The 102,859-nt window shown below is 33.6% G+C and overlaps 8 protein-coding genes, 1 long non-coding RNA gene and 1 pseudogene across 12 annotated transcripts; 3 read left to right on the top strand and 7 right to left on the bottom strand.

Annotated features, from left to right (window-relative positions):
- The first annotated feature begins 2,745 nt into the window (after positions 1 to 2,745).
- LOC18094992 (uncharacterized) lies at positions 2,746 to 8,437 on the top strand. The gene is made up of 7 exons (XM_006369403.3): positions 2,746 to 3,410; positions 3,866 to 3,912; positions 4,023 to 4,068; positions 5,558 to 5,635; positions 6,726 to 6,812; positions 6,988 to 7,067; positions 7,884 to 8,437. The coding sequence occupies exons 1-7, from the start codon at positions 2,835 to 2,837 to the stop codon at positions 7,990 to 7,992; spliced, it is 1,023 nt and encodes a 340-aa protein (XP_006369465.2). The 5' UTR covers positions 2,746 to 2,834; the 3' UTR covers positions 7,993 to 8,437.
- Positions 8,438 to 16,768: 8,331 nt separating this feature from the next.
- On the bottom strand, positions 16,769 to 18,730 carry LOC18094991 (homeobox-leucine zipper protein HOX11). Its single transcript, XM_006369402.3, has 4 exons — positions 18,277 to 18,730; positions 17,707 to 18,020; positions 17,531 to 17,610; positions 16,769 to 17,437 (listed from the first exon to the last, which is right to left on the bottom strand). Exons 1-4 carry the CDS (start codon positions 18,614 to 18,616, stop codon positions 17,047 to 17,049), a joined length of 1,125 nt encoding a protein of 374 aa, XP_006369464.2. The 5' UTR covers positions 18,617 to 18,730; the 3' UTR covers positions 16,769 to 17,046.
- An 18,765-nt stretch (positions 18,731 to 37,495) lies between these two features.
- Positions 37,496 to 38,799, bottom strand: LOC112324352 (uncharacterized). The gene is made up of 3 exons (XR_002978177.2): positions 38,471 to 38,799; positions 38,324 to 38,383; positions 37,496 to 38,200 (listed from the first exon to the last, which is right to left on the bottom strand). It is a non-coding gene; the product is annotated as an uncharacterized LOC112324352 (long non-coding RNA).
- Positions 38,800 to 40,677: 1,878 nt separating this feature from the next.
- LOC18094990 (uncharacterized) lies at positions 40,678 to 43,087 on the bottom strand. The gene is made up of 2 exons (XM_006369401.3): positions 42,815 to 43,087; positions 40,678 to 42,320 (listed from the first exon to the last, which is right to left on the bottom strand). Exon 2 carries the CDS (start codon positions 42,239 to 42,241, stop codon positions 40,841 to 40,843), a length of 1,401 nt encoding a protein of 466 aa, XP_006369463.3. The 5' UTR covers positions 42,242 to 42,320; positions 42,815 to 43,087; the 3' UTR covers positions 40,678 to 40,840.
- A 489-nt stretch (positions 43,088 to 43,576) lies between these two features.
- On the bottom strand, positions 43,577 to 45,220 carry LOC18094989 (uncharacterized). Its single transcript, XM_006369400.3, has one exon. The coding sequence runs from the start codon at positions 44,739 to 44,741 to the stop codon at positions 43,776 to 43,778; it is 966 nt and encodes a 321-aa protein (XP_006369462.1). The 5' UTR covers positions 44,742 to 45,220; the 3' UTR covers positions 43,577 to 43,775.
- Positions 45,221 to 61,677: 16,457 nt separating this feature from the next.
- LOC18094987 (uncharacterized) lies at positions 61,678 to 65,716 on the top strand. 3 transcript variants are annotated; one of them, XM_024590405.2, is made up of 4 exons: positions 61,678 to 62,210; positions 62,350 to 62,877; positions 64,134 to 65,113; positions 65,557 to 65,716. In XM_024590405.2, exons 1-4 carry the CDS (start codon positions 61,836 to 61,838, stop codon positions 65,561 to 65,563), a joined length of 1,890 nt encoding a protein of 629 aa, XP_024446173.2. In that variant the 5' UTR covers positions 61,678 to 61,835; the 3' UTR covers positions 65,564 to 65,716. The 3 variants fall into 3 exon arrangements, with proteins under 3 accessions (XP_024446173.2, XP_024446167.2, XP_006369460.2); XM_024590399.2 differs by having other exon boundaries at positions 61,678 to 62,236; positions 62,334 to 62,877; XM_006369398.3 differs by lacking the exon at positions 65,557 to 65,716 and having other exon boundaries at positions 61,679 to 62,236; positions 62,334 to 62,877; positions 64,134 to 65,505.
- Positions 65,717 to 70,335: 4,619 nt separating this feature from the next.
- Positions 70,336 to 72,330, bottom strand: LOC112328938 (uncharacterized). Its single transcript, XM_024610411.2, has 2 exons — positions 71,654 to 72,330; positions 70,336 to 70,480 (listed from the first exon to the last, which is right to left on the bottom strand). The coding sequence occupies exons 1-2, from the start codon at positions 72,328 to 72,330 to the stop codon at positions 70,336 to 70,338; spliced, it is 822 nt and encodes a 273-aa protein (XP_024466179.2).
- A 9,193-nt stretch (positions 72,331 to 81,523) lies between these two features.
- LOC112325858 (capsanthin/capsorubin synthase, chromoplastic-like) lies at positions 81,524 to 83,325 on the top strand (annotated as a pseudogene).
- Positions 83,326 to 83,471: 146 nt separating this feature from the next.
- On the bottom strand, positions 83,472 to 87,205 carry LOC18094985 (zeaxanthin epoxidase, chloroplastic). Of its 2 annotated transcripts, none has more exons than XM_024592955.2 (10): positions 86,512 to 87,205; positions 86,065 to 86,227; positions 85,910 to 85,984; positions 85,729 to 85,829; positions 85,495 to 85,610; positions 85,185 to 85,396; positions 84,929 to 85,020; positions 84,521 to 84,635; positions 84,328 to 84,446; positions 83,472 to 84,240 (listed from the first exon to the last, which is right to left on the bottom strand). In XM_024592955.2, exons 1-10 carry the CDS (start codon positions 87,006 to 87,008, stop codon positions 84,231 to 84,233), a joined length of 1,500 nt encoding a protein of 499 aa, XP_024448723.1. In that variant the 5' UTR covers positions 87,009 to 87,205; the 3' UTR covers positions 83,472 to 84,230. The 2 variants fall into 2 exon arrangements, with proteins under 2 accessions (XP_024448723.1, XP_006369457.2); XM_006369395.3 differs by having other exon boundaries at positions 84,328 to 84,431; positions 86,512 to 87,201.
- A 9,040-nt stretch (positions 87,206 to 96,245) lies between these two features.
- LOC18094984 (protein EMSY-LIKE 3) lies at positions 96,246 to 101,327 on the bottom strand. Its single transcript, XM_006369394.3, has 10 exons — positions 100,979 to 101,327; positions 99,436 to 99,644; positions 99,232 to 99,341; positions 98,858 to 99,110; positions 98,556 to 98,756; positions 98,415 to 98,483; positions 97,703 to 97,957; positions 97,547 to 97,615; positions 97,373 to 97,436; positions 96,246 to 96,659 (listed from the first exon to the last, which is right to left on the bottom strand). The coding sequence occupies exons 1-10, from the start codon at positions 101,004 to 101,006 to the stop codon at positions 96,616 to 96,618; spliced, it is 1,302 nt and encodes a 433-aa protein (XP_006369456.1). The 5' UTR covers positions 101,007 to 101,327; the 3' UTR covers positions 96,246 to 96,615.
- Positions 101,328 to 102,859: the final 1,532 nt, after the last annotated feature.

Raw genomic sequence — 102,859 nt, 5'->3', positions numbered from 1 at the left:
AGCATTACTGTATTCAAGCAGAACACGCATGCTTCTGAAGTTGTTTCTTCATTTGTGAATGGAGTGCAGAACAAGGAAACAATTTCTCATCAAGTTTAAATCCGAACACGTATAATCTTGATTCGTATATCAGAACAAAGAACAAGTCACTTAATTTCTAGCTAGAAAATAAGGATCTCTAGCTACTTCCAAATTGTGTGGAATGAAAAAGAGAGATTTCTCTTTTAAAACGAGCAGCTCATGTCATCAAGTTCTTCCATCTTCGTAGCTCTGTTCAGGGCTGCAAACGTAGCAGCTAAGCTTTGCTCGCCAAAAAGCTCGGATCGAACTCATTTGTTAAAATATAAAGAGGTTTCGTGAGTCTGTTTTAAAGCTTGCTGTATAAACGAGTTGAGTTTGAGCTTTGCTAAGCTTTAACTCATTAGAGTCCATCAGATGACTCAATTAAGCTTGTGAATTAGTGCAAGCTTAATTAAAAAGCTGTAAATAAGACTCATTTTATAAGCTCATTGAAAAAGATAAACAAATCATAGAAGATTTCATAAAATGAATTAAAATATAAATACCAGAAGAGTGTTCATATATATATAGACACCTCCTTAATTATTCCCAAAATTCCAAGTCATTTCTAATCCCAACTGATAACTAAAATCTTGTTTATTTCTGTGTTAGGAAAAATCTGAAATTTTTTTATGTTTTTATATTGTTTTGATGGACTAATATTAAAAATAAATTTTAAAAAAATATTATTTTAATATATTTTTAAATAAAATATATTTAAAAAATTATAACAATAACTAAAACTATTCAGTGTTTCACTGTGCAAGTCCACAGTAAAACGCTGAGCTGTCTCCTTTTTCTTTTTCTTTTTTGCCTTTTACTTTGTTTTTTTAAGCTGTTTTTTTTTTTAATGAATGTTTTTTAGTTTAATTTTTTTTTGGTTAATGTTAAATTTTTTTCTATTTAGTTATCAAATTTTCATGATACAGGTTTCGAGTTTGACGGGTTAACCCAGATTTTTTTTTCTGGTTTTTTTTTAATTAATTTTTTCGAGTGCAGTCCACGGTGAAACACTTAGCTGCCTTTTTTTTTCTTTGTTTTTTTAAGCTGTTTTTTTTTTTTGCTTTTTTTAAGCTGTTTTGTTTTCTTTGTTTTTTTTAATGAATATTTTTTTTTGTTTAATTTTATTTTTTGTTAATGTTAAATTTTTTTCTATTTAGTTATCAAACTTTCATTACACGGGTTCCGGGTTTGACGGGTTAATCCAGATTTTTTTTTCTGGTTTTTCTTTTTAATTAATTTTTTCGTTTAATTTAGTTTGTCAATGTTAAATTTTTTCTATTTAGTTATCAAACTTTCATGACATAGATTCCGGGTTTGACGGGTTAACCCAGTTAATTCTGGGTTAACCCATAAATTGTTTTTTCCTATTCAGTTATCAAATGACACAAATCCCAGATTTGACGGGTTAACCTGCTTTGAAGGGTTAACCCAGTTAATTCAGATTTTTTTTCTTTTTCTTTATTAGTTTTTTTCTTCATGTAGGCTTTTCTTTCTTTGTTTTTTTTTTAAATTAATATTTTTTTTGTTTAGTATTTTTGTTTTTTTTTGCTTTTTTTTCTTTTTTAATTATTTTTTTTAAATTTAGTTTGTTAATATTAAATTTTTTCTATTTAGTTATCAAACTTTCATGACACGAATCCCAGATTTGACGGATTAACCTGGTTTGACGGGTTAACCCAGTTAATTCAGATTAATTTCTTTTTCTTTTTCTTTATTAGTTTTTTTCTTCCTGTAGGTTTTTTTTCCTTTGTTTTTTTTTCTTTTTAATTAATCTTTTTTTTGTTCATTTTAGTTTATTAATGTTATTTTTTTTTTATTTAGTTATCACACTCTCATGCCACGAATCTCAGGTTTGACGGGTTAACCTGATTTGGTGGGTTAACCCAGTTGATTCAGATTTTTTTCTTTTTCTTTATTAGTTTTTTTCTTTCAATTTCATCTTGAAATATTGTAATTAACTATAACTAAAAGACATCAATATTTTTTCTTTTAATTTCATGACACGAATCCCAGGTTTGACGGGTTAACCCAGTTTTGTTTACTGGTCATTAAATTATTGTGATTTCATGAGGGGATTTTACTGTACCCCTCCTTGCAAAGCACCATTCATCGGAATAATGTTTTGCTTTATTGTTTTTTTCTTTTCAATTAATATTTTTTTTTAATTTCATTCTGTAATATTAAATTTTTTTTCTTTTTAATTATCACACTTTTATAATAAGACCTTGCAACCAGACTCATATCAAAGGCTCCGGGTTTGATGTTGCAACCAAACTCACTTAAACTTGGATCATGCAAGTTTAATATTATTATTAATATTATAAATATAACTTTTGGATCAGGAGTAACAGACAGACTCAATGTTCTTAGGTATAACTTTGTAGAAAAACCTAACACTCATAAATTTTAATTTTTTTTGATATTTTTTATATAAAAAATTGACCCATAGCATAGCACGGGACACGTAATAACTATTAGATATAAATCTTAATGTATTTTAGCCTGACCTCTAGGCCCAGATGAATATGGGTTAAAAAAAAGATATGGGAATTTGGGGCTGCTTCTAGACCCAGGTCTAAGTGATAACTCTCTAGGAAATTTAATGGTGTTCAAACTGTAATTATTAGATAATTATAATATAAAATAGAGATAAACACAGTAACCAATCAAGATTAGAATAGTCTCTTTTTCTCCAACACTATAAATCTTCATTAAAATTTAAACAAAGAAACGAAGCGCACCGTTCCTTTTCAATTTCAATTTTCAAAAAAATGACGACAACCAAAAACACAGAGAAACCCTCCAATTTCCCCGCCACCATGGCCACAAACACTCCTAACTCAACCGCCGCCGCCGCCACAACCCGCCCCTTCAACCCCACCACAACAACCCCACCGAGGCCCCAATCTCCATTCCAAATCCACCACCAACACATCTACCCAGTAATCAGACCTCAAACCCAAACCCCAAATCCAATAATACCTCCCAGTCATCAAGGTGTTCTCTACCCAGTTGCCTCCTCCGGTCGTGGGTTCATTCCCAGACCTGTTCGCCCCCATCAAGATCAGACCCCTGCAAACCAAGGCGCGTACCATCCACGCGGAGCTGGGGTTGCTTACAGGCCCCATACTCCTACTACAGTCGTTGGGTCCCCGAGTTCACGGTCTCATCCAAATCCTCAACAATTGGGGGATCTTCATCATCTTCATAATGTGCAGCAGCAGCATTTGATGATGAGCAGGCAGCACCCTACTCACTTGCAGCATCACAATTATGTTGGTTTTGGTCTCGGTGTCGGCTCTGTTGCTGCTCCTATTAAGGGAATTCCGGTCACCGGCCAACTCAAGGTTTATCTTTATATGTTTTTGTTTGGTAAAAAACGATGTGGGTTTTCTCTTATTTGGATTTTTATGCTCACCGTTTGCAGAATTATTAAAGATTTAAGTTTAATCTGGGTCTCGAATTCGAATTGTTTGCACTAATGTGAACATGTAGGATTATTATTGTTGATATAGAACGTGGGATTTCAATAATTGGTTAATTTTGAATGGAAGGATTTTACCTTGTAAGCATCGAGTCGAGATTTTGATGCAATTGAATGACTGGTATCTTTTTGTTTATGTTTCTTGCGTAACAGCAGTGTTGAGTGATTTTATGCATAACTGCTGCATTTATGTCTTGCTAGAAACTTATTGATTGTCAAAATTATTCCTGTATAGACCCGAAATTTAGCTTCCCCTGATATTGTCCTTATTGATTGTATCGTGCATCTTTAGTTTATTGCTTGTTTTATTTCTTTTAGGTTGCTCCATCTCCGGTTTCCGATTCAAATGGCTATAAAAATTTGAGGTGATTCTTTTTGTGAGGTTAATGTTATTGGGTTATGCTTTATGTAATTTTGCCCTTCACAGCACATATGGGCAAGCAGTAACATTTAAAGTTTTTTCTTGTGTTTGCAGGGATAGAAGCAGAGATGACAATCTTATGGTGGTTAGAGATCGAAAAGTAAGAAAACCTCATTTCTTTTCATGGAACTTGGAGCATTTGTTACAAATACTTTACTGTATGTGTAAATTCAGATAAATATTTTGCAAATATACATATATTGATTTGAGAGGTCACTCTCATCTCCAAATAGTCTAGTTGATTCTTAGCTGAGCACGATTTGCATGTTTGTTAAGCAAGTAATGCATATATCAACATCATGGTTCTTGTTACTTTTCGAAGTTCATAATGTTAGATTACCTAAAGCAATAGCCTTAAAATTGCTGCAATGTTTTAGATATTTAATGATTGTTGATTATTTATAGAACACACCTGAGGGTTAGCTGATGCAGTCTAGTGATCTAAACTTGACTTTGGGTGCATGCTTAAGCAAGGGACAAAAGGAGATATTCAATCCAAGCTGTATTTGGTAGAATAAAGGCTTGGACTATTTGTTCTGAGAGTTGGTTTAAGTTTTTCAGGTTGTTTTTAGTTTCAGAAGAGGCTGCTTCTAGTTGACAATTATGTAATTTTTCTGATTGCTGGAACTTGTTTGTCTTTCTTAGGCATCTGAATCGAAGTCCCATTTAGGATTAGTAATAACTCAATCCTATATAAACTTGTAGTCTTTCAATCTCAGTATGGCAGATTTATTATGAAGGAAGTGCTGCCTTTTTGCTTGATGTATGGAGAGTGTGATCCTTTCATTAAGGAGTGATTAGTTAAACCCTAGGGATGAGGCTTAGGTTCATATTCAAGGAATGATTCCTACTGCTTTGAGGTTAGTAGTTTATATTCTGTTTTCCTTTCACTTTCTGTTTCTTTCAGACCTGTCTAAAGCCCTAAAACACCTATTATAAACCTTAAACTCTAGTTTCTGCCAATTACAAACTGTCCCATAGAACTAGTCCTGCATCATCAGCTTCTGCAAGTTGAATTTGAGGGCCATAAGAACATGTAGAAGTATCATCGTGTAGCTTTAGTTTGTCTGCTTGTGTAAGGTTTTATATATTTGTGATACAAAATGGAGCAACATAAGGATTTTCATCAAGACAAGTCATTGGTTTTTCTTGCTATAATGAGTTTTGAAAACTATTTGGTACACGGACCATCATTTAGAGGTAGTGGGTGCCAATATAATACAGGAGACGGCATTAAAATGATTCTGAATTGCCAAGGTGGCCCTTGGCCCTGTTTCTTTGACAGAGTTCCTTCTCTCAATGTAATTTTTTCTACCTCCCTTTGTTGAGTTAGAGATGTCCTAGGTACACAATGAATTCTTTATGTTAATTGGTATGCTTAGACCTCCTACTGCTATACAAAATAGGAGGTGCTCCCTGCTCCTCAGACTAATAGAAAATTATATTAACTGATCATTATTATTTAATAAGACAGGGTAGTTTCCTTTATGGAATGTCTGGAGATTCTGTAGATTAGTGCTATGCTACTAAAGTTGAATCTTTGTGATGATATCATTTTGCTGTTACTTACCAATGTGTTTTGTCTGTAGGTAAGAATATCTGATGGAGCTCCTCTTTATGCTCTTTGCCGATCATGGTTGAGAAATGGATTTCCTGAGGAAAGCGAGGTTTGCATTACACTTTTGTTGAGATTACCATTTTGCATGTTCTGAGAAAATGCCATATTTTTAAAGTATTTTTCCAACACACTCTTAGTTAATTAATCCCCAACAACTTTTAATATGCTGTTTTACTGCGAGCCAGTGACAAGAGAAACTCCTTTGCTGCTGTAGGTGTATTGTTTGTTTTTTTTTTGTGCCTTTAGGTGTGTCTTTTACTTTATGCCTGGTCTTCACCATGAAGAACAATACATAATATCCACAGTCAAATAAAATTACTAGTCTTATATGTTAGAACCTCAAAATCAGTTTTATGTGGCATCAGCTATCACCACCTGGTTGCATGGAAACCATTTTGAGCTGGATATAAGCTAGTTTTGCAGTTCTCTTATCACTTTCTTTTTGGTTGATATGAGTTTCTTTCTTAAGCACGTGTCACGTATTGACATTTGTTTCTCATGAATAGTACTCCACATTGGTATACATAGAACAGAAGACATGGGAAGATGTTTAAATTATGAACCCTAATGACTGGTTGGACTAAAAATTCTGCACTTCACTTTCCAAAATTGTTTTTTATCCTCATTTGTGTTTTTTTCTCTCTGCAAACAAAATCAGGATACTGATATACATGCTCAAACATACTTGTGGTTGTTTATCACTTTGTGAACCATGTCAGTCTTACAAAGCATAGACCACGTGCGTGCTTACTGATGTAGGACAAGGGTTTAATAATTGATAGAAGTTGAAGAATTCCCTATAGAAGAGGGATTAATTGAAAAAGAAAATGGAAACCCTATAGAAGAGAGTAAATCCCTACAAAGAGGGCTAATATGAAAGAAAACACCGAGGAGAGCTGGAAGAAAGTAGAATGAAACAGTACTCAACTTCTAAGTCTGAATACATTGCAATAGGCCCTAGTAGTGCAAATCAAATAGAAAACAAGAATCCTAATAAAATATCATCTTTTGTTATAAAACTAATAAAATTTCCTAATTAAATATAAAAAGCTAAATTACTAATAATTACATAAAAACCCTTCATTCTATACTGGAAGGCTTAGATTATTCTTCTCTTATTTCTGTTATGAATTGGGTAGGTTCACTATGGAGATAGTGTAAAGCCTCTTCCAAGACCTCTTTTGCCAAAGGAGGAAAGTGAAGAAGAAGTTGAAAAGGAGAAGAAGGTTGGTCTTCTGATTACGCATCTCTCATCTGCTACATCATTTAATTACTCATTTGCTGTCTTTTTGTAGTCTTACTGGCTTCTGTGCACTGCTATCAATATATAGTATCAAGTTGGCCATTAAACAAGACATCTTTGCATTTATTTTCTCCTCCTTTTCCCATGTTTACTTTCAGGATGAGGAACCTGTTGATAATTTATCAGCAGCAGAACTCCTAAAGAGACATATTAAGCATGCTAAAAAAGTTAGAGCACGGTAAGTTCCTCTGAACTTATTGTTCCATCTTTGATCTTTGTTGAATTGCTGGATTCTTTTATTGTATGAGGCTGAGGATGCTATTGCTTGAAAAGAAAAATCGTATCTTCCAAAATAAATTGATAGCTTGAGCTGTTTAACACATTGACCAAATAAAGTTGTCTTGATCCTAAGTTCATGGACCAATAATTATGGTTGCTGGTCCTAGTTTTAGTTCCATTTAGGGATAATTACAAAATATCTCCTATAGTTTGATCTGAATTTCATTTTCCCTCTATGCTTTTATAAATTACACTTTATGTCCTGGATCAAACAAAATGCATGTTGAGGATGTAAAATGTTATTGAAAGTGTAAACTACAAGATGGAAAGTGTAATTTATAAAAGTATATAGGGAAAGTGAAATTCAGATCAAACTATAAGAGGGTTTTTGTAATTATCCCTTCTATTTTTATTGCTTAGCAAGGTATATGAAAAGGGATGGGAGAAAAGAAAAACACTTAAAACCTTCTCAACAAAGGCTCAAGTGATCTTTTAGTTGACTGCTCTCTAGGAAGTTTTAATATTCTTTGGTTTACCATGGTTAGATTCTCAGAACTTGGCCAATACCATCCATTGGCTGCCATTTTCTTTAATTGTTTAATCAGCATTTCAACGTTTATGGCATTTTATATTCCCTAAGAAGGATCCTTTTGTATATTACTTCCTCCAAGATGGTTCAGGATTTCCTGATCCTCCCAAGCAAGCAGGTTTTCAGTGTGGTTGCTTAAGCATGCTATGCAAATGATGACAAACACTTACTGTTTTTGCGTTGTAGGTTAAGGGAAGAGCGATTAAAACGAATTGCAAGATACAAAAGTAGGCTTGCTCTACTCCTCCCTCCACAGGTAGAACAGTTTAGAAACGATACTCCTGCGGAGAACTGACCGACCCATACTGCGCAACGAGACATTTTACATATTGTTGCACCCTCCCATTGAATCTCAGTAAATTCACAACAGTTTTCTCGAGAGAAGGGAAAATTGAAGCGCACTTAAGTGGCGGAGAGCGGTGACCCAGATCCCAGCAAAGGCATATCAAAAGCTTAGAAACGCAATATCCCCTTGGGACAGATAAAAAGACATGAATTTTATTTCTCCTCGGGCTGGAAAGAGTTATCAGAAATGTAATATTTCCCCTGAATGGTTATATTCATTGTTGCCTCATTTCCAATCGATCGTTGTAAATTGCGTTTGGTGGTTTGTTTCATGAAAACAAACATATTCTTCAACTGTCTTCCGAGTTTTCTGATGAACTATATTAATATCTCTGTGCCTTTTAAGAAAAAAAACTTGGAAGAATATTGCAAGCTATGAGATCGTGATTTTGATACGGGATGCTTTACCAAATATGTATATTTTGGAAATTTTCTTGTTTTTCTCTTGATGTTTTGTATTAGCAAACTCTATTCTCCTGAAAACTAAAAATACCATGTTGATTATTGAGTTCCCTTTGGTCTCGCAGCCATTGACGGACGATGGGCCTCTACAAGCACTCCTACCCCCATGAAAAATTATTGGCTGTGGCCTGGTAACATAAAAGGAGCTTCTCGCTTCAGGTGATAATCCAAGATATGTTAATAATATGTAGAAGCATATAGGCATGTTCTTTTCAAAGTCAAATCTATGCATGTATGTATCTACTAAGCACTCAAGAACACAACAGTTAAAGAATAAATTTTAAAAAATAAAATTACTAATTAATTTTTTTTGTATTGGAGTAAAAAACAAATTTAAAAAAATAAAAAAATATACATATTATTTTAATGTATTTTAAAAGAAAAATCACCTTAAAATACAACAGTCTTTAATGTCTCGAAGACAAATATCATATTTATTTTTTTGCACACAATCATAACGTGTGTTTTTGTATTTAAGCCATGTTTAAAGATGTTTGCACGAGATAATAACACAAATTGCTAGGAAGAAGAAAAGATCTCGTGGCCATGAGATTAAGCACTCAAGAATTGACTTGTTGCAATTATTTTGTATGAACATAATTAGTTTTGACAAAATCAACATGATTACATGCAATACATGTAAGAAAGATAAATCAACACGATTCAACCCACATGAATTCAAGTCAACAGCCAAAGTTTTGAATCTTGGGGAGCATTACACATGGTGTATCAAACATGTTATACCTCCATTATTGAAACTAAAAACATTATTTCTTCTCATTTTGGTCCAACCTTGATAATCAAATCTCATGGTAATTGGCCCTTTGAATAAATCTAGAAATTAACATCGTCGACTGGCCTCTCCCATTATAGTGTTGCAATTATGACCTTAGTAGCTAGGAGTTAATTATGTACATGTTGTTTGTTGTCATTACTCCTTTGTCATTCGAAGGATTATGAGTATTTTTCTAATTTGAACGGTCCATTGAATTTTCTTACAACTTGGTCTTGTGGAGTCATAACTAGCTAGCCGACCAAACTATCGTTTGGACTCTTGATATATTTCTTTTTACTAAAAATCTGACTCTCAAGACTCCGTCAGCCATAGAGAAATTAATTAATTTAAAAAAAAAAACTAGGCAACTAGGTGGCTCGATGGATCGTTGGAAAAATCTGAAGGCACCACTTTTTTCATAGATACTGAGTGTTTTAGCATGGAATCCGATCCATTCATGGTTTAATTAGTTGTTTTAATTATTTATGGAATCCAGCCGTGGTCTAAAACCATTACCGACGATGCTATAGCATCATCCACTTTAGCTGGTTGGAAGATTTTCTGTGAGCACTGTTGATTAAAAATCTACCAGTTTCAAAATTAAGGTTGTGTATATAGCTATTAATTACAGAATATTGTTGAACAACTAGAGTAACTTGGGATTTTTCATGTTTACAAATACTCTTGTGAATTTTATTTCGTATTTTTGGCTGAAAGGTCATTGAATTTATGGCTTTCTAGATGTTTTATGTATTCAACCTTTTCTTTAATAAATTTATTAAGGTGTTGAAAAAATCCAAGAGATTTTAAAACCCGAAGAAAAAATCAAATCAAGGAAAAAAAAAACCTTTACAAAAACACTTGTAAAGGCTTTACTATATATAATACCCACACAAAAAATCTCTTTAAATTAGTGATTTTAAAACTTAATTCCGTTCGAGTTTTAAATTAAATCAGGTAAAAATTAATTTGAAAAACTTGATTGATTCAGTTAAAATATAATATATTTTTAATATATATATATATATAAAAACAATACTAATTTTAATTTACCTGATTCAACCTTGATTAACTGCAAAGGCTTTACTATAATACATATATAAAAAATCCTTTTAATTCCGTTTGAGCTTTAAATTAAATTAGGTTGAGAATTAATTTAAAAAACTTGATTGATTCAGTTATTTTAATATATATATATATAAAAAATAATTATATCAATTTTGATTTAGCTGAATCAATCTTGATTAACTGCGAACCGACTATTATAACTTCGATAAATAAGCAAATGGGAATCAAAGTTGGTAAAAAGTCACAAACCCACACCAAGAGCCATCCTAAAAGGCAGAGCACAAAACGCACCAAAATTCCTACGAGACAATTCCATCAATCTTTTCATGAAATATAATAATTATAAACTTATCATAACAATAATCATCATACTTACAATGACTTCACCCAACTACTACCATTAATTAATCTTTTCTTAAGATTGGTTTAGTCTTTAATGACCTATGTTCTTACTTCACCTTAATTACTTTTAAGATAATCATTCTTATTTCAAGTGTGGGGGTTCGCCGGATAAGAATGAGGGGTTTGAAAGGATTCACAGAGTCAAAAAGTATTTTCTTTTTTGCAAATTTCAACGCCTTGCATGTTTTGCCTTTAACATTCCGCATATCATTGCCTTTTGCGTGTCCAACATGGAAGCATTGCGCCATCCCCTGCGGCGGCCTCTGGTGGCACTACTGCTGTTCCATTTTAATTAATTTAATTTAATTTCTCCTTTAAATAAATAATTAGTCTTTTAGAAATTCTAAAATGCATAGGATAGAAAAGAAATTTTGAGCATCCACGAGTGAGCATGGTTTTCACATTTTATGAACAAAAAAACATGGAAATAAAAAGAAAATTGATTCAGCAATATGCTTCTCTTTCTCTCTCTTTAATCAGCAAATGCAAATTATACTTGGAGAAATTGTTGGATGTGAAATTGAATACTTGTTAATTGGTAAGTTTTTATTATTGAGTTTCATTTAAATGGTGGTAGGTCATGCTCCACTTTATATATTATTTTTTTATATAATTTATTTATTTAATGTAAGATATGATTATTAACCTAACTAGTTATTAATTTATTTTTATTATTGATGTTTTTTTTTATAAAAAAAATAGATTAATTTTGGATTGAATCTCCCAAAGCAAAGCTGAGTTCTGGACTTAAATTTTTTTATGGGGGGACTTATCTTCATTTTTTACTTATCATGATAGTTGAGTTTAGGCTTTGTTCAAAAAAATTAAGTCCAATTATGGAGGGCTCGTTCTTAATTTTTTTTTATATTACTTTATATTTTTATATTTTTTTAATGTAAAATATGTTGAATAAAAAATAATCAAAAATACCTCCCAGAATATAATAATGGTTGCTCATCTTAATACACTCATGCAACATTTAACACCAGGGATATAAATGATCAGTATTCGGGTGTCAGATTTTTTAATATTTATATTTTATTTATTATTTATTAAATAAAAATTTAAATAATTATAAATTATTTATTAGGTTTTGGATAGTGAGTATCCACTATCTCTTATTATTTATTAAACAATAAAAATTAAAATAGTTGATATATATATTATTCATATATGTGTATTTTATGTCAATATTAAAGTATGCATATATTATATTTTATATAAAAAAATCAAAATATTCTACAAATATATTTATATAATATAAATATATATTTTGGGTTAAGTTCGGACAGTTTTTAATTAAGTCGGGTTTGACAATATCTATACCTTACTCATTATCCATTGGATTCTAAAAAAACCTACTTATTCAGGTTGGCTCAATATCAATCGAATTCAGATTAAATTTTCTTCCTTATCTAAAAGAAAGAAACCATAAAAAGTTATTGTTTTTATTAATGCTAGAAAATTGACAAATATAAATGAAAACACTGACGGAATTTTTCCGATGAACCAAGTCCGTCAGTATATTCCAGAGAGTTGGAAAATAATTACAGTAAATGCCACTGCAACTGGTAACTCACCGAAAGAATAAGTATGTCGGTATATTTTAGAGAGTTGGAAAAGAACCACTGTAACTCACTGACGGAATTACATACAGTTATCTTGTCGGCGATATGCTAAATAGTATTGAGAGAATTGCCGACGGTTTGAAGCGGATAATTTTTTTTGGCCCGCGTGGTCCGTCTGTAAAGTTATCGGTAAATTTATTAATGATAGACTTACTAACATACTAGAATTTACCAAAAAGTGTTTTTTAAACGGACAGTTTTCATCCGTGATTCCGTCAGTAAAATAATCACAGACAAAATATTAGTATAAATACTGATAGAAATTCTCGTCTATAAAATTGTTAGTTTTCATATAGTGATTGGATAAGCAAGCAAAGATTTTTTTTTTAATTCCGATCTATGCACATTAAAATACATAAAGCACAAAAATAAAAGCTAACATATCATAATTTTAGATGGTGGAAAATTTTAATATATGTATATATATCCAAATCATTTCCAAAAACAAAATTAAATATCAACCTCCTAGTTTCTTTGTTATTTTGTTTTTATGAATAAAAATGCATTCATCAAATTAACTTAGTAGATATTAGAGAATAATATAAATTATATTTTAGAATCTCATCTCATCTAAAAATTTAAGTTGTTGGGTTGAATTGGTTATATAATATAGTATCAAAACTTTGATAACCAAGCAGTCACGAATTAGAATCTCATCATTTTTATTTATTTAATAAAAATTAAACACAAAATAGTATGAATATGTACAAGTTTGAAGACAGAAAGACTTTTATTTTAGAGAATATATTAAAGAATAATATAAATTATATCTTAAAATCTCACCTAAAACTTAAATTTTTTGATTGGATTAATTATTTGACAGCAAATAATCTGCTAAAAAAAAGACAGTTACTGACCTTGAAACAAGATCGACTAGGTACAAATTCTAAAATTATTTTTTTAACATCCTAGCTAGTTCTTCTCTAATTTTATATCATGTATCACGATGCTAAGATTACAAGATAGGGTTTTTTTTTTGTTTTTTTTTTTGGCATGGGTCAGTCGACAAAAGCTCCTTCACATGGATAGGGCACAAATCAAGTGGTTCTCGGGGAACGTACAAACCCTACACGATGACCGAGTCGTATTTGTTCATTAAGTTTGTTTCCCACATGATGAGACCAGTCATTAGTGTTTTTCCTTCCCTTTCAATTCATAATACTAATCTTTGAAATGGTTGAAGAAAAGATAGTGCCCCACTCATGCAACTTTACCTAGGAAATTACTCACCTCCTCCACCATACATCCATATATATAAATAAGATAAACCATAACCCTAACCATATTCTCCATATCTACTCCAATATTAGTTGTAGGTCGATCACAATCTTTTCTTTTTCTTTTTCTTTTTCGATGAATGGTCAATCGCAATCTTTGAAATGTCTATAAAGTAATCACACCCACGAAAAGCTGATTAATATGACATGGGAGTAGATGTTATCTCTTCAAGATACATCATGGGTGTTTCCGATGGAAATGAGTGGAGGTAAAAAAAAGAAAAGAAGAGTATTAGTCATTTTCATGTATATATTTTAATTTGTTCTCAAGGGATTGCTCATGAAATCATCAGTGAGATCGATAGACACAAAACGTAGCTCAAATCATTGGAGGACATATAATAATTGAACCTGAGCTTTCTATTTAGGTGACTAGGTCATGTCCTTTTTTTCACCCCTATAATTCCCAATAAGGATTTGGAAGTGGGTCCTTGGTCGGCTACTTAACACTATAATTAAACCCATAATCTTTGCTTAGCATTTTGTTTTTTGTTTTCTTGTGCTGTGCTGCCGTGTTCCGTGACTTCCCGTAGGGTGTAGAGCCAGGGCGTGTCCCGCCTGCATGCATGATGATTGAATTCTTGTTTTGTTTAGATTCTGTGTTGCCCTAATCATAGACAAGACATCTGTTTGTTTATGTTATTTAATTCCTAAATATATAGAGGCATGCCTTCATTTGCCTTCAAAAGCAAGGGAGAGACAATTAATTCAACATTCGATTATCTATCCATGGCCATGGGCATGCATGAAATTAATATACACATCTGGTCATATATATATATATATATGATGCTCGACGACTAATTAAATCAATTGTAAAACAAAAGTACTCATGCATGGCCAGTAAAACTAAACACTTTCTATGACAAATTCAAGCACTCATCCCAGATTTTTGTGTGATTCTTCAAAATAATATCGAAACTATTTCGGAATATACATACATACATACATATATATATTGCTCAAAACATGAAGCACCAAAAAGAAAGCTAGGAAAGCGACCGGAGAGGAGAGAAGAGGACCGGCGGTCGGACGTGGCATAAACCAGGGGAAGAAACTATTTAATTTCCCTTGTTATTTTTATGCCCTGATAATTAGAAGGGAGGAAGAATATGTGCCATATTCAGTGAAACTACGCTATCATTGGAGTACTTTTTTGTAGGTACCGGGGAATCCTAGTCATTAGTTTTGGACATTGCTTTGTGGTTAAGGAATTAGATGGACCTCGTAAGAAAAAGTCAAATAAAAAACAATTGCATAATGATCATATCGATGAACAATTTATAGGTGAGAATTAATTTAGTATTTATTGATTGAGAGTTTTATATATATATATTAAACTCATTAATTCCACACCTAATTAAACAATCCACGTCCTTCTTTTTGATATAATTGTTTTTTTAATTTAATTCTATGACTTCCTTCTCTACAAACTATTAAGCGAGTGGAAAATCAAAAGAGATGAAAAGGGATGATATTTAATATTTATGGGATTTGCCTTCTCTTTCAAGAATCTCAGGTGCTATGCATGCAACCCTTTCTCACGGTACTAATTATCCATCGGCATAACTTAAATTCATCACGTTCTATGTATTGATGTTTAAACAGTAATATGAAATTATTGAATTATTAAATCCATCACATTCTAATTTTACGTATCTAAATTAAGCCTAGTTTCTATTAAAAAGTAACATGAAGTAATTCATTTCTCTATTAATCCATAGTTAATCGATCTCTTTCTAAAAAATCAAATTATTATAATTATTATTACTGTTGTTGTTATTATTATAAGCATAAAACAGTAATAAATAGAACAATCTCATCTCATGATAAGTCACGTGACTTCTAATGCATGGGTAAATAAAAGAATGAGTACTTATATTTAAGGTTGTTAATTTCATTATGTTCTGCTCAGAATAGTCGATATATCTCTTTCAATTTCAAAAAACAGAACAAACTGAAACATATTTTATCCGTTTTGAAAATTCAGCTCAAATTCCGTCTAGAGCATTCTGGTTCTATTCCGACCATTTCTTTCCAGTGAAATAGAGTTTTTTTTCTTTTATTTTTTTATAGAAATCTATGTTTTTTTTTTAATTTCATCATCTAACACTTGATTAATTGTAACTTCATAATTTATTGTGGTTTTTTTTTTTTGTTATCTCAATCTTATAATATATGTTACGGGTTTCACGAGTTAACCTAACTAACTCAAGCTTTTATTTTAATTGACTCATTTTTTTCCTAGTTAATGGTCAAACATTTTTTTTTGGTTATTTTAATCTTATCACGAGTTAACCTAGTTAACGGTCAAACATATTTTGTTGTTGTTATCATTCAACATATTCAGCATCTGATTGATTATGACTGTCACTTATTCTGATTTATTTTCTACGAATTTATCTTAATCTCATGACTCGAAAAATGAATTTCGTTAATTGACCTGAATAGACTTGGGTTATTTTATTGGTTTTTTAGATTAAGTTTCATAATTTATTGATTTGTTTTATTTAGAATTATCATGGTCTTATGACTCGAATTGCAAATTTAAAAAGTTAACTCAGGTTAATCTGAATCGATCTTATATATTTTTATTTAAATATTTTTTAAAAAAAGTATTATCTTGAATTTTTTAAAGTTAAATTCAACCCTTATTTTTTTAGTTGTATTTAAAATTTAAATTATATAATTTAAAATTAATTTATCTTTAAATTTAAATTTAAATTGATATATATATTACAACTTCAAAATAACACGCAAAAACACTCAGAAATTAAAATATACGCAAGCCAGATGAGAAGGAAAGGAGTACACTTCCCTTCCTTCTCATAATTGGGACTCCAAAAGGGTACCCTACTTTAAGAGACATGTCCATCAATAAGACACCCCTGTGCTCATCATAATTTGGTCCTACATTTATTTATTTGTTTTCAATCAACCCCCCACGCCTCCCCTAAATAATCAATGTGATTTGAATCAAATCATCAAAAGTAGCAGACACAAAATCTTCCCTTTCTTAAAGCAGGCCTTAATCCACGCCCATATACATTATTTAAGCAATCAACTAAGCACACACTTAATTAAATAAATTAACAAGAAAGGAATATATGCTAATTAAACAAAATTTACTTTAGTATTAATTATACTAATAAAATAGAGATAAACACCCTTCTCCTAAGATATGTATTTCTTTCTTTTTTTCTTGTATTCTTTTTTCTCTGATTCCGTCACAACTAAATCAAGAAAGAAAGCAGAGAAAAAAACGCAGTGTAATTAACAGAAGGAAGGAAGAAAAAACAATCCAATCAAGAGACAAAATTAACCTATCAAGATTCTCTCAAGAAGCCTTGTATATATGTACATATCAAAACAAAGGCCTTCCTCCCCGTTAATCATGCTGTGTGCTGGTGGGGGTGAGTCTGTGTGTGAGAAAATGGATAGAACCTTGGTCTAGTACTACCAAGCGACAACCCTGTGGTTTTAGATGTGGGGTCAGCGGTGTTGTTCTGGTTATTGGTTGTGGTGGTGGTGGTTGCAGCGGTTGCTGTGGGAGTGGCGGTGGTGGTGGTGGCGGCTGCGGTGGAGGTGGAAGTGGTGGCAACTCGCTCACAAGAGGGGCACATGGTGAGAGTAGTGGCTGGAAGTTGCATGTAAAATGGATTTGAAGTCTTTAAAGCTCTTAATTCTTGAAGCTCCTTATGTAATCTTCTATTCTCTTCTGTTAATGTCTCACAACATCTCTTCAAGTACTCACAATCCACTTCAGTTTGCTTCAATTTGGTCCTGCGAATTTAAATATTAATTTGAAGATTAAATATAGGATCAAAACAAACAATTTAAATCCAAGCCAACCATTAATTAACAAAAATTAATTACCTTGCTCTTCTATTTTGAAACCAGACTTCTACTTGGCGAGGACGGAGATTAAGCTCTTTAGCAAGTGCAAGCTTTTGTTTCTACATCATATAAATTAGAGAAAAAGATTAGCAAAATAATCAAGATCGAGAAGCAAGTTAACCATAAAGGGTAATCTTTAGACATGATTCTCTTACAGGAGTGAGAGTATTGTGCTCTTTGAAGCTTTCTTCAAGAAAAGCAGACTGATCTTTAGAGAGCCTGAGTTTCTTTCTAGCGCTACCATTTTCATCTTCATCACTGGCTCTTGAAGAAGCTCTTTCAGCTTGATCAGCTTCATTATGTGATTCACTTCTACCTTTACTACTGTACATGCAAAAATCCATTTGAAAAGAAGAGGTTGCACTGTTCGGTGGTGAAGATGAAAGGGCAGCCACATCTTGATCAGCCTGATCTTCATGAACCATCACAGCAGGGAATCTATTCACATCAAAACCTCTTGACATGTTACCTGTAGAGCCAAACTCACAATTAGTCCCTACAAAAAAATTAAAAAACTAACACACACATACACGCATCTATATAAAGAAAGTAAGAGTCATGTGGATAAGATAGTTTGTTGGGATGTCTGGCTCAAAAACCAGATAATAAGATAGAAAACAAAAGGTTTGGGGACCTCTTTTTGGGGGGGTTAAAAAACAGGTTTAAGAGATGTTACCATGAACATAAAATCTCAAATATTCAGAGAAAAGAAGGGGTTTTGGTACCATTATCATAGACCACATAAGTGGGGGAGCTGTTTCGGTTACGAGGGACAGGAGTGTTAGGGAGAAGATCGAGCTGGATAGGTGAATCGGTGGTGTCTACTGTCAGACTTTTTCTCTTATTGGCTTCTGCTGTTGTTGTTGTGTTTGTATTGTCAGATTTATGATCATTATTGCCGTGTTTCTCTTTATCTTCATCTTCTCGTGGTGTGTGATTTTGACCAATTGATAAGCCCATGCAAAACCCTAAACTGGCTTTGTTGGTGAGCTTTGTAGATTTCTCCATGAACCCAAATGGCTTTGAAGCAGTAGCTGCATCTCCCAAGCTTAATCCAAGCTCCATGTCTATTCTATTTTGGAAGAGAAAACGAGGGGAGAAGAAGAAGAAGAGAGAGGGAAGTCTTGGAGTGAAAGCTCTTGTGAGAGTCTTTATAGAGAGAGAGAGATTCTGTCTTCCTACCCTCCTCGTCTGTAGTCTTAATAATTTAAGCGCAGACCCAACAGTTTTTTAATTTTTTTTTAATTAACACTATTTAGTAGTTTTTATTTTATTTATTTTTTCTGCCTTTTAAGAATTGAGAAACCATATTGACCGACAATCCCAGGTTGACAATTACTTGTGGAAAACCCTGTGGGAAAGAGACTATGAGAGAGTTTCTTTATCATTTTGCCATGGGCTACCCCACTCTTACTCGATTGCAAGAAATCCTTGGATATACTTGATATATCACATCACTAATAAATTATGAATAAAAATGATGTATACATCTTATGTAATTTTGATTTATTTGTTTTATATTTATTAATTTAATCTATGAATGATGTAATATTCTAAATCTATTTTATAATTTCTTATCTTTCAGAATGAGACATCAATTCCATTCAGGTAAAATTTGTAAATTAGGTTCGATAAGTTATAAATACATTTATTTCTTTTTTTAAAAAAAAAAATTATATGTTAAAGAATAATATAAATTATATTTTGAGACCTCAACTAATAGTTTAAACTATTGGGTTGAATTGATTTTTTGACAAGGTATCAGAACCTTGATGACCAAGCGGTCACGAGTTCGAATCTCATCATCCTCATTTATTTGATAAAAATTAAACACAATGTAATGTAGACATGTGCAAGTTTCAAGTCCAAAGGGCTTTCACTTGAGGGGGTATGTTAAAGATTAATATAAATCATATATTAGGATCTCACCTAACAACTTAAACTATTGGGTTGAACTGGTTTTTTGACATTATGTGATTAATATTATTTTTTTTCCAAGGGGAGAAATGGATTGGAAAATATCTTATAAATATTTATAGCATGTTTGTAACTGTCTGAAATGAATTTAATTTAGATTTTTTAATAAATGTTATGTTTGAAATTATTTTAAATATTAAAAATTGAACTTCAAGTGAAGTTTAATTTATAAAAAAAATGGTAAAAAGTGTTGGATTGGCATCTATTTACCGACACTGGCTTTATTAATATATTCTCTTGATTATTATATATAAAAAAATGCGAATGATAAAAAGTAAATTAGAGATTTGCCTTTCTGATTTGCAATTCAAAAAATAATTAATATTAAAATTATTTAAAAAAAATACTTATCTACCAATGTTTTTTATATATCTTTGAAGAAACAAGATAAAGGTGATGGAATGATATAAAAAATAAAATAAATTGAATTTTATCTTGATTAATTTATTTATTAATTAAATTAAAGTGTATAAAATTAGTTCAAAACCTCTTGTATACTTGAAAGAACCCCACTTATTTATGTTAGGATTAAAGCTCACAATATCTCCATAAATGAATTAATCATACTTGACTAAATAGCCCATACCAAGATTTTAATATCAAACCTCGTATTGAAAAAGCCTTTTTTTTTTTTATCGTATGAATCAATCCATTACAGATTTTAAGAACTATTTCAGTATCAAAAGAAATTATCTGCTAATAAGAATAATATCATCAAGCGGTTGGTTTCAATTGCAAGGACTCTGGATCTTCGTGCTCAATGTTCTATTTTAAACGGTATTGTAAACTTTATTATTTTATTTTATTTTATTTCTTTGATTAACATGGGTGTTCGGGTCAGATTATGTTTACCTCAATTAATTTCACGGGCTCTGAAATTAATGATCATGTAACCTTTTAGTGATCTTGAAGAGACTGGAACTCATAATCATTAAAAAATAAACTTAATGTCTAATCAGTTGAGCTACCTTAGAGTTTGTAATATATTATTTGTAGTGTAGAGCATTGTTCTATCTGCCTCTCAGTTACTATATCAAAAATATAGATGATGACTCGTCTATTTTTAATCTTATCATATCAGTAAAATCTGTATAAAATTGTGAGGTGATTGGTATAATTATAAATTTGAGAATGATGGATATACTATTATAAGACTTTGAGGCTAAGAACTGGACTTCTAAGTTAGAACATGTAAAACTCGATTATATTAATTCACATTTTGTTGGGTTGGTTCTGGATAATCATTTTAATCAAAATAATATTATTTTATTTATTTAAAAAAACTCGTTGGAGTTAACTCAAACAAGCTTGAATTGAGTTTGTTGGTGTCAACTAAATTACTAATTAACGACCCAGCATGAATTGTACCAGGGATCTCTTAGATTAACTTACCGTGACAAGCCGGGATTAATTACTATGTTCATAGGCATCCGAAATTTTTTGAATTTGATGATACCCAAAGGTTTTGGGCCATCCGTGTTTTACATGCCATGCCATATATCACACGGCGGCATAGCCTCTTTTATGGAGTGGGTAATTATTAGAAAATTAGTAAATTCAAATAGAAACAGTGATAAAAATTTTCAGTTAATAAATATATCCGTAAATATCGATTAAAATATTCTTACAATATGTATTGAGAGAATTACAGTGAAAAACAAATTAAAAAAAATCAAATAATACGATGACGTGTAAGTTTTACATATGACGTTACTGATGGAATAAGCCCGACGGTAAAAGTCATCCGTGAATATCTCGAAGGAAAACTTGCATTGTTATATAACAACGATATTACGGATGGTACTACAGTGAGATTCAAGAAGGTGAATCGTATTGTGACGTGGCATTCCTATCGACAGAATTACCAACGGAGTTACCATCAGAATATGTTTGTCGGTCAATCTATCGATAATTTTAATTTATGACATGACGTTCGACCCTTCTCTCCCCTTCCCCCGTTTCTACATCTTTCTTGTTTATTTTTTTCTGCAAAAAATAGCCACCTCTTCCCCCTTCAATCTCAACACAACTCAACCTCCCACAACCTTTTTAGTCACCACAATATTCGGTTTGTCAGCATCTGTGTTCTGATTTAAATTTTATTGAGGATTCTCCATCTTAAGTATGCAAATCTACATTTTTTTATTTGAGCACAATTTTAAAATATTAATTTTTTTTTACATATTTTTGTAGTACATGTATTTTGTTTGGGTGTTTACTTGTTTTATAGTTTTTCCTCAAACAAATTTGTTGTATAGATTTATGATTTGTACATGTTAAGTTTGTTTTAGATTTTGTAAAACTGTATTTGTTTATAAATTGATGAAACTTATGTCAAATTACTGACTTAGGTGTTTTGTAATAAAATAAATAATAGCTTATTTAACGGGTCCGTTTTATATTTTGTCAATTTTATTTCCGAGTTGTAATTTCCGGTAAATGTGTACAAATTTGTATTTATATCGATAATTGATAATGAATTAAGAGAAGTATTAAAATAAATTGAATAAGATTGAGTTAAACCAATATTTTTGCAAATTTATTTAGTTAACGTAGTTAATTAATACATGTTGTCATAATTATTTTATATAGGTTCAATAGAAGTAATTGATGATCGTTCATGGATGTATCAAGATTCACCTCAAGAGTTGCGGAGGATGAATTATTGTAATGGAGTTCAAGATTTTATTAACTATGCAATATCTAATCTGAGAAATATTAGTGGAGATAGTATTAGATATCTATACAAGAGGTGTAAAAATAACAAGTTTCTCAATCCAGATGTTGTAATGATGCATCTTCTACAAAAAAAAGGTTCACGAAGCAATACATTTGTTGATATGCACATGGAGAACCATATATTCCTCACGAGATTATGGTAGAAAAGATGGTTGGGTCAACTTTTAGTGCTAGCAACGTGCATGAAGCTGTGGATGACAATAATAATCCTTATAGGAATATGGTTATGGATGTGATGAGAATGAATCAGGGTCATGTCAGTTAATGTTCAATCGTAGATGAAGAACCTAATCGGGTTATGTAGAGACGGATTCAATTCATTCGGGTTATTTGCCGCTCCTTATTAATCTGGATTTGTGGTTGAAAGTAGGATTGTCCAATTGACTCGATAAAAATTGGGTATACGGACTCTCTAACACTACGACCGAGAACTTATGGACTGCCCGTAGTGTTTCAACCATTTAATGCTCTCAATCGGTCCTGAGCACTCAGTTTCCAGAGTTCATGGCCTTGTTAGATACAAGAACTTACGACCCATTTCAATGAAAAACATGAACGACTCTCTGTGGATTATGAAGAACTCCGCCGAATGGTCATAGATATGAAATCACGGATGAGTGTTACATGTGCACCCTTTCATTGGCCATACGATCCCGGGAACGATTAGCCTCCTTCTCCTCTAGTGCTGCATTTATTCTAATGTCATTGTATATGAACGTATAAATTTGTAATAAATATTTGATTTTTATATTAAGATAATTGATTTTTAAATATTTAAATTTTATATTAATTTATTTTTTAAATTATTTTCCATTTCTGTTCGATAGATTTTTTTTAAAAAATATTTTTTTAATTATTACTGACGGGGTTACCGATGGACATATTTCATCGGTATATTCTAGAGAGTTGAAAACAAATTACAGCAAATGCTACTACAATTCACCGATGAGATTACATACGGTTAAATTTTTTTTGACGAGGGACCGGCAGAAAATATCATCTACTCCTACTGTTATTTTCATTCTTTGACTTGATGAAGTTACTAGATTAACCTTGTTTTAATATTTTGTATTTTCTTTTAATTGAAGTATAAGGATAACCATACCTAAAAAGTTTCTAAACCTAATCAGAAAATAAAAGAAACATTAAACTTAAAATTGTATATCAAATTTGACATGGCTGGTTAAGTCTTGATTTTGTAGATAATTAAATTGATATTTAATAATAAAATGGGTTATTAAATCATTTTCATCATTAATTACTGATTTCTTTATATTAATAATATTTTATATCAATGTTTTTACAAGACCCTATCCATATCACTAACATATTACCAATTTTTTTATTTTATTGAATATCATTTTCGTTAAAAATTGTAATAGATATGTATGATGTTGACATATCATGAAATTTAAATAGAACAAAAAAAAGCCAAAGTGTGTTAGTTTTGTCACCTCGTTAAATTACGGAGTGCAATAGCGCCACCCTACGATGCTATTGTCACCTCAACAGGACCTTTTATATATATATATATATATATATATATTTTCTTAAGCATAGAGGGGTTTTGTCGTACTTTAAAACCTATGGATTATATTTTTATATTATACTTTGAGAAAGTTATTGTAATTTATCCTATATTATACGTGACATGACACCCTTCTCGTGTAAAAAATGGTAGAAAATACATAAAAAAACAAAATACAAACAATACATACATAAATACATTTGAATCATGAAAATAAATAAGAAAAATTGAGGAGTGTGGTTTGTATTCCAAGGCAAGTACATGGGGGTGTTTGTTTCCTATTTTCTGGAAAGTAATTTTTAGAAAATCAGTTTTCAAATTTTTTTGTGTTTGTTTGTCATTATAAAAGTTGATCAACGAAAAACACTTTTCAGTCAACGAAAAACACTTTCCAGTCAAAGAAAAATTTGGCTTGGTTTCCAGGAAAGTGTTTTCCTTATATTTTGGGCGAAAAACATTTTCTGAAGTTGTGAAAAAATTAGAAATGTCATATTATTTGCTGATTATATCAAATTTGATCCTCAAACTTTTGATTGCTATATATATATATTTTGTTTTGAATATTTATTTTTCAATTTCATCCCTTAGAATTTAATTTTTATATTAAGTTTGGTCCTCATTTTTATAATTTTTATTTGCTTTTCCCTTATCATTTTTAATTGAAATTTTTTATCTATTAAATTTGGTCCTCATTCTTTTGATTGTTACTTATTTTATTTGAAATAATTTATGAAATGTTAATTATTATTATTTTAATTTCTTCATCTTTCAATTTTTTTATTTTTTAGATTTGGTTTCTATTATTTTGATTATTATTTATTTTATTTGAGATGATTTATGAAATTATATTTTTTTTCAATTTCATTCTCATTCAACTTTTTAATTTGTAAGATTTGTTCTTCATTATTTTAATAAACTTGAGAAAATAAAATGTTAGTAAGTTATTTTCCAGCTCATTTTCCATGACATAACCAAATATTGAAAAATGTTTTCTAACTTATTTTTCATTACACTACCAAACATCAGAAAATAATTCACTTTTCCAGAATTTATTTTCTCGAAATTCACTTTTTTTAAAAAAAAATTACTTTCCAGTAAACATACGGGTACTCAATGTAATTCGTTTTCTCCGGAATTCTTATTGAAAAGGCATTATTGCGGAAGCCCACAGTCAGGACTTGATTAACATAATGACAAGCATAACAACACTTGCTTCTATCTTTTGGCATTATAATCACAAACGTTATCATGTGGTGTGAAAATTAATTAATATACACATGTAGCATTGCAATATCACACTCTGTAATCATGAGGAATTAAGGCTTATAATTAGTTCTAGCTAGTGCCATAGACACATCCTCCTAGCACCATTTTTTTAATTTTAATTAGAGAATGGAAACTGACAATAATATTAATTACACTTAGCTTAGTGATAAACATGATTAATTAAATCATGCTTTTATCATCAATGCATCCTCGTGAAACATACATGATTGGGACCATCATAGATGTCCTAACTCATTGACTGTTCTCAGTAAATCTCTTTGCTTGGATACAGCTTGTGAATTGTTCCAGAGATTTGAATTTTTTTTTTTTTTGGTCACAAGATGAGGTTTATAAGAGTTTTTCTTTCCTTTTGCCATGCGATGCGACATGGAAATAATTACATAATATTTAAACAGTATGTCTCCCTATAATCATTCTGTTCCCCTTCAATAAAATATAATGGCAAATAGTTAATTACCATAATAATTACCCATTATTTATTCTTATTTCGATGATCGTTGCATGATGTCCATGCCCCCTGTGCCCTACATGAAATCATCGTCACCATATATATATATATATATATATATATATATATATATATATATATATATATATATATAACCATCTTTAATAAAAAGGTTTTCAAGGTTTATTCTGGTTTTTTCTTTGAATGAGGGTAGATTATGATCAACTGATCAAGCTATCACTTATGGAGAGTATATTTTCTCCAATCATATTTTAAACATTGAAAGAATTTGTAGGTGTACTTTTGTTGATGGTTTACAATGCCTATGACATTTTAAATAAGTATGATAATTTAATTAAAACTTGATAAATATCAAAGAACCATCTCAACCCAATAGCTTAAAACTTGCACATGTCCACATAGATGAGGTATCAATATATGATTTATATTATTTTCTAACACGTTCCCTCAAGGGAAAGCCCTTTGGACTTGAAACTTGCACATGTCTAACCTTGTGCTTAATTTTTATTAAATAAATAAGGATGATGAGATTCGAACTCGTGACTACTTGATCATCAAGGCTCTGATACCATGTCAAGGAACCATCTCAACTCAATAGCTTAAGCTATTATGTGAGGCCCCAAGATATGAATTATATTATTCTCTAACAATAAATACTGATTTAATGTGGCTCGAATGAATAAATATTTTTTAAATTATAATCTGATTTAAATAATAATAAATAAAGCATTAATATAATCGAACTGATCTCTGTATACCCATCATATATCATCCCTACATGCATGCAGTTGACCTTAATTGGATGTTTTTTCTTCCACAAGACTTGGAGAATGTTATTTTTTTTTCATTTTTTCCATGTTGAACACCCGTACAAAATCCATTTAAATTATAAAATTTGTTCACGAGGATCATGCCTATATGGTTTAAATTAATTATCCAATTGATCATCCCCTGGAAATATATGTAAAATGTTTAAAGCAAAATCAGAGCGAGTGATATGATTCACACTCCTTAATTTGGTGATAGATGTAAGTATGTATATATATATATATATTCAGCAAAGGTAAATACGTATGAAGCAGGACATGCATGAATTATAAATTCTTAAACAAGAATGTCATCATAAAAGCTCCATTAATAAATCCAAAGCCAGGTCTAATTAAAACAGGACTGGAGATAAAAACATGCTGCTTTTGGAGGGTGGAATGCATAATTATTATGATTTTACAAAATTTAGTAATGATTTTACAAAAATTAGTAAATAATCCAAGTACTCCTAGCCAGTACTACCCATCACCAAATATGTTTTGTGAACACTAGCAGCACAACAATGCCCCATAATTGTTCATGAGACCGCCTGATAATTAAAGAAGATAGCATTTGATACCCCTCTCCTTTTTTTGAAAATGAAATATCAAGATCTTAACCCATCATCACACAATAATGTTAAGTATTAAAAAAGAATGTATTATATTTATCATATTTTGAATTCTTAAGCTTAGAACCATACTATATTACTATGTATTGATATATTTTGAAATTCTTCATCATTTTTTCTTGATATTTAACACTAACTAAACTGTCTTTAACGATGATCAAGCGCCAATACCTGCACAACCGCAGCGATTAATTACTATACAGGAGGGAGTTGAAGTGTGATTAAGGAGAGATTGACTCACCAACTAATAAAACGCACCCTTCGCCTCTAAGGGACACATTTCGTGAATCAGTTGGGTGAAAAGGGTGTGTCCGTTTTGAAATCTAGCGGGTTGAAGATAAAGGAAAAGAGATGATTGGACTGGTCTCTTTATAGCACATTGAAGAAAATGCAGGAGCAAGAGAAAAAGAGAGGTAGAGGGAGTTTTGAGAACAAATGGCGGGGTCCCTCTTGGCCAGCGCCATGCATTTGTCAAATCCACTAGATTTTGAAGCTGTGGTTTTGCCCTTTTTCCATATTCAAGAAATCCTTTGGCTTTCCTTAGCCCCCCCCCCCCCTATGACATTTCTTATACATATATCAACTAACCAGTCAAAGTAATTGATGTTATCCTTTTCGTTCAGTAGTAATCTCTTTTTTTTTTTTTTAATTGAGTATTAATCTTTGTTCTAAACATGTTTTAGTGCTACCCTATAATCACACACACACACAGATATCAAACAGTGCTCATACAGCCATCTGAAAAATCTCTCGATATTTTTTTTTCAGGTTTATCCCGTAGATGATTTGTTCAAGACTTGACCTCGTCTTTCCTTCTCGTATCGACAAACATTAACCTCCTTGCATCTTCTAAAGACACAAGAAGTGTAAATAATTGTTCTGGAGAGATGGGTACTGTGTGAAAGCAGAATCAAACAAGACTTGTCAGGTGAGGTACCTCCTGATGTGGATGAGGCATGGAGGTGAGGCAGCAGCATACAGTGGAAAAGGGAGAGGAGGTGATAGCTTTAGGGGGGTCTTAGCAATAATTGAAGTCATGCTGGCCAGGCAGTGGGCAGAGGACGTAGACTTTAATGATAAGCATTGAAAGGTGATGACCGGCATTACACGGTAGATATGGGTGGCATGGATACATTTGTCATGCTTTTGGGATCATTGCAATAATTGAAACTCATGCAACAGCCTTTAATGATTTTATACCGACGTCGAAGCTCTATTTTTCCAAGTGCAGGAGAGAGCCAGAATGAATTCTGAAGTCTGAAGATTGTATTCTGTAAAGAAAAGAAAGGGACCTTCGAGAGCACTTCAGCCACAAAAACACTGCTATTATATCCAGCCCCGCCACCAGGAGGGCTGGCATTGGTTCCAACTTACCTGCTACTCGCTCGAGCCGCCGTGTTTTAAAAAAATCAATCTGAATTTGACCGTCATTGAATGTAATGTGTTGATTTTTCCTACAAGAAAAAAAAATCTTTTTTTTATAATTAATTCATTTTACTCATAATTTAAATCTTGTTTCGAATCAACCCGGTTAATTATCGTGATTGCTCTTCAACAAGACACCCTAACTAATCTCTTTATTTTAATCACCACTCTGTGAATAGGTCAAGTAATTGTCTAAAAGAATTAATAACTATTTGAATTAACAAGGGAGGACTGATTTTTTTATATATATTTTTATAAACTCCGACAGAGTCAGGTGCTGCTATAAAGGCCACCCAGGAAAACTGCACGAAAGGGAGCTGTACAACTTGATTTAAAAGCGATGATGACCTAAATTTAAGAGATCAAAATCAGAGTATCTCTGCGAATCTTGATCGAGGTTAACGTCCAATGCTTGAAATTGCCACAGTTTCCCTTTCAACTGTACGCGAATAAAAGTCTCAGGGAGGGAGGGAGAGAGGGAGGGAGGGAGGGAGGGGGCTCTAATGTAAAATCCTAGCGAAGGCACAAGTGTGATGTCAGGGCATGCGTTTCCAGATAGAGGGAGGGACTAGGGAGTCTTTGAAAAGACCGAATTATTAATTAATTAATTAATTAATTGATTGATGAAGAGAAATGACCGGTGAAGGAGGGAAGATAACTACAAGACTTAAATTCCTAGAGTAGACTAGACATGGTACAAAACCCACATGGACTAATCATCCTTTAATCACTGTGACTTTGTCCCCTTTTTTCAATTGTTTTCCCAATTAATGCATCAATAATACTCCGTAGACCCTTCTGTTTTTTAATAAATTTAGTGCAAATTTACTTGCTTAAAATACAATCCACTCATGATTTCAAATTCAGTTAACTTTTAAAAAAATCTTCAAACGAAATTATTTTAATTTGAATTGACTTATTTGAGTCACACACCACCGAATTTAGATATAGTTTGGGAAAGAATTTCAATCTATTTTTTATTAAAAAATTTAAATTATTTTTTAATATTTTTTATCGTTTTTACATGATGATGTCAAAAATAAATTTTAAAAAATAAAAAAAATATTATTTTAATAATTTTCTAAAAATAACACTTTAAAAAATAATTAAAAACAACCTTTTAATAACTTTAAAAGAGTGGCGTATAGCCAAGCAAATCGTTGTACTATTTTTACACGCTTGATATAGACTATGTGTTATTTTTTTGTCTTAATATATATATATATTTCTTTGGTTTGTGTAATTCAAATGAAATAATATATGTTGTCAAAGTCTACCTTTATTTCCCTCCCACGAACGTACAAGGAGTTCACGTGACCAGTCGAGTGCCATAAAAATAAATAAATAAAAAAGTCAAAGAAAAGGGAGAGGTGGGGGTGGGGGTGGGGGTGGGGGTGGGGGTGGGGGTGGGGGTGGGGGGTGGGGGTGGGGTCAATCACGTGAACCAGGCATGGGATGATGGGGACTCCGAGCCTTTCGTTTATAGCCTCCCTTTGGTAATTTTATTTGTGATTTTCTTCCTTTTATGCAATATGGTTGTCGCTATTAGTTGCGTCCTCAGAGATGGATTCTCCTCCTCTGTTTCTTTTTTAACTCTAATATCCGATTTTATTTCCATCAAGGATATTCCACTAGTCTCGGACTTTCAATAAAATTCCGTATTTGATTTTCATTTCAAATCTTATAATCTTATTATATAAAATACATACTTCTTCTATATATATATATATATATATATTAAAAAAAATTATAAGTGATCTGTTTTTCTTACCGATTATCGAGAAGATGATATGGTTTTTTTCTAGTGGCCTATTAGTCGTTTTCGTATTGAAGGATGACACGATGATCTTTTTATATTTTATCAATATAATAAAATAACTTAATTATTTTTAAAAATAAAAATAAATTAATTAGAGGCTTTTTTGTATTTTTTATTTTTGATACAAAAAAAATAACTCATTTACCTTTTAAAGTAAATTTTGTTTATTTGGAGTACAAGGATTCTTTCGTATTATTGTCCTGTTTTTTTTTTTTTAGTTATAATCAAATTGACTAGTGAGCAATTTGGTAAAAAATAAAAAGTGGCTAGCATTTGTAACGAACACGTTAGTGAGTGGGACAAGCCTGCACCCTTCGAGCGGCGCATAAGAGGGCTTGTGACCGCCATACGGTAGCTTCCGAGATGATATTTGAATTGCCTTGACTACCCCTCCATCTCTAGGTAGTGAGTGTGACCAACAGACTTCTGGTTTAGCTCATATGACCTTTTTCTTTTTTTTCCCTTTCTTTTATCTTCCCTCCTTGATTTCTGCATTTGACCCTCCAGATTTTCAAAGCAACCATTTCATTTATTTTTCCTTCGATTTAGTCCATTTTTTTTATTACTATTCGTTTTATTTTAAGTAATTTATAAAATTGGAATTCCTTTTCAATTTCATCCTCCATTGATTTTTTTTCCATCCGTCACATTTGATTCTTGTTCTATTAATAGCTATTTCTTTTATTTGAGATGATTTTTAAATTTGATGTTTTTACGATTTCATCCTCTTTCAATTTTTTCCTATCGAATATGATCTTAATTTTTTTATTGTTATTTTTCTTACTTTGACAAATTTTTTAAATTGATATTCTTTTTTCGATTTCATCCTTCAATATTAAATTGATTGAAAATTGAATTTCTTGATTGAGCCCCGGTCAAGAATTTTATGGGTGGCAAGTTTGGGAAATTAACCCATGTTTAGGAGATTCATTTGGGTTTGCTAGAAAGTTTTTTTAAATTGATGTTTTTTTTATTTCATCCTTCAACATTACATTTGTTGGGAATTAAGTTTCTTAATTGAACCTAAGTCTAGGATTTCACGACCTTTATTGTGTGCTGCAGAACAACCATGGTTAGAAGAGGTTGTAGAATAGAACATGTTTTTTTAGAAATGAATGGGAAGGTTCCCTCCCGGGAAAAAGACATGTAGGAACCGGTGTGTTGTTTCTATTTATGTTAGCTGGTTTCAGTTGAAATCCTTGTGGTGTGACCTATGATAAGGCAACTACACAAGGGTGTTATAATAATAACCCATAATGGGGTGACTAGTGTAAAAATATTATATTAGAGATACACGATGGGGTGCCTCACACATAAAAAAAAGTTCTTGATAGAAGATAATTTTAAACTGAAAACTAAACTGGTGTAAGAAATTTTTTAGAAAATAGATATTTTCCTATTCTTTTTTATTATGCTTTTCTAGTCTTTTTTTTTTTTTTTGAAATGAGTGTTTTTTCTAGTTTAATTTTTCATATTCAGTATTATGAGGAAACTAGTGTAAGAAACTTTTTAGAAAATAGATATTTTCCTATTCTTTTTTATTATGTTTTTCTAGTCTCTTTTCTTTTTGAAATGAGTGTTTTTCGTAGTTTATTTTTTCATATTCAGTATTATTAGGATTTTCTAGGTTTTTTTATATACATATAAAAGATTGTACTAGCATTTTAGCAAATAAAAACAGGATAAATAAAAACAAGTATTTTAAAAATCTTCCTATACTTGTGGTGTATTATCTGTCTTTAAGAGATTTGATATAAATCCCTTTATCATTCACTTTTGTTTGCATCGGACATGGGAAATAAAAAAATACCAGCCCAATCAAATATCTATCGTTAAAGATTATCATTTGAAATCATATGTCTTGGTACTCATAGCGTATCAATAAGTAATAAGTTTCTATATATTGTTGGTGTGTGTTTGTGTGTGTGTGTGTGTGTGTGTGTGTATATATATATATTTAAGAATGTGCAAATTAGTTGAATTATTTGAGATATTCTTTGAAAAATGGATAGTTTCCGAGTTTGGTTAGGAGAATTTTATAAAAATTTGGTTTATTTGAAATTTGATTTTATAATTTAAAAATTAAAAAAATTAAACCAAACCACATCAGATAAAAAAAACTCATTATATATCAAAGAATCATTAAATCAATGCTTATTAAAAAAACACAATTAAAAGACCCATAAATCAAATTTAACTTGTTTAGTTTTTTTTAAAATACAAAATCAAATTATATCGATTAACTCAATTTAATTATTTATTCATATTAAGATTAATTTTTTTTATTAACATGGGTGTCTAAGTCAGCTTGCGTATATCTCGATTAATTTTATGGTCTCTGAAATTAACAACCTTATAAGTATATAGTAACTATTATATAAGCAGTAATCACAGGAATTTAACCTAGAAAATCAAGATTAATTTGATTGATGGAAAGATGAGATTTATATAGTATGAATTTTGTGTGTTTATGGGGCCAATTATAGAGGGTTGGGTTTGCGGCAAAAGGAGAGGGGACAGGTGCCCCATGTGAAGGAGACAAGTACCAACATTTCCAATCATTAGTACTGCTACTGCATCGCATTTCATATCTCTCACTCCCTTCCTCCTAAAACCTATTTTATATCCACTCTCCAAGTGATTTTTCCTTTATTTTATACAGAAACGACACTACTATTTATTTATTTTAAATTTTTTATTAATGAATTAATAGCTTTAATGAGAAGGACTCGCATCCTCATAGATATATCGATTTCTTTTCTAACATATTCAGTTTTATGAAGTGTTTTTTTTTTTTTTGGATTGATAATTTTAACATTTCCTTAATTTGAAAATGGGAGAGCATGCATCACATTGAAAGAAAGAAAGAGTATTTTTCTTGCTGGATTGAATGATGAATTACTATTTGTTTTGATCATATAATTTGTGGACCCTAAAGTATACAATTATTGGATGTGATTGATCATCCCAAGTATGAAATATAAATGGAAGACGGTGATGGTGTTGGCCTTGTCTCCCTCCCTCCTTGTTCCTGTTTCGGGTAGGAGGACTACATCCTTTTCAGAAATCTACCACCATCATCTCCTCCTCCTTTATTACCCTCTCCTCATTACTTGTCACTTTCTCCTCCTCCTCCGTTAAAGCACGATACCTCCAAATGGTGGTAGATTTCTGAAAAGGATGGAGACCAAGAATTACAACTATGCTCCACATAGTCTCAATAACATTTCCTTGGACCCTTTTTAATCTCTTTTGCTCATCTAGAAACAGCATATTATTGTACACAGCATGTATGCTTTTATGCTGTGTGATAGGTTGATGAAGAGACGAGAGAAATGTTGGGTGATCAGTTTGAATACTAGCAGTGGGGACTGGGGACCTTCCTGTCTACATTTGGGGCTGACGCAGATGGTAGAAAGGGCTATAAAAAAAGAAAAAAAAGTCTATAAAATAGTTAGGTCTTCTTACAATGTCAGCATCAGCTGTTACAACGCGTGGATATGTGGCTCATAGTCAAATCCTTATCGCTGCATGATTGCATTCCCTTCTCTCACATTCATTATTTCTCCTGCTCTCCTTTTAGCTTTGTTGGTTGCAGAGCTAATTCCTGAGAAAATAAGAAATAAAAATTGACAAGAACATAAGCTCACTGTGTTAATTTAATTTATACTAAATTCAGATATAATATTTGATGGAAGAAAGAAATTCATTTGACAACAATTACTGAGCAATTATAACCGAGCTAGCTAGTATTTTTACTGGATAGAGTAAAAAAACCGGGTGAATGATGGATCCATACACAGTAAATAAAATTATATTTGGTTAATATTTTATAACAAAAGAGACATGTATGCATTATAATTGATTAAAACAGCAATCAAACACACTTGGGAAACAAACAAGAGTAATTTAAGAGTAAGCTGTGGAAAGAGACATTGCACTTGAGGTCTTGGTCTAGTGGGGGGGAAGGGATTTATTCTCTTCCTCTGTATCCGGGTTCGATTTTTTTTGTGCATGCCTGTCCTCCTGTGGTGTCTTATTTGTCCACTGAGCTTGCAAAGTGTTCAGTGGACCCGGAAATTAGTAGTGGTGCGCGTAAGCTGACCCGGACACCTCGGGTTATAAAAAAAAAAAAAGTAATTCAAGAGATTATCACTTAATAATAATAATAATAATAAGAAATATATACCGTACCATAACATGATTGTTCATTATGTACATTGAAATCTTGCATCACGGTCACATAATAAACTTTATGATAAACAACAAGTACCAATCATTGATTTCTCAACTATATTTTCCACTCATTAAAGCTTTGAAAGAATCAGGAAGATAAAAGCTTCAACATGTGACCTCTTCCACTAAAGTTTGTACAAAGTGTCATGGGGAGGGAAAAACGATAAAGAAAAAAATGGTCTAAGCATGCATGTGCACCTCCGAATCCAACCAATCATTAATTTCTCAACGAAAATCTCCACTCCCTTGAATTTGAAGAATCCATGAGGTATGACTTGAGAGAAAAAAAAACCCATTTCCCTTGCTTTGTCAAAGCTCATAAAGGGGCACAAAAACATTGAACATTATAGCATTGAAATCTTCAATCTTGCTTGCTCCACTTTTTCAACGTTGCTATGATACATTCGTTAAAATCCATGTGGCTTTTAGAGCTGTTGATTTTTGTTGGGCTGGGGCTATTTCCTGTTCTTGGCGCTTCCTGATTGTAATTGAGTTGTCAATCTAAGTTCATATTTTCTTAATTAAAAAAATCATCCACCTGAATTTTACTCCGGTTAATCAAGAGCTAAGGTAAAAACACATCGCCACTTGCATGCTCTCCAGCATGATTCACGTTCCCTTTTCAAGCATCGAACATGGTGACCTTTCGCCCTAGTACCGCCTCCTTCCCTGGTTCTTTTTGGTACTTACAACCTTATTCAGATAAATGGCTAAAGATTGTAGCATAATTAGTACAGAGGAAGACAATTTTATATAGCCATTTCGTCATAATAAATTAGAGAGGTTGCTCCAATCACGGGCCGGGAAGGCTTTGCCGAACACTTCATTTTATGGGTTCTGAGTTTTAGCTATCAAATGGCTTTCAAAACAGTTTTCTAAATTTTACCAACCACCCTTTTCACTGGTTTTTGCAAAACAAAACCCAAGAAATTCAAGAAAAGAAAAAGAACAAGAAGCCAAGAGCCTTAGCTTCCCAAAAGATCTCTAAGATATATGTATGAAACACGTTTTTGATCGAAGAGATATAAATAAATATAATCATGTTTTTATAATTTTTATTCTTTTAAAACAGAAAATACAAGAAAAACATGTTCTTTTATCTACACGATTCTCGTCTCTTTTATCTTTAAATAACCAAATTATCTAAGAAATTACGATTCATAACCTGCATCTGGCATGGGGATGAAATTAGACAAGAGTAAACTGACCTGAACAAGAACAGAAGAACTGTCTGTCCCATATAAAAAGGAGGTAGGGATATAGGACTTGGACACAAGTAGGGACAAAAAAACTAACGAGTTCACACTGAAGATCAATACAAATAAATCTCTCTACAATGTAAAATGGGACGGAGGTAACGATGTGATAGCTTAATGGTTATTCATGCAAGGAGAGATGTATTCAAAGAAACAGACGTTTCTATAGTGTTGTTCAATCATAGCCATTTACTGGTACAATGATCATTAAGAATTTAGGAGATAAATCCTTTTTTTTTTTTTCCTTTTTTAATCGTTATCATCCCTACCCCTATCGCTATTGCTATCATATCATCATCATCATCATCATCATCATCATCGTCATCAGAGGCCTCTTACTGGGTACCACATATGCAAGTTGCTAGACACGCAGACAAGGTTCATGAGGAAACTGCAACCTCGAACTCTAGTGATTATAAGGTGGTTCCCCTACTGGCAGGGCTTGTAGGGTTCTTGTTCTGTTCCTTCTTTTTGCTTGTGTAAAAGATGAAAGAAAAGTGAGAGGCATCCTTGACCAGACAACTCATTCATGGCGAGTCTAAACTAAATATTAATCTTTTCTGTACAAAATCATTGTATTTTACACATGTAAGCAAGCCCATCCTTTGATTAATTATCAAGGACTTTCTTCTTTTCGGTTGGAAAGTGCTTTTGCAAATATTTATTAATTAACATTTGCGGTTAGAAAGCGCTACTATACTACCAAACTAGCTCTATCACGGACAAAAATGCAACCTGCTATGCAGCCTAGCCATACATGCTATGCAGCCTAGCCTAGCCTAGCCTAGGGTTTCATGAAATGATGAGTACTTGATTAATATCAAACCATAATCAAGCAGCTGAATATGATATGTATCACATCATGGTTTACATAGTTCATCATAGACAACGCACAGCAAGAATTGAGCATCTTAAATTAATCACACAAGCTGTGTAGGATCTCATGAAATGATAATCATGGATATTTCACAATGAATCAGAGTCTGATTTAAGGCAGACAAGAGTTGCAATGTAATTTAACAAAATTGTCCGATTTGACTTGTAATTTAAATAACAAGGGACTAATTTTGATTTTTTTCCCCTTCAAACCAGCACTTTTTCAAGAACATACTTGAAAAATATCACAATTTTCAGAAAAGTAACAGTCTTAATGGATTGCACTATTCAAAATAACGCATTATTCCTAGCAAAGCAACCTTAAATTTTGTTTTTTTTTTTTGTAAACAATCCAAACAAAAGTTTTAGAAAAAACGAAGGTAAGAAAAAGTATCATACAAACCTTACAATGTTTGTTCATAAAAATAATCCAAACTAAAGAAGAACAGGGAGAAGCACATCAATGGTGCCCTATTGTCTCTATAACTTTGAACTTATACTCCATGGTATTGTTTGCGCAATAAGTAAAAGAAGAGCGTTGTGGTGGAGAAAATTAAGAAATTAGACATGGCACCTCACTAGAGATTTTAACCGGGGAGGAGGAGCATAAAAATGGCAAGCTGGGCCACGGACGAGTGGAAGATCGAGAGAGATAGTGATTTGATAGTTAAAAAAAAGCTTGTTACAGGGTTATGGATTATAGCAGTAGCGATTAAATATGTGCAATGATGAAAATTAGAAATAATTTTATTTTGCAGCATAAAAGGCCATGGGAAGAGTTGATGAAGATCATAAGCAATATCTCGTTACCAAGATAGTAATTGCCATGGGAAGAGTTCAAGAAAGAAAAGACGAATTACGCACTTTTGAATTAAAGCCAAGTAAAAAACGTAATTAAAATCTAAAATTAACTGTAAAAATAATTAAAATAACTAAAATAATACATTGATTTTTTTGAATCTCAGCTAGTTACAGTGAGCCAACACCATATAGAATTAAACCTGTAAAATTATCAGATAAAGAAGGGCCAAAACCAAACCCTTGCATATTGTTATTAGAACAAGGCATCATAGCAGGACAGCTGTGTTGGGCTTAGTGGACCAATTCTAATGCCAGCGCGCGCGCGCGCACACACTCCATTGCTTATCCTGTTCAAACACTCTCGCAGGAAACTCATGATAGCAGATGGTATAAACCAATCAAACAATAAATTCTCAATGCCTTGGAAAAGAAAATCCGGCAACACATTGATGCTCTTTGTCGAAACATTGAGGAGGAGAGGCCAACCTTTACTTAATTGTCAATACAAATCCTTTTTAAACACCTAATAATACCTCTCCAATATAGTCCACCAGAGAAGTGGCATGCGTTTAGGATAACTTTAGTTTTTGAGAAGCTTAGTGTGTGATCCCACTCTTTCACCAGTAATGAATCACTAACCTGTAGGGATTTCCCTCTACCACTTTGCTAGATCACGTACTGAGACACTCGACTCAATATGTGATCATTCATGCTCTCTTTTTAAGAGATTATCAATGGATTGACTATTAGTGGGATTCACAGTTCAAACGAGAGCCCTTTTCCCCTTTCCCCCTTCCCCTGCAAGACCAAAGGAAATATGGATAAAATCTTCTAGTTCACATTCTAAGGAAATAGGGCCAATCCTACCCTCAAAGTTGCATGCACAAATTAAGATCAACACTTCATCTGAGGCATTCTTACCTCTCCGCCTAATGGTCCATGGGCAGCCATTGCTTCAAACTGGTTCACAATAACTTGTCCCTGCAGCAATTTAAGTCGTTAGCCAAGTGAAACCAGAATGAGAGGCCATATAAATGCAACACTTTCAAGACTGGAGGCATATTATACCAGTTCTAAGAAAGGATACAGGGATTCTGCATTTTTTAGTCACTTGTTTGGGTATTAGAATTTGCCAACACCTTTAGCATCAACCAAAGTCCAATGAGCAGGATTTTCCACTAATCCGATAACCCTCCTGTCAGTCAGCAGAGAAAGCATTTTGAGACATAAAGATAATAGATATCGTGAAAACCAACGCTTCAACCTTGAATACTATTTGAGATATGTGATGAACTTGCAAACAGATTCTTTTCTTGTGTCATGTGTTTATTCCAACTTTCAGGAGAACAGAGAGTTGTTAGAAAATCAATTAAAAATGTCAAAACTAAATTGAGCTTTCTTACGTTTAGTTTGTCTGATAGTCTGAAAAATCTTTTCTAATTTTCAGAAAAATTGCCTCTGTGAAATTTGGACTTGTCATAAATGGAGTTTGCAGATGGGACAAAACAATCATATTTAGCTTGTGGTAGGAGAGTTTAAATAAGCCTCAATTGATAATTATTTAACTGGTTTATGGTCTGACAACGGTTGGCTTCAAGTCCCTTTTTCTGTGTTCTTAAACTTGCTTGACTCTGCCATATTGTCTGCCTACAGTTTTTGCTTGTGTTCTTTTGCATATTTGGAACATGTCCTGACACTACACCTTATCATTTTTAAACATTCGAAGAAACCTATAATTCATTTTTTTTGACATATAAAGTCAAAACAAAAAATATACGTAGGTTACCAGCTAACAGCCGTAACGTTTTAACATGCATGAACAAATAGTTAATGATAAATCATCATTTAACCATTCTCTTGCCATGATACCATGAGTTCAAACTGCACAGTTTAAAACGCAGTAATACTAACAGCACAAGTGAGGGATCAAAGATAAAATCATCACAAAACTATTGTTGCATGCCAGATCTTAACATCACCGGCCTTAGGCACCAGATGTAATAAACATAATCATTCTGATTCTGCCTTGGAAGACTAATATTTCCCTGCCACAAGCAAATTTGGTCAGGAGCTACCACTTGGTGGAATCTAAAATACCATTGTTAGTTTCGGTAGTGATAGTTCTGGATAAACCTTAGTTAGAGACAAAGTAGTTGTAGCTCTAGCTTAGAGTAATGAGTCGGTAAATATGTGGTTAATAAGTGGAAGTTCAGCTGTGCAAGTAATTGATGCGTACTGTGTACTATGTCGTGTAAAAGGGCTCAGAAATAGCCGAGCAATTGTAACTAAGCCAAAAAATTTAAGGCTTTCTACTATGTAACCTTGCATGCTACCTTCTCTGCAATAAAAATCCTTCCCTTCAATAGTCCAAGGCCTATAATGTTTCTTTCAACTCTGACACTATAACCATTTCTATAATCAATTCATTTCCACGCCTAAAATATCAAACTTTGCACACTTAAACCCCCCAAAACTAAAACCTCAACTAAACCTAAAAATCTAACAAGGGGTCCCTCTGGAAGAACTCCATGTATCGATGATCCATGAGATGTTTTTCTACTACTATATTTATATTTGACATATAATGTATTTTCTAACAGAAGTAACTAGATAACTGTTCTATCCCTAGCCTAAAAAATAAGGAACACGAAAAACTATGGAGAAAGAATTGTAAGAAGTATTGTCATGCACGTGAAACTGATGTAATTGATATGAAACAAGGATGGCAAAAGTCCTCAATCGATATCTGCTAGCAGTTTGATATTAACCAGGCATGCAAGATATCTTAATGAAACCCATGTGATAGCCAATGTCATCTTTCGACAACGCATCAACTAGTTGTTTGGATACTGTTACGTGTCTAAAAAATTTCACAACATGGTATGGTAATGTGTAGAAAAAGAGAAGCCTGTACATAGCAAACAGAGCAACAAAAAGTTTAAGTGTGAAGTCTCTTGGTGCACTGAATTTGGATATCACAAATACAAAAGAACAGGGAAGCAAAAAATTCAAAAAGGAAATAAAAAACTAAATAAAATTATTGACGTGTATAATGTATATAACTAAAGGCAGAAAGAACCAAACAAATCTTTCACCAAGAGTTCATGCACGTACCAGTTAAATAGCTGCTTTCTGTCTTATAGAACACCTACTATGCAATCAAGGATGATGCTGCATGCTTCGGTAAACACGTCTTTAGTAAGAAACCACATAGTTTCCCAATGAAAGAGCCAGATAATAAATCTACAACAGCAAAAGTATAAACACCTGTAGTGTGATCCCAATATTTTGCTTAAATTGCAATTGGCACTCAATGCCTAGATTGGCAAACACAGTCTTCATAAACACAAACATGTATTAGTTTCCAACAACACAACTAAATCACAGTACTCAGACAAGGAACATGCAATCAATTTAACCCTTATTTCTATCGCTACATCAGTTCAAGCTTCTCCTTCTACATTCACGGTTATGTCCATTGTCTGCTCCTGAAGCTCTAGGAACTTCAATCCTTCTCCTGGATGATGAAGAATTTGTTTCTACACTATTGTCCACTTCTGAAAGCCTAAAAACTAGATTTCTTCTTCTAGAAGATGAAGAAACGGGCACACTAAAATTGCTTTCTATAGCAGTACCCGTTCTATGGCTTTCCAATTGAGAAACAGTGACAACATCATCAGGCCTGGAAGAAGAAGCAGACTGTGGCAATGTAGAATCAGCATCGGCAACAGTATCCGGGTTCTGGCTGTCAGGTTGAATAACAGCAGCAATGCTTGAAAATGAATCTCTATCAGCAGGACGTGAAGATTGTTGATGGTTTCTTCTCCCACGATGGCTGTGCAAAATTGCCCCAAGGTCCTCAAATAATCTTTCTGTAGATTCCATAGCAGATTCCATTGCAGAGTTCACTGCAGATGAAAAGGAGGATAGTGAAGCAGCTCCTTGAAACAGTAACCTAGAAACTTGAACAGAACGGTGGTGCTGGCTGCTGTCTGCCCCTATGGAAGGCAGTGCCTGAGAAGTACTGGTTCGATTTGCCAAGAAACTGATTCTGTCAGATTCAAGAGGAACACCATCAAGACCCTCTGACGGAGGTATCTCCCCCATTGCAATGAGCACATTGCCAATATACCGCATCCTTTCCTCAATGGAAGAAGAAAATGCACCGTGATTAATGAGTTGTTGCCTCACACTCTCAACTCTTTGTGCAGAGGGCCTAGGAGGAACCTTCAAGCCAGACTCCTTCAACTTGAGCTTCTTGTTATCATAACTGTTTCCATTGCCATAAATTGGAATAATGCTTGTATCTGTAACCTCTTCCACACAAACAGGGCATTCTTTCACATTCGAGTAAACATACGACAGCTGATAGAAGCACGGCCAACAAAACAGGTGTCCACAAGAAGTTAATATAGGATCTTGTGCCATATCAAGGCATATGTTACAATCAAATACACTCCTCCTGTCAGTTCTGGCCTTCTTACCATTCCCATTCCTGCCTAATGCTTTAGCTATCAAATAGGTACTCTTTCTTTTGCCAAATTTATTCATCTCATCTCTCCTTTCTTCAGTAGCAACACTAGCCTCCCCAATAAGCAGCCCACCATCACTGCGAACATTAACAGTAGCTGGTTCCACAGAAACATTCACTGTTTGAGGGGTAAAGTGACTTTGTCTCCATCTCTGTCGTTGTCTAGCCCTGAAAGTAACTGCTTCAAGCTGCCTGAGGCGTTCTTCTATATGACCATGGGTGTTTTCTAATTCATCTCGTATGGATGCTAGTCCCAACAGCGAGTCATTGGAAGGGTATAAAGGCTCTTGGTTCAAATCAAGATCCATTATTTCTAGCAAAAAACTTACACCACTCTGATTCAAAAATCTTTCTACAACAAAAACCAAAATCTCAATATACCCTACCCTGCAAAGAACAATAAAAACACAATCTTTAACTCACCCAGAAACTGAAATTTCCCATTATCTTAAACTCCCTAAAAACAAAAATTAATTGAGACAATTGTCACTCTCTAAATAAGTAAATAAGAGGGGAAAAAAAATCTAAACTTTACTAAACTAAACCCTCCCTGCATACCCAAAAAAGAAATTCAAAATCAGCTTAAAAAAAAAAAACAATTAAAATCCAAACCAAATCGAACTCCCACCAAAATGAAAAAAAATCCAAAACCAGCTCAATCATTGATTTAGTCACTAAAAAACAAAACCCAGAAACTGAAAGTTCTCCCCTCTATATTTTTAATCTTTTTTTTCAAGCAAACAGAAAAAAAAACCCCCCATTAATCTTTTGAGGCCCAAGAATGTAAATAAGACCAAGATTGTAAGCAAAAACACAATCAAACAATAACAACAATAATAATCAAGAAATTGAAAAAGAAAAGAAAAGAATAGGATAAGCACCTGTATGGAGCAGATGAACAGCTCAGGTCTTCTTCAAGATCAAAGATTTATCCATAAAATCATTTTATAGCAATCAATAAAAGTTAAAGCAAGAGGTGGTAGTTGTTTGAGGGATTGATTGACAGGTGCTTGGTTACTTGCATGTTCAAGGCCAGCTGGGTATAAAGTGCTGTCGTTTTGAGCACTGACTTTGATGTCCCTGAGGATTTGTGATTGGAGTTGTGGCACCAAAGCTACCAGGTCAAGAAACTTTGGTCCTGTTATATTCTTTTGCGAGCTAATGATATTTTTGGTGGTTTCTGCTTTGTTTAAATCTCCATTTTAGTCCATATACTCTTAATTGCCTTCTATTTTTGTCCATGGTCTTTGAGAAAAATCAATCATGTGCCCATGGTATTGTATTTGTTTTTATTAATATAGGTATTCGGTCAGCTTGCACGTACCTCAATTAATCCCTCAAGTCTTGAAGTTAACAATTATGTAAATTTCAAGTAGTCATAAAGTTTGTACCTATAGTATTGTATTTTTAAATAATCTATATGAAGTAAGAAATAATTTGATTGATTAAATTCGAATGCATATAAATTAAATAATTTTGATATGTTATGTTTTTTTTTGTCGATTATATAATTTGTCTATATTTATATATAAAACTTTAGAACACAATGAAATGTCTTAAATCACAATTTTCTTCTCAGAAATCAGCATCAACTACAACAGATTATTCATGGGGATAGTGAGTTGATCTTGATGGCTAGTAGCTTCCTTTAACGCAAATCTTATTCCCAAGTACTGATGATGATCATCATAATACAACAATTAGAATTTAAGGGTGCCTTTTCTTTTCCTTCCCAAGGATTCTGTTTTTCTCTTGCAAGAAAAAAATAATCCTGGAACCACAGATTATTAAAGCATAGAGAAACAGACGTTGTCAATACACATGAAAAATCTGAATAGATAGCTAAAAACTGGAACCACCTCCAAGGTCCATTCCACCTCCAAATCCTCCAATATCAACTCCACTTAATGATGATGATAAATCCCCACCACCCCCACCAAAGGTGCCTCCAAGATTAATACCTCCGCCACTATTATTTCTGCCACCAGTACCAAGACCACCGATGCCAATACCAAGTAGTGCTGGCAACAATATAGAGCCTAGCTGGTTCAATGAAGAATTCGCCTGCCCCCTTGGTCTCCCATAAGACATAGGCATATTTGATCCAAAAACATTTGAGGTAGCAGCTTTTGGCACATAATTGTTAGGTGCAAGGTTTTGCATGACAGGACCTGTTGCCAGTGGAGTTCCAACGGCCTGATACTGAGGAATACCTGATGCTGGTGCTGTTGATTGGTAGTATTGGGCTTGAGCTTGAGCTGGATTTGGCTGTGATACGGCACAATCCAAGTGAGCATCAAATCCACAGAGGTTGCACCTATAGAGCCATTGCTTGGAACCAAAGTTGTGGCACATGTCACAAGAAAAGCTCATGTTAGGGTAAGGAGCAAAGGGTGTAAGATTCAACTGGTGATGATGAGACTGGTGGGTGAGCACCAAGGGCATTGCCGCACATGTGGTATGGATATAAATGTTGCAAGTTCCACAATGGTAAGAGAAACCATTTCCTTGCTTCCCACACGCATCACAGTTGAATAAGTCTCCAGGATACATGGGGGTTGAGAGGAGAGACAGAACATGGTTTTGGTGATATGGATGAGTGATCTGTTGAGGCATTTGGGAACAAGAAACATGAAGAAAGTAGTTGCACTGTGTGCAAGCGTAGATCCATCCCGAGATCTTGAGCTTGCAACCTGAACATGAAGCTAGGCAAAGCGTCTGTTGGGGCTGGTAATTGGAGAGCTGTAATGGGTGTGGATGGCTGAAATGCTGAATTGCAGCTTCAGTTTGGGCAGGTAGCCTCCCCATGAACCTCAGATTTTCTCTCTTCTCTCAACTTGTTTTTAGTGGTAAATCAAACTCTTCTGCTCAAATTCGCATGATATCGATCGACACACGGTGCTACCGTTGACTCTGCTATCAAGCAAAGTCAACTAAAGATGCGGTAGAGTTTCCAGGTCAAGTTGCTTTTGTTTAACATGTTTTGATAACCATAAGAGCACTAAGGGATTTGAAAACTAAAACTCTGAGCTGGATGGAACAAAGTAGCTGGTTGGTGGCAGGCCATGACAAATTCGTATGGAACCTAACAAGTGGTTCACAGGCAATTTTTACTAAGCTGCAAGGAAAAAGGTTGGGGAAATTGCTGAACCTACTATTTACAGTGACAGGCTAATGATGAGGCTAAGGCTCAAGTGCTGACATTAAAAGAGAGGTTAATTGACAGTATAATGAATTGATTCTTCAACCTTGCTTTCTTTCTACTTTCTCAGCACTGCCTACACCAGAAACCACTCTTAGCACATAGAAAGCAGTAAGACCTTATAACTATCGAAGAGATTCAACTTTCTGGCAATGCCACTTTGGAATAATGAACCTTCAGAGAAGCAACTAGGTCCGTTCTCACCAAATCTTGTTCACTGTTCAGTTAGCCGCACTCGTTGAACAAATACTATGCTTCTATTATACAACCAATTTAACTATCAAATTGTATATTATTATTGACCTTGACTTTTCCTTATCTTGAGGATGTAATAGAGTACGGAATGAGGAGATACATATCCTGATATCCCAATATAAAATTCTAGTTGACTTTGGGGTTAAGAGAATCCTGCTTATATGCGACCTTGCCTGCCAAATTCTAGCAGTAGAATTTACTTGAGTAAATACTCTAAGATGGAGGAGATGCAGAAGTTGAGAGCAGAATTACCAACGTTTTTCGCTAAAGACACTTGTTGGAATCCTTGTGAGAGGCCAATATGATCATAGGAACGACTTCATGGTTGTCTATCATGTAAGCTTGCAAGCATGCATTCTCCTTCTCACAATCCATGAGAATTTTTAACCTGATGATTTTTAATTTATTTTGATGGGAGTTAAAATATAAAATTAAAATATCATAAATTTATTTTGATAAAAAATATAGTTTATTAACTTGCATGAAAACTAGAAACTATAATATACTTTTACTATTTTATCCTTATCATTAAGATAAATATAGTTATCCGCTTTCAAATTTAATTTTTAATATTTAAATTTAAATTTTAAAAAACAAAATTAAATTTATTTAGAATTTTATTTCTTACACGCGATGAGATTCTTGTACTATTAATATATACAACATTAAAATAAACCTAGGGGGAGGCCAATATTATAAAAAAATTAGGAGAGAAAAAAAAAGACTTTACAAAAAAACATTAAAAAAAAGGGGGGCACGACCGCACCCTAGACTAGCCGTCGCTGGCCCCCCTTGCCCCTCAGTTTTTTTTTTTTTGCCTCTCTTCTTCCCCGGTCTCAGTCTCTTCCCTATTAGACCGTGATGTAACCATATTATTCGATAGTTTCACCCACATCTACCTAATGTTTTGTCCATGTTTTATATATAAAATATCTTGATATTCTTTGTTTTATGTTTTGAAGGTACTTTTGGATGAAAGATGCAAAAAGGAGTAAATTGGAGGTAATTGGCAGATTTGACGTTCAGTCGATGTTTTGTGCAGAGCGTGAGTTCTAGAGTTCGAAATGAAGTGATTCCAGTGGCACTAAAAAGCTAACATCTATACCTTTCTGGAAATGTAATGCAAGAAAAATAAAAAGAGAAAGATCATGGAAATCACATCCTGCAAAGTCAAATCTCGCATTCTGCCAGTGTTGACCTTTGGTCATTCAAATTTTAATATCTGGAGCTATAGAAGTCCAATTGATGTAAACTCAATTTTCTTGGATTCCTAATTCAAAGACCTATCCACGCTCCAAATGTCAGACAAAAAACGATGTCATATGAGGGATATATGATTTTCCAAAGATGACAACTGAATTCTGCCAACAAACAGGTTTCGTGAAGAAACGAGTCCAAATTACATTCCGAAGCATCTTAACCGACATCCAAGTTTTTATATCAGTAATTTAGCTCCTCTAAGTCAGAGCTTGAAGATTTCATGCAAGACTATTTCTTCTTTTTAGGGAAAATAGTTATTGAAGTACTTGAATGTAAACTGCCAACTTAAGGAAGGACTATTTTGTAAAATAGAGACTAGGGTTTCTTAGCATATAAAAAGAAAGAGAGAAGAGGCAGCAGCCAGCAGAAAAGAGGGAGAGCAGAAGGAGGCAGCAGCCAGCAGAGAATAAACACAAATTCTCTCCTCTACAAACCCAAAAATCATGCTCTTTTCATTCTTTAGAAGTAGTAGTTCAATAGTTATGCAAGGCTAAGCTCTTTTCTTGGTTGCAAGGACACAACAAACCTTCGGATTTCAAGAACCGTGAGATTTAGTCTTCCTTTTATTTTCAGTTTATGTTATGAATGAGTATGATTGTTTTCCTATGCATATTTCCTATGATTTCCTAGGATTAGTTATACGGCGGATCCGTTAATTAATCAACGTTAAGAAAAGATAAAATTTCAGAATATAAACTGCAATTTTTGTTTCAAGGATCGGTTCTAATTTCTGTTGGTGGATGTGTGCTTGCGACCAAGGTTTATTTTCTTGATAAGTTTCGGTTTTAATTGATTTTGTTTGCTAGTTTAATTGCTGCCATAGTTTAGATAATCACAAACCAAATCCCCCCAATTACATAACGTACAACATGAAAATCTGACTTGAAACTTCCTCGTGGGATCGACCCTTTGCTTGCTCTATACTATCTTGTGTGTTGTGTTTGAAGCTAGGATAATTAATTTGTGCGACCGCGACATCGCAACAGACCGACTTTTCATTCTTCAATCTCAACCCCCAAGAGCTGCAACTCCTCATAAAAAAAAAAAAGTCTTTCTCCCTTCCGGTCAACGACCTTTAGTCTCTCTTCCCCTCTCTCTGCATCTCCCTTACTATCATAGCACCATCAACAGCTTCAGCAACCGGGAGCAAACACAAGCCAGCAACAGCAACAACAGAGGGAACCCTTCTGTCTTTTCCTCCTTTCCTAAAGTAGCATGCACCGGCATCCGCTACGCCCCGCATGTCCAGCATCAGCCTTCTTTTCGGTCCAACACTTGGAGCAACACCAGTATCGTACTGCAACAACAACAAATAACACAAGCAAGCTTCACCGTGCTCCTCTCGTCCTCCATTAAAGCAACGTTTGGAAACCCTCCTTCACGCCACCAACGTTGTCTCCACCGTGAATAGCGAGCTGGACCGTCAACCGTGAGCAGTGCCTGGCCATCTCCCTCCTCACCTCCTGCGGTAGCTGTGCTCGGGTAAGTCCCCCTTATTGCCTGTAACAATTTAATTGCATTGTTACTGTTGCATGCATACGTGAATTATTCACGCATGCATGCAATAGTTGGAGAGCCGGTTACTTGCTTGGGCTAGTAACCGGGTTGGGTTGGCTGGATCCAGCCCAGCCCGTACGGCTGGGTTAGATCCATCCCTTAAAAAAATTGTTTCTTCTGTATTTAAATTTAAATTTTGCAAATTTATTCACTGGCGCCAGAGTCAGAAATACCGTACTTTTTGGGTAACGCAATATTACCAACGTCAGAGTTAAAAATATTCATATGTAAATATTCACTGACACCAGAGTCGGGAATATTATAGGAAGACCATAAGAACGGAACACAAACAAACCTGTAACAATTTAAGATAAAACTAGTAATGCAACTTGTCTCAGGTAGGACGCTTAAGAGGTGATAATATCTTTCTTTTCGCGTAACCAGTCCCATACTATAGAATCTCTGTTGACCGGTTAGGGTTTTTAATGACCATAATATTAGGTAGCGACTCATTGAACAAGACATATTCCCTTAAAGAATAAGATATTAAGTATTTATTTATTTTTATTTATAAAATTATTTTTAATGGGTCATGATGTACGAGTGTGAGAACACTGTTAATAGTTTATACCTACGCTGATGGCTGGTGTGAGACCACCGAAATCTGCAGTATCCATTTTATGATTGCTTTGCTGGAAGATTCAAGATCATCGTCTCCATTTTTGCCACCACCTGCTAGTGTGAAGGGAGGGATGTCATATTGGGTCTTCGGATTCATGGGCCTTTTCATATTTCAATTTCTTAATTGGATTTTGTCTTTAAAACAAGCCCAATTCTCCAACTTTATTAAAACCATGCTTTAAGGCCCATTAGCCTCCTTGAGATGCTGAGAAATGCTTATGCAATGTAGCTGGAAACTGATGTATAATTATACTATGATTCGAACAAAATTTTATGGAAATAATAATTGAGGGTTAACATCATATTAGGGCTCAACCTCAAACCAATTTTAAATTGAGTCACCGAATTGATTGTTTTATCAATTGGGTCCCCAACGTATACACCAATTCTCTAGATTTCTCAAAATTCTTAAAATGTATATGAGAGAAATTTCCCAAAACATAAAAGCAGATGAATAATGCTGCAATTTCTCCTAAATTATGAAGGATTTGGGTATGAAATTCTTATAGAGGAAAATAGACATTTTGTTCTACCTTTGGTAAAACTTTTAGATGGAATGGCTTCTTGGATATCGAGAATCAAAATTTTGAACCCCTTAAAGATAGAGAAGAGATTAAAGTTGCTAGGGTTAAGAGGGCAATTGTTTTTTTTTTTTTTTTCCTTAAAGCTTAATTGGTTAAAATTCCTATTTGACATATAGGGATTTAAATGCAAAACAAAATTTAATCTCAAAGGCTAGACTGTAAATGCTATATACTATCAGAAAATAAGTCGTGATATCCTATTAAAAATAATATCTATTTATTTTTTTAAAATTAATTAATGAAATATCATTAATTACTTTCTCAATACTATAAATGTTTTACTGCAACCTTTTCTCATAATGTTGTATTGGAAAAAATCACCCGTATAAATTCAAATCTCAAACTAAATCAATAACATCATTTCAAAAATGGATTGATATCAACAATAATAATCAATAAAAAAAATAAAAAATAAAAACAAAGAAGAAAGACAAATCTCATCAAGGGGTACATCTAAAGATGGAAGGCTTTCAAAAATAATCAGCGTTCAGTCGAAGAATTTGTTGTCAAAAACAACATATGCTACTCAAATTTCATCGAAATTAATTATTAACAAATATATTAAAAAGGCATTAGAGATTTCTTGTAGCCACAGACATACTTTACTATTCACTACAATAATGGAATGATGTTTATGACCTTGACAAGAACAATTAATTGCTTTTGATTTAGATGTGTTTTAGTTATTTTACACGATTTATTTGTCATCATTTATTTATTTGGAAGTGTTTTCGTTAATTCATCTTTTAATTGCATAGTAAAATAAATAAAATACCCTTAGAATAAAAAAAAACTTACACCGTAGACAAGGGTGTTTTGATATTTTTACTTATTAATTGTACAATACAATTACATAGTTATTCTTGGGGTAAAAAAAATAAGCCATAAAAATAAGGGCATTGGCGTCTTTTCCTCAAGTTTTTTTTTTTTTGAAATTAGGGTTGGTAAAGTGTGATAAAGTAATTTGACATTTAATTAATATTTTTTTATTCAAAAAACTGTTGATACATGTTGTTCACGCGTGGGAGGCGCCTCACACTTTGAGCAGCGTGTGCAGCGCCTCCTGATGGTGGAAAATTGTCTTCCATTATCTTGTTTTGTGCTCCAACATGTACTTTTTTTTTTATGGCCGACACGTGTTATCTAAAGGTGGTCGTATACTATTACTAATAAATAATGATAATGATAATAACACTACTAACAATGATAATAGTGATAAAAAAAATATATTTAAAAAACTTATATATTTATTATTTTTTATAAAAACTTTTTATCCCACCTGCAACAAAGCACAAGTTAGAAAACTAGCAAATCACCATAGTATCAAGGCATAGACTCTTCTCTCTCCCCTCTTCTTCTTCTTCTTCTTCTTAATTTTGAACTTAAGTCTAAATTGCCACCAAGTCTAGCCTGCAATAGAATTTGGCTCGTTTTTCCTGTCCCATACTTGATCTCTTCTTAATTAATTTTGTGTATAGCTTAAGTTCTATCATCCCAATTTCTCTAACTCAATTAAAAATTTTAAACACAAGAATTCTTCTAAATGAATTAAAAGTTTCAAAATAAATATGTGCAAATTTCAATTGAGAAGGTGTAATATATACAGCCCTATGACTTTCTTTTTTTATATAAGTAAATTAAGATTTTCAATACAATTTGCGTTCAAAGAATTTTCATTTTAAAAAATACTTTAAATAATTATTATAAAAAAATCTTATATCGTAATTAATAAATTAAATTTTTTTATTTACATTATAGAGAAAATAATTTCCTTTAACAATATTCTACTCGAGAAGATTATTCACCAACTTTTATAAACACCACTTTTTACTCTTAAAAGTTAAACAATTTATTTTTAATTTTTTACCAATCACTTTCTTTGTATTTTCTTTTTAGAGCATAAAGTAGTAAAAGTTTTTTTTTTTTTTTTAAAAAAAAAGAAGAAGCAAGAGACGAAAAAGACTTTATTATAACTATTTAACCTTCTATTGGATCTGGAAGCTCTTAATTAAAAGCTAGCTAGCATTTTAAAATTCTTTATTAACATGCCATGTCAGCAACATTATTTAAGATTGGATTCAATAAACTAATTTTTAGGGTTAAATCATTTAGAAAAGCGACATGATCTCCTATCCCATAAAAAAAAAAAAAAAAACTCCATCAATTTCTTTTCTTTTTCTTTTTTAACTTGAAAGACCTTTCTATTAGACTTTTTTCTAATCTATAAATTGAAAGACCTCTTAATTCCATATAATTAAAAGATTTTCCCTTTCTATTAGACTTTTGCAACATCCTCTTCTCTTGTTCAAAACTCTTTTCCCCTACTAATTAGTTAGTATTTGGAAACGCGGTGCAAACTGTGTTCCTTAAAAATTCATTTTTTTTGTTAAAAAATAATTTTTTTTGTATGTTTTGGATCATTTTAATGCGCTGATCTCAAAAATAATTTTTAAAAAATAAAAAAAATTATTTTAATACATTTCAGCACGAAAAACACTTTAAAAACCAAGCGCAACCACACTCCCAAACTTCATTAATAAAATCTTCACCGCTATATATATATATATATATATATATATATATATATATATATAAACATTAAGTTGATTTCTTACTTAGCATCATTGTATCCCATCAAACGTGTCAATTTTTATGTCATCAACTAAATGTTCTTCGGCTTGTCTTTATCTTCTTTAGTCCTTCATATTATTTGAAGTTTTAGATTTGGTCTTTGAACTAAAAAGCCCATCAATTTGGCCCAATACTGATATCATGATAGGAGAAAGGACAACCATCTGTATTCGTTTGTAATAACACTGATTATGCCTTTGGAGTTAATTATAGCTTAGTTCATATGTATTAAAAAAAAACTAAATATTTAATTTATGAAGTATAAAAAATAATAAAATAGTCCCTTGACCGAGTAGTATTTATTTCAAAAAAATATTTTATTTTCTCATCAACCTTTCCATTTCATCTACTTTCTTTTCCTTTTCTATTTCTTAAAATAAAACAAAATAAATTGAAATGGATCATGGAAATAATAAATTATAAATGGATTTAAAACCATACAAGGGGTTAAATATATAGTTTCTGAAAATACCATAGGGACTGAAATACCTTGGAGAACAAAGACTCGGAAATACAGATTTATTGGCTAAACATTGATCTCCCAAACATGGAAAACATGGATGAGCAAAATAACTAGATTATCTTGAATATCTATAATTGTTTTGAAAAACTGAAAAAAGTAATAAAATTAAATTTGTTGGATAGTTTGATTAGAAGAAAAAAAATACAATTTGGTTTGGTTTTAGATTTTAAAAATTGACCTGAAATCAAACCGAAAAAGTTGATAATATAAATAATCAAATTGAACCAAACGACCTATTTTTTATGTAAAAAAATCAAGCCTAATTTTTATTTTTTTGCTCATTTAGCTTTAACAAAAGCAAAACTGATACAAACCAAATTAAAACCAATTAATTTTTATTTTTGTTCTAATTTGATTAGATTTAAAATGTTGATTTTTTTTTAATTTGGTTAGATTTTTTAATCCAACCCACACCGTTGAATTGATACCCACCCCTTCACCAAGATAGGTTGACACCTATAAATTACCGCCAATAACTTTTGAAAAGTAATTAGTTACCATTTACCTAGTTTCAATTGTCGGTGATGATATCCTAAAATCCAAGATATGTTACTATAAGGTTATTTAGTGTTCGGGATAGTGGATAATTAATATATTCAAGTGCTTATATTTCTTCGCTTTAATCTAAGGAACTCCAAGCTAATAATAGAAGCTTGAATATCTGTAAAAACAGTCTCAATCAGAGAGACTTAAAGACTCTCTGATTGTAAAGTCAACATATTTATGAGAAAAATATAAAATAACTTAAGACAATAAATGATTTAAAAAAGCTTTAGATTCAAGGAACAAAAATGTTTGTTCTTGAATTTTAAGTTGGTTAATGTAATAAAATCTATGTATTTTTTTATCTTAAGAGATGAAAAGTTATCAACCTTTTACCTGGATGGTTTATGCAGTATTTATACCTCTCTGAACCTTGTCGTTTTCAGAGAAAAGAAAGATTGGAAAGTCCTATGTTTTCAGCGATATTAATTGGAGGCAAATATCTCTTATATATCATTAATGAGATAGTAAATATGGTAGGTGACCTTATATACACCTTTAAGTATAGAAAAATTATTACCTTAATATGAAAAATTATTCTAGATGGAGAGACATGACGGTTTATCACGTCTTTAATATTTATATTCTAGAGGATCGTCCAGGATCATGTTTATAACCTTAGAACTATGTAATGTCCAAGTTCTTTGGGTCTTGAATATTTGTCAGACCCATGTTTCCTTGGACTTGTCTGACTATAAAGTTCAAGTTCTTTGAGTTTGAAATGTTTGCTAGACCTACGTTACCTTGGGTTTGACTAATTACCATGTCCAAGTTCATTGGGCTTGACATGTTCACCAAACCTACATTACATTGAGCTTGACTGACTGCAAAGTCCAAGTTCTTTGAGTGTGACATATTTACCAGACCCACATTACCTTGAGTTTAACTGACTGCTATGTCCAAGTTCTTTTGGCCTGACAATGTTTACCAAACCCACATTACTTTGGGCTTGGCTGACTGCCAAGTCCAAGTTCTTTAGGTTTGGTATGTTTGCCAAACCCAAGTTATCTTGGGTCTGACTTACTGCAAAGTTCAAGTTCTTTGGGTCTGACATGTTTGCCAGACCTAAGTTATCTTGGGTCTGACATGTTTGGCTTATTGCAATGTCTAAGTTCTTTGGATCTGACATGTTTACCAGACCCAAGTTACATTGGGTTTGGCTGACTGCCAAGTCCAAGAACATGTCAGACCCACATTTCCTTGGACTTGGATGACTGCCAAGTCCAAGTTCTTTGGATCTCACATTCACCATACCAACGTTACCTTAGGTTTGCGAGACCCATTTTATTTAAAAAGACTTTTTATAAATAAAAATCTTAGCCAAAAACTAACTTATTAGTTGCCCATCCAAGCCTTTAATGTGTAATCTTACATTAAAGGCTTAAGAGATTTTGAGAGAGACAATCGGTCAGTAAACATTTTGTTTTTTTTGGGAAGAGGCAATAGGGTTTTGTAGATCTAAAATGATTTCTAGAAAAAAGAAAAATGTTTTTGGGAAGACCACGCAACAACATGCAATAAATATTTCAGGCTATTGACTTTTCTAGGGTTATAGATGAAGTGTCATCTGTCTTGCATTCCTATCTTTTTTTTCTTGTACTTTTCTTAAATCTTTTTTCCAGGATCTCCTAACTTAGGTTCTTCCAATATTTATAAAAAGAGAGCAATTTAAAAACAGAGAGGGATTTATTAACTAGGTAAACCATATCTTATTTCCTTGTGCTTTCATAAAATCTTCTTTAGTCTTTTCTTCCTTCTACCCTTATGACTTCTAGAAAAAGAGAAAGAAAATATTCCCAGAATGTGATTTCTAGAAAAAAAAAAGGTTTTAGGAAAACCACCCAAAAGCATGCAATAAATATTGCAGGCTATTTATTGGCCCTCATATGGTTATAGATGAGGTGCTACCTATCTTCCCTCTTTTCTTATACTTTTCTTAAACCTTTTTTCTATAATCTCTGGACTTAGGTTCTTCCAATATTTTACAAAAAGAGAGCAATTTAACAGTATAGAGGAATTTATTGACTAGGTAAACCAAATCTTATTTCCTTGTGCTTTCGTAAAACCTTCTTTAATATTTTCTTCCTTTTACCCTTATGACTTTTAGAAAAGGAAAAGGAAATATATCCCCTGAATGTGATTTCTAGAAAAAAAAAAATGGGAAAAAGTTTTTAGAAAAACCACCCGAAGGTATGCAATAAATATTGCAGACTATTGGCCTTTCTAGGGTTATAGATGAGGTGCTATATGTCTTCCATTCCTATCTTCCCCTTTTCTTATACATTTCTTAAACTTTTTTCTAGGATCTCCTAACTTAGGTTCTTCTAATATTTTACAAAAAAAGAGCAATTTGACAGTAGAGAGGAATTTATTGATTAGGTAAACCAGATCTTCTTTCTTTGTGCTTTCATAAAACCTTTCTCAATCTTTTCTTTCTTATACCCTTATGACTTCTAGAAAAGAAAAAGGAAATATATCCTTTAAAGGTGATTTCAGTTTTAGGCCTAAAATTAAAACCACTGATCGAAGATCTCCGGCCATAAGAATTAACCCTAGATCGTAAAGGGATGGTGCCCAACCTTTTTCTACTAGAAGAAAAGATAAATATGTTGTCTAGGAGGTTTCAAACCTAAGAGGACAACTAAGACTGCCCAAGACTCATGGGGACGACAAACAAAGTTCAGTGACTTGAGACCAAGTATCCCAGGCCAGAGCTAGTCAGCTATTAGATCACTACTAAATATAGTGGAAGTAATATTATCATTACAACCCCCATATGTTTATACGAGTTTGAAAACTCATTTCCTTCACAAGGATTTGTAATGGATGTTTTAAGGTACTATAATTTCAGTCCTGCTCAAATTCATTCCAATGGATGGATTATTCTATTCTCATTTGAAATATTATTGAGGATTTTAAACGAGGAGTCTTTGGTCAGGGTATTTAGACAATGTTATACCTTGATCAGTAGCATTGAAGGGGGGCCTTTAATGCCTTGGTTTTTTTTACTTTCATCAATAAACAACATAGACCAATGGAAAATATCATAAAGAGAAAGTTTTCTCGATAAAAAAAATGAAGAGATCAATGAGTAATAGTGAGGTATACTGGCTTAGCAGACCTCAAGATGAGTATATCTCAATCTAGAGCTATACTTATTATTGAAGGACACCCCTTGTTATAACCTAATTTTGGGCTCGTTGGCTTTTAATTTAATTTTGCAGCGTTAAAATGTAAAATTAAAATATCAGGGATTTATTTCGATGAAAAATGTGATTTGTCAACTTGCGTGAAAACTAGGGACTTTAATGTGCTTTTTTTCATTCTATCCTTATCATCAAGATAATTATAGTTATCCGTTTTCGAATTTGATTCTTAATCAAATTCAAAATTCAAAGAAGATAATGAATTTGTCTAGGACTTTGTTTCCTGTTCGCAATGAGACTCTTGCACTATAAATACAGATCGCCATGCATGCACAAGCAATAGGGGAGGGCATTACAAGAAATCATAGGAGGTACATTACAAAAAAAATTAAAGAAAGACATTACAAGATAAAAAAACATTACTAAAAAGAAGAAAAAAACATAAAAAGGGTGGGGCGGCGAACCCTATACTAGCCTCCGCTGCCCTTTTTTTTTTTTCTCTTCTTCCCCGGCCTCTAGATCTTCACAGAACAAGGGCTCCCTCATTTTCACCATTTTTCCTTGGCTTGAAACCCCAGAAGGCGGGCCTCCCTCAGCTTATCCTCGTAACCCATATTGAGCAGAACACAAAAACAAAGGCCATCTTCCTCAACCAAAGCACACCCCTCCATCCTCACTATCACCGTCCACCGTGGTCACTTGCAAAACTAGTAGCCCTCACTCCCCTTTCTTTTTCCTTCGGCCAATATTGCCACCATCTTGACCAACCTGTGACAGCCCCCTGCAATAACAACTTCTCCTTACACCAGCCACTCTCTGCAAGACTGCACCCATTGTAAACAACGCACAAACCAGCAACCTACACTCCTACTCCCCAGCAGCAAGCTTCCTCTCTGCGGACTAGCACTGTGTGCCTCCTCCAACTCCATCAACATCCAGCAACCACCACTGTGCACCGTGAGCATGCACCAGCCATAGCAGCAGGCAACATCGACCTTCTCTTCTTAGTAGAGACAAGATAGACACAAACACAGGGACACAAAGCAGGAGACCAGGGTAATGAAGCCAACACTGAAGACTAAGAAAATAGAACGACTAGAACAAGTGAAGATAAAAAGAAATATGAGGAGTGTCTGTTCAGCCAGCAACATCATGTCTCAATCGCCATCGTCCTCGTCTCTGGTTGCACCACCCCTCCCTGAACAGACGAATACGAAGGAGAACAGAGGAAGCACAAGATGAACTGGGAGGAGGGAATACTAGTGGAGAAAAAGAAGAAACGAAAGAGGAGGAGAAAATAGTTGGCCAGTCTTCTTTCACCAGCATCTTCATGGCTAGCATCAGGTAAGTTCTTTGCCTTCCCTCCTTTTTGCATTATAATTCACTTGCTACTGTAACAGTGAATTATAATTCATTTGGTTCTGTATTAGGCGTGCATTGACGAATGCTTGCTACTCGATCGGGTCACTGGTTTAGGCCAGTGACTAGGCTCGACCAGGTGGTTCAGACCCAACCCCCCTCTAAAAAATAAATTTATGTATATATGCATTTATTTAAATTCATTTTATTGGTTTATTCATTAACACTAGAGTCAGGAATACCATATGTTTTCTTTTTCACTACGTAATATTTACCAACGCTAGAGTGAGAAGTATTTGTAGTTGAATATTCACTGACGCCAAAGTCAGGAGTACCACATCTTTTGGGTTATGCAATATTTACCAACAACATGGTTGGAAATATTCGTAGGTGAATATTCATTGATGCTAGAATTAGAAACATTGTAAAAAAAAAGAGAAGAGGAAAACAAATTCGTAGCAATTTAAGACAAAACCGACAATGCAGTCTGCCTCAGGTAGGACTCTTAAGGGGTGATAGTATCTTTCCTTTAGCGTAACCAGTCCCGTGCCAAAGAATCTTTATTGACCAGTTAGGGTTTCTAATGACCATAACATTAGGTGACGACTCTTTAAACAAGACTGTTCCCCTTAAAGAACAAGATACCAGATATTTGTTTTTTTTCCAAGATAAATTTTTAATTGGCCGCCACGATGTTCGGGTGTGACACCCTAAGCAGGTATAAATGAAAAATCATTCTTGGGCCCAAAGAAGGAGAGGGTTTGTACTAGGTTGGATAACCTCCATACTGAATATGACATCAGTTGTATGCCTAAAGGGCTATATGGCGTTTCAGGTAATTTTGCTCTCATATGTTTTTTTTTTTTTTATTTCAATACCTTTCATTCCTTTACTATTTCTTTATGCAAGGTCTTTACCTGGGACTGCTGGATCCGAATTTAGTGGGTCTACCCCGTCTATGCTTTATCATGTTCCTACGCCCTCTTCTAATGACAACTCTTCTTTTAAAGAAAATCAACAATTGAAGTGAAGATGAAATGTTAGGTCTTCCATTCAAATTAACATTGAGGAGATTTCAACAGTCTAAGTCCAAGCTGAGGATTTCCTGAAGATATCTATGTAACTAATCTTCTTGTTGATGAGGTTTGTCAAGAGGCAGCGGAGGGTCTCGCTTTTCCCTATCAGGAGGTCCCGAGGTGCCAACTCCAACCTCATTCATTCTAGAGGTCACTTCTTATTGGAAGGGAAGGAAAGTCTCTATCCATTTAGATTATGATGTGGAGATTATTTCCCCTCTACATAGCGGTCTTACTCCCACAAGTCTAGTTTACTTGTTTCTTGTGTCTTCTAGTCAAACTCCTCCACCTTTCAATATGGAGGATATCTTCTTTAATCTCAAGTTGGACCATAACCTCATTCATTTCCCCACTTTAAGTGAAGAAGAAAAAGGGATAATAGAGACTATTCTCCAGGGAAGGTCCACGCTAGGACCTGGTGGGTGGGATATGATTAAAACAATGGAAAAACTCCTCACCTTTCCTTAAGATATGGAAGGAATGATCGACCCCAGCTTTCAGTGTATTCTGGCCATTATTGGACATATGACTTTTCAAGTAAGATAGAAATTTAATTTAATTTTGTTTTTATGCTATTATGAAAGATAACTTATATTATCTATTTTGTTTTTAGACATTTATGATGTGTGCCCACTCCAATAGTAGGCAGGTTGAAGAGAGAAGGGTCATGAAGGAAGCCAAATAGTAGTATCATGCAGAGAGACCATGTTCATCCCTTGGAGAGTACCTATGAAGAGAACACATACTATCCCCTAGGATTTTGTAAGCCATACACAATGATAAAGAAATGAAAATATCCATATATGAAAATACACATTCCTATTCACTATGATATGTTTTTAGATGGTGTAAATGCTAGGTATAAGAGAGACTCTTTCCTTTCATATCTTGTAGATGGTAAGTATTGGCTTTGATAATTCTTATAACTTTGAAGGATCATCCCATTTTGGAGCTAGTTTACACCTACTCTCTTTATTTCCCATAACCTCTAGTTATCTAAGTATGAGGTCTCCAAATTTGAATATTCTATTCTTGACCTTGGCGTTGTGATATTAAATAGTTCTAAGCTTATAGACTTCATCCTAACTACAGCTGTTAGACGCGACTCTTTTAGGAAGTTGAGGTTGGTCTTAAGACCTTATTCATTGCCTTCTGAGGTATAATGAACAACTCGATGGCCTGGATATCCAATTTCAGTGGGGATCATGGCTTTTGTCCTATATGTGAGAAGAAATAGTGTTTCACCAATAGATGTTTTTTGAGTTGTTCTGTAGGCCTATAAGATTTCACTCAATAATTTTGCCTATTATGACTTGGTTTCCTTTATCTTTTTCTCAAGTCCATTGAGCAAAATTATGTTAGTCAACTCAGCTTGACCATTTATCTGAGGGTATGATACTAAAGAGAAATAATGATTTATATGAAGCCTCTGGCAATGTTCTCTCATCTTGTGATTGTCAAATTACATTCCATTATTAGTGATCAAAATTCTAGGTAGCCCAAAGCGACATATTATATTTTTCTAAAAGAAAGAAAACATTTTTTTGGTGGTTATCTTTGCTAGAGCTTCTGCTTTAACTTACTTAGTAAAATAGTCGCGATTACTAGGACAAATTGTCTCATGCTGGTGGCCTTAGGGAATGGACCTAGAATGTTCATTTCCTATTGTGTAAATGGCTAAGGGGAAGTTATAACTATCATTTATGCAGATGGTTATCGAGGAATTGAAGTAAATCTCTGACACTTGTTATACCTATTTATTAGGCTCATGACATCCTGGAGTATGGTTGGCAAATAAAATTTTACCCGTGTTGTTTGAGATGCAAGAGCTATAGAGCCTGTTTGTAGACCACATATGCTTTCATGTATTTTTTGTAAAATATAAGAGCTCTCCTCTAGGACAAACATTTCAGTAATAGGCCGAGATAAATCTTCTGATAAGACGTTGTTAATTATATAATATCCTGATGCTTGCCCTATCAAGTGAATGCCTTCATTTCTGTTTGAGGGTAGCTCTTTTATCTACAAATAATTTCTAATAGGGATCCTTTTATTATATTGATGAGAGCAACTACCCGATCATCTTTACCAATATTAGGTTCTCTAAGACTTCTACCCAAGCATTGACAAGAAATTCCACAAAATTAGAACTTGCTAATTTAAAAAAGAGGTTTGCTCGTTGATTGTCTTCTCTAGGAATACGAGTGATTGGAATAATTCTGGCTTGTAAAGAATCAGCCTTAGTTGTTGGTCTGCAATATAGTTATTTGATGAGCTTGAAATTATGATTTCAAGTTTCTAGATGTGTTTGCCAGCGCTAATGCTATTTTTTCCATCTTTAAGTATTTTATTTTTGCATCATAAAGAGTTCAACTAGAATAATACATAAGTTATTGTATGCCATCTTGAGTTGACCCAGGCTCAATTTTGCCATACTAGGTAAAAGTGATGAAGAGAAGGTTGTAAAATTTAGGAATGGCTCTTTCAGCTAGTTTTTACCAAATAGCTTCAAAAGAATAGCCTTCCACTATGTATTGTAGTCTAGAAGCACACAATTTGATCACCAGGCCCTTTCTTGTCACTTTCATTCCTTGATTCTATTTACAAGAGTTTGATTTTGCTTCTTGTATGTTTCTGCTTTCCTTTTTCTTTCCTAAAAAGTAAATATATGCTCTCCATCAATATTTTAAAAATACCTATATGCTCTCATTACAAAGACAATTATACCTTTAATTATTAGCCTAAAACTTTTTTTAAGGGTAAAATAATAAATTTATTATTTTCATCCACAATAAAATATAAAATATATAGAGTAGAACGGTGAATTAAGAGCCCCTTTCAATTTTTTTTAATAAAATAAAATTTCTTATATTCTACTATTCCTAGGTTAAAAAAATAAAAATAAAAATAAAAATAAAAGATAAGCCAAGAAAAATGACGCGAATACGAAGTTGTTTTATTAATTTAAAAAACACACGAGCCCTAGAAGTTGTTTGTTACTTTTGAAAGCAAAAGGAGGGACGTGAAGAGCATGGGCAGAATTTTAGAATAGAATCGAAAGAAGGAAAGAAAAGGGTAGGGCAGACCTAACTCTAACTTAGCTCAGCTCAGCTCCCTCCCCCATCAAAACCAAACCAAACCAATCATGGCTAACCAAGAAGAAGACATTCACCACCAAAACCAACAGTCATGGGGCACGTGGGAAGAGCTGTTGTTAGCAAGTGCCGTCAAGCGTCATGGTTTCAAGAACTGGGATTCCGTTGCTTTAGAACTTCAAACCAAAACCTGCCTTCCTCATCTCTTAACCACTGCTCAAATTTGCCAGCAGAAATACCTTGACCTCAACCGCAGATTCAATACCACCACCATCAACAACCTCCATCACAACCATACACCGGAGGAGGATAATCAAGATGAAGAACAAAACAACATTAACACTGATATTATTAATAATAATATTGTAAGCGTTCCATGGCTCGAAGAACTTCGTAAACTCCGTGTTGCGGAGTTGAAACAAGAGGTCCAACGATACGATGTTTCCATCCTGTAAAAAAGAATATTCTTTGTTTTTTTTTTTTTTGTATTTTGTACTTTGTTTTTTGGTTTGCTCAGATCTGAAACAAAAATTCGTATTTGTTGACAGTACTTTGCAATTGAAGGTGAAAAAATTGGAGGAAGAGCGAGAGATAAGCGTTCAAGAAGGAGATGGCAATACAGAAAAACCAGATCTGAAGGCAGATAGATTGATAAACGAGGATGAACCGGGGAAACCGGGTTCGGTTTCAGGTGAGGAGTCGGACCCGGAGGACCGGTCGGTGAATGAATCGAATTCGACTGCCTCGGGTGGGGGAGAAGATGCGGTGGCGAAATTAGAGGAAGTCGAACCGGTTCAGGGAGGGTCTGGTGAACCGGACCCGGTTGTGAGCGGGTCGAATCGGAAAGCGCTGGATGAGGGTGGTGGTGGTGGAGGGGAGGAGTCGTGCGAGTTTGGCGACTCGGTGACTCAGTTGAGTTGTGAGTCGTTGAATTCGGGAAGGAAGAGGAAAGGGAGCGAGAGAAAGGAGGAGGTTTCAGTAACAGGCGGTGAGGAAACGGTGGCGGTGAAATCTGAACCGGTGGTTGGGTTTTTAGAGATGATTAGGGCCCACAGAAATGGTTCTCTTTTTGAAAGCCTGCTTGAGAGCCAGGTATGTACGGTGTGGGCTTTTCTCTTAATATTTTCTGTTTTTGTTTTTAATAAATAATATTTCTTTTATGGTTTTTACTATATATTTAAACAATCTTATTTTTTTAAGAAAAATTTGTTGAATTTATTATATTTATTATTATTATTTTATTTAAATAATCTAATTTTGTAAAATAGTAAGTTGCTATTTTTATTGGTCTAAAAGCAGGACACGTGGATTAATCTCATGTTTAACATTATTATTTACTCGAGTTTTTTAAAATTTTATAATTGTTTTAATATATTTTAAAATAAAAATATTAAAAAAAAACAATATTTTTAAACAGGCAATAAATCCGCATGTGTGTACAATATCCTGATACAAATTATTATTAAAAAGATAATTTTTTTTCACCTTTTTGTTTCCTTGTCGTTTCCCTTAATCATATATATTCGCTTGTTCTTCCCTCTCGTCTTTATACAGTCACACAGCTCAATTCTCTCCCCAAAATTAGCCCAAAGATTATTGATTAGATGATCATTAAGCATTGATATCAACGATTTTTCAAAGATTAAACCTGAATTCTAGCAACGTGTTCCTTCAGTGGGTTGTTCGTTAATAAATCAGCACCAATCCTAATAATAATAGATAAAGCCATCATCTCCTACTTTTTCTTGCCTTTTTTTTGAAGTGAAATAAGCTGCCACCACATTATCCTAATTCCTTATCCATTTGGGTCCCACCTCTAAAAGAAAAGATTATAGCTTGGCCTGGTTCATTGAGCCTAAAACAATTCCAAGCTTTCATGTAGGCAGTTGGCTCGTTCTTTTCTCGGTTCTCATGAATTGGCTTGTGCAATAATTTTGCCCAGACCATTTAATAATGCCTCTGACTTTAAAAAATTAGGTGACAGTTGAATTCGATCTTTTTTTTAAATGATGATATTTTAATTTTATAAAAATGGAAACAATGATATTTTATTTGACCTTGATCAACCTAAGCTGCTTATCTGACTGCGTGGTAATTGACTTGGTAAAACTGTTTTGATTTTTAATTTTTTTTCAATGTTTTAACTTGTTTTTTATTTGAAATGATTTAATCTAATAAGTTAACTTGCTCAACTTGTTATTTGAGTATGAGGCTGAGTTTAATAATTTTGAAAAGAATAAGATTAAAATTGCGAAGCTTCTTTGTTTGTGTGATTGCTAGTCATCTTTTCTATCATTGATAATTCAGTAAAGAATCAGAAATTCATAATCATATATTTAAAACTCCAGGAAATGGGTGTGTATAAAGACATGATCCGGCAGCATATGGATATGGAAGCAATACAAGCAAAGCTAGAACAAGGCTCCTACTCTCCTTCAAAACTTTTGTTCTTCCGAGATCTTTTGCTTCTCTTCAACAATGCTTTAGTTTTCTTTCCCAAACACTCTGTCGAATCACTCACCGCCCACAAAATCCGATCCCTTGTCATGGATGAAATGAGAAAAGATATCCAAAAATCTGATTCTACTGTGGTGCCAGAAAATATTCCTTCCCAACCCAAACGTGAACTTGAAAGATCAGATTCATTGCTCGCTAAACACAAGTCTTCCATCCCTATTATAGTTTGTCGTAAACGCAGTTCAATATCGGCTAAGCCTTCCTCTTCTAGCCTAGGGCCAAAGATTGAGCAGCAGCAGCAGCAAAGCAATGAGAACAAACCAGTTAATGATCTGAAACCGCCTGCTGTTGAGCAGGGTTTGCTAAAGATGAAATCTGAAGAGAAGCCTGTAACTGGTGCAAGAAGTACCAGGAGAGGTAATAAGAATCTTGCGAAGGGTTCTACTTCTCCGAGCAAGAAGCAAAATACAAGCCCTGACACAAAAGTTGCTGCACCTGACAAGTCTGAAACTCCTAAAACCGAAAAGAAGAAAAATGAGGCATTGCCATTGGAGAAGAAAAAAAGTGCGGTTGATTTCTTGAAGAGAATAAAGAAGAATTCTCCTGCAGAGACACCAAAGAATAATAATAGAGGAGCTAGTAGTGGTGGAGAGCGAAAAATGGAAGGAAGTGGTGGGAAAGGAGAGAGAGGGAAAGAAAGAGTGTTGAAGAATAGTGATAAAAAACAAGGAAAGCAGGAGAGTAGTCCATCAAAGAAGAATGTTGGGAGGCCATCGAAGAAGGCAGCAGAGGAGAGTAGGGTTTCAGGAAAGCGTGGCAGGGACAGTGGCGGCAAGGAGGTGGCAAAGAGGCCAAGAAAGCGGTCTAGGAGGTAAACACCACTCATAAATGGCTGCTATGGCTTCTGTATATTATGTATGTAGTGTAGAGTAGTGTTTGATCACCCAATCAGTTAGCAATTCGTTGATCTTTTAGTCACTGTAACATTGTATCAGCTCTAATTCTTTTTACACTTGGTAGTTTTGCTACCATTTCTTCTTTGCTTGTCATTTACTTCCCCCGCTACTCGAGTGTAATCGCTATTTTATTGAGGATCTTACAAGACTTGACCCTTGATTAACTGATAGGTTTGCTCGTGATTCATGGGCTAATGATAATTAGTGAGGGAAATAAGTGTAGTACTGTACAAAACGAAGAATGTTGTGGCAATCAAGCCTTCTGTTTAATTTGAATGACTCAACTAATAATTATACGTTGATGACATTCCTGATGTTTGTTACATCTGCTCTTACTTGAGTCCGATTTCCATTGCAGGAAGTAGGCATTTTCTAAGAACCGACAGATTTCGAAGACAAAGGCGCTGCCCTTGAATGCCAAACCTCCAAGAATAGAATGACGGTGAGTTATGAAGTATGTAGCTTGCAGAACAGCTGTCCCTCTTCTTCCCAAATAAAATATGTCTATGCCCCCACCAGCAATCATGATCCCAGGCAGGCCTCCTCTTCTCATTCCTCTCCACACTTGAATGGTCCTGATTGCAACTTGCCCTTTTCACATCTGACAACATATCTTCCTCATCTTTTGAATCTAAACTCAACAAAACTAATATTGCAACTCTTGTTTTGGCCGTGGTTCAAAAATTGTGTTTGAAATTCTAATAATTTTTGTTTAAAAATATATTAAAAAATATATTTTTTAAATTTTATATTATTACATCAAACAATCTATAAATATTAAAAATAAATTTAAATATTACCAAAATAAAACAAATAAAATGTTGCCATTAATATTAATAAATACCACCACCTTCATTTCTATTACCACTACCACGAGCTATTAATATTATTATCATTATTATTTCTTCATCATAACATATCATTATTATTTTACATTACTTTTATATTATTATACATGATTATTTATAAAATATCATAAAATTAAGTTGTTTTAATGTTTCTTGAAAAAAGTTTATTTTAAGTGGTGCCACATGGATTTCAATAAATCACACATAATTACTTGTCAAATATCACGATAAATGACCAAAAAAGATTATTATTGTCGTACAAAAAATAAAATAACGGAAAGATGCTAGATAGGTGTAATAATAAATCGCGAAATTCAAGATTGAATAGGACAAATATTTTTATTTGGCATCTTGTATCGTGCGTATCGGAAACTGGTACAATGGCATGCACTTTAAAATTCCCCTTTTTATGTTTTTAAAAAAGGATGGAGGCTGGCACATATATCATCGGCAACTTTTTATGGCACCTATAATAAAGCTAGGGATTAGGGCAGCGAAGCTAATCGATTATACATAAACACTTCATTTCTTCTTCTTCTTCTTTTTATTATTTATTATTTTTATTTTTATAAACGATAACAATAACCACTCGTGAGATACATTGTTTATTTTTATAAACGACACTTGAATCTATCAGATACATTGTTTGATAGATCAAGTACTTCTATCACTTCTCAATCATACATGTAGTAAAAATTATAAAATAAAATTTATTGAAGAGTTTTTAAAATCTTATTAGTTTGATTTAGAATCATTTTTTATAGTTTTAAATAAATCTTTAAAGACTGAGTTATTATAAATTATAAGTCATTTATTTGTCTGGCCTTTAACAGTAATCAACATAAATTATTTGTGAGAAATCTTCTAAATCCTTATTTTGGAGAGAAGGATTGTTATGTCTAGAGTGTTAGCTTTAATTCTGTATTTTTATAGTTTTTTTGTCTAACAAACAATTTCTAAAAAATAAAATGCGAAACTTATTATTTATAGAAAAATCTAAAAAACACTATAAATTGGTAAAATATCAAATTGCCCTCTGAGTGATATCCATATATTAATTCAGGATAATTTTAAAAATTAACTTAATCAAGTCCTTACTTGATTTTTCTAGGTCTAGAAATATAATCCATGTGTTAATTATATTCTAGTCCTTAATTTCTAAAATATATTTTAATCAAGTCATACTTAATTAAATTATCTCAGTTTAATTTATGATTAATGGTTCTTAATGTGTGTGACCCATCATGTTTTTAATATGTAGACCAAAATATAAATTTTAATTTTAATTAAATAAAATTAAATAAATTAATTTATTAACAATTAATTAATTTATATTTGAAGATCAAGTACATCGTTTAACAACGTGTCATGATCCCAAATATTAGAAAAGTCATTGGTAGTTTGACTTAACCTTTTATTGACCAGTTTTTCAGGGTAATTAATATCATTTAATCAATAATGTTTGATTTAACATTAAAGCATGTAGTATGTCTATCATGTCAAATCATGTTTGTTCGCTACATAATAGTCATTGATTGTTTGAATAAGATTTGAAACTCTTTTTAAATCTCATTCTACCTTGTCCAAGGATTTCTCAGTCAATACTATTTAAGAACAAATGAAACATTTTTCCTAATTCACCTAGGGTGATGAATTATCTCTTGATCACTCAAGTACTTTCATATAGTTTATGTTATACTTAATGTCAGTCCTTTCGTTATCTCCATTAAGATAACATGTAACTTGATCAAAGCATAATATTCTCTATATAAGACGACTTAGTGATCTCAAATCTAAAGATCACTTATACTACCATCATGTGAGCCTTTCCATAGATATAAGTGATCTCTCCATACGAAATTATCATACGGTTCAGTTCAATATACATGTCATATGACAAGTACATACATATTAGTTCTAGGTATTCCTTACACCTCAGCTTATGAGAACAACTGCTTCATTTCATAAAGAAAAGAACATTATATATATTCGTGTTTACGACTCTAATGAATGCCCAGTATATAAGAGAGTATTGATTATGAACATTTTAGGAACAATACTTTGATGCAATAGAAATATTATAATTATAATAATTTTATAATTTTTTTACAAAATATTTTTATATTATTGACTTTATCTTTATATATATATATATATATATATATATATATATATATATATATATATATTCATTAATCTATACATGAATATTAAAGATAAGAGGTAACTTGCCTTTTTCATGTTAATTTGTCCAAGTGTTTTTGTTGGCTGCCTAACCAACTTCTATATCTATTTATGCAAAAATATCCTTGAAAGTGTTTTAAGTGTTTGAGTGTTTAAGTGAAGAAAGAAAGTAGAAGAGAATTAAATTAGCAAATTATTATTACTGTTTTATTTAGAATGAAAGGAATGGATTGCTTATCGTTCATAACAATCTTTACAAATATATAGAAACAAAAGAAACTGAAATGGTAACTTATAGCAACATATCATGCCATGATTTGTTAACAAACTAACAGATTAACAAGCTCTTAGAGACTAGGACAACTATTTATTATTGTAGAGAAATTATAACAGAAAAAACAGAGTCTTTGACAGTAAATTGAAGCAAACTTTAACACTCCTCCTTGCTTTAAGAGCTGCAGACTCCTATCATTTGTTTTAGAAACTCAAATATGCTTACTGGAAGTGCTTTAGTAAACAAATCAGCAAATTGATCTTCAGAGTTGCAATAAATCAACTTAACATCACCATTTCTCTGTACCTCACGTAAAAAATAAAGTTTAATGTTAAAGTGTTTTGTTTTTCCATAAAACACCGGATTATGAGAGATTTCAATGGTTGCTTGATTATCAATTGAGATCTTTGTTGCTTCTTTTTCCTCCATGTGCGAATCACACAGAATCTTCTGAAGCCATAATGCTTGATTTACTGTTGTTGTGGCTGCAATGAACTCTGCCTCTGCAGTAAATTGTGCTACAATTGTTTGTTGGATGACCACGAAAATATTATTGATCCTAGATTGAAACAGAATCCAGAAGTGCTTTTCATGTCATCAATGAATCCACCACAATCACTATAAGAGAAACCATGCAATCTTAACTCTTGATACTTTAAAAATTTAACACCAAAACTGTATGTCCCTTTGATGTATCTCAGAATTCTTTTGGCTGCTCTTATATGTATTTCATGTGGACAATGCATAAAAAGAGATAAAAGGCTCGTTGCGTTAAGTATATCAGGTATGGTTGCTGTTAAATACAACAAACAACCAATCAAGCTTCTGAATTTCTCTTCATCAACTCTAGTAGTTCCATCTTCTTTGTTGAATTTGTCTTTTTGATTCATGGGTGTGGTTGTTGGTTTGCAGTATTCTATATGAAATTTCTTTAGGATTTCCTTAGCATATTTCTTCTGGCAGATGAATATTTCTTCTTTACTTTGCATGATTCCCATTTCTAGAAAAAATCTCATGAGACCAATATCGGTCATTTCAAACACTTGCATCATTTTCTGCTTGAATTCTCCAACCTGCTGTATATTACTTCCTGTCACTAAAAGATCATCAACATAGAGTGATATTATGAGAACATCATTGTTAATCTTCTTTACATAGATAGTTGCTTCAGATAAGCTTTTTTGAAAGCCAGAACCTATCAAATAGTCATCAATTTTGCCATACCAGGCTCTAAGTGCTTGCTTCAACCCATAGAGAACCTTATTTAGCAGATAAACTTTATCTTCTTTCCTTGAATTACAAACCCAGCTGACTGTTCAACATAAATTTATTCTTGCAGAATGCCATTTAAGAAGGCTGATTTAACATCTAACTGGTATACTTTCTAGTTCTTATGTGCACCAACAACAAACAATAATCTGATGGTATCCATCTTTGCTACAAGAGCAAATGTATCAGAATAATCAATACCATAAATCTGAGCATACCCCTTAACAACTAGCGTAGCTTTATATTTGTTGATGGTGCTATTTGCATTTAGTTTGGTCCTCAATACCCACTTCACATAAATGATATTTTTGTTTGATGGTTTATCAACTAGTTCCCATGTGCAGTTCTTTTCAATCATAGATATCTCCTCTTGCATTGCTTTCTGTCATTCTGGGTTCTGCTGAGCTTCTTCATAGCATTCTGGTTCACAGACTGCTACATTACTCCTTTGGTAAATGTCTTCAAGAGATCTGGTGCCTCTGATTGGTGAATCATCAATTGATTCATCCTGCAATTGAGGTTTGATTTTATCTTCAAGCAGCTTATTTATTTGTGAGTCTCCTTAGTCCCATTGTTCTTCTTCATGGAAATGAATATCCCTGGTAATGGCCATCTTCTGAGTCTGAGGATGATAGACTCTGCAGGCTTTAGAAACAGTACTATAGCCAACAAAGATACCTAGCATAGCCTTCTTGTCAAGCTTGTCCCTATTGATATGTGGAACATGAACAAAACATATATTGCCAAAGATTTTAAGAAAGCTTAGTGAAGGTTTGTAATTATACCAAACTTCAAAAGGTGTCTTTTCTTCCAACAATTTTATTGGAAGTCGGTTTTGAAGAAAAACAACTGTGTTAGCTGTTTCTGCCCAAAACATCTCTAGCAAATTCTTTTCATGTAGCATGCATCTAACCATCTCTATTATATATATGTTTCTTCTCTCACCAACTCCATTATGTTCTGGAGTGTAAGGAGCAATGAGTTGATGTTCAATGCCAACATCTTCACAGTAGAGATTGAATTATGATGAAGTATATTCTTTACCATTGTCTGAACGAATGGTTTGAATTCTGCAGTTGCTTTGATTTTTAACCTTCTTCTTGAATCTCCAAAACATCCCAGTTACTTCTGACTTATATTTCATAAAAAAAAATCCAACACATTCTAGTGAAATCATCAATAAAGAGAATGCAATATCGACTACCTTTTAGTGAAGGTGTGTTTAGATGAACAGTAACATTAGTATGAATTAATTGAGTTTCCGTGTAGACCTCCAAGTTGATTTTGGAAATGGTTTCCTGCTTTGCTTACCAAACGGACAAGCATTATAATTTGGTAAATGATATGTGAATGAAGGCACACCTTTTACAACATCATACTTCTTTATACTGAGCATCCATTGTTGATAACAGTGTCCCAACCTCTTATGCCATACTTCTATGTCATTTAGCTTTGTTGAAAAAGTTGTGTGCTCCTCCTCAAATGGTAGAAATGAGAAACTTTTGCCTTTCATCTTGGCTTGCAATATTTTTTATCCAACATCATCAAATATATAGCAAGATTTAGCTAGTGATCTGAAGAGGTTTGAACTGAAAAACACGTGGCTACAAACATCTGATCTTCATCATCTTGACTAGCGACTTGAGCATCTTCTTCTTGTTTCTAAGGTTTTGTCCTGTAGATAATTGCTTCATGTCCAAGTTGGTTACATTTGCTACACCTTGCATTAAGTCTCTTCCAGCGCTTGAATGGTGGATGACCCATCTTGTTGCAGTGTTGACATGGTGAAAAATTTCTTTTAAGAAATTTTCCTTAGTTATGAAATTGACTGGTAGTAGTCTTACTGCTGCTTGAAGCCTAATTTTTTTTTTCTAAAGAACTTCTTCTTATCAGAATCTGGATACTTGGCTTGTAAAGCACCTTCTATAACATGGTCTTGCCTCATAAGTCTTCTTTTCTCCTGAGCTTGTAAGGCATTTAAAAGTTCTGCCAATGTAATCTTTGACAAATCTTTTGTATTCTCCAATGTAGTAATTAAAGCTTTATATTTTTCTGGTACTGTAACCAGATTTTTTTCAATAATTCTAAAGTCTGTAAATGATATTCCCAGCAACTTGACTCTGTTAACTATTCCAAGCAACCTATCTGAGTATTCCTTTATGGTCTCGGATTCTTTCATTCTTTGTAGCTCAAACTCTTGTTTCAAGTTTAGGTTTTGCATTCCACGAATTTTTTCATCTCCTACATATTCCTTCTTCAGATAATCCCAAACATCTTTTGCTGATTTAAGAGACATGTTTCTTGTGAAAATGGTTGTTGAAATAGCAGCAAATAGACATACTTTTGCTTTTGATTGCTTGGTTTTCCTTTCTTTGTGACTCTTGATCTGGGCCATAGTTGGATTATTCGGTAATGGAGGAACATCATAATCCTTTTCAATTGCTTCCCAAAGATCTAAAGCCTCCAAATAAGTCTTCATTCTCACTGCCCAGAGTTGATAGTTTTCTCTATCAAAGATAGGAGAAGAAATATGAGAAAAACTTGCTTCAACCTCCATTACAAGTCCCTCAAGAAAATTGCTCTAATACCAATTGAAAGTGTTTTAAGTGTTTGAGTGTTTAAGTGAAGAAAGAAAGTACAAGAAAATTAAACCAACAAATTATTACTACTATTTTATTTAGAATGAAAGGAATAGATTGCTTATTGTTCATAACAATCTTTACAAATATATAGAAACAAAAGAAACTGAAATGCTAACTTATAGCAACATATCATGCCATGATCTGTTAACAAACTAACAGATTAACAAGTTCTTAGAGACTAGGGCAACTCTTTATTATTGTAGAAAAATCATAACAGAAAAAACAGTCTTTGACAGTTTCAACAGTCCTGATAGTATCTACCAATTTAATATTTCTCATTATTAACAACTTCTACACTCCACTGACCCTTCACCATTCCTGTTGCTGCCTTCCATCTCTCTCTCTCATTCTTTCACTGTTACATATGACAACCTGTGTCGCACGTCCCCCAGGCGGCGTCGACTAGTGATTTTTTGTTATCTTTGTTTGATTTGGTTCTTGGGAGTCGCTACCTAGTATTTGATTGAGAGTTACTAGAACACCCGGATATACTGGTCGTTGTTAGAGATTCGAGGGTAAGGGACTGGTTGTGGCTAGGGAAGATATTAGCACCCCTAGCGCACCCTACCGAGGTAAGCTGCTTTGAGGTTTGATGTGATTTTAAAAGCGTGTTTGTTTACAGGAAAGTGAATTCCTAGAATTCACTTTCCTTGTTTTCCCATGTTTGGCAACAATATGGAAAAGTAGTTAAAGGAAACTGAATTCCAGTCAAACTAAAAAAAGCAACATTAGCAAAGGAAAGTGTTTTCCTTATGTTAAAGAAAGGAAAACACTTTCCTTTTTTTTTCAACTCCTTTCATTTTCTCATACACAGTCTCTTTTTCTTCAAAATCAATTGGAAGCTGAGTAGGAACAAGAGCATTTTTCTGGACCAATTAATTTCAGGTATTTTTTTTCCTTTATGTTTTTATCTTTTTCTTCGTAGATCTGTAAAAATAATGGCATAAATTCTTTGATATTCTTGATAAATCTGCTACTGTCATATTTTTTCCATAACATTTCCATAACTCTTCATCTTATCTCATCACATTCCACAATTAAAACTAATCAAGCAACCCAAAAAACACACATTTTTTCCATGACTGTTTTCTTCTTCATGAATCACAATCGGCAGCTCAAAGCATCTAACCAAACAGGGGGGAATTTCTAACCAAACAGAGAGACAAAACCGGGGGGGGGGGGGGGGAGATAACTGTGAACAGAGAGAGGCAAAACGGTGGGGTGGGGCGATTTCTGTGAACAGTGAGAGGCAAAACGGGGAGGGCCATTTCTGTTAACATTGAGAGGCAAAACGGTGAGGGGGGGCGATCGATTTCTGTGAACAGAGAGAGGCCAAAACGGGGGGGGGGGCGATCGATTTCTGTTAACACAGAGAGGCAAAACAGGGGGGAGATTTCTGTGAACTTTACTGTGAAGCAGCCCCTCCTTGTCCCCGAATCCGGCCACCATATACTTTCTGTCAACCCTTGCTCTTTTTTTTTGTCAAGTCACAGCGTTACCAGAGCAAGTAGCAGGGGGAGAGAGGAGGAGAAACCGAGAGTGAGAGGGAACAGTGGAATGGGGGAATGAGAGAAACCGAGAAGGAGAGAGAACAGGGGAATTGGGGAAACTAGAACCGGGGGAGGGGAATTGGGGGAACTGGAACCGAGAGGAGAGGGGAATGAGAGGGGAATGGAAACACAGCAATTGGGGAATTATACAAACCGGTTATAACAGGGAAAATGGGGGAATGAATAACAGGGGAAATGGGGAATGGGAGGGGAATGAGAACAGTGCAATTAGGGAATGTTAATGGAGAATTATACAAACCGGTTATAATAGGAAAAATAGGGAATGAATATAACAGGGAAAATAGGGAATTATAGAAACTGATAGGGTGATGAGGGGAATGGGAGAATGAGATGAGAACAACAAAATTATAACAGAATCCTAATAAACATAAATTTGTGTTTTATTTTGCTTTGATTAATTTATGATTAGTGTTTGATTAAATTTGTTATATATGGATAAATTTGTGTGACTATGCCGGTAATTATATGGATTTCATTGCGCAATGTCTATTTATCGTTGAGAACTTATGAAATGTATAATTTTCAAAACGATTTTATCATTGAGAAATTGAATGTTATGGTCTTAAATATTTTATATTAAATATTTTATATATATTAGATAAACTTGAAAAAAAATTAATTTATTAATAAATTATTTTCCAGTTTATTTTTCATAACATAACCAAACCAAACAATGAAAAGTATTTTCCAGTTCATTTTTCATAACAGTACCAAATATCAAAAAATACTTTCCTGAAATTCACTTTTTATAAAATTCATCTTAAAAAAAAACAACTTTCCTACAAACAAACAGAACTTAAAATTTAAAATATTAATCAAATTTTTAAAGCTTTAATAAATTATTTATTAAATCCCACAATAAATATAGAAATATGTTCTTATATTTTTTACAAGAGTACAACATGATTTTATTTATCCTGGCGATATTCAATCATATTCAAATTAATCACTTTCTTTTGTCTTTTCGATTTTATAATTTCATTATCTTTTACTCATGGTCACACATTTACAACATAACATAAATTAAAAAAAAAGTAATTTAAATACATATCCTATCATGTAAAAATTAAAAAAAAAAAACCCCTAAAAATCTAGGAATTACAGAGGAAGAGTTCCAGGTCTGCAGGAACAGTGCGACGCGTCTTCTCCACGCGCGGCCGACACTGGCGGCGCGTGGGTTCACGCACCGCCGCAGGAAAAACCCAAGAGGCAGGGCGATCTGGGACGTTTTCTCCTCCTCTCCCTTTCTGCACTGGCGGTGGGAGGTAACGTCACCTGCAAAGTCAAAAAAACGCAACAAGCAGTGGTTTTTATTTTTTCTTTCTTTGTTTTCAGATCGGCTTCTCTTCCTTCAGGTCTGCCAACTCTGGAGCCGGGCGTTGCAGCCGCCAACGGACCAGGCGTGTGGATGACTGGATCGGCAACTTCCCTCCTCCCATTTCATTTCTACAACGGCGGTGTCGTCCGCCGCTGCCATGGTTGTGACTTGCGAGATCGGCGCCCATCCAAGTTTTGGTTCTCTCCCCCTTCTTTACTATCCTTTGGCCTCCCTTCTCATTTCCTCATTGTCTCTGTAATGAGCTGCTGGAGAAGGGATGATGCTGCTGCTGGCCGGTTGATGGTGCTTGGCCGAGAGAGGGTCTGAAAGTCTGTTGATGAGGGAATAGATGGCATTCCCGGTTGGGAGGTTTCAGTCGGCTGAGACGGGGGAATGGAGGATCTGAAATGGCCGGGGGTCCTTGGCTCTCTGGTTCTGGGAGAGCAAAAACCAAGGACCCCGGGGACAGCAGCTGCGTCTTCAAAAATGAGGGGGGGGGAGGGGGGCTGCGTCTCCTTTTTGCTTCAAGAGGGAGAACGGCGGCTGCTGTGGTTTGTGTCGGTTTGGGAGAGAACCAGCTGCCAAAGGCGGAAGCGGCCTCTCTGTGTATTTGTGTGGGGTTTCTCTCGTTTTTTGGTAAATGGGGGTGTGGCGGCCTGCTCAATGTTTTTGCCCAAAAGAGAGGAGGGGGCTGCGGCTTGGAGTGGCAGCTCGGATGAGGGAGTGTTGGCTTTTTAGGTGAGGGAGAGGAAGACTTGCCCGGCTGAAGGGAGAAGAAACCGAAAATCAAAACCCCCTTCAGCCAGGGGTTTCTCTGGTTTTAGTTCCCCGAGAGAGGAAGGGTGGCCAGCTGCTCCTCCTTTTGCAAAGGTAGGGGGCAGCCTCTTTTTTGGTCTCCAAGGGTGGCGGTCGCAGGAGAAAGGGCTTTAGGTTAAGGGTTCTTTGTGGGTTTTTCCTTTTTTTCTTTGCTCTCTACTGTTCCTCCTCTTTCTTGAACCCCCCCCCCCCCCGCGGTAAATTTTTCTCCATTTATAGGTAATAAAATTTGTTATTTTTAATGCTTGGTCCCAAGCAACTAACAAGCAACTAAAAAACAAATTGGTCCCTCAATTTTTTTTTTCATATTTGGTCCCTTGTAAATTTTGATTTTTTTGATTTTTGAATTTTTTTTTGAAAACAATCAATATCAACGTCAACTCAACAATGAAAATCAGTAACTGTAAAATTTACGCGTTAAAAGTTAAACGGGTTCAAAATACCTTTAAAAATTTAAATTCTTTTGAGATGACGTTGAAAATGCTAAAAATGATGCAAATATATCAAAATGCATTTTTTGGGGGTTTTCATTGCTTTTTTGCTATTTTTGGTTTTTTCTGAAAATTTATCAAAAACATGGATAAAAAATTAGGTAGCAATAACCCGTATGAGGCTTTTTTTTCCAGCTCCCGCGGTTAAAACTTCTCAAGTTGACCATAAAACTACTCATCTATTCTCTTCTTTAAACCCTGAAATTACACATTCAAGAAAGTCATACCATAGAATTCAAAGCAGCAAATATTCTTGAGCTGATCAAACCTTTATCGAAACCATAATTGTTGGACTCTGATCACCTCTCATAGTTTGTTCCTTATTGATGGTTGCCTCATTTGCTGTTGAAGAAGTGGTCTTCAATGCTGAAAAGATTGAGTCAAGATTATCTCCAATAAGTTAGGAAGTTAGTTACAAATAGATGCTATAGAACAACTCCTTTTCTGTTAAAATCTTGTCATTATTTTTCTGAAATTTGTTATCAGAACTCTTGTATAAAAGAGGGATTCAATCAATAAAAGAAGGTATATTTCAGTCACAATAACAACTATACTATATTGTTGGTTTTACTCTGTTCTTTAGTGTCTCTATACTGTCAAAAACAACATATTGGTATCAGAGCATAATTGATTTTAAGGGACCAGTTTGAGTGAAGAGAGTAATCTGTGAGGAACCCTTTTCCACCAAAAATACAAACACCTAAACCTCCTATCATTTTTCAATGGTATCAAACATTTATTCTCTTGTATCACCACCAGTATTTACTAGTGAAAACTATCAGATGTAGGCTGTAAGAATGAAAACATAGTTACAAACTTGTGATTTTTGGGATGTTGTAGAACAAGAACATGATCCACAACCATTTCTTGCAGATCCTACTCTAGCTCAAATAAAAAATCATCGTGAGGAAAGAGCCAAGAAGTTCAAAGCTAAAACATATCTTTACTCTCCTGTTTCTGAAACAATATTTCTAAGAATCATTGCAATTGATACGACCAAACAAATATGGAATTATCTTAAAGAGGAATTCCATGGAAATGAGAGAACAATTTAGATGCAGGTTTTAAATTTGAGAAGGGAGTTTGAGATGCAGAAGATGAAGGAATAAAAAACAATAAGAGATTTCTCTAACAGATTACTTTCCATAGTCAACAAAGTAAGATAATTGGGGTAAGACCTTCCTGATAAAAGAGTTGTTGAAAACAATTCTTGTGACTTTACCTGAAAGGTTTGAGTAAAAAATATCTTCATTAGAAGAATCTAAAGATCTGTCAATTTTTTTTTGGCAGAATTGCTCAATGCTTTACAGGTACAAGAACAAAGAAGAACAATAAGGCAAGAGGAGTCCATGGAAGGAGCTTTTCAAGCTAAAATGCAAGTTTAGGAAGGAGACAAAGGTGTAAAGAACAAGAAATATAAAGGAGCCGATAGCAGCAATAAAAGAATTGGAAACTTTCTTCCTTGTCAACACTGTAAGAAAACAAATCACTGACAAAAATATTGTTGATGGAGACCTGATGTTAGATGCAGAAAATGTAATCAATCGGGACACAAGGAAAAGATTTGCAAAAGCAGAACTAATCAGCAAGAAGGTGAAGCTCAAGTTGCTGATCAACAATAGGAGGAGCAGCTGTTTGTGGCCACTTGCTTTGCTAGCAAACATGCAAGTGATTGCTGGTTTATAGATAGTGGTTGCACAAATCACATGACGATTGATGAAAATCTATTCAAGCAACTTGACAAATCAAGTGTCTCTAAAGTCATAATTGCCAATGGTGAATATATTCCTGTCAAAGGGAAAGGAACAATTGCTATTGAAGGAAATTCAGGTATAAAACACATTTCAGATGTTTGTTTTGTACCTGAAATTGACCAGAATATGTTAAGTGTAGGCCAGCTTCTTGAAAAAGGATCCTCAGTTGTGTTTAAAGATAAACATTACTTAATTTATGATCCTGATTAGAAATATTCACTATAAAGATGAAAGGAAAAAGCTTTTCACTAGACTGGATGGAAGAGGAGTCAGTTGCCTTTTCAAACACAACAAATCAGATAGAATTGTGGCACAAGAGGCTGAGGCATTTCAATCAAGCGACGTTGGTGCATATGCAGAAAAAAAAGATGGTCCAAGGAATGCCAAACCTGGAAGAAGAAATCTTAGTTTGTACCTCTTGTCAATATGGCAAGCAGAACATACTTTCATTTCCTCTAAACAAGGTTTGGAGAGCAATAGAAAAGCTTCAGCTTATTCATACTAATGTTGCTGGACCTTTGAAGACAATATCTTTAAATGGAAGCAGGTATTATATTGCTTTCATTGATGATTATACAAGAATGTGTTGGGTCTATTTCCTAAAGTTTAAGACTGAGGTAGCAAATGTTTTTCTGAAGTTTAAAAACTGGATTGAAAATCAAAATGGTCATAAAATTCAGGTTGTAAGATCTGATAATGGCACTAAATACACTTCAAACAAGTTTGCCAGGTTTTGTCATGATGTAGGGATTGAACATCGATATACTACACCTTACACTCCTCAACAAAATGGTGTAAGTGAACTAAAAAATAGAACAATCATGGAGATGGTAAGGTGTCTATTATTTGAGAAAGATTTACCCAAAAAGTTTTGGGCAGAGGCTGTGAACACTGTAATTTTCTTGTTGAATAGGCTGCCAATAAAAGCATTACAAAACAAGATTTCATATGAAGCTTGGCACGGTTATAAACCCTCACTCCAGAATTTAAAGATTTCTGGATGCTTATGTTTCACTTATGTTCCTCAGGTGAAAAAAGATAACTTGATAGAAAGGCTGAAGCTAATATTTTTATCGGTTATATCAATGTTACAAAAGGCTATAGAGTTTTTCAATCTCAAATAAAAAAAGGTGATAGTTAGCAAAGACATCAAGTTCATTGAAACCGAAAAGTCGAACTTCAAAGATGTAGAAAGAAGTGCAAGTAAGGAGATTGTGCAAGATCTTGGTGATTATGTTGATGAAGCACCAGTCAGAGGAACTATATTGCTTGATGACATTTATCAAAGCTGCAACGTAGCTGTGTTGGAGCTTGCAGAATTTAAAGAGGCAAAAAACAATCCAAAATGGATTGATGCAATGAAAGAAGAGCTGAGGATGATTGAGAAGAATCAAACATGGAAATTGGTGGACATACCGAAACACTGAAAACCTATTGGTGTAAAATGGATTGATGCAATGAAAGAAGAGCTGAGGATGATTGAGAAGAATCAAATATGGGAATTGGTGGACATGCCGAAACACTAAAAACCTATTGGTGTAAAATGGGTTTACAAAACAAAACTGAATGCAAATGGCACCATCAACAAACACAAAGCCATAATGGTAGTTAAAGGTTATGCATAGATTTTTGGTGTAGATTTTTCAGAGACCTTTGCACTAGTGGCACGACTAGACACCATTAGAATGCTACTAACAGTTGCAGCTCAAAAAGGCTGGAAAATATTTCAACTTGATGTGAAGTCTGCATTTTTAAATGGCTATCCGCAGAAGGAGATTTTCGTGGAACAACATAAAGGATTTGTTGTTGGAGGTGAAGAAGAAAAGGTTTCCTTATTGAAGAAAGCTTTATATGGATTGAAATAGGCTCCAAGAGCCTGGTATAGCAGGATTGATGAACATTTACTCAAACATGACTCTAAGAAAATTTTGAGTGAATCAACATTATACATCAGAAATTCAAATTCTGATTACATTGTGGTTTCACTCTATGTTGATGATCTATTTGTTACAGGAAACAATCCAAGAATGATAGACCAATTCAAAGCAGAAATGATGAAGGTCTTTGAAATGACAAACCTCGGTGAAATGTCTTATTTTCTTGGCATGGAAGTGCAACAAAACTAGCGTGGGATCTTTATTGGCCAACATAAATATGCCAAAAAGATTCTAAGAAAATTCAAAATGGAGGAATGCAAATCAATGAATATGCCTATAAACTTAAAAGAAAAGTTCTATAAAGAAGATAGAGCTGACAAAGTAGACGAAACAATTTACAGAAGTTTGATTGGATGTCTGATGTACCTCACAACAACAAGACCTGACATCATGCATGTTGTAAGCTTATTATCAAGATTCATGCATTGTGCAAGTGAAGTTCACTTTAAGGCTGTAAAAAGAATAGTGAGATATATCAAAGGTACACTAAATTATGACATTCAATTTAGTTGTGTTGAAAATTTTAAGTTACAAGGATATGCAGGCAGTGATTGGGCTGGCAGTTTCAATGACATGAAGAGCACTTCTGGATATTGCTTTAGTTTTGGATCAGGAATTTTCTCCTGGTGTTCTAAAAAACAAGAAATTATTGCACAGTCTATTGCAGAAGCAGAGTATGTTGCAGCAACTGCAGCTACAAATCAAGCCTAATGGCTTAGGAAGATCTTAGCAGATTTAGACATGAAGCAAAGGAAAGCTACTAAGGTTGATATTGATAATCAGGCCGCAATTGCAATATCTAACAATCCAATTTTCCATGGCAAAATGAAGCTTTTCAAGCTTAAGTATTATTTTCTGAGAGAAGTTCAGAAAAATAACAAATTACAACTGATTTATTGCAAGACAAAAGACCAACTTGCTGATATGTTAACTAAGTCCTTATCTAAAACAAGTTTTGAAACTTTAAGGGACAAAATAGACGTTTGCAACGAAAGATGCAAGGAGGAGTGTTGATGGCTGCTAAAGAAGTGGTCTTCGATGTTGAGAAGATTGAGTCAAGATTATCTCCAATAAGTTAAGAAGTTAGTTACAAATAAAGCTGTTATAGAACAACTTCTTTTCTGTTAAAATCTTATCATTATTTTTCTGAAATTTATTATCAAAACTCTTGTATAAAAAAGTGATTTAATCAATAAAAAAAATATCTTTCAGTCACAATAACAACTATACTATATTGTTGGTTTTACTCTGTTATTTAGTGTCTCTGTACAGTAAAAAACAACATTCCTGCTGATCATAAGTCCCGCTTGCTTTGATGTGATCATTATTGGGACTTGATCAGCTGGCCTGCGCTGGCCGAGCAAGTGTCCCGCAATGGAATTGAGGTATGTTGTGTAGATCCTTCACCTCTTTCTATGTGGCCTAATAACTATGGTGTTTGGGCTGATGAGTTTGAGAGCTTGGGGCTTGTAGATTGTTTGGACAAAACATGGCCTATGACTTGTCATTATATTGATGAGCACAAGACGAGGCATCTAGACCGTCCATTTGACTTGGATAAAATAGTTCTTATGGATTGGAGAGATTCCCATCTGGGAAATGAACCTTATATGCGAGCTAGCAATTCAAGGCAGGCTTCCAACATTTTTGTATGTCATGCCAATTGATTCAAACTTGGTATTTTTAGAGGAGGCTTGCCTGGTTAGTAGGCCGGCATTATCTGACATGGAGGTTAAGAGTAGGATGGTAGCAAGATTAAGGCATTTAGGAATCGAAGTGAAGGATGTTATCGGGGATGAGAAAGCTTCAATTGCGATGGGGGGACCTCTACCAAAAATCCCTCCAAGTGTGATGGCTATTGGTGGGGCTTCAGGGGCAATCCACCCCTCAACTGGGTACATGGTGGCTAGAACAATGGCTTTATCCCCAGTTTTAGTAGCTGATGTTATTGTAGAGTGTCTTGGCTCAACCAGGGTGATCAGGGGAAGACCACTTTATCATAGAGTGTGGAATGGCTAGTGGCCTTTAGAGAGGAGGTGTACAAGGGAATTTTATTCTTCTGGGATGGGGACTTTTTTTAAGCTTTGATCTTAATGTAATTTGGAGGTTCTATGATGCTTTCTTCGAGTTGGATCCCTATTACTTTCAAGGGTTCCTCTCCTCAATGTTATCTCCTAGGGAGCTTGCTTCATCTGGCTTATCTTTATTTTGTAACGCCTCAAATCAATGTAGGTTTGACTTTGTTGCAAAGTGTCCTGAGCCCATGGTTAGAATGATGAGCAACTTGGCACGTGAAATAATTCGAGGATAGAAAGTTGCACTTGTTTGTTACTGAATAACAATGATTTTGGAATTTATATATCCAAAAGGAAAATGATTCTTGATTTCATTTCCCATCTCTTGCTATGCAAATCTGTAGAAATATCCTGAAATTCATTTTATCACTTTGTTGGCTATGTCTCAATTTTGGAACCCAAATTTGAATTTCAGTTGTATGATGCCATTCTTACCACTGAAAAGGACGGACCCCATACATCCTTGCGAGTTTGCCAGCAGCACTTTGTCATATATGCCTCATTGGAAAAAAATATCAGGATTTTGGAAAATAGAGCTCTTATTGCTTACAGGTGAACTGCCAAGTTTGATGTTGTTGATGCAAGAATCATCAGATTGCTATTGAGTGTCCAATTTAATGTTTTTAGAAAGTTAAAAACTTTTAAGTGACATGTAATGACGGTGAGCTTTTAACGGTCATGTTTTCCTTTACGTCAACCATTCAAACAATACAGACAGTCAGTTTATGGTAGTCTGCAAACTGGGGATGATCCTTTTCCAGGATGTAATTGCATGGTTTTAATCCAAGAGATGGGGGGTGATCAACAAGCTATCAAGTATATGCCAGAGTGATCATAAAGTGGATAATAATGACGGTGATGGGGGGGTGATCCTTTTCCAGGATGTAATTGCATTGTTGCAGGCTAGTGTTGGAGTGTTGGTGTTTAATGTAGATAAAATTCTTGATAGATCTCTTGCGTAAAGGATTCATTTGATCATGGTGTTAATTGCGACCATGCAAGTGGACTGTTAGTGTTATTTTCTTGATAGATTTCAGCATTCCTCGCATGTTACGGTTCTGGTTTATAGATGATGTTTATCAGTTAATACGATCTGTCAAACTGTTAGTGTTATTTCCATTAAATCTTAGGGTTTGATCTGTCAAACTGTTAGTAATGTAGTTTTAAAGAGTACTAATAACTTGAGATCTCATGCTTTAAACACCATAGGAATCTAGCCTAATCAAGCACTTGCTAAAGGTTCTAGTCCTCCAAGCAACAAGCAAAATGCAAGCCCTGGCACAAAAGTTGGTGCATCTGATAAGCCTAAAACTCCCAAAACTGAAAAGAAGAAACTGAGGCAATCCATCGGAGAAGAAATGAAGTGCAGTTGATTTCTTGATCAGAATAAAGAAGATTTCTCCCGTAGAGACACCGAAAGAAGAATAACAGAGGAGCTAGTGACGGTGGTGGAATGTGAAAAGTGGATGGAAGTTGAGGGAAGGGAGGAAAGAGTGTTGATTAAAAGTAGTGAAAAACCTGAAAACAGAAGAGTAGGTCCTTAAAGAGGAACGTTGTCAGTTCATCGAAGAAGGCAGTTGAGGTGAGTATGGTTCAGGAAAGTGTGGGAGGGACAGTGGAGGAAAGGGGCTGTGAAGAGGCTGAGAAAATGGTCTAGGAGGTAAACATTTATCATAAATGGCTGCTTCTATGTGCTATGTGATTATGACATTTCTGATGTTCTTGTTATTACTGCTCCTGCTTAACTTGAAATCCCATCACAGGAAGTAGGCATTTTCTAAGAACTGGACTAATTTCAAAACATAGGTGAGGCCATTGAAGGTAGCATGAGTTCAAATTCTTCTGTTCCTCTTTCACCAAAATCTGCAAGAACAGAAATGAGTTTCAAAAAGTTTTGCGACATTGGACATGTATAAGAGTATCAACAAATGTAAAAGAGATCTCTCTTACCCATGGCCAGCCATCATCCAAATCATGAATTGCGGCATGAAAATTTGTAGAAAAGCACGTACCACAAGAACTGAGGGTTTGGTTATCTTTGGAGATGATATATACTGTGACAGCATAAACTGATAACAAATGAACGTGGGTAGAGAAACGCACAATTTGAGATCAGAGGACAAACAGTGTCGTAAGAACTTACAGACAAGGAGCCAGATCCAAATTCCATGTAAGGTCGGTAAGCGGTGAGCGCTTTCGATGCCATTCTGCTGGCTGCATGAACTGTACTAATGCGGAACATTCTTTTCTTCTCGTACCTGTGCATGATGAAGCCATAACAATCAGATTGCAATATGCTCCATTTCTTTTGATAAGAAAACTCATCCAACTTTTTGCCAAAAAATCAAATGTATTTGAATAATCAATATTTAATGTCTATTAATATGATTTCCACTGATGCTAGCAAGTTAAGTGATATGTAGTAATGATTTGTTGCATTAAATGTGTTTCCATATGATTTTGGCAGCTCTGAAGTTCTGAAACCTCATCAAGTGGTTGGTATTATTCTCATGAATCCTGGGAAATTCAGTTTTTTGGCTCTAAACCTTACCTTCGAAGCATGGTGGAAATTTCGTTTGACTGTTGAAAATCTAAGCCACTCTTGACAACCTTATCGAGCTCGAGAATAAGTTGGTAGCAGTCCTGCATTTGTGATTTGCCAAAACGATTGAGCCTATGAGAACTCATATAGCATATCTTTGAAAAACCTATTCGTTATTCATAGGTCTCGATTACTAATCAATAAGGTATTGCTTCTTAGGATACTGAAATATCAAGGGATGGAGCTTGGTCGTGAATGAACATACCTCAATTGCCATGCAACCCCCTTGCCCCAGATTTGGTTGCATCGGATGAGCAGCATCGCCTAGCAGAGTCACCCTTCCAATCCCCCAGGTGTAGATCATGTCTCTATCATAAATGTCCCTTCGTAGAATCATATCCTCTTGTGTTTCTGATATTAGTTCAACTACTTCCTTGCACCAATGTCCAAACAAATTTAGCAGCCTCTTCTTCTTTCCTGCAGCATTCGAAGACTTTAATTTTTCGGTTGAAGCCAAGCATGTCAAAGGAATCATTTTTATTGCAAGCATACACACGCGCAGTTCAGAGATTTGCCTCTTGGAGGATCTGTGTTATTAGGAGGCTCCTTGTGGAAAGCATACCATTGCATCTTTCCATTTCCAACATCTGAAGCAACAAAGTACTGGTTCAATCCTAAGAACACCCGATACCTTCAAACCAGACACCATCACAAACAGTCCCGATATTCATACACATGTCAAACTAAAAGATTATCTAAAACTATACCAAAATCTAATATCGTCGACATGATGAGACCAATTCACGTACCCAATAGAGTCAACATAATGTGGGACAAAGTTTGCAAGTCCACTATAGCATGTATAATCTGAATATTTTGCATCCTCCTGCCCAAAAAGTTTTGACCGAACCTACATTATCGGCAACACATATACAATTAATGTCAGAGTGTAAATCAAAGAGAGAAATTTATGGAAGAGGAGAAGCCTACTTTTGACCATATGCCATCTGCCCCAACTAAAACATCACCATCATAATGCTGTCCATCCTCAAGGATCACTGTAACCTGTGATTCACCAAAAGATGCCAGGGATCAGTATTTGTGCTTGTTCTTGCAGAAATTAAGATTTTAATACATGATCATACCTTGTTAGAATCTTGCATGAAGTCAACAACTTTAGATTTGTTTCTTACTATGTCTAAACCAACACCGTTGAGTAAAATGTCTTGCAATGCCATTCTACATATAACAGAGGTAACAGGGAGTCCTCTCTTCATAGCATGATTCAAGAGATTAAATTTAATAAACCTGCAAAACTTAATCTTAATATCGATCAATTACAAATGATTAATTTTCCGCTGATCTAGTTGTAAAACTGACCAAGAAAATTTTGAATATTTGTTGTGCATCAGCCCACTTATCACATGTCAACTTTCCCAATCAAAGCACAGTGATGCAAATTTTCAAGCAATGAAGGAAAATCTCATTTACTTCCATAACCATTAGCATCCATGAGCTAATACTGCCTTAACAAGATATCAAAATTAAATAAGATTTAACCAAAATCTGTAGAGGGATCAACATTTACATACCATTTACCTGAGACGCCATCTGCAACGCCATTGATGCGGTCACCAGTAACACAGCCAGCGTCCATAATTTGCTTTGCAACATTCCCATCAATAACCTGCAAAACTGCCAAAGCACTACTCAATAATTGAATAGGACCCCTGTGCCTACCCTCCCCTCTTACTGCACTCAAATCCTTCTCAAACACCTTCACGTCATATCCTCTATGTTTTGCTGCTAAAGCCAAAACCAATCCCCCTATACCCCCACCAGCAATCAAGATCCTGAGCCTCCTCTTCTCATCCCTCTCTACACATGAAGAACCTTGATTACAACAACTTGCCCTTTCACACCTGACAACAAAGCTGCTTCTTTTGAATCTAAAGTCCACAAAACCAGTATTGCAATTCTTGTAATGGTAATAGCTAGAACTCAGACAATGAAATGTTGCCATTGGTGATTTGATCAAGAATGAAAAAAGTTGGTAACTTTTGGCTTTTCTAGCTTGCTTTTTGCACATCAAATGCAAATATATAAAGGTCTGTCACTGTTTTTGCACCATTTCTGTAGTATTGGGTGATAGAGTCAGCATCTAAGATGTGGTCTGATTCCAAACCCCACCTGGTACCATGAGAAGTGGCGTAACAGGAAGTATAGAAATTGTCCACAAAGCATGTGCAGATGATAGAAGTTTGTGTCCGAAAATAAGACGAAGTGATAAGTAATAATTTAATTTTATTCGTATTAATGCAGGTGTGATCTATATTAAAATATCTTTTCACTAAAAATTAAAATAATCTTATTCCTTTAAAATAAGGTTACGAAGACTTGAATCCTTCACAGAATTTATTTTTTTAGTGCATGTTGTTTGTGGCATCGAGATATGAACAAGTTATGGGGGCACTAGGCTTGAATTATAGAGTTTTGTTATTTGGAAACTTTAAGCCTAGACGACAAACATTTGTAATTACAAAATTGAGCTCTGTTTGACAAGTCCACCTAGTAATTTTTTATTTGTAATTATAAAATTTAGCAAGTCAATCTAGTATTTTTTTATTCAAAATCTAATTTGAATACTGTTTGAACTGGATATATATATATATATATATATATATATATATATATATATATATATATATATATATATGAAAATGATGGCATTTTAATCTATTCATTCTGCAACCCAAACCTTGGGCATTATTGATTTCGGGTTAGGTCTTGAAATTATTATTGTAATTTGAAGACTTTCGAATTACAATCGTAATTACAAGACCTAACCTGAAATCAAGGCTTGATTGATAGAGTTTTGCTATTTGGAAACTTTAAGCGTGGACAACAAACACTTGTAATTACAAAACTTTGCTTTGTTTTACAAGTCAATTTAGTGATTTTTTTTAATTTAAAACCTAATTTGGATAGTGTTTTACATTGAACTGGTTATATAAAAAAAATCACTAAATTGACTTGTAAAACGGAAAGTAGTTTTGAGCAACCTTATGAAAACCTAAATATTTGGAATTATTGATTTTGGGTTAGTTCTTGTAATTATGATTGTAATTTGAAGACTAAAGACACATATTAATTATTTTACTTGCGCTTTGTTGCACGTCATATATTTGTTTTAAAAAAAATTGGATATGCAAGTTATTTCTGTGTGTTTTATTACATAAAATAATTCAAAAAGCTGATATAAACATCTAATTAAATAAATCAATAATCATCTATATAAATAAATAAATAAAATTTATTAACAATAACTAAAAGCAAAACTGAAAAAAAAAAAAGAAATAGATATAGGTTAAGATATTTGATCCCAGAAAATGAGACATTTATCCGGTTGTGTTTACTGAATTTATTTATTAAAATCAATAAAATATAATAGAAATAGACATACACATGAAACTGATTGAATAAAATAAAAGAAAAAAAATATTATGCAATGTCGAACATGTTAGAAATATTATCTAAAAATAAATATTTTTTATTTTTAAAATAAATTTCATCAATAAAAAAACAACAAAAAAAACATTATAGATGAATCAAATATCTTCAAAAATTAAATACACAAAAAACAAATTTTGTTTTTTAAAAAAAAACCCTTCGTTCAAAAAAGGCTTGCAAAAAATATGGTCTAAATCATGAGACTAGGATAAACCGATAGAAAGGAAACTGAAAATAACTACAAAACCAATTTCTTTTTTTTTTAATAATATAGAATGATGAAATTAGAAAAGAAAATGAGATTAAAAAAAGATGTCGAATCGCATTAACTTTTCAAACATGTGACCTGGATTATTAGATTAGAAGAAGCACAAAAAAGAAAATCACAAAGCTCAATCCTAAGCAAATCAAAATAATTACACAAAAAGATCTAATATATATGACGGTGAAAATTAAAATAAAAAATAAATTACAAGGCAACAAAATTTTTTTAATTGGAGGATTAAATTGAAAAGAAAAATAACTTTAACATAAAGAAAAACAAATAAAAAAGAATGAGGGTCAAATTAAAAAAAAATAATACACCATAAACTTTGGTTGGATGATGAAATTTAAAACTAATAAAACTTTAACGAAAGAGTCAAGGAAAAAAAACTAGAAATCAAAATAATAAGAATCGAATTGGTAAAAATAATATATAACAAATTGTAATTAAATGAATAAATTGAAAACAAGCAAAACTTTTATGAAAAGGCTAAGAACAAAAATCAGAAATCAAAAGAATAAGGAATGAAATTGAAATACCAAAAATAAAGAGGATAAACATGTACTTTTTTGGATATGAGAGAGAAAAGAAGGGAAAAAACAAGAAATGACCATTGGTGACAAATTGTCCATCAACCGCCTTCACATGCCACACCAAGAGGAAGAAAACATGGTGGCGCTTCCATCACCATGGTGGAAAGGCAGGTCTGGCCACTCAAAGATACTGCACGTGCCGTCGAAATGGCACAAGCACCTCTCATGCACTAATGTGTGATGAGCACGCGCCACCAATTTTTTTGAATAAAAAATCAATTATCCAACAATTCTTCTTATTTTTACTTAGGGGTAAATAAATTATTTCACTATTTAAATTTTTTGGGAAAGATGCATAAACCCTCTAATAATATTTTAACAATCAATGAATCATTGAAAAAGACCAAATTGACCCCAACATAAAGGTTTCCATTTCCTTGACTAAAGGGTGAAATAATAATTTTACTGTAGCAATCCATGGTAATTTGTATCTAATATTATAGTGAAAAACTCACACACACATATATATATACACACACACGCACGTGCGCGTGCTAATCGCTTGATTTTTTATTCGACTAAAAAGTAAAATGATATTGTTTTGATAAAAATAATAATAATAATAGAGTAAAAACTCAAGGAGCTTTAACTTGATGTTCCCCCAGCTAATTGTGTCATTGATCAACCCAAGATTTTGACCCCGTCAAGCCAAGTTATTTTTTCCCCTATTTTTTGGGACTCAAACCATCTTAGGCATCGAGTTACAAGGTTCACGGGTCAACCTGCTTGGTTAAGTTGGGTTTTTTAATAGTCTTTTTTATTTTTATTTTTTATGTTCTTTTAGATTAATGTTTTTTTTTTCTAATTTCATCTCTCAACATTTAGGTTATTAAGATTCTTGAGCCATTATTATTTTTTGAATTTTTCTTCTATAAGATAATTTCGTTTTGATGATCGAGATCATGAATTTAAAGAATTATTTTGAGTCAGTTCGTCATTTTCTTAAACCCCTTTTCTAATTATTTTATTTTAGTTTGAATCTTCAACATTTGATTAATTCGGAATCATCCTTCATTATTATTTTTTATTTCCTTCCTGTAGGGTTATCCCGATCTCATGTCTCAAGTCGTAAATTTGGTGGGTTAACCTTGTTTGATACGAGTTTTTTTTCTTTTTTTAATATTTTTCTGTAATTTTAGCAATCGCTCATTTTTTCAATTTGTTTATGGTCGTTGCTTTTTTATTTATTCATTTTACCCGGGCTACTTGACTAATCCACGACTACGATATGAGATTGAGATAAAAAAGAATTAGAATTTCTAAAGAAGGACCTAGTAAAAAAAGACCAAAGTTCAATAAAAAAACATAAAAAAAGGAGCTAACCCGGGTTAAATTTACTTACCCGCTCTCAAGATAACCTAATAGAAAGAAAAACTAAAATTGACAAAGATCAAGTGCTAATAAATTAATGTCAAATGATAAAATTAAGAAAACAAAATCAATGTCATAAAACAAAAGTCGAGGGAAAAAAAACTTGAGTCAACCAAGGTTAACTCAACTAATCCGTTACCCACGAGATAAGATTGAGATTAAAATAATAAATTCAAAAGAAAGACCTAGCAAAAAAAACCTAATTTAAATAAATTTCTTTTTGAAAAACTAACCCGAGCTAACTTGATTAATCCGCATTTAGGATAACCCAATAGAAAGAAAAGCGAAAAAATCACAAAACTTAAGCGCCAATAATACAATGCTAAAGGATAAAAATGAAGAAAAAAAAACCAACCTCATAAAAAATATAGGAAAAAAAAATTTGAGTCAACCTAAGTTAACTCGGATTAACCTGTTACCCGAGATATAAGATCGAGATAACTCAACAAAAAAAAAAGAACTAACAATGAAGTCAAGGGTCTAATAACCAAATGTCAAATGATGAATTTAGAAAAAAAAAATCAATTTTTAATAAACAACCCTAAAAAAGGCTGAACATAATCGAGCTCGGGTCATAAGATAGAGATTACTCTGTAGGAATGCAATCATAAAAAAATGATAAAGTAAAATTTATAACCGTAAAACAATTTAAAACTCAAACAGTATGGACCAAATAAGGAATAAAAACAAAATGAAAGAAAATAATTAGGAGCTAAATTGAAAGAAAATATAGCAATAAAAAGAATAAGGACCAAAATCGAATTAAGAAAACAAATGCAATAAAATGGTAAGAGATAAAATAAAATAAAATAAAACAAAACAAAACATAGAAAAAGAGCAATAAAAAGTAGGGGGATCAAATTGAATATAAAAATCAAATGGAATAAAAATATTCAGGGATGAAATTGAAAAAAAAAAGGCCAAACTTCAAAAATCACAAAAAGCAATGTCGCAAGTGTACAACGTCGCGACTATCATCCTCCTAGATCAAGATAGTTGTGAACGATGTGGGAGGAAAGGACAAGGAATTCTTGTCTTTTATTAGTAAAAAAAAGAAAACAAAAGTCGTTACCTAGTATTTTGGTCACTAAGAACCCTAACTGGTCTTAGAGTTTGGGTAAGGAGACTGATTACATAAAGGAAAAGTATTAACACCCCTAATATACCCTGTTTAGGGTAAGTTGCGTTGTTTATTTGTCTAATATAAACTAAAAAAATATTATGTTTTCTAACTGTTGGTCTGTTTAAAGTTGAAGAAAAGTCTTCCCCAGTAAGGAAGATTTTATCTTTTGAGATAAAAAACCTAATTGTTTTGTTGCCAATATAAAAAAAATAAAAACAAACTATCTTTTTATTTAAGACCAGAAATATGTCTTATGTATATGTTAATAATCTCATATATTAAAAAAAATGGTTTTGTTATTTTTGAAATGTAGGCCAAAATCTTTAGAAATTTTACAAACTTGTTGTAAAATCCATGCAAAAGTATTTTAGAATTTTAAAATAATTACTCAAATTATATATATTTTTTTGAATTTTTGGCCATATGAAAGAAAAAACAAGAAATAGTTTTCTTTTTACTGGGTCGACCTGACCGGATTGACCTGAAATATTTTGTTCAACCATAAACCGACACAAAAATCTTTGTTTGAGAAGAAAAAACCCCAAAACAAAACCAAAGTTAAAAACAAATTAAACACCTAAAAACACAAAACCTTCAAAATTATTGAACAAAAAGGATCAAACACAAAAAACAATTGGTGTTCTTCCCAAGATATGGACCAAATGTGGTCCAAATCTAGAGGGTAAGGTAATGTTCTTTTCAAGAACATGCCCAGAAAGCCCAAAAGTTTTCCAGCAAAGGCAGCCTCTGTCAAGCTAAAAAATATTATTTTTTGCTTCTAAAGCATGTCTTTTTTATCCCAAAAAGTCATAGTATCATACACAAACATGTTTGAATCTAAAAACCAACAAAAAAACATCAAACAATCAAAATGAAACATGAAATACCAAATCTAGACCTATTTTAGTGCATGAACAGGCTCAATATGCTAAGGATTAATACCCTTGCATTAACATGCATAAGTTAAACTAAACCAAAACTTTAAACAACATTCATATACATATATATCAAAAAAAAAAAAAAGGCTTAAACAAAAGCTTTAATTAAAAACATAAAAAAAAACATAGACTTTAAAATAACTAGATTAAACAGAAATCAAAGCAATAAAGAGATGAATGCAACATTGCTTGTTAAGCATTCAAACCTCTTCTTATGCTTCTAAACATAAACATGAACAAAAAAAAATAAGAAAAACAACAAAAGCAGGCCACAAAAGATCTATTTTTAGGTCTGCAATGTATACCTAGAACAAGTTATTCTCTTTTGGCTTTTCTTTAGAAAATTTTGCCTCTAAACTTGGTTTTTACTCTTGGAACTCTAAACTTATATTTCTTATTGTTATTACTCTCCTTTTTCTTATCTATTCTTATCCTTTCTTCTTTTTGTTTCTCTTTTCTGTTTTTTCTACCGCTAGTGAACATGTTTATGGGGGTATTTATAGGATTTTGGGAGGTCTTAAATTCATTTATGACCTCTTGATCTTGAGAGAAGTGTTGTGAACCCTTGATAAGGACTCAATAAGAAGCCTTTGTGTGTGAACACATGAAAACCAACTCGATTTTTATAAGATAGTTGCATTGTTAGGGATGACTGAGTTGCCCACTTTTAAGGCTTTTTCAAAGCAATTCTGACGTCATTATTTCTTGTGACCACTTGAAGTTGGTAGAGGGGATGCATACCTTCCATTTGAATCTAACCCTACTCAATTTGGAGGTTTGTAACTTCACATTCAAGCGTTTAAAGTTGCCAACGCGATCAACCAAAACTGTCAAGGTTGACTAGATGACCTACTTTCAAGGCTTTGTTTGAGCAATTATGACATCATCATTATTTGGGACCACCTGAATTTGGTAGAGAGGATGCACCCCTTTCATTTGAATCCAACTTCGCTCAATTTTAAGGTATGTAGCTCCACATTCATGTGTTTGAAGTTGCCAACCTGATCAGCCTCAAGTTTAAAAACTAAGTGATAGTTGATTAGGGACAAGATGTTAGAAACTTCCATGACAAAGTTGGGATGTAAACATCTAATTTCATGGAAATAAAATTGTAGATGGGATGTTCCTCTTTCATTTGCAAAAAAAAACATGTCATTTGGATGTCTAGAACTCCGAAGGAGCTTTTGGAAGGTGCCAACCTGATCATCATGAACTGCTAAGTAAGAAAATGAATAGAGGCTGAATGACGTGTTGTCTGGGTTAAAACCCTAGAAATTAGGGTTTTTAATTTGGAATTTGTCAAAGTTTCAATTTAGTCTTTGTTCTTCGAATTGTGACGCATACACCTTTAATTCATACAAAACTTTTTAATTGCAAGCAATTTAACCCCCGCCAAACTCGATTGTCAACCCCTAAGTTGGCTTATGTTTTTTCTTTTGATCCTTCGTTCTGAATTTGTGCATTTTAACCTTTAATTGATAAACAAACTTCCCATTTTTTCAATTTAGCCTATAATTTGGTTAATTTCAGCCCCTATATTCACGCGCCTTTTTCAGTTTGGTCATTGGTTTTAGACTTCTTCAATTAATTCTATAATTGCCATCAAACTTCAATATTTATGCAATTAAGTTCATGATTTGACCAAATTAACTCCTAAAAATTGCAATTCGACCCCTAGACTTTAATTTCTTCTAATTAAAGCTTAAATTGACTTTAAAAATAAATTTTTCTTGTAATTAAGCCCTCAATAAATTTAAATAAACCTTAAAAATTCTAATTGAGTCCTTAAACATTCAATTTTGAGTTTTCCTCCTCAAATTAAATTTTCTTTGCCAATAAGGCCTTCATCAATCAAAAATACATTATCAACTTTTTCAATCTTGTATATTTGATCTTCTTCAACTAGTCTCCAACAATTTCCTAGGCATTCTGGTATACTTTTCTCGTAATATATATATATATATATATATATATTCTTCCAATATTTTTTTTTTTGTATTTTTTATTTATGTGGGACCTCAAAATGGGTAACAACAAGCAAAATAAATAGTAATTAAAAGAATAAGGGCCAAAATTGATAAAATGACAAACTTGAGGACACAATTATATCTTGGAATGGCTGTCGTGAATTTTAAGGGCGTGAGAGAGAAAAGAGAGAGGAAACAAAATAACTCCTTTGTAGCCCAACCGGAACTCCATCATGAGCACGCGCCACATTTCCAGAAAGAGGATGACTCGCCACTCTCAACTCCGGATGGAGGATTTTGGCAACCTTATGGCCTCACACCGCCACCCAAAAGACGCGGGGGTTGTCACGTGCTGACGCGTCAATAATTTTTTTTAATAATATTTAATTATTCAAAATTACCAAATAGCCCCTAACTAAATCCAAAAAATTCAAAGAAACTAGAATGAAAAGACTAAAATGCCCTTGAAACCAACCTTATTTTTTTTAATTCAAGGGCAATTATGTAATTTAACTGTTTAAGAAATAGAAAAGATAAAGAAACCCCTGTGCGTGTTAATTTTTTTCTCTAAAGGGTATGGTCGTCATGTTATTGAGTAATTTAGAAAAAAAAACAAAAGAGCCCAAGAGTAAAAGCTTAATATTTTTTTGCTTTTAAGGGAAAAATAGCAATTTTTTTGTGATAAAAAAGATGTCATGATCAATTTGTCCCCGATTAACTTTGCAATAACTAATGAATCTCCTCGAAAAGACGATTCTATCTGCAATTGCAAGCTTCTCAAATATTTTGTTTAAGGATAAAAATATTATTTTACTGTTTCTGAAATGTACATGGGAAACTCTGATGACTTTTTTTTAACTTTTTTTTTTTTTTTTTTTTATCATGGAGCAAAACAATCGCTTACATTGCAGTGGATCCCCAAGCTGTATTAAACCTGTACTATAATACATTATTGTATTATATTAACCATGATGATTTTTCAAAGCTGTAGATTCTTATTAAACTCAATCTAAAAGGGCGTCAGTACCAAAAAAAAATTTAAGTAATTAAAAATAAACTTTTTTAAAAAAAGAAAAACATTAATTCCAGATTGATTTTTTTTTAAACCCTGTCAGAAGCAGGGGACCCTTTGTGGTCCATAAGCGAGCAATGTATATATTACAGATTGACCAAGTAAAAAGGGAAAGGAACAGATTCATGAACTTCCTAATTTTTTAAAGCAAGAATTTGTGAAGATAGGACAACAAATACAATGTCATGAGTTATTCGTCCATAAGTTAAAGTGACCCGTATTTTGTTGCGACTCGAAGGTCACTTTCCCAGCAAAAGGTGGCAGATGATAGCCGAGGCGCAGGGAGAGCACGATTGCTTCTCCTTTATTCTCTCTTATTGGTGCCCCATGGAATATCACAAGTGGGATATGACAAGGTTCCGTGACTTATCCCACTTCCTCAGCACACTTCCATACCTCCGAGTTTTTGACGACAGACATTAGTGCATCCACCTTTTTTAAAAAAGTCAATGCAAGTAAATTTTGATAGGGTAAACCAGGAAGAAGATAAGAAAAATGATTTCATTCATTAGGTTACAGCAATGAGAAGCAGTCACTTTCAACAGGCGAGAACACAAATTAATCAAAAAGGGGCAAAATTTATACATTATAGCACGCTAGATACTGATCAACAAATAATGTTACACGTTGAAAGAGACTATTTTTACTGTTACCAAAGAAATTCTCACCTGGCTACAACAATTTGATTCCTACAGTAATACCTATATCCTACACCAACCTAACCAAGAGCCCTTCCATGTTGGGGAACAATATATAATTCTGGTAAGGTTTTATACAAAAAAGGTGGACATTCTTCCAGTCAGATCACTGTCTCTCTACCACTGCATGAGTCACTGCTACCCCATTATCTGGTTTTGTCATTCTCTCTCCAATGCCTGCCCATAACGGCGGCCACCTTCATCTGTTTCCAAGAAAATTACCAAAGATAGGAATTCAATAAATAGGATGAAGTTCTACAGAGAGTACAGCTGGACTAATATATCCAGGAATGTATATGCCCGTTTCCAAAACATGTATGAGCTAAGCATCCATGAAGCAAGAGACCATTTTATCCACTATTATAGAAATTCTATAATTATTACTTATTTGACTGGGTGAATATAATATTAGTGACTTCAAAAAATGCAAAGAGGGAAAGTATGTGATTCAAATGCTGTGTAACGATGGCACCCATGTCAGCATAGAATGGGATTCCCACCCTCATCCTGTGTTTGGTAAACATAGAATTGACAACTGCGAAATAGACAATGGAGAAAAATTTGACCATTAGAGATTGCACACAGGGTAGTATGTCTTATTCCCAACCACTGGGTCCAGGATGATGCCAAAGACTGAAGCTCAGTCCACGCAACAGCTTTGAGAAAGCCTAAGTAAAAAGTTCATATTTAACCTCAAGAGAGATACGAACAAGAGGCTTATGGTCATCTGAATCATATGTTGCCCCAAAAGCCTCTACTTGTTCAAGAATCAGATGATGACTATTCATTTTGGCAACTATGGAGTCATATCATGTCAAATTTTCTTGGGAAGCACCCAACAATTATTAAGCAATCTTTAAAATGACTGACATGAGGCAAAAGTCTAGAGAAAGATACAAGATGGAATGATACATACCACTTTCACCATCAGAAATATCAGCGAGCCTTGAAATTGCATCTACTAGTGCTTGCTCATGATCCTGCTTAGAAAAAATTAACCACTCAGATATACAAAATAGATAAATATGCTGGGAAATGTGGAGAAGAAATAGGGAACAGACAAAAGAATCCACCAAGCTTTTTGTCTGACCTTCAATACTTTCTTTGCTTTCTCAATCTCAAGAGGATCAGGATGATTTGCATTGAAAACTCTCTCTACCTGTTCAAATTTACTACAGATTAAATAACCTGTGGGAAAAGTTACAGATTTTGAATTCCTCGTATCCATCAACATGGTTTCACATACCTCCCTGATTAGAGAATCTGTATGAAGAATTTGTATATCATCGGGCACCTTCTTTCCAATCCCATTTTGTGAAGGCAACAACTCTTTCCTGGATTGACCTTTGGTAACCCCTCTACCTCTTCCAGGACCAGGACCAGGACCAGGACCACCATCCCGGCCCATTGACCTATTTATCCCATGCCCTGAACCACCATAATTGCCACGATGAGAGATTCCAGGGTCTTCATCTACCCATTGTATATCCTCAGGAGAGATCTGCAAGAAAAAGATTGTCAGTTAATGGAAGTTAAAACAGAAACTACCTTTTTTTCTCATGGTTTAAACATTTGATCCCAAATTGAATATTTGTACCATGCACCATATTTGGAATTGCCTTCTTAAAGCAAAGAATTTATCTAGGTGCATGCTAAGAAAGTCTTAAAAGTTTTGATAAAAAGAAACAGTTAACGCACAGCAATTACAAAACACTTCCATTCACACTTCAAATATGTCTCTCCCACTCCGAAAACATAATGAAAGTGCAACCTACTTTTCATTTCTTTTTAATCAGTGACAACAAGTCCTACAATATAAAAGCTTCAGGATAATATGGACATACAGTTTTACAACGCTAAATTGCAGCACCAAAGCACAAGCCATATAAGAAACAAAACAAGAAGAATAAATAAAATAAAAGAATCAATAGGTCCTATGGACAAAGCAACAGATATACCTCTGAGAGATTAACCCATTCCCATGTCTCATTTGCTGTTCCCATATCATACACCAGAGCATGCCGCCCCTAACAAAAACTATAAGTGAGCTATATAACCTGTTGAAAACAAATATGCCGAAAATCAATAATAATAAATACCTCAATTGGGTTGAAGTCAGTTATAACAGCCTCATAAAAGTGATTATCATCAGGCCACCTTGTTTTGACTCTCTTCCCAATATATTGATCAGCTCCTTCAGGAACAGCACCAGAAGATAGTCTATTAGCAACTTGACCTCTTCCAGATGGACCTGAGGATGGGTATGGAATGGACTTCATTGAAGAAGCACCAGGTAAACCCTGAGAAATGGAAAAAAGAAACGTTAAGGAAATAGACATATAAATGAGTAGAATTTGCCAGCTTTTGTATCTCAATCCATGTCTAACAAATTTTCACTCACTGGTTTTTGCTTCTTGCCCTTGGGTCCTGTTACCGGTCCACGTTTAGCAGCAGATGAAGATGGCTGTTGTGATGCAGAAACTGGTTGTGGATGAAAAGATGGAGATGGCCCAGCAAAGGATTGAGAAAGAATTGATGAGGTCATCTTCTGTTTCTTACGAGAAGCAGAGACAGTAGGACTAGGTATTGGATCATGAACAGCTTGACCTGTAGTGAGCATGCCAGATTGATGCCCACCTGCCTGTCTCCATTCCCTAATGGCATTACCCAAAATCATACACATTAAATAAAAAAGAGACTAATACTTGCTCTGATCTAACCAAAGGGGTTTCACTTGGAAAGTAAAAATAAAATTGCTTCATCATCCTATCATACCTTATCCTCCTTATTACATCATCTGCATTAACCCGGGCAAGAAGCTCTCTGTGCTCCTCATTAGACAATCTCAATTCCTTTCTAAGCTCTGTTATCAAACTTTCTTTCTCCTGAAGAAAATACATTTCATGTAGCAGTCATTTAAACCTGGTCAGACAAATTTAAAGCTATTAGAACTCACGATAATTAGATTACAAGTAGTACCCAAGTAATAGCATCAGCTTGTGCTTTAAAGGCTCTTAGAACTGAACTGTATGCTTCTTGCTCAAGTTGGTGAATTTGAGTCTCCATATCAGTTTCACCATACATTCTAGAATAAGGGACAGAACCTCCAACTGGTCTTCCATTCCCAGCCACACGACCCCCTCTGGGGATTCTGTTTTGATGTGATGGAGGAAGATCATCATCAGTTCCTGAAATCAAGCAAAGCAAAAAAAAAAAAGACTATAAAAACCCATGACAACAGGATTGCAAATTGATCAGAATTTTCAACAACAAAAATAAAGAGGTGGTTGCGCACAAATGACTTAACAGAGGCTATTCATTGAAAGTGCAAGGTCCATGGACAAAGCCTTTCACAACTAGAGACATAACAACATGACTTCCTTGATGCCTGGTGCCCTTGTGTCTAAAGATTCAATATTTCCAGTACATTTTTGGCAACTTGTACCTCTGATAACTTTGTTTGGATTTTAACAACATTCATTGATGTCCATTACCCCACAATCACTTAACTGAATTTGGGTTTTCTATACCATTCAGTACCATGTTTATTGAAAAACAAATTCTACGCCTTGCCTTGTAGACCAATTAGTGGCAAGGTATGCAAAATTTAAAGCCCATATTATACTTACTTCATCGGTGGCACAAATTCCAGATGAAAGTTGCATCAAGGGAACCTCCAGGAGGTATGAAACTCAGATTTAAAGAAAATGTTGATGAGCAACCTCCAGGAGGTATGAAACTCAGATTTAAAGAAAATGTTGATGAGCAGAGTACTAACATTATAATAGAAACCCAAAATTAGGGAGCAAAATCCACGTTCAGAGTGTAATCAAAGGCATGTTAAGGGAAAACATATGGGGTTTTCAGCAACTTGAACATTTACCTTCAACATTATTCAAAAGCAAACAAAATGGTGATAGAAATAATCAACATAGTGCAGCATTTCATTTACTCTCTCTCTAACATGTACAAGCTACGACTCCAAAGACAGAAAGTTACAGTCTTTAAGTGCTTCAAGTTCGCTAATTACAACTAGAGTTTCAAACTTCAACACTCGAAAGAAAATTCAAGAACACTCAAAACACTGCTGCCCATCACCAACATCCACCAAATTTCACTTACAAAAGCACAACTTGCTAAAAATATACCTTCAATAGTACAGTTTTCCACTTAACTTGAATAAATTAACAATCCAACACCAATCAGAATTACTATCACCCATCAATATTGCCCAAATGATTCCAATTCAAAAATAAATTTAAAAACAAAAAAAAAACTATCTTTCGAAAAGAAATTCTACAACAAATCCCTGACTTCATATCTCAAAATCCCAACTTTTTCCTCCAAGAAAACCCAAAAAGCCTCAATTTCAAAATCCGCATTAAAACCCAACAGTTTAAATCAAGATTTCAAGAAAACCCTAACCCTAATCGATAAAAAATCATTACATAACCCTAGAGAATTAACAGATAACCATATACAGAAACACAAAAAGGTTTGATCTTTGTAGATAAAAGCTCACCACTGCTATCGTAAGGCTCGTAATCCATAGCCGGCTTTAACACCCAAAACAACACGGCTTAAGCTCAGCGCCACCCACAGAAAAACCCTAAATTTTAAAGCCACCAGTGGGATTTGACTCCAGGGATTTTTGAGGTCTAAAAAATAAGCTTAGAAACTTAATACGATATCGTTGAAGATGCAGAAACTTGATAGATTTCTCTTACTCTTTAGCTGAATGACAGACTTTGAGCTTACAAACTGTGATTTTGATATTTTGTTTTTCCTTTTTTCTTATTTTTTTTCAAAAATTAAAAAATTAAAAAACGGACTTCAAATAAATTATTAAATGGTTTTTTTTTCTTCTTAAGTTTATAGTGGGGTTTTGAGATCCGTTACTTTAAATATATTTATTTGTCATGTAATAAGGTGCCATGTGCTTGCTGTGTTCCTAAATCAGGCACAATAATTTGGTCTGAAATTCCTAGCCCAAGTTCAATTGACTGTATGGGGATTTTGTTGAATCTCGTTGAGTGTTGAATTTGAAGTCCATATCATGATTATCTACGGGTGGAAGTACGATGATTTTATCAGAGACCGAAGGTTTCTCCATATCTATATTTTATTTAGATATTTACTAGTTAGATAGCTGCCGGTTTACTTTTTATTTTTATAAAAATTACTATAAAAATTTATAATATAAAAAATAATATTTTTTAATATTAATTATAATAATTTTTTAAAATTTATTAATTATTTTATTAATAATATTAAATATAATAAAAATAATAATATTTATAACACAAATAATTATATTTTTATATGAATATTTAGAATTATAATAAAAATAATTATATTTATAATATAAATAATTATATTAAGAATTTCAAGGATGATTACAACACAAATAATTATATTTTTTATATCAATACTTTGCGTTATAATAAAAATAATAATTATTATAACACAAATAATACTATTTTTTATCAGAACACTTTGAATTATAAGAGAAAAAATAATATTTATAACACACATTATTATATTAACACATGTGGGTGGGCGTGGACGCGTCCAGACCCAACTTGGGGTTGGGCGATCCTCCACGCCCACCTTGGGTGCGTCCATGCCCAACTTGGATGTAGGCGAGCACGCGTCTAGACCCAACTTGGGTGTGGGGTTGGGCGTGGGCGCATCCAGACCCAACTTGGGTGTGGGCGTGGCTCTGTGCCCCAAGTTGGGTGTGGACGCCTGTGGACGAGGACGCGTCCACGCCCAACTTGGGGTTGCGCGTGAATGCGTCCAGGCCCAATTTCGGGTTGGGCGTGGACGCGCCCATACTTTTAATTATAATAAAAATAATTATAACACAAATAATACTATTTTAATATTAATATTTTTAATAATAAAATGATACTATTTTTAATATTAATACTTTTAATCATAATAAAAATAAAAATAATTATAACACAAATAATACTCTTTGTAATATTAATACTCTTAATCATAAGAAATATAAAATAATAATACTATTTTTTAATATTAATAATAATATTTATAACACAAATGATAATATTTTTAATATTCACACTATTAATTATAATAAAAATAATAATATTTATAACATAAATAATTATATTAAGAATTTCAAGGATGATTACAACACAAATAATTATATTTTTTATATCAATACTTTGAGTTATAATAAAAATAATAATATTTATAACACAAATAATACTATTTTTTATTTGAACACTTTGAATTATAAGAGAAAAAATAATATTTATAACACACATTATTATATTAACACATGTGGTTGAGCGCCGACGCGTCCAGACCCAACATAGGGGTGGGCGTGGACCCGTCCAGCCCCAACCCCAAGTTGGGCGTGGACGCCTCCTCGCCC

Source organism: Populus trichocarpa, chromosome 1, assembly GCF_000002775.5.
Source record: "Populus trichocarpa isolate Nisqually-1 chromosome 1, P.trichocarpa_v4.1, whole genome shotgun sequence".
Taxonomy (NCBI): Eukaryota; Viridiplantae; Streptophyta; class Magnoliopsida; order Malpighiales; family Salicaceae; genus Populus; species Populus trichocarpa.
This window is presented reverse-complemented; position numbering and strand designations above follow the sequence as displayed.

What these genes read in the sequence shown, in the direction of transcription:
- LOC18094991 (XM_006369402.3), bottom strand. Translation starts at nt 18,616, where the DNA reads ATGGAGCTTGGATTAAGCTTGGGAGATGCAGCTACTGCTTCAAAGCCA. An exon ending in AGCACAATACTCTCACTCCT is followed by an intron (nt 17,611 to 17,706) that starts GTAAGAGAATCA and finishes TATATGATGTAG; the next exon opens with AAACAAAAGCTTGCACTTGC. An exon ending in TTTCAAAATAGAAGAGCAAG is followed by an intron (nt 17,438 to 17,530) that starts GTAATTAATTTT and finishes TTAAATTCGCAG; the next exon opens with GACCAAATTGAAGCAAACTG.
- LOC18094984 (XM_006369394.3), bottom strand. Translation starts at nt 101,006, where the DNA reads ATGGATTACGAGCCTTACGATAGCAGTG. An exon ending in CGAGCCTTACGATAGCAGTG is followed by an intron (nt 99,645 to 100,978) that starts GTGAGCTTTTAT and finishes GCTTGATTTCAG; the next exon opens with GAACTGATGATGATCTTCCT. An exon ending in AAGCAAAGAAAGTATTGAAG is followed by an intron (nt 97,437 to 97,546) that starts GTCAGACAAAAA and finishes TTTTCTAAGCAG; the next exon opens with GATCATGAGCAAGCACTAGT.
- LOC18094992 (XM_006369403.3), top strand. Translation starts at nt 2,835, where the DNA reads ATGACGACAACCAAAAACACAGAGAAACCCTCCAATTTCCCCGCCACC. An exon ending in AAGTTGAAAAGGAGAAGAAG is followed by an intron (nt 6,813 to 6,987) that starts GTTGGTCTTCTG and finishes GTTTACTTTCAG; the next exon opens with GATGAGGAACCTGTTGATAA. An exon ending in GCTAAAAAAGTTAGAGCACG is followed by an intron (nt 7,068 to 7,883) that starts GTAAGTTCCTCT and finishes TTTGCGTTGTAG; the next exon opens with GTTAAGGGAAGAGCGATTAA.
- LOC18094985 (XM_024592955.2), bottom strand. Translation starts at nt 87,008, where the DNA reads ATGTGCAAAAAGCAAGCTAGAAAAGCCAAAAGTTACCAACTTTTTTCA. An exon ending in GATGGCGTCTCAGGTAAATG is followed by an intron (nt 86,228 to 86,511) that starts GTATGTAAATGT and finishes TAAGTTTTGCAG; the next exon opens with GTTTATTAAATTTAATCTCT. An exon ending in ATTTCCACCATGCTTCGAAG is followed by an intron (nt 84,636 to 84,928) that starts GTAAGGTTTAGA and finishes CATCATGCACAG; the next exon opens with GTACGAGAAGAAAAGAATGT.
- LOC112328938 (XM_024610411.2), bottom strand. Translation starts at nt 72,330, where the DNA reads ATGGAGGTTGAAGCAAGTTTTTCTCATATTTCTTCTCCTATCTTTGAT. An exon ending in CCAGATTCTGATAAGAAGAA is followed by an intron (nt 70,481 to 71,653) that starts GTTCTTTAGAAA and finishes ACATATCAATAG; the next exon opens with GGACAAGCTTGACAAGAAGG.
- LOC18094987 (XM_024590399.2), top strand. Translation starts at nt 61,836, where the DNA reads ATGGCTAACCAAGAAGAAGACATTCACCACCAAAACCAACAGTCATGG. An exon ending in CGATACGATGTTTCCATCCT is followed by an intron (nt 62,237 to 62,333) that starts GTAAAAAAGAAT and finishes ATTTGTTGACAG; the next exon opens with TACTTTGCAATTGAAGGTGA. An exon ending in AAAGCCTGCTTGAGAGCCAG is followed by an intron (nt 62,878 to 64,133) that starts GTATGTACGGTG and finishes TTAAAACTCCAG; the next exon opens with GAAATGGGTGTGTATAAAGA.
- LOC18094990 (XM_006369401.3), bottom strand. Translation starts at nt 42,241, where the DNA reads ATGGATCTTGATTTGAACCAAGAGCCTTTATACCCTTCCAATGACTCG.
- LOC18094989 (XM_006369400.3), bottom strand. Translation starts at nt 44,741, where the DNA reads ATGGGGAGGCTACCTGCCCAAACTGAAGCTGCAATTCAGCATTTCAGC.